We start from the raw sequence: 116963 nt of genomic DNA, 5'->3' as shown, positions 1-116963 counted from the left end.
ACTGGATTGTCGCGTTCAGACTTTATTATTTACAGACCGACGCAACATAGCTGGAATATTGCTGAGTGCGACGTAAAACAACATACAGACATTGAGTGGCATTTTAGAAGATGGAAGTCAGATAGAACAAGAATATATCCCAGCGGGCACACAACGTTGAATCAACGTTGAATCAACGTTGAATTTTGGTTGTTTGGTTGATCAACCTTTCATAAACGTTGATTCAACGTTTATCATGCGACCAAAGAAAGTTAGTCGAGATTCGTTTAGTTGTCAACGTTGTTTCAACGTAAGGAACCAACAAAATGTCAACTAATTGTTTCCTTGGCAAATTTGATACATAATTCATATTGGTAATAGGTATCCAACTTAGCAACTATCATTTCGGAACATTATTTTCATAAAAGATCAAGATCGAGCTAGTGACAGATATAATCTTATATATTATTTGATTGTGCATCGATCAACGGACGGAAATATTACGTAAATCGTAGTTTTAGGTATAAAGTCATCAGTTATCCAAATTGCATTACATTTGATATTTTCCCACAAAACTGTGAAAATTGTATAATTCCCGACAATTTGTTTTAAACACAAGTCAGATGTTGACCTTTCGATCGCCTCGTTTGGCCATATCCGGACATGCGCACAATTATCGCGCCTCCCTTTCTGGCTCCGCATTCTCACAGTAGCCAATCAGCTAAGCTTCACCGTTACAACCGAGCTTGCCAGTGTCAACACAGATAGCGGTCGCAGTCGCAAAGGTTTGATCGCAGTGCCACTCAGATTTTAGGGAAATATTAAAGACAAATTCACAGATCTGAAACTTTAAAGAAGAATATGGAAAGAACTTCTACTTTTCAGAGTACCTCTGCATCAATTGTGCTTTGCCAAGTTTAAAACGGTTAGATAATTTAAGACGCGAAAGTGAGTAGTGATTTGGTACGCTCAACTTCCAGCGTAGGCACCTGACTGGATAAAAAGCCAGCCAAGGGAGGTAATAAAATCATCGCCACAAGCCGTGGATGCATCCAGGGTATAGTGGCGAGTGATCGTAACGTATACCCTGGAGATTATCGAGGATTGGGTATCAATGCAGAGTGGTATCTTAGTGGGCTTGTCTAAAACCGGCATACTTTTTAGGGCGTGCGCAGCCACGCAAACGACAGCGAAATGAAATGGCGCTATGAAAACGAAAATACGTGTACTCGTAACATGGGATCTCCAAATAACGTCATCGTAATGTGCATTTTCTTGTTGCTCCATATACTGATGGTGATCTGTTTATTTTGGTGGGTTCTTTTTGACAATGTGAGCAGTTGGCGAAATGGAGAGCCTGTTTCAGCCTGCATCCAGAAATTTACGCTGTCTTGTAATCTCTTTAGTAATTTGCATCCCAATAGTATCAGTATGACATCATTCAGTAACGGGACAGTCCGGTCGTCCCATTGAGTTACGTCCCTTAGGCGTCCCAGAAGCCTTTGATCGACGGTTCGCTCTGTAAGTTATACATTACCCACGATGATAAAGGTTCAGTGTGGCGTCAAACTCAACTCACTAACTAGTCACTACAAAATAACAATATGCTTTATCATTTATGCCAAAAGATAAACCATGATAGGGGTTCATGTCGACACGAGTGAGAAGGCACACCGATACACGTGAACAGATACAGTGAGACGGAAGTGAAGTGCATATGACGTCCTCCTTGTTTAATAGCTGTACAAGACTCCGACAGTTCCTACTGAAACTCTGAAGACGCACCTACTAAGGTTCCAGCCGTCCAACTTCTCATCGTTCTGCAGACTTTGTCGGACGTCCAACCCTAAATACGTGTTCTGAAGATTTCTTCTGAAAAAATGTTCTGTCTCAAAACAAAACCTGTCTAATGTAATATATGTTGGTTCCATGTGATAAATGACCTTGATCGCTGCACTAGCCTCGCTTTCAACCCGATTCGATTGGTACTCTGATAGACTTTGAACCCGATTCGATTGCTAGTCTGATAAACTTTGAACCCGATTCGATTGGTAGTCTGATAAAAACTAATCTGGAGAACCCAAACAAAATCAGTCCTTGCCAGCGATAGAAACTATAGAGGATGTTACGTCACTTCCGAAACGAAGCTGAGGCTTAGAATGGGTTCAGGATATTTATCACAGTATAGTTATATATTGCACGTTATAATCGAGGATCCTTCACAGAATTCTCTGCTTATCTTAACCGGGTCTTCCGGTTACCCCGTACTTGTCGTCTGATGAGCAGCGGTCATGACCCTAGTAACCGGAAGAGTATCTTTTGTCATCGTCGCCTCTCGTCTTTCTCCGTGTATCCATGGTGTCCCGATAGCTTTGACTGATATCTCAGGGCATCGCTGCGATGTGTTAATGGCTGTGTTTGACGTTCATTCCTTACGGGTGCAATAAACTGAGATTTATTGTGCGTTGTGATTTGTGCATTTTAACTGCTTTGTATTGAATAAATAAAAAGCTGTATTTACAGTAGGAGTCTTTCTTTATATTTATACTAACCATAAACTGTTTCAAATTCTAATTCACAGGAACGGGGTTGTTTATTTCGGTCTTCTAAACATGAAGATCCGGGTTAGAACTGGTCCTACAGGCCATGCTTTGAATTACAGCCCATGCTTGTAAGAGGCGAACAAGAATATATGGATGGCAACTTCTTTTATTCTAGAGCACGACGTTTCGATACAGGTTCTTGTATTGTTTTCAAGTGAGAATGGTACAGGGAGAGAACAGGTGATATATATACAACAAGACTAACTTCAAGGCAAGGCGGAATAACAATGTGATGATAACAAATAATGGGATGACAGAGGATTACAGGGATAAACATAGAGGCCAGTGGAAGCCAATGATACACAGAGTATAGAATGTATACAAGATTAACAATGTGATGATAGTGAATAAAGGGTAGCAGAGGACAACGGGGATATACATAGAGGCCAGTAGAAGCCAGTAATGTACCCAACCCCAAAGGCGTAATCTACAAAATTGACTGCAATTGTGGACACTCATACATAGGAGAAACATCCAGGCCCGTCAACACCAGAATCAAGGAACATCAGACCTCAACCATCAAATCGGACCAGAAATCAGCCATATCAGACCACATAGCAACTCATCCAAATCACCAAATCAACTGGACTGACTTCACCATCCTCGCTACAAACCAATCAGACTTTACCAAACGCAAGATAACTGAAGGAATAAACATCAAACAATACCGACCACTGATTAATAGAGATCAAGGCTACTTTATCCCCACTGCATACGATGAGGTCATCAATCCACCATTTTCCAGCATGATAACGCCCGGTCCCAAACTGCCAGAGCTACACGGGATTTCCTACAGCAGAACGGTGTCAACATTATGCAGTGGCCAGCCCCTTGTCCTGATTTAAACCCAATTGAACATCTTTGGGATGAAATTCTGAGGAGACTGAATAATACCAAGGCCGAACACAGTCGATTTATTGCGCCAGGCCTTTCTCAGAGTGTGGTTCAAGGTGCCAATGGCCTTCATCAATCAATTGGTGCACTCCATGCATAGACGCTGTGCTGCAGTTATTGCCGCTCGTGGTGGTCACACTAAATACTGAAGTCAAAGGTCTGAATGGACTGCAAACGTTCACGTAATGTCTTGAAATTGTCCTGAGTTATTCATTGATGTGTCAAGATATTGTGCACAAAAATGGTTTTGATCCGCTTATTATGTCCATTTCTGTAATGATTTGATTACAGTGCCTATCTTATTTTGAAATCGTACTGACGGGTTTTTTTTGCTGCTGAGTATAGTATGACATGGGCACGAATATATCCTCTATATATTGCCATTTAGAAAGTGTTCCAATGTAACACATGTGATATATTGGATCACAATTTCTCAGTAAAGTACAGATTCTAGTCTGTCTCTGTCTGTGTGTGTGTGTGTGTGTGTGTGTGTGTGTGTGTGTGTGTGTGTGTGTGTGTGTGTGTGTGTGTGTGTGTGTGTGTGTGGTTGAGTTCCCATCCGGGATTCGAACCCACACTTTCAGAGTCAGGCACCTTATCGCCAGCACACAAGGTTAGCCACAGCTGCTTAGATTATCTCCCTTAGATCATCAGTTGATTGACTACATACTGTATAGAGCGTTTTCCATTTTATGACCCCATTCAGCGTATTCCACCTATAATATTATATTTAGACTGGAGTCAAGACGGATCTGAAAGGTTCTGGTGCTGCCAGCATGATCTTACCTAGCAGAATGCTACAGATCGTCCGGAGATTTATACTCTACCGACATTACTAGTACACACCTCATTCTTTGGGTTTATTTTCCAAAACATAACGTAAATATTTTCAAAAGTGTTTTGATGTCCCTTCCGCTGTAATCACATTGTATATAATATTGCCATTTGTGCTGCCTCTGATTTTGTACTGCTGATCTACTACAACTGTAATTCCCTTGTAGTGACTTGTATTGGTGTTAACGTCGTTAAGCTTTAAAACCCAATCGTTGGTTGTACAGTCTTTCTATGGTTGTTGGTTTCACACTGAATGCTATCAGGGACAGATTTCAGGTTAACTTATTGTTTCAACCTGGAAATCGAGACCTAACAGCAGTGTTTTATATCATATGTTAGGAGAGATCCTTTTAAGGATGTTTGAACTGCTCGTGAGTGGCAGCAAATGCTTGAAGTAAAGTGTACTGGTTCTAGCCCTAGTATCTTTCCATTTAAAGATATATTTCTGCTTGGAGCCAATATTGAAAATTATGTCAGTATTATGAATCCCTATTGGAAAGATGTATTGGCTACATGGGGAATATTCTATAAAACACATAAAACTGATTTTACAGATATTGATCAAATCTTATCCCAACCCCTTTGGTTCAATCACCAATTCCAAAATAGTAATTTCATTATAAGACATTGGCATCTCAAAGGTATTCACTCTATAAGAGACTTGTGTAATGATCAAGGTATTTTGCCATTTAGTGAACTTAAGAAAACTTACAAAATTAAAGGCACAATTCTTGACTATTATCAGGTTCTTTCAAATATACCCAAAAAATGGAAAGAAACTATAAGAAAGAATTTATTGATTGTTCATAATCATTTTCTTAACATATCACTGATAGATTTACTTTCAGCACCAAAGAGATCCAGATATTTCTATGATAAACTTATAACTACTGAAAACCTACCTTCAACATGTAAAAAATGGCAAAATATCTTTGATATTGCAATTCCATGGCAAGATATTTTTAGAAAATATAGATGTACAAAAGATACTAAATTGATTGACTTCCAGTTTAAATTTATCCACAATATTGTCTACACAAAGAAAGAATTATTTAGAATGAAATTAGTAGATGATGAACTTTGCTCATTTTGTAATTTAATGTCAGAAAATTTGATACATGTTTATTGGGAATGTGAGTGTGTGAAAACGTTCTGGCTGAAACTGAAATAATATATTGAAGATAAATCATCAGAAAATTTTACCCTGACAAAATATACAGTCTTAATTGGCGGATATAATAACGACCTTATGAATCACATACTTCTTGCCAGTAAAAAATATATCCATATATCAAGTATTAAAAAAATAAGTTATCACTGGATACATTTGTAAAAATATTGAGTGATATTTTCAAGCCAGAAAAGTTTATTGCCAGTAAGATTCAAAACATTTTAACAGAAAATGGTCATCTCTACTGCACACATTCCCAGCCTAATGAAGATCCCAATATGTGTAATGCCAACCCATATGAATTTCTGTTCTTCGGTGTACAAGTGTTGTTGCATCATGTACTTTGTATACATGTATCTACTGATTTTGAATGAATAAAAAAAATTTAAAAAAGCGTACTGGACATCGTGGAACGACTGACACTGAGTTTAGTTTTTCGCCGCACTCAATATTCCAGTTATATGGCGGCGGTCTGTAAATAATCGAGAGTCTGGACCAGACAATCCAGTGATCAACAGCATTAGCATCGATGTGCGCAATTGGGAACCGATGACATGTGTCAACCAAGTCGGCAAGCCTGACCACCCGATCCCGTTAGTCGCCTCTCACGACAAGCATGGGTTACTGAAGATCAATGCTAACCCGGATCTTCACGGGTATGATCGTTTGAGAAGTCTCGTCATGGGACAGTGCAACACCAAGGCGGCTCTGTGTGTGTTGTGTACGTGCGTGTGTGCGAGAGTGCGTGCGTGCGTGCGTGCGTGCGTGTGTGTCTGGACGATGAGTGTCATCTGATCCCGACTCGATCATTTCCAGAGCACCAAGTGCCATGGCTGCAAATATTGCTAACAGCATTATAAGGCAACCATTGGCTAACCCCAGCAGACAAGGTCACAGATCTTCACGAGATAAGGGAAGACAAACCTGGATTTTGCATAGTTCGGTGTAAAGTGAGTGAGTTAAAATTTAAAGTGACGTCGGCAATATTTCAGCCGTATTGTGACGTTTGCCGGATGATATTTGTGAGTCGAGAAGAAAGTTTTCAAGGGAGATAACCCTAATACTAACTTTACATTACACTGGACATACAAAAGTAATAAAATGCTCTCGTCGCCCTGTAAATATATATTATACACATACTACTCCTTTCCACATTTCCCGGGGCGTTGGGTAGCTTGGTGGTTAAAGCGTTCGCGCGTCACACCGAAGACCCGGGTTCGACTCGCCGCTTGGTTACAATCTGTGAAGCCCACTTCTGGTGTCCTTCATATTGCTGGAATATTGCTAAAGGCGGTGTAAAAATCAACTCACTCACTTGCACATTTTCTTTAGTGGCTCTCAGATAAAGGTTACTACTTATTAAAGTTATTAGGGTATTTTGTTTTCAAATAGATTGTCTTGGTCAAAGTGTGTAGATACGTTAGCTATCAAAGGTAATAAGGCTCTATTTTTCATCAAAAAGTTACTTTTTAAGTGTATACTCTGCAAAAAGAAACGCACAGGTGAAAACTCAGGAATGTAAACACTTTATTTTGTTTCCAAATAAAACTTTAACTAATGATCGCACGAACGTAAAATTTCACATGGATGTTGTCAAGAGTCAGCTTTACAACATGCAGCTATCATTTGTCTCTGAAACCATTGCACCGGGCGTACAGATGGCGTGGAGGTCAGTACCTGTTGTGACCACCTCGAGCTTGCAACACAGCTTGGCACCTCCTGTCCATGGACATGATCAGTCTTTGAATCCGTGCTTGGGGATCCTCCTCCATTCCTCCTGCAAGGCTTGAGACAGTTGTTGCAACGTTTGGGGTTGAGGCTGACGACGTCGAACGCGTTTCCCAAGCTGGTCCCACAAATGCTCTATTGGGTTCAAATCGGGGATTTTGAAGGCCAGGGAAGAACTGTGATGTTCTGATTCGTCAGGTAGTCCATCGTGATGCGAGCCACGTGCGGTCTGGCGTTGTCCTGTTGGAAAACGTGACGTTGAGGGTTGATGACAGGTAAAGATGACGTTGCAGAATTTCATCCCTGTAACGAATTGCAGTCAGGTTACCACGGACGTGCACCAAGTCACTTCTCCCGTTGTAAGAAATGGCCCCCCATACCATCACACTTCCCCCTCCAAATCTGTCCGCTTCAACTACACAATTACGGGCGTAACGTTCGTTTCTCCGTCTATAGACCCTCGTCCTACCATCGTGTCTTTGAAGTTGGAAACGAGATTCGTCGCTGAACCAAATTCGCTGCCAATGTCTCCAATTCCATCTCTGGACGTTCCTGCACCATCGAACACGTGCCAGGCGATGATGAGGTCGTAGTGTGCATCCTACGTGAGGTCGTCGAGGGCGTATCCCGTGCTGTCTGAGGCGATTTCTGATGGTCTGGGCGGAGACGCGGCGAAGACCTGGGACGTTCTCTGCTGTTTGTGTTGCTGGGACGGCCCGGTTACGTAAATGGAACACCCGGATGTAGCGGTCCTGTGCAGCATTGGTTACCCGTGGTCTACCACTCCGAGGTCGGTCGCGGGTCGAGCCCAGTTGATTGTAGCGCCTCCATAAACGGGAAATTGTTGTGTGATGCACGTTGAAGTGTCTTGCAACTGATGACTGAGATTCGCCAGCCTCAAGACGTCCGATGGCGATGTTCCGGTCAGCTTCGCTAAGTCGTGGCATGTTGAATTCGTCAGTAAACTGGCGTTGAAAGTGAATTGAACACGTTAAACTGCCTTCCTCATATACCCTACACACTGGTGCATAGGTGAAGCAACTTTCACGTGCATATCGTTCGAAGTGTCATTTACACGTGAAAATTTCATGATATTTTCAAAACCATCATCAAACAACAATATTTCATGAAATGGTGTGTTTGAGCGATACTTAATGGATATGAACAAGTATACATTATGTTTGGTTAAAGTAACCGGGTTTTGTTTGCATAGAAATAAAATAAAGTTAATTTTAAATTTCATTATCACCTGTGCGTTTCAGAGTATTTTGCAGAGTTATACTTTTTAATTCTTAGAAAACTCACTTCACTAACTGAACAATTATGACTAAATATTTCTTGAAGACTCCAGGAAGTTAATGTTCATGAAATATTAGTCATCACTTTAAAGTAGCAAGCTGCATCATGTTATACATATCTGCAATAACAACCTGGATGGGAAAATCTGAAAAATGACGCTATACAGTTTTTTTCGAGAATTGTTCGTTGGTAATGAAGCAATCATCAATTGTGATATTTCATCCACTTCCCAACACTAGTATGCAGTAAAGATCATGAAATTATTCGAAATGTAGCAAAATATGTTAAACATTGTGTGCCTCTCCGCAATGTATAATCATTGTCACTTTCACTATATCATCATATATTATTGTTGAACGATGTACATGGGCAGATGGCCTAAAAAACGAATAAACGATATATTTCACATTTTTCTGACCACATCACTTGAAGCGTCATAAAATCTCCTCCTTGCCTCGCAAGGTACGGGAGGTGAGGGTACAATGTTGGGTTCCACGAAGCGATCTTAGTTTACGACCACCATAATATTCATACCGTAACAAAGACAGTCGTATGGCTAAAGCCGATTTGTTGAACGTGGTCCAGCTCTACACGTGCGTCTATATTAAAAAAATAACGACTTTCATTATGTAGCCACTTGAAGTCAGCAAAGTTAGAATATAATGCTTGTCACAAATGTTTTCCCATTAACCAGTTACGTATCCCTAAGTGAGGTGTGGCGGGCAGTCTTTAGTTTTGTGCATTTGTGTTGTGCTGCTCTGCATGTGCATTCATAATCGAATATTTTGTTTTCAATACGTAGATGATATTTGACTTTACTTTTCAACAACTGTTTGCTTTTTTCTGATCGAATGAGCTGATTAAATTGATATTTTCATGCACATTCGCTTGGGCCTAGAATAAACATAATATATGACAAGAAAAGACAGATATTTTCTGATTACGTATTTTCAGACTGAACTTACTGATCTAGCGCTGATCTTAATGATCTTGTGAAATGGGCGGAAAGAAAAAAATCACTGATCTTCATTGAGTGGATGATTTGTCGGATACATTATATAAGGACGACTTCTGAGTTCAGTCCAGTCCGACGTCAGCTCATGACCAATCAACAAACTATATACATAAAAAATAAATGCAATTGCCCTCGGGAAACATAAAATGTCGCTTTCAGTTGTGGTATGCAACTTAGGCGATAGCTTTATTACGTCCCTTGATAGTTTCCATTTCCGTACCGTTTCGCCAATCTCCGTACGGTAGAAATGGCGTCGAACAAGAGAAAGCAAGATGAGAAACATCTCAAAATGTTACGGGAGATGGTGGCCCTACCCCACAATAAACAATGTTTTGACTGCCACCAGAGGGGCCCGACATATGTGGACATGACGATAGGATCGTTCGTCTGCACATCGTGCAGCGGAATCCTGTAAGTACCCCCAGGTGCCGGGAATGACACCGACTGTCTCCGGTAATCGATGGCTTGTGTGGCACGATTCCTGCCGAAATGTCGCATTATAATTTACGGTTTCAATGTTTAATTTGAAAGGAATAGTATATATATAGTTTTGTATCCGGCATACACTTTTATTATCAGCTAATTGTTTTACTTTACCTCTTTATGAGTAGAAACCGGCCTTTGAGTGTACACAGTTATAAGTGGTTTCTGCCCGCAGGCGTGTAACTGTCAAACGAGGAAACAGACATATCCCGTTGTTAGACACGCATAGACTGCGACAGAACGATATCTTCAAAATGCAGTAACATGAAGTAGATACAATTTGACTGCAATCTTAGTTACCAATCTGACGTTTGATTTATTCTAATATTACATGATGATTTCAATTCTTTTTAGAGGTCTGCCAACTTACAAAGTTCAGTCTTAGTCATGCATGCACAGTATATTGTGTTATACAACATGAGACTTCATCATGTTCACATGAAATGTTCAATATTTATGCCAATACACCAGACACTACAGTTTACCTGGTGCAGTTCGTAGTGGTAACTGCATGACTACTGTATCTCGCACTGCACACTGATCTTAGTGCCTTTTCCCTGCCTTTTTACCCACATTCAGCCCTCAGCCCATGGATCCCAGGTCCAACTGAATACTCCATTTTGATCAGTTGCCTTAACAAACTTGATTTGGGGTTTTCACACCTATTTGGATGAATTAATCCTGCCTATGAAGTACACAATGCCATTTTAGAAAGTGGTCAAATGTAACATATGTTATATTTGGGATTACACTTTCTTAGTAAAGTACAGATGCTAGTACTTTTTGGGTTGAGTCCCATCCGGGATTTGAACCCGCACCCTCAGAGTCAGGCACCTATTAAATCGTCAGCACACAAAGTCAGATGCCTAGACTATATGCTATATAATCCTGCCTAGTTTGAAGTAAATCCATAATTTTTTATCAAAAGTTGATTATGGTCCTCTTTTGACGATGATCAAGTAGAATTTTGCAGGTTTATTCTTCCTAGTAATGTGTGTGCTGTTCAGTTATAAATAGTGATGACATTAACATGATAAATAACGGTATACTGTAGATTGCTAACATTGCTAACATTGTTAATGAACCTGTACTTGAATATACCCACTGTGTCAGCCATGAACACATAGGTCTTTCTCGGTTGTTTATAAACTATTGCCTTTCATTGCATATTTGTCTTCCATCCCATGTTTGTCCCATTTTGTACTGAAGGTGGGATTGATTAGCGCATAAAAGTCCAAATAGTTTTGTTTAAAATGTCAATCAAGTAACAATAACTTATGAACTTATCATTGAGTCTGCTACTAGCCGGGTTTTGTTATCATTTGCAATTTAGTTGCTGTAACAAGTTGCTGTGATGATCATGGTGCACAATAAAATAACAGTAACTGAATTACAACAAAATTACAGCATAGTATTAATATTAATAATAATAATATTTAAGTGTCTGAGACCCCCATTTTGTTGTCCAGGACCCGTGAAAGTTAAGAGTATGAGTCCCAGGGACCCTCAAATACACGACTCAATGTAAATGCCTGATTCATTTTTGTCTCCTCTGCTAAAACGTTTCATGAAAGCATGTAAAAGATACACCTGCTATAAGATTACCGGTAAGTGAGTTAGAACATGAAATCACTGTCGACAGGACCTTCTGACAACACAAGGTTATGTACCATCTACTTTAGTTTGTGTTCCAAAAGCACCAGTCCTTGTCCCCATGAGATAAGTGGACAGCGAATAATGTATTCATAGAATGGATAGTGTTTGGGATACTAAGATATATCTATTCTTAGTTGTGATGCTAACTTAACCGACATGCTAAGCATAACATTCTGCAAGGTTTAGATTTGATTTCCTGATGTGTGAGTACTTATTGGAACCAGCATGTCTGAAGCTATATAATAAAATTGGGAGAGTTCACCGAGGCATTGTATTTCTACGTTTCTGTGTTTTTAAGGTTACTTCAGTGAATTAAAAAAATGTCTCAAATTTCAAATATTTCAAGGATGACATAATGCAGTAAAGAGATTGTTACACTTATGTGTTATGAAGAAGAAATATGTATTATGCCCACCATGGATTCGTTTTGTGCAGTTTCTTTCACAATTAGCTAGTAATTTCAGTTTTTCAGTTGTACAGTGAATCTAGACAACTTCTTTCAGGATATGTAATAACTTAATAAGAAGGATGATGATGATGATAATGATGATGCCATGTGTGGATGAGATATGTTCATGATGTTCACAGATGATTTTGATGGAATGAAATATTTAGAACCTGACATAGGCTGGAGTTTATCTTGTTGTAGACAAGAAGACATGCCCTATCGCCAAGGATAGAACTGTATTTCCTCACAAGTGTGCAGCAGGACATATATCTGCCATATATGACCGTAGATAAGCCGAATTTTGAGGACCAGTTAAGCAGTCTGTAGAAAGGGGTTAGCTTATCAGTGGGTCAAACTCATTTTCCTGGTGGTATTGGCTATGAAAATGTCATTGTATTCTCATTGTGTGAAAGAACAAGAGGAAATGACTTCTGTAGGTTAAGAGTATCAAGTCTAATTTGCAATTAAACACCACTAGGCAAGATCATTTATTATTTAGAACATTTTATTACTAGATAAAGTAATAACAGGATTTACTTCAATATGGATGTGTTGACACTCTATTTCCTTAAGACTGATCATGATGAGAAGATGAACGAAGGTTGGTGGTTTGGCGTATATTTGGAACATACTACAGTCATCCCTTGCAATAATGCTCTTCGCGATACCGCGGATTCGTCAAACCGCGGGGTAATTCATGGCTCCCATAAAAAAAGTTGCCCAGTGATCACACATATTCACATCATCGAAAATAGCACATCAACAAATCCGCTCTTGAGCTCTGGTTAATCACGTTGTAAACTAGTGAAATTCAGTGCGGAATGCAAATAACAGTGTTTATCGTACATATCCATGGTTTTTCAGATGCTTAAAACATGCAGGGTTCTTTTCAATTATAATAGATGAACAGCGAAACATCGTAATAACTTTATCATAAAGACATGCCAATCATCAGCCGAGTACTTACAACGTTTGCTATGATGCAAAACACCGCGTAATTGCGCGGGTAAACACTGCCATCCGAGAATGTATTATGTCAGAAAACACAATTTATTTGATTAAATTCAATCCCATTTTCATTCATTAAAACTGTTTACAATAACAACGGAGAAACCGTGAGTGAAATGGCATTACCTCATTCCATACAATGCCCGCTTACCACATTCGTGAGGGTCTGTTTTTCGTGCCTACCGCGATAGCACCAATTTCACATTTTTCTCAGCAATCACGAACAGATTACAGCCTTGTCATCCACTGACCCCAAGACCCGTGTTATTATTGACTCATTGAAGTCATATTTGACAATAAAATTGCCAACATTTTGTTTTTACAATCAAAGTGGCACGTACCGCGGGAAGTCAGCAGTGACTGGTCAAACTGTCTCCTACGTAAAATGTATCCAGCCAGGTAACCAAAAGTGCTTAGCAATGTTAATTATTATTTAAATATGTTTGTAAAAAAACATGCATTATACTTATACGATAGCAATATATAAGATCTCGGTTAGAATAACTGCTTGACATATAACTTATTCTGATACTAGTAATGGAATAGAAATTCTTTGATGTTATATTTTCGGATCGTTTTTAACTGAATCACCGGCTCATTGGACCAAAACATCGATCTGTGCCCAACTGATTGCTATTTCCGGCTTAGTTGAATAACAGGTAGCATTTTACTTGGCCTTTGTTCCGCGTTATGTAATCGTTACTATAACGCGGGTGTCTAATAACATGGGGGGTCATCCATGGACCCCAAGACCCGCGTTATGGCGAGGGATGCCTGTATTTTAATACTGATTTTAAGGGTCAAGTAAGGACCTCGGCTTATCTGTAAGATTGACTTATCTACGTCATATATGGTAGTCAGGGCTCCAGATAATTTTTCATGATCAGGAGTACGTACTCCTTATTTTTTCAATATAGGAGTACTGGAAAACAATAAGAGTACATTTAGAGTACTGAATGGAATTTAATGCCATATCAGTAGTCTTGTGTTTCGTTCCATATATGCACCACAACATTGCTACTCTTGTGTACACAGGTCAGTAGTAAATGATTCTGAAACCGTACACCATTGCTGTGGTCCGTATCTGCTACGTTTTTACAATTGTTTCCTACCGTATCGTGCTTATTTTATATCCCTACATACGCTGATACGGTCCTTATCTGGAGCCCTGGTAGTCAATGCTAGTCACACCGTTTGGGATCTATGTGTGCCAGCTATACAGAAGACTTTTCAGTAAAAAACATGGATATCTGTTTAAAATTCTGGTCATAAACATGATAGACCATGTTCCTATATTCAGCTTATTTTCCGTGTTCATTTCCATTTTTCAGGTGTAGAGGCCACCTGAGGCTATTGTGTTACTTTTAAGGTAGACCACTGTATTGATTCTTGGGACTATCATTTGCAGATGCTAATGGACTGTTGCTATGTAGCACGGTGTGCCATTAGCTGGTGCTAATGGACTGTTAGCTATTAGCTATGTACACGGTTATAGTCACGGTACAGTAGCTGGTGCTAATGGACAGTTAGCTATGTAGCATTGCGCGGTTATAGTGTACAGTAGCTGGTGCTAATGGACTGTTAGCTATGTATGCGGTTATAGTGTACAGTAGCTGGTGCTAAATGGTACTGCACGGTTATAGTGCTGGTGTGGACTGTTAGCTATGTATCCACGGTTATAGTGTACAGTAGCTGGTGCTAATGGACTGTTAGCTATGTATCACGGTTATAGTGTACAGTAGCTGGTGCTAATGGACTGTTAGCTAGTGTAGCTGGTGCTAATGGACTGTTAGCTACGGTTATAGTGTACAGTAGCTGGTGCTAATGGACTGTTAGCTATGTACTATGTACGGTTATAGTGTACAGTAGCTGGTGCTAATGGACTGTTAGCTATGTACGGTTACGGTTATAGTGTACAGTAGCTGGTGCTAATGGACTGTTAGCTGTAGCACTATATACAGTAGCTGGTGCTAATGGACTGTTAGCTATGTAGCACAGTTATAGTGTACAGTAGCTGGTGCTAATGGACTGTTAGCTATGTAGCACGGTTATAGTGTACAGTAGCTGGTGCTAATGGACTGTTAGCTATGTAGCACGGTTATAGTGTACAGTAGCTGGTGCTAATGGACTGTTAGCTATGTAGCACGGTTATAGTGTACAGTTATGGAGTGCTACAGTAGCACGGTTATAGTGCTAATGGACTGGTGCTATGGTAGCGGGTTATAGTACAGTACGGTTATAGTGTACAGTAGCTGGTGCTAATGGACTGTTAGCTATGTATCACGGTTATAGTGTACAGTAGCTGGTGCTAATGGACTGTTAGCTACAGTAGCTGGTGCTAATGGACTGTTAGCTACGGTTATAGTGTGTACAGTAGCTGGTGCTAATGACTACGGTGTTAGCTATGTATACGGTTATAGTGTACAGTAGCTGGTGCTAATGGACTGTTAGCTATGTAGCACGGTTATAGTGTACAGTAGCTGGTGCTAATGGACTGTTAGCTATGTAGCACGGTTATAGTGTACAGTAGCTGGTGCTAATGGACTGTTAGCTATGTAGCACGGTTATAGTGTACAGTAGCTGGTGCTAATGGACTGTTAGCTATGTAGCACGGTTATAGTGTACAGTAGCTGGTGCTAATGGACTGTTAGCTATGTAGCACGGTTATAGTGTACAGTAGCTGGTGCTAATGGACTGTTAGCTATGTAGCACGGTTATAGTGTACAGTAGCTGGTGCTAATGGACTGTTAGCTATGTATCACGGTTATAGTGTACAGTAGCTGGTGCTGCTAATGGACTGTTAGCTATGTAGCTGGTGCTAACGGTTGTTAGTGTACAGTAGCTGGTGCTAATGGACTGTTAGCTATGCTATGCACGGTTATAGTGTACAGTAGCTGGTGCTAATGGACTGTTAGCTGCATTATAGTGTACATCAGCTGGTGCTAATGGACTGTTAGCTATGTATCACGGTTATAGTGTACAGTAGCAGAGTAGCTGCATTAAAAACATCAACACAGGCCACTGATCTACAATCAGCAATGTCGCAGAACAGTATTGGATGACAGAACACACAAAAAACACAACACCCGTGACATGACATAGCAGTAGGATAGATGGCAGCTTGTCGTGGTAATATGGGCTGCAAATTATGAAATAACATGCAGGCATTTTTATGTTTATTCTAGCTATCAAATATAACAAGTTGTATTTGTGATATATATAGGACTGAATGGTATTACTGTTATGCAGCAATATGCTTTCCATGGATGATATATTTTCTGTGTATTGATATGTAAGATGGAAAAAAACTAAACATTAAAAACATGAAAGATAGATTATTTTCTCCTCAAACCTCACTCTGATATTCCTTTTATGGGACCCACAGCATTTGTTTTGGGCCTTAGTCTCTGGAAGAGAAGAGCTGCATGTACAATCAGTGTCTTCCAGTATCAAGCTCTTAATCTCACAATATATTGCTGTATTACCATAGTAATTTTGAAGGGTTTTTTATCCTGTGGATTACTGTTTTAGTTGCACACACAAAACATGAGTATCCATGATAACAGTTATATAGTTTAATTATGTAGAAATGCCAACTATAAATATTTTGAAAGATTCATGGCAATGTATTTCTCCAAATTCTGATGATACAGGTATTATTATTTTTCATTTTGAAATAAAGTTGCGTACCTAACTTTTTTTCAAAATAAAAAAGACCTTTCCCAATATTTTTTTTATGTCCTCTGGCATTAATTAAAGGAAGATAGCTTTGATAAACTGGTACAAGTTGACACGGTTTCTCCTGTCCATTATGTACCAGGTACTGTACAGAGTTATGTCCCTTGAAGTCAGTCATGCTTGTGGTGATTGCCAAATTCAATTGTTGCTGACACAAATACATATATCCTAGGTTTTGCAAAATCTCCATTCCATTGCCACAATCTATATTTAGCAACACTGAACTGTGAACGTACCTATATACATGTAACTCTAGGTAGTTTGTGATTGGTGTTGGAGGTGCAACTACCATTTGCTGCCCTGTCACCAAGATGCTCCGGCATCATGGGGCATTGGCCTTGGAATATCTGATATACCTAATTTATCATCTGTTTAATATCATGGGTTGAATACCAGATTTACCCAAATCATGATGTGTTTAATATTGTAGGTGTGATACACTTATAGCCCGATTTACCCGATTGATGATCTATTTAATACCACCAAATTTTGATCAACGATCTGACAGTGTTGTTAATATTACCCTGTGATCTGCCTGAAGGTACACAACTATGAAAGGTATTTGTCCTTCTCTCACACACACATGCACTCTCTCTCTCTCTCTCTCTCTCTCTCTCTCTCTCTCTCTCTCTCTCTCTCTCTCTCACACACACATATCAAAACCTTGCATCTTGAGTATGCTGCAAGTGTGGAAATGAGCGCATTATAAATGTGCACTTTTATCATTATTAAAGCCATGCGAAGATATGGGTTAGAACATTACAGTTGGTCTTCAGCAACCCATTAGAGATGACTAATGGGATCGGGTGGTCTGGCTTGTTGACGTGGTTGGTGCATATAATATATATCATCATATCCCTAGTACTTAAATCTATGCTCATGATGATCTAAGTCACTGGATTGTCTGGGAGTGCTGTTGTACAAGAGTATCTTAGTGTTAAGTTTATCGCAACTCCCATACCTTAACACAGCTTTACAACAATCTTAGCGATAAGGTCGGTTTGTACAAGTGCATCCTGGTCCACACTGAATTATTTACAGACCCAAAGTTATCAAAGTTATCACACAGCCATTTAGTGCAGTAATACAAACCTGATTCTCCCAGCTCTCTGTCCTCATTGTCTTGTTGATGTTCAAGGGTCATGTTGGTACCTGTGTTCAGGTTGATGCCTGTCGTGGGATGTTCTCTATCTCTGTGATAACCTACTTGCTTCTGTACCATGAACAGATAGTGGCCAGGGCCAAAGCTAGGACACAGCGACTGTACCCACACATTGGAGTCACGATTCCACGTGTGTCAGCAATGATTTCTCCTGAGATGCTGGAATAATAACAATATATGTGTCATGCTTGAGCAGCGTGTTCTTATATTGTTATTGCTGATATACTAATGTTGATGATCTGAGAATTGATTCTCAGCAACTCATGATTAAGTCGTAAGAGGCGTCTAACGGCTAGTCAGGCTCGCTGACTTGGTTGACACATGTCATTGTATCCCAGTTGTGTAGATCAATGCTCATGCTGTTGATCACTGGATTGTCTGGTCTAGACTGAATTATTTACAGACCGCTGTCATATAGCTGGAATATTTCTGAGAGGGGCATTTAACTACAGGCAAAACAAACACTTTTGTGAATGTAATGTTTAAAAGGTCCATTTTCAAGACTGTTTATGTTGAATACCCTTTGAGGATGTATTTTTTGCACATTTCATTTTGAAAATTTATGTTCCCACTCACAACATAAATCGTTATTTTCAATCTGTAGTACATGGTGTTATTCAAGTAGTTCATGTTGTTACTCAAGTAGTACATGGTGTTACTCAAGTAGTACATGGTGTTACTCAAGTAGTACATGGTGTTACTCAAGTAGTACATGGTGTTACTCAAGTAGTACATGGTGTTACTCAAGTAGTACATGGTGTTATTCAAGTAGTACATGGTGTTATTCAGGTGGTACATGGCTTTACTCAAGTGGTACATGGTGTTACTCAAGTAGTACATGGTGTTACTCAAGTAGTACATGGTGTTACTCAAAGTGTTATTCAAGTACATGGTGTTACTCAAGTAGTACATGGTGTTATTCAAGTAGTACATGGTGTTATTCAGGTGGTACATGGCTTTACTCAAGTGGTACATGGTGTTACTCAAGTAGTACATGGTGTTACTCAAGTAGTACATGGTGTTACTCAAGTAGTACATGGTGTTACTCAAGTAGTACATGGTGTTATTCAAGTAGTACATGGTGTTATGGTGTTACATGGTGTTACTCAAGTAGTACATGGTGTTACTCAAGTATGGTGTTTTACTCGTGGTACATGGTGTTATTCAAGTAGTACATGGTGTTATTCAGGTGGTACATGGCTTTACTCAAGTGTTACATGGTGTTACTCAAGTGGTACATGGTTGTTAGTGTTACATGGTGTTACATGAAGTAGTACATGTTGTTACCAAGTAGTACATGGTGTTATTCAAGTAGTACATGGTGTTATTCAGGTGGTACATGGCTTTACTCAAGTGTTACATGGTGTTACTCAAGTAGTACATGGCTTTACTCAAGTGGTACATGGTGTTACTTAAGTAGTACATGGTGTTACTCAAGTAGTACATGGCTTTACTCAAGTGTTACATGGTGTTACTCAAGTAGTACATGGTGTTACTCAAGTAGAACATGGTGTTACTCAAGTAGTACATGTTGTTATTCAAGTAGTACATGGTGTTACTCAGGTGGTACATGGCTTTACTCAAGTGTTACATGGTGTTACTCAGGTGGTACATGGTGTTACACAGGTAGTACATGGTGTTACTCAAGTGTTACATGGTGTTACTCAGGTGGTACATGGCATTACTCAAGTGGTACATGGCATTACTCAAGTGGTACATGGCATTACTCAAGTGTTACATGGTGTTACTCAAGTGGTACATGGTGTTACTCAAGTGGTACATGGTGTTACTCAAGTAGTACATGGTGTTACTCAAGTAGTACATGGTGTTACTCAAGTGTTACATGGTGTTACTCTCATGGTGTTACATGGTGTTAGGTAGTTACATGGTGTTATGGTGTTACATGGGTAGTACATGGTGTTACTCAAGTGTTACATGGTGTTACTCAGGTGGTACATGGTGTTACTCAAGTGGTACATGGCATTACTCAAGTGGTACATGGCATTACTCAAGTGTAACATGGTGTTACTCAAGTGGTACATGGCATTACTCAAGTTGTACATGGTGTTACTCAAGTAGTACATGGTGTTACTCAAGTGTTACATGGTGTTACTCAGGTGGTACATGGTGTTACTCAGGTAGTACATGGTGTTACTCAAGTGTTACATGGTGTTACTCAGGTGGTACATGGTACATGGTGTTACTCAGGTGGTACATGGTGTTACTCAAGTGTTACATGGTGTTACTCAGGTGGTACATGGTGTTACTCAAGTGTTACATGGTGTTACTCAAGTGGTACATGGTGTTACTCAAGTAGTACATGGTGTTATTCAAGTAGTACATGGTGTTACTCAGATGGTACATGGTGTTACTCAAGTGTTACATGGTGTTACTCAAGTGGTACATGGTGTTACTCAAGTGGTACATGGTGTTACTCAAGTGGTACATGGTGTTACTCAAGTGGTACATGGTGTTACTCAAGTGGTACATGGTGTTACTCAAGTGGTACATGGTGTTACTCAAGTGGTACATGGTGTTACTCAAGTGGTACATGGTGTTACTCAAGTAGTACATGGTGTTATTCAAGTAGTACATGGTGTTACTCAAGTGGTACATGGTGTTACTCAGGTGTTACATGGTGTTACTCAAGTGGTACATGGTGTTACTCAAGTGGTACATGGTGTTACTCAAGTGGTACATGGTGTTACTCAAGTGGTACATGGTGTTACTCAAGTGGTACATGGTGTTACTCAAGTGGTACATGGTGTTACTCAAGTGGTACATGTACATGGTGTTACTCAAGTAGTACATGGTGTACATGGTGTTACTCAAGTGTTACATGGTGTTACTCAAGTGGTACATGGTGTTACTCATGGTGTTACTCAAGTGGTACATGGTGTTACTCAAGTGGTACATGGTGTTACTCAAGTAGTACATGGTGTTACTCAAGTGGTACATGGTGTTACTCAAGTGGTACATAGGTGTTACTCAAGTTGTACATGGTGTTACTCAAGTAGTACATGGTGTTATTCAAGTGGTACATGGCATTACTCAAGTGGTACATGGTGTTACTCAAGTGGTACATGGCATTACTCAAGTGGTACATGGTGTTACTCAAGTGGTACATGGTGTTACTCAAGTGGTACATGGTGTTATTCAAGTGGTACATGGTGTTACTCAAGTGGTACATGGTGTTACTCAAGTAGTACATGGTGTTAGTCAAGTGGTAGTGGTAAAAGGTGTTACTCAAGTAGTACATGGTGTTACTCAAGTGGTACATGGTGTTACTCAAGTAGTACATGGTGTTATTCAAGTGGTACATGGCATTACTCAAGTGGTACATGGTGTTACTCAAGTGGTACATGGCATTACTCAAGTGGTACATGGTGTTACTCAAGTGGTAAAAGGTGTTACTCAAGTGGTAAAGGTGTTACTCAAGTGGTGGTTACTCAAGTGGTACATGGTGTTACTCAAGTGGTACATGGTGTTACTCAAGTGGTACATGGTGTTACCTCAAGGTGGTAATGGTGTTACTCAAGTGGTACATGGCATTACTCAAGTGGGTACATGGTGTTACTTCAAGTGGTACATGGTGTACTCAAGTTAGTGTTACATGGTGTTACTCAAGTGGTACATGGCATTACTCAAGTGGTACATGGCATTACTCAAGTGGTACATGGTGTTATTCAAGTGGTACATGGCATTACTCAAGTGGTACATGGCATTACTCAAGTGGTACATGGCATTACTCAAGTGGTACATGGCATTACTCAAGTGGTACATGGTGTTATTCAAGTGGTACATGGCATTACTCAAGTGGTACATGGCATTACTCAAGTGGTACATGGCATTACTCAAGTGGTACATGGTGTTATTCAAGTAGTACATGGTGTTATTGAGATCTTATCCAGAGCTCATACATGACTATGCATATGTAAATGTGACTGTCATCCAGATCAGGTTACTCTTTATTCAGTGTGTATGTTACTGTATAATTGATGAGGGATGGTATGGTGTGCATGAAATATGAATTCTGTAGAGGATGTTGGGATCAGCAGCGGCCCAGCTGTGGGATCTAGAAGTCAATACTGTTCAACAAATCTAACACCTAGCATGGTTAAATATTTCAGTGATACATTAGTAACTGGGATATTTCACAGATGCAGTTACTGTGGGCTTGTCATGGCTACTGTTGATGTTTTATATAATTTGATATAAATAATATTTTGTATATTTTCAACATATGTCAGAATTTGGGACGTTCTGTGGCCAGGGTTTGCCAAATTTAGATATCGAGGTTGTTTGACTCTTTGGCTTAAATGATGTACCAGTATGATTACCTTTAATGATGGGATGATCTTTGTGAAATGTTAGCAATTTTAGCGTAAAGGTGACTTGTACATTACTGTTAACAGGAGCTACAAGGATGGATATGCCTTATTTACATTACTGTACTCAGTGCAGTGTTACAATGCAATGTTAAAATTATAACAGGATAAGAACCTCGCTAAATCTCAATGGAAATATTTCCTCCTGCTTTACCTGCCATGGGCATTAGGTTTAGAATTGGAGATAAATCTCTTCAACGGATGTATGAAATAATCATGTGACCTTGTGTTTCTATTCAGTCATCAACAATGGGGACATTATCAGCTTGTGGTAACTCCATATAGTTCCTTGTAAGGTTCGCTAACCGTCAAGACAGTAATCTTTTGCCATCAGGATGAAATACGTCTCAGATCTAGTGAAACAGTAGCCTTGTTTACCAGGCTGAAGGTGCACGGAATTGAATAACTTTACTTCCTGGATGCAAGATAGAGATCACTGTTTTGTGGTTGTTACATGTGTTGTCCTTTCCTGACAAGGTCATAATCGAAGATCTCGTCCTAATTTATCAAAAAGGTGACATGGCAGGTGGACAGAAGAATTCAAACCACACCAAAATATTGAAAACATTCGTATCACTTGTTGCTGTATAATGCTTTAAGTCCTGGCCATGTGTAGCACAGGCCCTTGTGTCTTTGCGAGGATTAAAGATTTTTAAAAATATTGTTTTTGAGATGACCCCCCACTTGAAATGCTTCACAGTACAATACATCATGTCAAGACTGGTGCACCCCACCCGCCTGCTTTGCCGATCGCTACGCTACCATCGCATGCAATCGATTTAAAACTTAATGTAAACATAATCGTGGATGATTTGCCCATCAAACACTACTCATGACACCTACCGGGTACCAGTTCTTTATTGTTATTTCTGCAAGTCGATTGAAACCCGATTTTGACTCTCAACTAAATGATTTTGTCACAAATGGATGATGATATATCCTGTGATGTGTAGTGCATGTGCAGCATGCACAAAGGCAATGCCATAGTGAACTTGGGGCCCAAAGTTAGCCCCTATACTTATTGCTGTTTAGTCATGCTGTTGGTGGTTGCCTCTAACAGGGTCAAATCAGGGCACAATTGCTTCACATTTGTAAAATCAAGTAAGGACTTTGATAAAACCAAATACGGGTTTTGATAGTCAAATAAGGACTAAAACATTGCCAAATAAGGACTTATTGTTAAACAAAGTGATTTTAGGAAATGTTTCTGAAATCATGGATTAATGTAAATATGATGTAAATTTGAGTTTCAATCAGTAAAAAAGACATGAATTTTCGTTTTTGTTCAATTATTTTAAAACTTCTACTGCGGAACAACCAGGATTTTATTGTAGTGATGGTGGGGATGTAAATGTGTAAATTGCTTCATTATGGCCTGTGCTAGATAAGCATGGTGATCCTTCTGTCTTTGATGATATCAGTGCATGGTACGCATGGACTGCGAGGTATGCAGCCAGTGTAATGTGGCCACATACCATCCATTGCTTGTCAATACAGGCTATCGTGGCCCACAACAACCTGTGTCAGTAGCACTATTATCTATTGATCTTACACTAAGATAGCATACTAAACTAAATTGTAGAGATTTTTTGTCGTCAAGTAGGTGGTAATGTACGGACTTTAAAGTTTATTACACAACTGAGATTAGCTGCATGAAGGGAGGAAAACAATAATTTCAGGTCCTTCGAAATGACCTGGGGATGTAGACATGGCTAAGATTCCGAATTAGTGAACAAATAAGTGAGTGTGTAAATAAAGCTTTAACACATTCAACACAACAGGCTGAAAAACAGGCCAAGATGTCACGAGTCCACACTCCACTGGCATTTCCTGCTAAAAACCTTCTGAATAACAAGAATTAACCAAAAACTTTCATCTAAATCTGAAAGTTTACATACACAAGAATAGTATCAATCAGCCGTTTGTGGTTGGGGCCCAGTCAGTGAGGTATCTGTAATGAACTAAGAAACTAAGGTATTTTATTTCCAATGTTTTTCATTAGTTTGAGGCGTCCTCCCAGTCAGTGTGAACCAACAAAGTACAGGATACAAGATAAGTGGCTGAAGTTGCCCTCCTTGGCCATTTCAGGATGCAATTGGTTGAGTCCTGAATTCAGCTCACAGTGGTTGTTTGATTGAAACATCAAGTCAAACTGTCCTTGTTTTAAGTCTAATGTTAAACTATTTTTGTGTGTCCCTAGATTGCATCAAATCTCAACACTGAGGTCCCCTCTTCATTTGGTACACAATACGATCCTTGTGTGGAGTCACCATAGCCATATACTTAATTAATAATAATTGAAATACTCTTCTCACTCACTCACTCACTCACTCGCTCATCAAACCACCCTACTGTCTTCTGTTTAGTTCACTCACTCACTCATTCACTACCTCACTCAGTCCCTCACTTCATCCTTCTCTCCTTCATTGCTTTACTCTTTCACTCTTTCCCCCACCCAACCACTCACTACCTCACTATGTCTTTCCTTTATTCCTTCACTCTTTCACTCACTCTTTCACTCACTCACTTCTGGTTCACAAGTCAGTCACACATATTTCAGATTCATGCTTCTTGTGATTGACAGCAGTTTGGCCTAGATTCGTGAAACGTGTACATTGTCATTGAGATACAGTCTCACTATGTAACCTGATACACTTGATAAGAGCTCATCAGTAAACAAAGTCTATTGTGTTGGTTGTATACCGCCATTGTGTACATTCACTTCTTCATCATGATCATGCAGCATCTTTCATCTGAACCAGTACTGTCAAACAAATATTCACTCAGGGGTAGAAATAACTTTAAAATTGATAGTGTACTCCGGTACAGTGGCACATGTAAAGTCACTTGCCCTGATAATTTTCCCACTATACCGACCGTTTTCTTGCTCATTTTTTAAATATACAGTGTGATATACAAATTTGCTTGCCCGACAGAAAAAACACTGGACTCAGACGTCGGGCAATGGGTTATTTCCACCCCTGTCACTGCAGTCTAGCAAGAACATCTGTAGTTTGGGGGCACAAGTTGGCTGATGGCTTTAGCTGCCACAGATCGATGTGTAGAGAGTTGCCTCCCTTCAGTGTGCCAGATGTATATCATCCCATGCAGCTGGTTGACATTAACATATCCCTGCAGCTGGGTTGCACTAGCGTGGTTAACATCACCATACCCATTCAGCTGGGTTGCACTAAAGTTGTTGTCATTAACATACCCATTCAGCTGGGTTGCACTAAAGTGGTTGTCATTACCATACCCATTCAGCTGGGTTGCACTAAAGTTGTTGTCATTAACATACCCATTCAGCTGGGTTGCACTAAAGTTGTCATTAACATACCCATTCAGCTTGGTTGCACTAAAGTTGTTGTCATTAACATACCCATTCAGCTGGGTTGCACTAAAGTTGTTGTCATTAACATACCCATTCAGCTCTGGTTGCACTAAAGTTGTTGTCACCCATTCAGCTGGGTTGCACTAACATCATACCCATTCAGCTTGGTTGCACTAAAGTTGTTGTCATTAACATACCCATTCAGCTGGGTTGCACTAAAGTTGTTGTCATTAACATACCCATTCAGCTCGGTTGCACTAAAGTGGTTGTCATGATCAAACCTCTGCAGCTGCGTTGCACTAATGTGTTGTCATTACCACACTCATGCAGCTGGGATGCACTAATGTGGTTGTCATCACACCCATGCAGCTGGGTTGCATTAAAGTAGTTGCTAACCTCTGCAGTAGTTGTCAAGATATTTTGAAAAACCTCATGAGTGGCTGGGTTGCTTAAATATCCATTGTTATTTTGAAAAGGGTGGTCATGAAAGGCTCATTGCTTAAATATCCTATATGGCACGTGTGTTCTTTGTTACATAAGAGACAGGTACTTGACAGAATCTTGTTGCTTACATGTTACATAAGAGACAGGTACTTGACAGAATCTTGTTGCTTACATGTTACATAAGAGACAGGTACTTGACAGAATCTTGTTGCTTACATATTACATAAGAGACAGGTACTTGACAGAATCTTGTTGCTTACCTATTACATAAGAGACAGGTACTTGACAGAATCTTGTTGCTTACCTATTACATAAGAGACAGGTACTTGACAGAATCTTGTTGCTTACCTATTACATAAGAGACAGGTACTTGACAGAATCTTGTTGCTTACCTATTACATAAGAGACAGGTACTTGACAGAATCTTGTTGCTTACCTATTACATAAGAGACAGGTACTTGACAGAATCTTGTTGCTTACCTATTACATAAGAGACAGGTACTTGACAGAATCTTGTTGCTTACCTATTACATAAGAGACAGGTACTTGACAGAATCCTTACATATTACATAAGAGACAGGTACTTTACACTTGACAGAATCTTGTTGCTTACCTATTACATAAGAGAGACAGGTACAGGTACTTGACAGAATCTTGTTGCTTACCTATTACATAAGAGACAGGTACTTGACAGAATCTTGTTGCTTACCTATTACATAAGAGACACTTGACAGAATCTTGTTGCTTACTTGACAGAATCTTGTTATTACATAAGAGACAGGTACTTGACAGAATCTTGTTGCTTACCTATTACATAAGAGACAGGTGACAGAACTTGACAGAATCTTGTTGTTGCTTACCTATTACATAAGAGACAGGTACTTGACAGAAATCTTGTTGCTTACCTATTACATAAGAGACAGGTACTTGACAGAATCTTGTTGCTTACCTATTACATAAGAGACAGGTACTTGACAGAATCTTGTTGCTTACCTATTACATAAGAGACAGGTACTTGACAGAATCTTGTTGCTTACCCATTACTATTACATAAGAGACAGGTACTTGACAGAATCTTGTTGCTTACCTATTACATAAGAGACAGGTACTTGACAGAATCTTGTTGCTTACCTATTACATAAGAGACAGGCTTACTATTTGACACTTGACAGAATCTTGTTGCTTACCTATTACATAAGAGAGACTTGACAGAATCTTGTTGCTTACCTATTACATAAGAGACAGGTACTTGACAGAATCTTGTTGCTTACCTATTACATAAGAGACAGGAGACAGGTACTTGACAGAATCTTGTTGCTTACCTATTACATAAGAGACAGGTACTTGACAGAATCTTGTTGCTTACCTATTACATAAGAGACAGGTACTTGACAGAATCTTGTTGCTTACCTATTACATAAGAGACAGGTACTTGACAGAATCTTGTTGCTTACCTATTACATAAGAGAGAGGTACTTGACAGAATCTTGTTGCTTACCTATTACATAAGAGACAGGTACTTGACAGAATCTTGTTGCTTGTCATGATCATGATTTGTTTGTTTGTTTCTAGACGAGGCCTGAACCCACCTCACAGAGTCAAGTCCATCTCAATGGCAAGCTTCTCTGTAGATGAAATGGATTTCCTCAAGTGTCATGGGAATGAGGTAAGATGGTTGTCTTGTGTGTCAATGTATGGCGCCTCAACTATATGACATGTCTTGTGGCTTTGAACATACCTTGTCCATGGACATGGTGTGCAGTGCCACTGAGTTTGAAATAGTTGGGGGTAGTGGGTGTCCTTGGGGGCAGGGGATTTGAATCAAGGGTACATTTTCAGATTGACTCACTTTCTAGGGGGGGGGGGATTTGAATCAAGGGTACCAGATTTGGGGGCAGGGATTTGAATCAAGGGTACATTGTCAGATTGACTCACTTTCTAGGGGGCAGGGGATTTGAATCAAGGGTACATTGTCAGATTGACTCCCTTTCTAGGGGGCAGGGGATTTGAATCAAGGGTACATTGTCAGATTGACTCCCTTTCTAGGGGGCAGGGGATTTGAATCAAGGGTACATTGTCAGATTGACTCACTTTCTAGGGGGCAGGGGATTTTAATCAAGGGTACATTGTCAGATTGACTCATTTTCTAGGACTACGAACTGATTGTCATTCAACATGACCATTGTCCAATCGAACTTAAATAAATTCATGAAAATGTTAAAAATATTTCTATATTGTTTCCAGTAAAGCAGGGCCGAGGTGGCCCTGTTGTCTAAGGTGCAACAATTCACATCGTTGCCCCTAAGGCATTCCAGAATCCCGAGATTGGTGGTTTGAAGCCCAGTTTGCCTTGATTGTGTTGCTGGGCTTGTGGTGCCATTCCCTTGCAATGTTTTCAACTGGATGTAAGACCTGACTCAGGGGTGGAAATAACTTTAAAATTGCTAGCGTACTCCGGTACAGTGGCACATTTAAAATCACTTGCCCTGATAATTTTTTCACTATACTGGCCGATTTTCTTGTTCATTTTTTAAATAATCAACATAATTAACATTGGTAAATCAACTGGACACCGGTACAGCGTGATATGCAAATTTGCTTGCCCAACAGAAATAATCACTGGAATGGGACGTCGGGCAATGGGTTATTTCCACTCCTGTGACTCATCCTGATATGACTGGAATACAGTTAGAAGTGGCCCCACCACTCAGGCACTGGCTCAAGCATAGACGATGTAGGAACCAATTACCATTAATCATTTGGACGATGCCAAGGACTCCATGACCATAGTTTACTTATCACAAATACCATATCACAAACTGGCTGCTCATCGGGTTGTAATTCTGTATTAGATCTTTTGCAAACATGTATTTGAAAACTGTAGTTTCTTTCAAAATGGTGAAGCCCATTTCTGGTGTCCCCTGCCGTGATGTTGCTGGAATATTGCTAAAAGTGGCGTAAAACCAAACTCAGTCAGTCAGTCTTTCAAAATGTTCTCATGATATGATGGAAAACACATTCTTGTATGTTGTGACATGTGCTAGGGACTGTATCAACCATTTCCTAATGGTGAAAGTATGGTGATTCTGGGATAGAGCTGATCCTCAGCATCTTTGCCAGTAATAGGAAGTGACCCAGTGTGGATTCTGGGATAGATTTGGTTCTTAGCATCTTTGAGGGTCAAAAGAGATGACCCAGTGGGATTCTGGGATAGAGTTGGGGCTCTGCATCTTTGCGGGTCAAAAGAGGTAACCCAGTGTGGATTCTGGGATAGAGTTGGGGTCTGCATTTTTGCGGGCCAAAAGAGGTGACCCATTGGGATTCTGGGATAGAGTTGGTCCTTAGCATCTTTGTCGGTCATAAGAGATGTCCCACTGGAATTCTGGGATAGAGTTGGGGTTCTGCATTTTTGCGGGCCAAAAGAGGTGACCCATTGGGATTCTGGGATAGAGTTGGTCCTTAGCATCTTTGTCGGTCATAAGAGATGTCCCACTGGAATTCTGTGATAGAGTAGGGGTTCAGCATCTTTGCCAGTCATAAGCAGAGATGCCAACCCTCCGGACTTTATTGGAATAATCCTGAAAGGCGCATGTTGATTCCGCCATCCAAACAAAGCCAAATTCATCCGATTCTTTTTCAAAATATAACAAAGATACAGATAGTCTTACTAACTGGACCTCTAGATTCATCTTTGACTATAAATAATGATAATTAAATAAATACAACACTTTATTTACATAAGTTCTCAAATTGTTTACACATAGAAAGTAATTCAGAAGTTGAGTAGGTTGCCTGATAAATTCCATGCACTGTTTATTTTATTCACTTGACATTCACAAACACTGCTGTCGAGTACTGCAAACCGGTTTCAGTTATATAAAGATGTCTATGTGTAATGACAAGCTTTGTTCCTTGAGTGCAACAATGTATAGGAATCCCTAATTTGTTGGGAAAATTCCTAAAAAAAATTATCTTAGGGAACTCAGATTCCTCAGCATCTTTGCATGATAGGTGACCCATTCTGGGATATAGTTGGCACTCTGCGACATTGCCAGTCATAAGGGGCATCAACTAGGTGGTCAAGCTTGGTATGTTTGTTGGTTATGTCTGACAACATGTGTATTCCCTGGGTGTTTTTTTGTGTCTCTTCAAGAACTACTGTATTTTGGAAGCTGGGTACACATGTGTTCTAGAACTGTACAGATACACCAGCCACTGGTCTGGTATTGTCAACAAGGCTGCACGTGACCCAGTTGTTGGATCAACAAGGTTCCTCCACACGTGAGTTGGTGTTGTTTTCCAAACAAAGGTGCAGCTGATAACCCAGTTTACATCACTGCGCAGAAGATGGACAGAAACAATCTAGATGTTGTTTACTTGATTTTCTGATCTTACTTGACTGTTTTTTTGTTGTTGGTCAATTCATATTAAAATTGAAAATGTGAAAGTGTGGAAAGATTGTGATACAATCTTCTTAATGTATCAATACTGATTGTACCAATACGGTCTTCATGACACTATTTTCATGAAACCTTCAATTTCAACCTTCAGTATCAACATACTCAATCTAGTTTTTTACTCTTGTCATTGTTATTGAAACATTTTTTTTATAGAAATGGCCTCTGCAGCAGCTAATTTTTTCAGCATTCATTGTTGGTCTATCATTGATTAAGGGGAGTACAAAGTACAGGTCAACCATGTGCTTCCCATTCCATGAAACACCGTACAGGTCAACCTTGTGCTTCCCATTCCATGAAACACCGTACATCTCACCTTGTGCTTCCCATTCCATGAAACACCGTACAGGTACAGGTCAACCATGTGCTTCCCATTCCATGAAACACCGTACAGGTCAACCATGTGCTTCCCATTCCATGAAACACCGTACAGGTCAACCATGTGCTTCCCATTCCATGAAACACCGTACAGGTCAACCATGTGCTTCCCATTCCATGAAACACCGTACATCTCACCATGTGCTTCCCATTCCATGAAACACCGTACAGTTCAGGGGGTCGGTATATGCTCGCATATCATGAAAAATATGACGCGTTATTGTGCTTAAGAGAAACAAATATGTCTGCCTGTTGAAGCATAAGATTTAGGCTGGCCCCAAACTATACATACTGCAAGTTTATTTGGATGCAAAACTGTGCATGTCTAACATGCAGACATTACTGAAACTAACAGATTTGACAAGTCATTCTAATATTTCCCCCCTGATAAAAAATGCTGTCAGTGTTTGGAGTGTCTATTACAGATTTCCGTCAATCAAGCACCATATTTTGATACAAAAGTGGAAATCCTGTGTCTGAGCATTAGAATAAACATGATCTTGAGGCTTACCTCAGACCTCCAGCAGACATGACAAGATATGACTAGAATACAGGTAAAGTGCCATTAGAACAATCGCATTCTCACTCACCCACTCTGGCTCAATGATTATAGTATCAGTTGTGACATTTTCTGTGAGAATATGAAATCCATACTTGTGCTTATTTGTTAGTGACTAGTGTAAGTTACACAGATTTTTTTAGCAGCCTTTATGCATTTTTGCATATTCTCATAGCAAGGACTTTCATCCTCTAAACCTGCTAATTTGAAATGTTTATCACAAACATGTCTGTGCTCTTTTTTGACAGTGATTGTCTTTTTATATATATCTTTTATTAAATATGATTATTCTTTGGAAAAGTTATTTCTAATTTTGACCAAACTAAAGTAGTCTAGATATATGACAAAGTAGTCTGCCTGTTGTAAGATATCTTGAAGCTTTGCTTCATGTAAGCTAAGTCAGTCATTCTCAGATGAATTCCCAGAAATCTGTGCAATATATTTAGAAACATCCATCAGCACATAACAGGAATTAATGTCTTCCTGTTTGAAAATTAATGCATACTGACAGAATGTGAAAAGAGCAGCTATATATGGTCTTATTATGACTTTCATACTCATTTCCTCACTGGTTCAATAGAACATCAATGTCTGCCAACCACTCTGCTACCCCAACCTACTTTCACATTACAAAGTTTTGGCTGAAATATTCAAATCAGCAAGTGGAAATAAATAAAATAATTAAATTTCAGCTTCACATAGATCTTTTCATTTACTCATTTGACTTAACAGATGATAGATGTTTTGATTGTTATTGGTGTTCTACTGTACTTTAGATTTTAGGAAGAATGTGATTTGGGTTAATTAATGATTTAAAAAAAAATATGAGTTAAGGTCCCATGATAACGCAGTTGGGGGATATCTTATTGAAATATTTGTCAGTTTGCCGTTGCAAGTGCCGATAGTATCTTCTGAAATTAAGTATATTATTATGATAGATCTATTGTTTTCATTTATAGAAACTAGCAAGGTTGTAAGGACATATGATGACTGAACTGCAACTGAAGATGCCATGTGTGTTTACGTATTATAGTGTTCCCCTAGGATTCAGAAAGGGCAGGGTAAATTAAACAAAAAAGGGCACTTCATAATCTAAAAGGGCACTTTGGTGAGGATTATTGAAAAATAACAATAACAAAATGTATATGAAGTCAAATGCTCTTATAATTTTATTTCTAAAGTTCATTTATTACTCTTCTCATTTTGTATTTTAAGATCAAAATTTGAAAAAAAAAAGTATTTCAAGACATTAACCTGTTGTCACATTTGTTTACAATTTCACAAAACACGCTAAAACAACAATTTACAGTCTTCTTTTCTTTCTTGCCAAGCATCTGTTCACAACTTTTTTCAAGTCAATGTCTGAAACTGACGATGCATTCAGGCTAACCATGAGAAGTCCGTTGCAATTTTGAACACTGAGTCTGTTTCTATGATCTGTCACAATCAGTTTCACTTTTGAGAACACTCTCTCTCAACTTCAGAAGTGGACAATCACAGTTGCATGAATGGACAGTAATTGAACAATGTTTGGATTCAAGTTTCCAAGTTGAGGCTTGAGTCTTCAAAATGGTGGAGGGTGAACTGGTGTCAAGCTCCTTTACTTGACTCCACTCAATCTCTGTTTGGTCGACATTAAGTCCATTTCTGCCCTTGGTGTTCCACTTAGAACATAATGAACAAAACATCATTCCCTTCTTTTTGTCATCTTCTGAGTACCTCGACCAGGGACGGTTTTGTTGCCACTTTGTGTCAAATGCAGTCTTGTGACCACCATCTTTCTTCTGTGTTGGATTAACTGACTCTGTCTCGTGTGCCCTTGAATTTTCATAGGAAACTACCTCTGACTCGTCCGGTCTGAAAAAAAAAAAAATTACAAAGTTCATATACCATATTCAAAATATTCTTAGATATTAAATTTGCAACATAATTATTAAAACAAAAATATCACACAATAATACACCTGAGCGTAAGTATCTACTGTGGAGAGCCTCGACAAGGGTGTGGCTTCCCATTGTTTGAAATCGTAAAATAGTTTTCGCCTTCAAGACTTACATTTTATGAAATCGACAGTAAACACTATAAACAAGGCTACCAAGTGAAACTGTTATGCAAGCTGTATTAACTATTTCATTTCCCAGGACAAACAACAAAATAATTCAAGATCAATTTCAAATTGCCGATGGATTTAAAATGGCGGACATTTTCGAAGTTTCAGATTTTCACCTAAACAGCACAGTCACATTAATATCGGGTCCCCAAGCGTACCAAAATACATCCCATGTAGTTCACACATCGTTGTCTTTAATAAATGAAGGTCTTATTTGAAAGGCATGTGAAATTGAAAGGGAAATCAACGGCCTAAAAATCCACGAACTTAGAGGCACATACCTGTTAGGAGCCGAAGAAATCTATTAGTCGGTGACACTTCCTTGCTTCAACCTTCACCGCTTCTTCTGTTTTCCATTTGATTCTTTCCTTGGTAGGCATTGTGATTTGTAAAGTTTAATTAAACACATTTGACTTCGCCATGGTTTAAATGCCAATTTCCTAATCATTATCAAAACAATTTGGTGTCTCCCCTTGAAGGGAGAGAACTCCGATCCTTAATAAAATCCGGAAAATATACACGGGTTGTTGTAAAAGCAAGCACAGCTGGAAAAAAAAACTGGGATTGAGGCAAAAGGGCAGGGCGAAAAAATCAAAGGGCAGGGCAAAAATCAAAGGGGGCAGGGCGCCCTCCTAAATGTGCCTAGGGGAACACTACGTATTATCCGTGTGGATGTTATATATGATAGCAGTCCTCAAGATAAGCTGCTTATTTACATAAATACCATAACCCGATATATTTTGAATTGCTTGCATACAATCATGACTTTTCAAGAAGAACAACAAGAGTATAACAATAGTATACATACATACCCAGTGAAGCCTTGCCCTACCAACATCATCTGTACTTATCGGTATTATTGATGGAGTACAGGCGTCACCTATACTACAGAGAGTAATGCACAAATGGTGTATGTCTCACTGTAACTCACACTTGTATCAGTGTTGTGAGCTTGGACAGCACAGAAACGGGAGGGAATTTGAGGTTACGGACACAAAGGTTTATCTAGAACCTGTTTTCGCAATGTCTACTCATCGTTTAAACATAACCAGTAGACAGAACGGGGTGGGAGTAAAACTTGAATATCCAAAGAAAACCATCAAATACCTAAAGAGAATGGTGGCAGAAGAAGGAAATACCATCAAATACCATCAAACCATCAAATACCCAAAGCGATTAGTGACCTATGAGAAGATGTTTGTGGTGTGGTGGAAGAAGGACATGCCATCAAATACCATCAAACCATCAAATACCCAAAGCGATTAGTGACCTATGAGAAGATGTTTGTGGTGTGGTGGAAGAAGGACATACCATCAAATACCATCAAACCATCAAATACCCAAAGCGATTAGTGACCTATCAGAAGATGTTTGTGGTGTGGTGGAAGAAGGACATGCCATCAAATACCATCAAACCATCAAATACCCAAATCATTAGTGACCTATGAGAAGATGTTTGTGGTGTGGTGGAAGAAGGACATGCCATCAAATACCATCAAACCATCAAATACCCAAAGCCATTAGTGACCTATGAGAAGATGTTTGTGGTGTGGTGGAAGAAGGACATCAAACCATCAAATACCATCAAACCATCAAATACCCAAAGCGATTAGTGACCTGAGAGAAGATGTTTGTGGTGTGGTGGAAGAAGGGCATGCCATCAAATACCATCAAACCATCAAATACCCAAAGCGATTAGTGACCTATGAGAAGATGTTTGTGGTGTGGTGGAAGAAGGACATGCCATCAAATACCATCAAACCATCAAATACCCAAAGCGATTAGTGACCTATGAGAAGATGTTTGTGGTGTGGTGGAAGAAGGACATGCCATCAAATACCATCAAACCATCAAATACCCAAAGCGATTAGTGACCTATGAGAAGATGTTTGTGGTGTGGTGGAAGAAGGACATACCATCAAAAATACCAAAAGTAAATGGTGTCAGAAGATGCTGGTGGTGGTGTTGAAGAAGCAAATACCATCAAATACCATCAAACCATCAAATACCATCAAACCATCAAATACCATCAAACCATCAAATACCATCAAATACCATCAAATACCATCAAATAACATCAAATACCATCAAACCATCAAATACCAAAAGTACATGGTGTCAGAAGATGCTGGTTGTCACGTTGAAGAAAGAAATACCCTCAAATATCAAACCATCAAACCATCAGGTCCCCAAGCAAATGGTGCCAGAAGATGGTGGTGGTGGCGTTGAAGAAGGATGTCAACACAGTTATCAGTGGGTCCCTGACCCCAATACTGATGTGATACTGATCATTAGCTCAGCGTGTGAACGTAGGAAGTGGACTTCTCGGAACTCTGTCACTGGGTCAGTGGAGCTTGTTGTCCTGATGATGATTATCATGATGATAGAGTCTGTCGGACATATTGGCTACAGTACCTGAAAATGTTCACTTCTGTGTGAACACATAGCAAGTTGTAATCAGCTGATAATTCAAAGGCTGTTCGGAATGTTTGAATTCTTGTTGCCAAACCCTATCTCAGATAAAGTGGCTAGTGTGTCATCCAGACCCTGAAACAAATATATCCAATGCAGCCCATGTAATTCTAGAATGGGTGGCAAGTCTAGATTGCCACAGTTTCAGGTTTGAAGATGAAGAAAGTATCTGGGCTCCTTTTTATTGTATTTTAATTGAAAATAAAGATGTTAGTCTAATAAAGTGGCCTTTACCAAATACCAGTATATATTTGCGAACTACAATGAACAAAAGTTGTTTCCCTCAGGCTCCCTTCTAAACAAATTTATCCTCTTCTTCAAAGAGGCAGAGAAACCCCAAAACAATTTGAGAGTTGGGGACAGGGGTGGGCCACGGAGAATGATGCCACGTTTCTCTTTGCAGTGTCAGTCACAGCATCATCTACACCTGTACCATACAGTAGATGTTGATAACGCCTGAGTGTAGTTGTTGTTATTGCAGCCATGGCAAGTGTGACTAATATGTGTGTGTGTTTACAAGAACAGACTGGTAGCAAGAAAGTGGATTCCAGTCCTGAAGGTCTGCCAAGTGTGTTTTAGAAATTAGACTGTTTACTCACAATGCTGAGTGTTGGGTATTCATACCTGTCTTCCGGGATTCAGTGTATTCCAGCTCTCAAGTTAGTGTCTGGGGTATCCTACAATAGCGAGAAGACCCTGTGTGAAAATCAGGCGAATGAATTTTGGTTTGATTGTTACTGGTTACTGAACAGTACTAGGAAGCAAAGAGCATCAGTGGATGATGAAGTTTGGTTAATTATGACTGGTTACTGAACAGTACTAGGAAGCAAAGAGCATCAGTGGATGATGAAGTTTGGTTAATTATGACTGGTTACTGAACAGTACTAGGAAGCAAAGAGCATCAGTGGATGATGAAGTTTGGTTAATTATGACAGGTTACTGAACAGTACTAGGAAGCAAAGAGCATCAGTGGATGATGAAGTTTGGTTAATTATGACTGTTTACTGAACAGTACTAGGAAGCAAAAGAGCATCAGTGGATGATGAAGTTTGGTTAATTATGACTGTTTACTGAACAGTACTAGGAAGCAAAGAGCATCAGTGGATGATGAAGTTTGGTTAATTATGACTGTTTACTGATCAGTACTAGGAAGCAAAGAGGATCAGTGGATGATGAAGTTTGGTTTAATTATGACTGGTTACTGAACAGTACTAGGAAGCAAAGAGGATCAGTGGATGATGAAGTTTGGTTAATTATGACTGGTTACTGAACAGTACTAGGAAGCAAAGAGCATCAGTGGATGATGAAGTTTGGTTAATTATGACTGGTTACTGAACAGTACTAGGAAGCAAAGAGCATCAGTGGATGATGAAGTTTGGTTTAATTATGACAGGTTACTGAACAGTACTAGGAAGCAAAGAGCATCAGTGGATGATGAAGTTTGGTTAATTATGACTGGTTACTGAACAGTACTAGGAAGCAAAGAGCATCAGTGGATGATGAAGTTTGGTTAATTATGACTGGTTACTGAACAGTACTAGGAAGCAAAGAGCATCAGTGGATGATGAAGTTTGGTTAATTATGACTGGTTACTGAACAGTACTAGGAAGCAAAGAGCATCAGTGGATGATGAAGTTTGGTTAATTATGACTGGTTACTGAACAGTACTAGGAAGCAAAGAGCATCAGTGGATGATGAAGTTTGGTTTAATTATGACTGGTTACTGAACAGTACTAGGAAGCAAAGAGCATCAGTGGATGATGAAGTTTGGTTAATTATGACAGGTTACTGATCAGTACTAGGAAGCAAAGAGCATCAGTGGATGATGAAGTTTGGTTAATTATGACTGGTTACTGAACAGTACTAGGAAGCAAAGAGCATCAGTGGATGATGAAGTTTGGTTAATTATGACTGGTTACTGAACAGTACTAGGAAGCAAAGAGCATCAGTGGATGATGAAGTTTGGTTTAATTATGACTGGTTACTGAACAGTACTAGGAAGCAAAGAGCATCAGTGGATGATGAAGTTTGGTTAATTATGACTGGTTACTGAACAGTACTAGGAAGCAAAGAGCATCAGTGGATGATGAAGTTTGGTTAATTATGACTGGTTACTGAACAGTACTAGGAAGCAAAGAGCATCAGTGGATGATGAAGTTTGGTTAATTATGACTGGTTACTGAACAGTACTAGGAAGCAAAGAGCATCAGTGGATGATGAAGTTTGGTTAATTATGACTGGTTACTGAACAGTACTAGGAAGCAAAGAGCATCAGTGGATGATGAAGTTTGGTTTAATTATGACAGGTTACTGAACAGTACTAGGAAGCAAAGAGCATCAGTGGATGATGAAGTTTGGTAAATTATGACAGGTTACTGAACAGTACTAGGAAGCAAAAGAGTATCAGTGGATGATGAAGTTTGGTTAATTATGACTGGTTACTGAACAGTACTAGGAAGCTAAAAGAGCATCAGTGGATGATGAAGTTTGGTTAATTATGACTGGTTACTGAACAGTACTAGGAAGCAAAGAGCATCAGTGGATGATGAAGTTTGGTTTAATTATGACTGGTTACTGAACAGTACTAGGAAGCAAAGAGCATCAGTGGATGATGAAGTTTGCATCAGTGGATGTTAATTATGACTGGTTACTGAACAGTACTAGGAAGCAAAAGAGCATCAGTGGATGATGAAGTTTGGTTAATTATGACTGGTTACTGAACAGTACTAGGAAGCAAAGAGCATCAGTGGATGATGAAGTTTGGTTAATTATGACTGGTTACTGAACAGTACTAGGAAGCAAAGAGCATCAGTGGATGATGAAGTTTGGTTAATTATGACTGGTTACTGAACAGTACTAGGAAGCAAAGAGCATCAGTGGATGATGACATTTGGTTAATTATGACAGGTTACTGAACAGTACTAGGACTGAACAGTACTAGGCAAAAGAGCATGGAGTGGATGATGAAGTTTGGTTAATTATGACTGGTTACTCGACAGTACTAGGAAGCAAAGAGCATCAGTGGATGATGAAGTTTGGTTAATAATGACTGGGTACTGAACAGTACCAGGAAGCAAAGAGCATTAGTAATATTTTTTTCTTTAATTGTCTGGTCCAGATTGTTTTTGACCGCATCATACTGCTGTAGTACTGCTGAATGTGGCTTCAAACAAACACATACTCATGACAAAGTCAGAATTGTACAAACGACTAGGCTTTTAGCAGAGATTTCTTATAGATGTGAAAAGGGTTTTGCCTTTTCTATTTGATGATAAGGAATACATCTGTTTTCTACTGACGACTGATTTGTTTTGAGCCCTGCATCCTGGTGACAGTGGACAAAGGTGTGGATGGAAGTTAATGACGAGGAATTTATGCGGGTGAATTAAATTCATTTACCTAGATTTATCTAGACATGCACAGAGCAAAAGTACTGAGATAGTAAACATTCCAACTAGTAGTTTTAGAATTCCAAATTTCTCAGAATTTATCAAATTAACATTATAAAACATATAATTATAGAACGCATGTTATTGTTCCCCGTTTACCACCCAGAGGTTCATAGTTTCTAGTCTTTGTGAGATATATCCCTGGAATGTTCACTCTCCCAGCTTAGGTAACTATATTGATGAATGGCTTCAAGGGACAAGCCATGATGTTTCACAGTGAAGCTGATGTAAGGGAAGGCTCATGCTTCCTATTGTCTTGACTAATCCTCCGTCATAGTTAAACACAAATCAGCTGACATATTAGCTGGTCGGTTACCATGTTCAAGAGATTTGCTGTTTATTTTGGCAATCACACAGATGGCTCACCTGCCATGATATTACTGGAATACTGCGGTGTACTCACACATTCACAGATGGCTCTGACGAGCCTGTTTCATGTTCTCAACTGCATCCCTAAGGCACACAGGAAGATGTTATGAGGGGTTTTGATCCCAGCTAACACTTTGTTTCTAGGGTTTCAACACCATAACCATGACAATCATACCTGTTTACTTGTGGATTGGGAATAACAAATATGGTCTCTTTAAATCAAACTGAACAAAATATGGATTAAGAAAATAATATAAGTTAACTCTTATGTCATGAATTAAAATCACTTCCAATTAGAAGCCAAATTTAGTAGTTTATGTTGCTCCAGCACAGACAAGACTTGTATTGTCGAAGTGGTATAGATTGTCTTCTGTCATCCAAAACGTTGTGTTCTTCATAATAAAGAAGTTGACATCCATAAAACTCTCTTTGTATGCTTACTATAGGTTGCACCATCTTTGAAACGTCAAATGACAGAAATAGACCTGTTACATTTGGAGTAACACCTATCAAGCACATGTTCAGAATGGCCAAACGGAAGGCTGATGACTAGTTGATTGTTGCAACTGAGGCAACTGCAACTGCTTGTTAATTCAACACAACAGTGCAAGGAAATATTCTGAGATCTGTGCCTATTACTGCCTCAAAATGGGACAATCTTTGTTTCATTGTAACAAGTGTGTTCAACTTTACCTGCTTGCTTGCTGGTCAAAATGACTTGTGACTAATAGCTGAAACTACTGACAGACTCTTCACAAATGTCTGGTCTGGGAGTGGGAGTTTATGGAGGACAGGATTGTTTACCCATGCTGGTGGCTTTTGCTGATGTGGTGAATGTCACCTTGCTGACGTGGTGAATGTCACTTTGCTGATGTGGTGAATGTCACTTTGCTGACGTGGTGAATGTCACTTTGCTGACGTGGTGAATGTCACTTTGCTGACGTGGTGAATGTCACTTTGCTGACGTGGTGAATGTCACTTTGCTGATGTGGTGAATGTCACTTTGCTGACGTGGTGAATGTCATTTTGCTGACGTGGTGAATGTCACTTTGCTAATGTGGTGAATGTCACTTTGCTAATGTGTTGAATGTCACTTTGCTGATGTGGTGAATGTCACTTTGCTAATGTGGTGAATGTCACTTTGCTGATGTGGTGAATGTCACTTTGCTGATGTGGTGAATGTCATTTTGCTGATGTTGTGAATGTCACTTTGCTGATGTAGTGAATGTCACTTTGCTGATGTGGCGAATGTCATTTTGCTGATGTGGTGAATGTCACTTTGCTGACGTGGTGAATGTCACTTTGCTGATGTGGTGAATGTCACTTTGCCGATGTGGTGAATGTCACTTTGCTAATGTGGTGAATGTCATTTTGCTGATGTGGTGAATGTCACTTTGCTGACGTGGTGAATGTCACTTTGCTGATGTGGTGAATGTCACATTGCCGATGTGGTGAATGTCACTTTGCTAAATGTGGTGAATGTCATTTTGCTTATTTTGAGCAATTTCCCCTTACTAAGGGAGCTGAGGAAGTCAGAACGGGGCAAGGGTGGATCAGGGATCAAAGTCACCACAATTTGCTGCAAAGAGTTGCGTCTCTTAGTTGTGGTATGATCTACCATTTGCCAGACTACAATCCTTTCACAATCAGTATAATATTCATGCCTGAGGGTGTTGTTTTGAGTAATAAATATGATTAGTAAAACTTGGAACCTTTCATGTTATTCTGATATTTTGTGATGTAATGAAATCTAACTGGAGTTGAAACACTTCTAACATTCCTGAGTCAGGTTCTCATAGTGCAAGTAATGATTGTAGTCGGACTTGTAACTTCCATACATGGTGATAACTGACAGCTAAGTGTTTACCTGTCTGTACCATCTTGTTTCCATGCTGTCATGGAGGCTGTGCTGTCATTGGCTGCAGATATCACACGGCAGGAACTGTGATTGGGTGACACTGTGAGAAAAGGTCTCAGATAATGGTTCTGCTTCATAACCCTGGCTGTAGTGACTGGTACTTGCTGCAACTCACCAGTGATAAGTTGGCTGGACTTTGTACATATTATCCCAACAATCTGTAGGATTAGCCAATGTATACACTTACCGTACTGACCGATCATGAGGCCCATGTGTTTGTTGATTTGTAGAGGTAGAGTTAATCAGGTACTCAACCCAGAACTAGCTGGGCCACCATCCTCACCACAACTTCCTTTGAGTAGCATATTTCTACATATTCCAGAAGAAGGTGTATTGGATTTAGCTGACCAGAATCTGTTGTCTCTGTTGGTGGTGTTACAATTCCCTTGAATATTCTTTGAAGTGATCATTATTAGCGCCTGAATTGTGTTTGCTATTTGTGACATTTGAACCAAAGATTTTCCATTTTTTACCAAAACATGTAACAAAAATTCCTTGAATAAAAGCCCTCAAAGACAACAGTACAAGGGAAATATTTCATATAACACATGATCAGGATTTATTGATATTTTCTCTTTTGAAGAACTAGACATTCAGTTACATTACGCCTAAAATATAGACAGAAGAGGATATCAATTTAATGATCGGGAAAAAATCAGTGTCCTTGATGATATGGAACCCTTAAAATGTTGAACCTATGTAGATCTGTTTTAACTTCAGAACACTCACACAGGATAAACATTTCAGATAGATTTCAGGCTGTATGGCCAGTAAATGTTCATCAGCTTCATCCAGTCCATACTTTCATGTCCAGTAATGGAATAAAGATTGTGTGGAGATTGTACGGTAGATGACACAAGGTATTGGGAAAGCTGTGAATTATTATGATTAACAATGCAGTGTAATATCAACATGTGCATGAGCAAGCTCTCCGACCCAGTTGTAAGGTGATACGGGGACGTGATACGGTCTGATATCACATAGTTGTACCACTCCCCCCTCTCTCTCTCCAGTCAAAGGTTGATTACATGTCACGAGATAAAAACACAGACTGGTACTATCTTCCGTACCACTGTGATCCTGAACCAGCCAGGTTGCTCGTCTCCGCCGTCCCTCCGCTACCTCTACTGACACAAGGTATATAAGAAAGCCATGTTTCCCCATTCATCAGAACCAGTGTTGTCCTTGTCAGTGTACACAACTCACAACGTGGAATACTGTAACCAGCTTGTAGTGGTTGTTGTCGCAACATTGGTTTCACAGTTTCATTGTAGTTCATCTTTGTATATTTGTTTACATTTGGATCTGATTATTGTTATTTTGTTACAATATGGCTGCTGTTATTCCTGCGATCCCAGCACCACCAAAACAGGTAATGGCCGAATTTCAATGTTTCATATTCTGTACGTGACGCAGATGTTCCAGATTCAGATGTTCCAGATTCATCTCACGCTGTGTTGTCGTGGTGGCCAACCCATGTTATAGTAGTAGAATGACGAGCAATCACATAGTTTGGGTTTGAAACCAGTTTATGGTGTCACCCCACCATCATATGGCTGAAATATTGTTAAAACCTGCAAGGATTCTCATTTTGAATTTTAGCTGGAAAATTTGTAGGTTGTAAGGGGTGATATTGAACGGGTGGAAAATCTAGCTGATGACATATCAGTGCATCTTGACAACATGGATTGTTTCTGACATTATCAGTCACATGATTGTTTGGTTCATGCTTGATTATATTGATCTCGCCTTCTTATAGCAGGAGTGGGGCATTGAACAACAAACAGCCCAAGTTCAGTTGAGCCTGTTTTAATGACATTGCTTCTTTCCACAGAACACGAGTGACAGTTGTCACAACTCTGATCTTCTGAAACAGGTGTTTGTACTGTGTGTCCTAATGACTTTTCACCGCCTCCGTGGTGTAGTGGTTAGAGCATCCGCCTGGAGAGCAGAAGGTCGCGGGTTCGATCCCCGACCGCGTCATACCAAAAGACGTTAAAATATGGTACTTGTTTGGCCCCTGCCTGGTGCTTGGCATTAATAGGTACAACAAGGACTGGTTGGCTCGGAGTCAGTATAATGTGTCTGAGTGGGGTATTCATGCTTCACTGCGGCATGGTATCTCAGTGGGCTTGCACTATAAAACCAGCTTCAGTCTGGGCTAGTACAAGCAGGCGCACATACACATACACACGCATGCACGTCGTCATATGAGCGAAATATTCTCAAGCACGAAGTTTAACCCACTTTCACCTCACCTCACCTCACCTCACCTCACCTCACCTCACCTCACCTCACCTCACATGACTTTTCACAGGTCTTTGACTTTACGTTGTGTCAAGCCATTATGTTGCAACTAACTGACTTGATGTCATCTTCTAAAGGCCCTAGTGAATCTTGACATGACATGTTTATGTTTCTATTGGGTTTATAAGTGTGTCATGAAACATTTGCTAATAATTCACATGATGTTGACATTCTAGAAAACATTGTGACATTCAGTGCTGCTTTATCTGGGAACTGTTTACTGAGTATGTCATTCTTCTCCCAGATCCTGATTGAATCTTGGATGATGTTCTAGCTGATATGTTCATCTTTTCCAGCTTTGTCGGAAAGTATTTCTTGGTCTGTACGATAGCCGATCGTGGCCAGAGCCGGACTCCAGAGACGAACAAAGGGTACGAGATTTTATGGTTCAGAAGTACGAGAACAAACGTTGGTATGTAGCTCCTACAGAGTCCATGAAAGAGGAAGCCCGCCGCATGAACGAAGTGTCAGCCAGTAAACAACCAGCCCAGAAACCACTACGATCTTTACTTGGGGAGAACGCCACAAAACTTGTCGTCCAGAACAACCAGGTGAGCCTCTTCTGTATTTGGGTTTGTGTTGTCTGTTGCCATGGTTTCTGTTATGGTTGAATTGTTGCTGACAGTACCAATCACTAGATTGTCTAGTCCAAACTGGATTAATGTAAAGGTTGCCAGCAACATTGTTGAGTTTGGCAGTGAATGACAAACACCTGTCTCAAATATATGATACATCCCTGTGACTACCCTTAGAGAAGGTATGGAGGTTGTGCTTCTTTATGGATATTTGGACTGACATGATGTAAGGTGGGCTTTGGTAGTGAGGCAGGTTTTATTCGTCAGAATGTTTTAATTATGTCTGACTTGCTGTTATTCTCATGAGTGTGACATGTTAAGACAATGCTTGACATGCAAATGATGTCATTCTATCCTGGCACAATGTGTAAGTAATTTACATTTCAGCAGCGGTAGGAACGTAGCATGTGTAATATGATACTTGTCCGGAGTATCACATCCTATTAGGGTTGTCTCCCTTGAACCATTAGTTGGCAGTTTATGTTCATTATCTGAGGACTGCTGGTTGAGGTCACCTAGACAAAGACTGACACTTTGTATTAAGCAGGTTCAAAGTTAAAACGTGGACTACTCAGGCCTTAACCTGTTTGTGTTTGTTGTGACGCCTTTGTACAGTGCTCAATCAACTTAGGAATGAACTTGCTTGTACAGACAAATGTAGGTGTTTTTTGTGTGCAAACATATGATGTTTTGCCTTGAGTGGACAGTTTTAAAGTTTGGTTTAATACAAATTACAGAATTTTGAAAGATTTCATTGTCATTGTAATCATTAGGTGAAGAGTTTGTAGAGAGATCTCATTGTTGTATGTTGTTATTCTGTCGCGAAGATCACTCTAGTACATTGTAGAGTTGTATGTGTACAGGATGATGTTTGTGTTCAGCATAAGGAGAGTCAGTTGCATTAATCTGTACGTTGTCTTTTTCCAGTCTCCCCAGATGAATCGCACAGCACCCGCCAACCCTGGGCCTATTTCAGCGCCCCCTGGTGCACCACAGCCAGTCCAGGCTCCACAGCCTCCAACATCGGTGGCCCAGCCCAAGCCACAGCCACAACAAGGGTCAGGATTTGACCTGCTGGGGGACCTGGGAGGGGATCCATTTGCCAGCACCCCTCCAGCTTCTTCGGGAGGTGAGGGAGTCGGACATGGCCCAGTGAGGGAGCCAGACACAGCCCAGCTTTGTTGCAGGGTTCTTGTGTGTTTTTTTTCAATTTCCATCAAACACAACAAGGTTTAGTTTAGCAGAGGAATCTTAACTCTGACAGACACCTAGCACAACGACAATCATGACTCCATGCTTTAACATAGTACATACCGGTAGGTAACTTTCATGACTGGAACCAGGTCAAAATTTCTTGTCAGGTCGAAAGTTCTTCTGGTCTTTGCCAAGGGCAGGTAAGTGTAATTATTTCAGTCAGATACATTTACTTGATACTTGCACGGTTGTACCACAGACAGGACATGGTAGGAATGGCATGAGGTATGTACTGCCGCTGTATGGCATGGTATGATGTTGCTATATCAGGGAGACTGTAGGTGTCTCAGTGAAGTCTATAGGGACCTGTATATCTGTAAGATGATTAACTAGTGCCATCTGTGAACATATGGTTCAGTCCTCTGTTGTTGTTCCTATAAATGTCCAACAAAGTTGCATTCTTTACTTGATTGACTTTCAGGTGGCGGCTTTGCAGACTTTTCCAACTTTGGAAGTCAGCCGACTCCAGCAGCCCAGGCCCCTCCTCCCTCAGCATTTCCTATGTCTAGTGGTGAGCATAGTTAGTCAAATGTCTTTGAAATGGGTATTTGGCGTGATGAGCGACCGCTTTAAACCAAACACACACACACGCACGCACGCACGCACGCACGCACGCACACACACACACGACAGCTTTGAACACAGTCCTCAGTTCCTACACTGAATCATCTGGTTTGTTCAATCTCTTGGGCTGTAGGGATAGCCTAGTGATTATAATGTTCTCTTGGGCTGTAGGGATAGCCTAGTGATTATAATGTTCTCTTGACATGCAGTAGTCTCGGGTTTGATTCCCCACATGGGTACAGTGTGTGAAGCCCATTTCTGGCGTCCCTTTCTGGTTATCTTGCTGAAATATTAAACTAAACTAAACACACTCACTACCTTGTTCATTGTTTAACTTGCAACATTCCAGCTATATCACAGCTCCCAGAAGAGCCGAATATTTGTGGAAGGGGTTGAAATCGTTTTGCGTAATATTGAGAATAGCAGATATTCCAACTGTAAACAGAAGTGACAGAACTAAGATCTAGATGGAGCAAGATACTATAAAAGAAATGGGAGTGCCACGCCTACTTTTTCACATTGTTGTCTGAAATTTGTTTATTATTGTTCATCTGTATTACAGCTCCTCTTCAGCCATTGGGCAGTTCGCCAGCAACTGCAACAGCACCTACAGCACCATCAGCTCCACCCACACAAACACCCCCCAACACCGGCGGCGGTGGAGGTGGTGGTGACAAGTATGCAGCTCTTGCCGATCTAGACAGCGTGTTTGGTACAGCCACTACCACTGCAGCACCTGTGAACCCTCCTGCCGGGGGTAACGTGGAGTGGGGGGGCACTACGGTCGCAGGGTCAGGGTCAGCACTCAACTGGGGAGGTCAAGCAACCAGCGTAGGGGGTGGTAATATCAACTGGAATGGCACAACCAGCAGCAGTAGTGGGAGTGCACCTGCTGGGTGGAACAGCCAACCTCAGCCAACCGCTGCCAACAGCACAAGCGGTATCTTCAGCAATACAAGTTCCACAACAGGTGAGGCTCATCCTATCCTAACAGAACTCATCTCTCTCGTACTAGTCTCTTGTTCAATGACCAAACACTGCCACAGGTTATACATATAGATGCAGTATATCCTCCATGGTAGCAGGTTGCAATGAATTGGTCAAGACTGCTTCCCACAGTTCTATAAACTGCATTATTTGAACATCGTCTTATGAGTAACATTGCAGATTTTCCATAACTCTTTGAAAGAGCATCTCCTGAAACTATATCCTCTGTTTACTTCTCCTTTACTGCTGCTGAACAGGTAAAACTTGTGATGTTGTCACGTTACTATTCTCTATCAACTTTACAGTATTATTCTAGCTGTTGATTCTTTAAACTCTTCAATGAGACTCTTTGTAATCTAAGTCGAATTATTTAACAAGTTGTTAGAATGATTTTGTTTATAGTACTACTTTCCAGGCTTGTGTTTCTCTCATTGGTTTCCTTGTTTACTGTCAGATTGCCAGAAAAGCTTAAATCGATTAGGATTCCCAGGAAACCCCTTTGTCTCCCCTTCTGGTAACAGTGGTAACAATATAAGCACTGTGCATGCTAAGTTAGTTACCGTTTAACCCGTTTTAATCATTCTGTTGCTTGGCATTTGAATTGAGTTCTTGCGTCCATCTTCTTCTCGTGTTTTGTTTTGAATCTTGTTTCAAGTTGGGATGAATTATGTGATCCAGAGTTACCTCCCTTGTATTTGAAACCTGGCTTGTTTTGATTGGACAAAAGTGCAACATGACTTGGATGGTTTGTGAATTGCATCAATGTTTGTTTTTTTAATGTGAAATGCAGAATATGTAAAATTTTCTCTCACATTTGAATGGCAAAAAATTGTAATCTCTGATCTAATTACTAATAATAGCATATTTAGTTATATAATATGGTGTAAAGATGTAGAATAACATATATGTATCTATAAATAACATATCTTATATCTCAATGGCATACAAATAAAATAATGGCCTTGTAGAATATTAACCCAAAGTATGGAACATCAGCACCAGAGAATAATCATTTATTACGCCAAAACACATACCACAATTATAATTGTTTTTGCTAAGTGCACAAGAGTGGTTAATGCCTTTGTACAAGGGACCGATGGCACAGTAGTTAGAGTGCTCATCATGGGTTTGAATCCTTTGTACCTGGTTTGTCAGCGCCATACCTTGTGGTCACTTACTCAGTGTTCGGAGCCTGGATCTTCTCAGATGTTGCTAAATAATTTTGAAGTTGGTGACATTTTCCAACTCAGGATCAGTGTAGAGCATAAAAATAATAGTAGGGATGGCTCACTTGCTAAAGCTCATGCTAATTAAGGCATAAGGCATGGGTTTGTGTCCCAACATGAGTACAATGTATAAAATGCATTTCTGGTGTCTTGTTTGAATATTGCAAGGATCAGCCAAAATAACAGCAATACACACTGTCATGTATCTGAAGTGCATAGAGGCTGGAGCGCCCCATCTCTCCTCACATAGAGGCCTGCATGTTCTTCCCCTATAGCTCTGCAGCTTGAGGTTGATGCGGCCTGCAGGAGTGTAAACACATCTGCTTACCTCAGCCTTTCCACCTCTCTTCTCCAGGGGATAGCAATGCAACCTGTTTGTTGGGTTAACTTTGGTCTTGCGAAACCAAGTGGGATGTTCCAAATTTGCTTGTAGATGAAATTCTGCATGCATTTATGGTTTGGTTCTTATTGAATCCTGTCAGCCTCATGATATTCTCTAAGTTTAGATGTTTAACCCACACTGAAGAGTGTCAGTTGAAGCTTCAGGGCTCTTAGAGGTTTTAGTTGAGGATAATAGATTAATAGATATACATTCAAAGTTAGTATAAAATGTAAAGAATATCTTTCCTCTGTGATTACCTGAACAGTTCGGACAGGTCGACTGACAGGGAGGAGTATATACTTCATGACCCAGTTGTCCACGTCGGAGCAGGTCAGTGTGGAAGAGTGGCCTCCCTGGAGTGTGCCACAACTCCAATATCATGGGTTCAAGTTACAAATTAGCCCTGCTCTTGGATTTCACTAAAGTCATAAGTGTCTGAAATCTGCACCACTTTTCTTCTATGACAAGCTGATATTCTGTAAAAATACAAAAGTGGGCAAAATTGCTCATTTTTAAGAATAATGTATAAAAAATCTTTTTAAAGGGGGTTGTGTCTTTTACCAAATCTTGGTAACCTGTTTAACAATAATGATAATGAAAATAGCAACAACATGACAGCAATTAAACAAGTAATAATCGGAATAGAAAGCACTTGATGCCATACACAGTGTATAATGGAGGCACTTCTGTATTCTTACCCCAGCCGGTGGAGCAGTGTGAACTGGGTATTTCCTTCTCAGCTGAATGGCATATTCCTGATCCCCTAGTTAGATGTAGTACAGTTCCATGTCTAGTTTACACACTTAAACATTACCCTCCCTTGACTATACAAACCATTGTACCTCTAGTACAGACTTATATGCATCTTATCACTGACAATGCCATGGCTTCACTGACATGGTCCCTGGACGAAGGTTCATTTTAACATTTACAAAATTAAAGTATTTGCTGTATCAGTACTTTCTGGTGTGGTGATCATATTTAAATGAATGAATTATCTGCTCTCTGAATTCCACTAGTTTGTGTACATTGTTCGCTGGAAGGAGAAATACTTGGGTTATTGTAGCATTACATAGATTATCTCCCCTTGTGGCCATGAAGGTCAATGTTTGTGCATGGCTATGTATATAAACAGTATAACATGCATGATGAGTAACAGGTAGAATAAAGTATGGGAAAATACCAAACTGTGATGATGAATGGTGTTGACCTCAAATAGCTTGGGCTGGTCTATGCACAGTTGCTCGATCAGGTATATGGGAATCTGCTGACTTAGGTTTGGATAGCAGATCAACATTGACTGTATTGTTTGGTCCAGTACCACCTTCTGTGGTAAATGATCACAGACAGCTCCAGCCAAGCTTCCGTCACTCACTTTATGACTTCCATACATATATGTATAAACACTGTTCTCTGTCTTGTGACGAGAGGATTAGATGGTGGCTGACATGTTCCCAATCTGGCTAGGTCATCGTAACCTTACAAACTGGCTGGTATATTACACCTTGGCATGATATGTCCATGGTATCGCTTGCTAGTGTAAATACCCTCACTCACCCAGTGTAGTGCCTAACTTGATAATCATGATAGTGTTGCCATGAGACGTAACTTGATGCTAGTGTTGCCATGAGACGTAACTTGATGCTAGTGTTGCCATGAGACATAACTTGATGCTAGTGTTGCCATGAGACGTAACTTGATGCAAGATGACATAATGTGAGTTTTTGTGCTAGCTCATGTCTTCATGCTGAAGTGGTTTGTTATGTGCTTTTATTCATTGTTGAAGCTATATATGATTCTGTTGCGTATGAAAAACAATTAAGTGGACAGGTTGCTTTAAATATATATACACCAGCTGGTCATTATTAGTCATTTTTACACGTACATGTCTTCAAGTAATAATTCATCATAATGTAATATACTGAAACATGTTAATGCTGGTGTTTACGTAATAATATATATCATGAAATCATAAGGTCACTAATATTCAAGTGTAATAAAAAGTTAACAATCCTTCATAATATTCAATGAGGTAAACCACTGATTTGGATAAGACTTATATGACTGATTGGTGCCTTGTTTCCCCAGCTGCAAACCCATTCGGAGGAAGTACAGGTACGACACCAACAGCAGGTGCACCGGCCCCAGCGCAGCCCAACCCCTTTGGAGGAGCAGGACAGGGGTTCCAGCAGCAGCAGCCGGTCGGCTTCGGTCAGTTCGGTGGTCAGCCTACTGCACAGCCTGCTGGGGCAGGGTTTGGACAATTTGGTATGCAGAATGGAAGTGGTGCGTTTGGAACGACAACAGGAGGATTCCCCGGTTTTACACAGTCTGCTCCGGCTGGAGCCAACCCAGGCTTCGGGGCTCAACCTCAGACAGGATTTACAGCTGCACAGCAGGGATTCCCCACCCAGCCCCAGGGATTTACAGGAGGGTGGGGACAGCCCCCTCAACAACCAGCAGGAAACCCTTTCATGGTGAGCTCTTACCCCCCAATGCCATCTCCAGGACTCATGGCAACTCAAATGCAGAACCCCCATTCAACTCAAATGCCAACCCCCTATCAAGTTCAAATGCCAACCCCCCATTCAGGTCAAATGCTGGCCCCTGGGGGTCAGTTTCAGCCCCACTCTAACATGGGTTGAGAATCTTTTACTAACCGACTGATGTGTTCTGTCTGTATCCCACACCTGTGCAATATAGACGATGGTACTGACATTCTTCAGGGAAGATACGAGATGGTGGCTTTGAGTCAGCTGGGCTGAACTATGTGATACAACTTTCCTGTCCTATGTTGTACCATGTCTATGAGACTTTAGATGTTCAGTATTATCAGTCTGTGGCATTCGTGTTCATCTGAATCATTCATAATTAGGACTATTTTGAACTTAGTTTTAATTGAAAATATCAGTAGAGATGAAGAGTATATTTAGCTTTGTATAAGAATGGTAGGATCACTTCATTGAAATTGATACTGATCCAGAAGCTAGTCCCATGGCAAGTCTCCTCAAGTGATGGCATTATTGCCTGCTACGGCATAAAGTAGGACCATTAACCTTCTGATGTCAAAGTTAGACATCTGTTTTTTCTTATTCTGACTTTCTTCCTATCATCACTCCAACCTGATCTGCCGTCACTGAGGTCACTCTGTGCTACTGTTGTCTTCTTGCTCTCATGTAACCCATGGCCATGTACAGCTGTGCTGACACAGCTCGTGGGGCTCTGTATCTGTGTGTTGTGTATAATACTGTTTGTATCACTGGTGTATCGAGTGTATTGCTGAGTTTGTTGTGTGACAATGTGTGTAATACTGTTTGTATCACTGGTGTATCATGTGCTATGCTGTATATATCACGAGTGTGATACTGTGCGTATCCAATGTTTAAACGTGTGATACTGTGCGTTTCAAATGTATAAATGTGTGATACTGTGTGATTGTGTGGCAGTATTTAGTATTAATGTTGTTCAGCTGATCCATGACGTCGCTGCATGACGTCGCTCCATGACGTCACTCCCAGCATCATGTAGATGTTTCCTCAATCATGAGGGACTGTGGCGGTTATATATCTTCTATATCTACTATAAACAACCACATGGCCCTCGGCCACGTGATGATAATCCAGGCTACTGTGGACTCACATGGGACAGCTTCAAACATGGACAGGGGCGGTAGGGTAGCCGATTTGTTAAGTATTCGCTCGTTACGACGAAGACCTGCGTTCAATTCCCAACATGGGTACAATGTGTGAAGCCCATTTCTGGTGTCCCCCGCCATGATGTTGCTGGAATATTGCTAAAAGCGGCATAAAACCATACTCACTCACTCACTCACTCACTCAAACATGGACACTCTAGATCTCCTTCCGAGGCAAATCAGCTGGAACTATTACAACTAGAATTGGCAGAGAAAGTTTTAAAGCCCTGGGGTAGGGGTATTGAGACTTCTGGCATTAAGCCAACAATGCATGTGTTATGTGTTTTGTAAATAAATTATTGTCTTTTTGTTTTGGTTATTGTTCTTGAGTATGAGATTTCTGTGTTGGTCTTGTTTTTGTCATGTTGGTGATATTCACATTATGTTTAATTGCTATGTGATAGTGTCATGTTACACATTGGGACAGGGTTTTACATTTCAGTATCCAGTGTTCATTAAACACACTTAATCTGCTATAAAGCATAATTCTTCTGCACATCAATTTAATTTTCCAATATCACTTCTTCACTTCCTGCTTCTATCCTGTATTATGTTAGGATAAACAAAGGGGTAGGTTTAACATGCAGTTGAAATTATAATAAATAGGTCACAGAACTGTCAATTAAACAGCCCTCAACTCATAAGTCCATTTGAATCTAATAAAAGTGACCTTTTCTAAATTCCTTATTTCATAATAGTTTCTGGGACAGTTGGGTAGCCTTGTGGTTAAATCATTCACTCGTCACTCTGAAGACCTGGGTTCGATTGGGTACAATGTGTGAAGCCCATTTCTGGTGTCCCCCACCTTGATATTGCTGGAATACTGCTAAACGCGGTGTAAAATTCACTCACTCACTTATAATAGGTTCTAAAAATGTATTGTAAAACATGACAAAGACATCTTCTCCTATACAATGCAGATACTCTGTGCAAACTAATTGAATAGGAAAGATATTTCTCTCAGGTATTTCAACTTCAAAGTCATCAAGGTAAATTTGTTCTTGTCACTACAGTGGTATTATGACCATCATTTTCCTGCAGTGTTTTCACTTATTATTGGATTATATAGACATAGATGTTCAACTGGATTAAACAATACATATGTCTATCCAGTTTGTTTTTACATATATTTTACAGCTGTTACACACTGTGCAAAACATAAGCATAACAAACACATATCCCATATCTGAATACACATACAGGTCATATTATACTATCTGATGAATAACAGCTCATGTGTGCCCCATCCCTGATAATATAGCAGTGGTATCACCTGCAGTGTATCCGATAAGGCCACAAGAAACAAACTGTTAGATTTTCCACTTGCTTTAAGAATGTGAGGCTTTATATTTTTCCATCTCAGAGCCTGTATGTGTATTAACTATCAGCCAGTGTCTGCTACACCAAGTGTGACTGGTAGGCTTGTGTATGCAACCAGTACATTTGGCAACCGTGAGTGTGTTACTGCATCTGGGGTTACTTAGGGACAGTCAGATGGTTTGAGGTTTGATACTGAGGCCAGTAGGGAAACAAATCTCATCATATTGGCTTAGAACTAACACTTTAATGTAAATTTGATTGTTTAGAAAATTGTGACTATGCTAGAACAAAACTTCATCTTGAGAATCACCCAATAAATAAATATGGGTAAGTTTAAGATGATGATGTGTAGATTACTAATGTTACCTTAAGTCTGGATATGCGTGATGGGGTAGCCTAGTGGTTAAAGTGGTCGCTCGTCACGACGATGACCTGGGTTTGATTCCCCACATGAGTACAATGTGTGAAGCCCATTTCTGGTGTCCCCCGCCGTGATTTTACCGGAATAACGCTACAAGCTGCGCAAAACACTACACACTCACACAAGTCTGGATATAGATTTGAGGATTATGTGCCCAGTGTCAGAAAGTGATTCCTGCAGAATACCCCTGTATGGTTGCCATGATCCACATCAGGAAATAACTATAGTCATATTGCCACACTGCTAGGTGGCTCAGTCTCGCCAGCAATCATCTTTGGGTCATTGAGACACTAACCTATCACCAGGTCTCACACTGGGGTACCGATAGCCCCGTCAAAAGTTGAGCCCCGTCAAAAGTTTAAGCAGACTGTTACTGCCCAGTCGCATTTGAGTTAATAATGCATTGTACCACTTGTCCCAATCTGACACAGATTCAGTTTGTGATGTTTGTTTTTGTCATAAACATCATTATCATGCCCGGTGTTAATAATGCATAAACATCATTATCATGCCCAGTGTTAATAATGCATTAAACAGAAAGATGTAAAGAATGCATTCCCATATTCCATATATTTTTATGTTTTGATATACTGTGATTATGGAAAAATATGTGATCACATTGCTGCTGAACATATAGAGCAAGTATACTTGTTTCTTTGGTTGAAGTGAACTTGGTGACATACAGCACCTTTACTTCAAATAGCCCATTTCTGGTGTCCCCCGCCGTGATATTGCTGGAATATTGCTAAAAATGGCATAAAACCATACTTTAGTTAAACTGGTAGGTATTTTAGTTCAAACAACAAACACCCCCAATACTGAAAGTGGGACCGACCCACTCAGCTTACACCCCCTATTTTTGCAATAAACGTGGCCCTAATTTTCACCCTTCTTGCTCTAAATGAGAGTGGTCCAACTTCTCCCTCCTCTACAAATATGTATGTCAATGTAAACATGGGAGAGTTCACTCTTGGGGACATTTAGGCCAAGACATGATGTCAGTGGAACAGTCCATTTTGTGAATCGTAGCATATATTAATCGATAATCACTCAAAAACATACATTTCCCATAATCAGTGAATTTCTTTCTAACTCAATGCATTTATCATTCTGATTGATGAATATATTTTTATAATTTATACAATAACAAAATGTTTGCACATGTATAGTTGATATCTTCATGCCCCCGATATCTGGACATACCCTAGTGAGATAACACTATAGGCTGTGATCTATTGTCTGTTGTATACCGGTTGATAACAAGCTTAATCACACTTCATGTTTTGACAGTTTCATTTCGGTAGATATGTCTTAAAGACATTCATTGTATGATCCATTACATCAACTGATCTGGCAATATTGATTAATAATAGTAACTGTGCAGCCCTATCGTAATCTGCCCATGCTTTAGGTGCTTGTGTCGTTCCTATCCTGGTGTAAACCTGAAGTAGGTATTACTGTAATTGCCCTGTTGACTCAGGTCTATATGCTGTTTACTCAGCCAAGCCGTCCTTATATATTGAGCACTAGAAAGGAAGTGAAGATGGTTTTGTATCTTTATACAAAATAGGATATGTATTTTTTACAACTTTTATATAAAAATATTGTTTTTGATTTGTAATATGAAAATATTCTCTTTACAAAAGACTTCTTGCAAATTTACCTAAATTCTGAATTCTATATGTTACTAAGAAGGTGTAATCACAAATCTAACATATGTAACCTAGATTCATCCCTGACAATTCGATGATAATGTTTCACATAGTGCTAGAAGTCCTGTGTGGGTGAGGGTCAGTAAAATTTGTGAAACAGGGGAAAATTATGGCCTCATTCTATCAAACATTTTATGCACTGGGACTATCATAAGTCTTATGTCATTTGGGGGCGGTTGGATAGCCTAGTGGTTAAAGCATTCGCTCGTCATGCCGAAGATCAGGGTTAGATTCCCCACATGGGCACAAAGTGTGAAGCCCATTTCTGGTGTCCCCCTCTGTGATATTGCTGGAATATTGCTAAAAGTGGCGTAAAACCCAATTCACACACTCACTCACTCACTCACTTATGCCATTTCATCATGTTAGTGCTGTGGTGGGGTAGCCTAATGGTTAAAGTGTTGGCTCGTCACGCCGAAGGCCCTGATTCGATTCCCCTATGGTACAATGTGTGAAGCCCATTTCTGGTGTCCCCCTCTGTGATATTGTTGGAATATTGCTGAAAGTGGCGTAAAACCCAATTCACTCACTCACTCACTCACTCACTCACTCACTCACTCACTCAGTCAGTCAGTTAGTGCTAAGCTCACTCACTCACTCACTCACTCATAAATCTATGCCTCAGTCATTATGAGTCATTGGAGTAAGTAGAATGGGGTAGGAATGAGCAATCGGATGCACGGATCTCAAGACAGAACGTATGGAAGACGTGTGTGTGAAGGTTGCGTCCTTCTGTAAGTTTGTCTTGAATGTGTCTTCTATGTATCAGTATTTATTTCATGCACATGTTTATCAGACTTTAATGATATGTACTAACAATTATCCTTCTTCTTTCAGAATGCGTTATCCCAACAGCAAGTTCCGCCAAGGGGAAGCTCAACCAATCCTTTCTTGTGATGTGACACGGGACAGCTTCTCTGTCGCCACGTTAACCAGAAGCTCCTGTATTCTTACATGCAACACAGATACAGCATGTGCTGTTTCCATAGGGATGGTTGCCTTGGATGACGGTCATGTTACCAGTTCTGATAGTTACCATGGCAACAGCAAACTGACAGCTGTAGATCCAGCACTTGGTTGTAACAATTTTGTTGTGTGTTACCATGGTAGTGGTTCCATTCCAAGGGGATATATTCAAGTATGATCTGTGACAGTATGATTCTTGTGATATTGTCACCATGTTGTCATGGCGACAGTAGCAGATGACTTTGGTATCGGCCAATAGATGTGTGATCTCTTTATGGTGCGATTTTACCAAGTGACGATATTTTAGTTTCATTGTGTATCAGTCATCCTAGATCACATGACTGGAATACAGAGGTCATGTGACTTTCTCTACTGCACTTGCTTTAGCTTCCTAGCACAGTGAGATGTGTAACGTCATCGGGCAGTGCGTTGAGTAGACAGTGTGTCAAGATGGCCTGTCAGGTCATCACCATCGAACTCAATTATCGCTGTGGATATTCCATTTCAGCATATTACTGTTTTTCACTATGTTGCTTATTCTCAAAGCTAGTTGCTGCCAACGTTGTCATTCTTGGCTACACCAGCAACTCAACCCATAATGCACCATGTATGCACAGACTCAGTATTCCAAGGCAATGGGTCGCCCACATCGTATATTTATCACACAGATATATTGTGATACATTTGTTTATGTTATCAACTAGGAGATGAATATTTAGAGGTTTAACTATGTCAAGGTCGGTGCAAGGTCATGGTTGACCCCATGGTGACCTTGTATAGTTAAAGGAATCTCCATTACATGTATATCAGTTTCTCTATACAGGAAGGTGTCATGGTAACAGGGAGAGGAACATATGGTCATATATTGTTGATCCTCGTTACAGCCAATAGGACAATATATAGCCTTATTTTCCAGCCAATATTTGTAACACTGTGGCCATGACACCCTGATACCATTCAGCAAGGCAAGTTAGAGCTGTTGTCTTATGGTGTTATAATCTTAGCGTTATAGCTCATGTGTTGGCCATAGGACACAGACTTCTACTGAGTTTGTCAAAAACCATCTCTGACATGCCAAAGAATGCATATTCAAACTGAACTGAAGGGCCTTCACTCCCTTTGCATGTAGTTTTGGAAGAGAATGTGTCCTGATTTGATAAGTAGTCAAAACATTTGAAAGAAGTTGGTAAGCAACACAATGTTCAATCTAGAGAAGCAAATTGACTTATTGAAAATTTAGCTCAGTTGAATCAGCTATCTCATGAATGTTCTTGAGTAGAGGATACGGCAATTAAATAGATGGCTCGTCAAGTTTCCTTCATAAAGGAGGGCTGCTCTTTTATGACATGTCAGCCCATGTCCAATGAGAATTGGAGACAAAAGGATAAACATTGTGTATCAAACAGCAGATGATTTACTTCCATTTGTGCAGTAAATGGCTGTAGTACAGCAACGGCCTTCAAACATCCCTTGCATTGTAACCTCCATGTGACCTGAGAGTGTAGGAAGTCATCTGTGGGATAGCGCTTGTTTGAAATTAAGGGAAATATTTCATCAGTAAATAAATGTTGCCAGTTTTGAGGGAAACATTTTATCCATTTTATGATAATTTATGTGGTGAAATACAATTAATTATTTTTTATGTCAAACTGTTTGCTTGATGAAAAATTTCCCAGAATATCTCTCTAGTAACATGTGAACATAAGCAATAACATGCATACTAGCCCCTTTTTTTCATTTGGACGAATTAGGTTTAGGTGATAAGGATGTTGGAGATATCCTAGAAATGGTTGAGTGCTGTCAACACAAACCACCTGCTGGTGGCAGGCAAGAGACAGCAGCATGAGAAGCAGTTGTATGACCAGTGTTATCCCTGTGTTTACTGTCTTCACACAGACAGGTGTTATTGATATTATACCCTGTTATACATGTTTTTGTACAGCCAATCTGGGCGATATTATTGCCATCAGCAGCTATACAGATATAGCCTCATTTATGACAGGAGAGCACATGCAGGCATGCTTATATTCCAGTATATCAGTGAGACTGGGTAACTTGTTCTGGCAAACTGGGGGAGTTGTTGCACAGAGTTGTATACCTTTGTCATTCCAGGATCCGATAATCATGGGTTTGAATTTAAGCTTAGTCCTGATTATGAGCCTTGGTTTGTCATCACCATTAGCAAAAAATTAAACAGCCTTCATATTTAGACAACAATAATGTGCTGTTTTTACTTAGTTCACTTTCACAAGACTAAAATGATGGCCAAAATATTGGTGAGAATAAAGACTGATTCTATTTCTGTCTAACAGTTGTTAAACCTTCTCGTGTATCACCAGCTATAGTGAAAGCATGACAAAGTGGGTGAGACCTTGTGTGTTGGCTGATTGCGTGACATCCCTGTCCGGGAGAGTATTGATTGGTCACAACTATCACTGACTCACTCAGTAAAATCAGTTATGAGATTGACGTCCAGCCACCATCTCCTGACTTGCTGTGCAACATGGCATGTCATTTCATATTACCGAAAAGATGTGCAGCAAAGCATGTCATGCTGCATGTGACTGAAATACTGTGCAACATGGCCTGTCATGCTGCATGTGACTGAAATACTGTGCAACATGGCATGTCATGCTGCATGTGATTCAAATACTGTGTAACATGGCATGTCATGGTGCATGAAATACTGTGATGCTGCATTTGACTGAAATACTGTGCAACATGGCATGTCATGCTGCATGTGATTCAAATACTGTGTAACATGGCATGTCATGCTGCTGCATAACATGGATGTCATGCTGCATATGACTCAAATACTGTGTAACATGGCATGTCATGCTGCATTTGATTCAAATACTGTGCAACATGGCATGTCATGCTGCATTTGATTGAAATACTGTGCAACATGGCATGTCATGCTGCATGTGACTGAAATACTGTGCAACATGGCATGTCATGCTGCATGTGATTGAAATACTGTGTAACATGGCATGTCATGCTGCATTTGATTGAAATACTGTGCAACATGGCATGTCATGCTGCATGTGATTCAAATACTGTGTAACATGGCATGTCATGCTGCATGTGACTGAAATACTGTGCAACATGGCATGTCATGCTGCATTTGGCTGAAATACTGTGCAACATGGCATGTCATGCTGCATGTGACTGAAATACTGTGCAGCAAAGCATGTCATGCTGCATGTGACTGAAATACTGTGCAACATGGCCTGTCATGCTGCATGTGACTGAAATACTGTGCAACATGGCATGTCATGCTGCATGTGATTCAAATACTGTGTAACATGGCATGTCATGCTGCATGTGACTGAAATACTGTGTAACATGGCATGTCATGGTGCATGTGACTGAAATACTGTGTAACATGGTGTGTCATGCTGCATGTGACTGAAATACTGTGCAACCACGTGTCATGGCATTCAACTCAAGCCTATTCAAGCATTCCAATGTCCCAGGATAAGCATGGCTTCCACCTCCATCTCCCCAACATTACCCTAGTGTAGAGGTTGAACGAATATATTACCCCACACCCTTGCATGATCCCATTATTATCTGTTTTATGTTATCACTTTCAGTATTTTGTAGTACAAGAGCAAGTTATGTGTGCAAATTATTCTCTGTGACAAGTCCCAGACAGAAAACATACTGTTCCACTGTTGATAGGGATGTTGAATATTTCCATGCTACACAAACATGATTCTCACAGTATGGCTTATCTCATAATCTCTTCAAAAGTTGAATTGTATATTTATAAAAATGGAAATGTGATTTGAGCCAGTGTGGTGTAGTCTACTAACTTCCTCCATCATCACCAAGTCCTGTTGTAAGATAATATACCGACTGCAGCTACAGGCAACACTGCTTGTGATGATATAATATATATACCCCAGCTGGGATATACCTGGGCCAGCTCAGAGGCTCATACCTGGGCCAGCTCAGAGGCTCATCACAGGTGCAGTAACCTAGGCCTATAACAAACAAGGTTATTACGAACCGGTGGCTATAACTAAGTATTCTTTTTTGTCCTGGTCACTTGTATGTTTTAGTTTGCAACGAAGTATTGCCAAATCAGGCAAAAATTAGTGGGCCCGTTGATTTTGGCATAACTGTTGTATACCGTATGCATCAAATTTCAATACAAATTCCTGAATTGGAAATGTAAATTGGCCACTTTGTGTTATCTTGTCATAAAATAATACATTGATGGCTCTTGCTGACTTGTATTGCATTGATAGCAGAGAGTCAACAGGATGAGGACACCTTCACTCACTCACTCACTCACTCTTGTGGAAGAGTATGGATGGTCTTATACTTCTAGCAATATTCCAGCCATATCCCAACAGCTGACACATCGTGCCTATGTGGGGAACAAACCCTTCAGTGCAGGAAATGAGTGCATTACCCACTGGCTCCACCCACCTCCCTGTCCTGGTAAAGACTTGTCAGGGAAGAGTTTCTGTAACTTGTTATTGGGTACACATTTTATTACAGCTTACCAAGGTTTTCTGTGTTGTCATTGTCAGTACTTCCCAGGCTTGTACACACTAGGCTCCTCCGTCACTGGGAATACATGTAGCGAGTATTCCATAGTGACAAGTCCAGACTCAAGACATGACATGTGCAATAACATTGTGTCTACCTTAGACTGAAGCAGTAGGTGGAGCTGATGGCCCCAAGGTCACAGAGCATGAGAAATATTGACGTGTGTGATGTATCTGATCAGCCATTGTCAGAGCGCCACTGGTTGCCCTCTTGCTGGCATCGGGACGCTGATTGGCTGACTGGTTAAATAAGTGTCCTACACTGCAATCTGGCCATATGTTTGTACAGAGGATTAAGGAACCTAGTGCGTGCATACTGATGAAGTTCTGCCGATGCAGTGTTTTGTGAAGGAAGTCATTGTGAGCATTATACTGCCCCCTTGTTTCTTGGGCTTTGTTACTCTGTACCTCATATGTTTATAGTTTGATGGCAACTGCATGTGCATGATATTTAAGTTGACATGGTAACCATATTTGCTGTATTCTGTGCAAGGTATTCCAAAGAAGTGGCAAGGATGGTCACTTATTGAACACTTCGTCAAGCTGGGATAAGCATCAACATGATGCCAAATGGCTATCCAGATAATCTGTTTGATGCTACTAATATGACACAAGCCACGTGGTACACGACTTATTCTTAGGGTATAAATCTCAATATTCTCATGGAAACAAATAAGGGAACACATTAAAGTACAAGTGTTCCTTTATACTTTTCCAGGTTTCTTCACACGGTATGCATTGCATTGTGGGTATAATTCAGAGAATAAATAAAGGAACACTTGTACCTTAATGTGTTCCCTTATTTGTTTCTATGAGTATACAAATAGAAAGAAAGAAGTAAAAATAATTCAGCTGGCATATTATGGATAAATGATTATTTGCACCAATCATAATATCACACTAAAACAATTACTAGAACTTTAAAAGATTGTATTATTATTTTATGGTGTCTGACAACCCTTTCAGTGATATCCATGGGGACTTGCATTGCCACAACTAGAATTTTTACTTTTTTAAAACATTTTTTCTGTCTCTTCTCTCCCGCCTCCTCCTCTCCCTCTTGCGAGTCTCTTTATCAAAGTGTGTATTGAACATGTATATAAGCAGACAACAAGTGACTGCCACATATACTACGAAATAATAGTTGAAGACACCCATGTGACTATAGTTACTCTGCCATGCTATGACCAATCAGCTGTAGTATTACAGAACATCCGGGTGGATCGTTTCCCCTCTTTGAATGGTATTCATGGAAACCTTTCCAGAGAGATGATGTTTACTTGTTACTCTTTTTAAGGCTTTCATAAATGACATTTCCAACCAAATTTTAAAAAACTTTAAGGCATGTATGTGTAACTGGTATAACTATTACACTATAAACATTACAGTGTGGATTAACATACTTGTATCTGTGAGAATGTTTCTCATCAAATGTACCTTATCATCAACTTACTCATGTTGGGCATGTTTTGGTCGATTCATTGGAGTGACTGGACTTGTGAACACAATGTTTGATATGAAGGTGTGATCTGCCAAATTAGGACATGGGTATGTCATGAATTTGGCAATGAGGTATCTTGCATTTGGTTGGGTGACGTAATCATGTCTCTAGTGACCAATGATTTCCCTACCTTGTTTTGTATCCCAGTAGCTGTATCACAGTAGCTGTATCCCAGTAGCTGTATCCCAGGTTGACAGTTCTGGAGCAGGCTGTCACTTATATATGGTACATGACACTAAATGTAGCACTGAGTATACCGCTGTAGGGACGGAACACCGACTCTCTGGCTCTGATTGATCTTTCATCAAGGATTAGCTATGGTCCGTGTTCTTCAATTACTTTGACTATTTTATGATTACTGAAAACTTACGGGGCATGGAAATTTGATGCTTTATAACTATACCAGCAGAAACGAGTACGTGTCCTGAATTCACCACGCAGCCTCTTACTGTTGAAATGAAACGTAATAAAACCCAAAATGTTTCACCCAGAGAGTACACTTCCATTCATGAATGGATGGGAAGAATCAAAGTATACACAAAGTACTTAATGAAGCACCCCTGTATTTTTGCAATGATAGCTTTTCAACACGCACATAAAACTTCTCGTGACCACGATGGAAAAACAAGTTTTTCTGACCTGAATGATCCTTTCACTCATACAGAACGACAAAATGATTGGAATCCATGTTGATGTTATGATCAGGATTACTCATTTTAAAAATCACTGATTTTCATACAAAACCATGTCTGTACAAGTATGTACCTGGAATGCTTAATGTTGAATTTATTGGTGAATGTGAACGTTCAAAATGTCATTTTGCCTGTTTTGCAATACCGAGTGTAACCTCCATGTGACTGTATGACAGCCCCTGTCAGTCTCCTGATACTCTGAAGCAGCAGTGTGCGTTACACATTGGGCCAGGTTCTGTACAGGAGGATCCCTTTGTTGCACAGACCGACCAATCATGTCCTAGATATGCCCGAAAGGTTTATGATCCGGGCTGATTCAATCGTGAGATATATCAGGGGGTGCTTAACTAAGTTCTTTGTGTATATTTACGGTGTTGTCATGTGAGGGGTTCAGTGTCACATGCTTTCAACGTCAAGGATATATGGCAAGTGGTATTGAAAAAAATCTTTAGTTTTAATTTCCTTTGATTTTTCATGTTTGACAATATTTAAGGAACTGCATTAAGTGCAGTTATTTATTGGCTGATGAATATTGTGGATTTGGCTTGAAGTGTAAGAACATTTGATGAATGAGATCTGCAGGTTTTACTATACCACTCAAAACTGGTTGAGGATCTCCATTTCTTTCACATAACCCAAGTTAATCAGTTGTTGCATGACAGATTAGATATAACACTAAGTATGAGAGAATCAGGTGGACCTGAATTGTGTTGAGTCTTCTTTAATAAGGCCAGATCTATGTGTTTGTTTAACAGATAAGTCTGTTTCGCTAAGGTGATTCTTCAAAGAATGCTTTGTGATTGAAATATTTTTTAGATGTTTTGTCCAGGCTCATTAAAATCGGATCTTAGTTCTCACTAGTGGACATGTTGGAGCAAACTTTCCTCTGACGAGTCAGACTTTTAGGGAAGTGACCCGTGGAATGTTTAATACATGTGACTCTGAATGGCAGCCAGTCCCCTAACGTCAGTGATTATCTGTTCCTTCAGGCCTAGAAAAAATGTTGTGGTTACCATTACTTGACTGACCTGTGACTTCTGGTGCTGACCCCTTTTTTTTAAATCGGTATGGATAAAATAAGCTTTCCGATACCATTGTTTTTCCCCAGGCACCAACGGACATTGGTCATTTTGATAGAGAAAGTCGACATGATGACCGCAATTAATTGAATAAATCATTTATTCATTGATATATGTGTTATTAGTATGTACTTTACATCTAAAAACAAATGTTAAAAAAAATGTCCTACCTACCTACCCTTAATTTTATAGAGGTGTAATCGGAACATTGTTATTATTTGGCCGCAATAGGATTATAATTTGAGCAGGACAGACTTTGCAACCCATGGTGCAGTGATGTACAATATAGGTCAACCAATAAATAATCCAAAATGCTCTAGAGTAAAGCTTTCACATTTCAATTCAAACCTCAGTCAAAATATTTTTCACAGGGTAGTCACCAGTTTGAAACTAGTACTGTATGGCACAGGTTAGCTGCTTTCGGAATGGTCTATGTCAGTGTTTCTAGCTAAGGGTGGAGCGGTGGAGTACCCTAGTGGACAAAGTGTTTGCGTGAAGACCTGGGTTCGATTCCCCACATTCATACAATGTGTGAAGCCCATTTCTGGTGTCCCCCCACCTTTGTGATATTGCTGAAAGATTGCTAAAGGCAGTGTACAACCATACCAACTCGTCACTAGCCTAGGGCCATCGAGTCATTTCATTTATTCTTCAAAGATTGCAGAACGGGTTCTGATGAAACATCTAATAGAATGTCCTCGGTTCTGTATTATTATTTTCTCCGTAGTGAGAACTAAGATCTGATTTTAATTAGTTTGTGATAATGGGAAAATAGGGTTCCATGGCAATACCTCGTGCCTGTTGGCATACTGACCAAAACAGTTTGTAAAACAAACATTAAATTGTCCTTGCCTTACAGGAACTTTATTTGAAATATCTGTATTATTTGGGAGGAAGACAGGCAGATTGGACTGGGCATGTTGCTTTAAACTGGACTAGACTCCGAGAGTACTCCAGCCACGACAGAGGCAGGGTGCTGCTGTTATATTGATGCTATTCAGTATGAACAGAAATGTGAGTTCTGCATTTGGCTTAGAAACAATGTGCCGTTGCTTGTCTTCTGTTTTGTATGATTCCGTTCTGCTGTACAGTACATAAATATGACTAATATGTATGTCACGTGTTTGTTGTTTGTTATGGACATGGATATTGGACACAATAGGTTTGTTCAACACCAACTATACACATGGTCAAAAAATATCACAAGTTAATATTTTTCACAGTATCAATATGGGGAACACCAGCTACATCAGTCCGTCAGTATTTGGACCGTTCACTGACATCTCCACAATCCAACTGCCTCCATCGATGCAGCTTCTGCCCATGGAGTTAATGTTGGAGTCGCCGTCCCTGGCCGCATCGTAACAAGACAAAGTTATGAATACACTGTGCCATTAAGTGGCTTCCACAAGTACATAGTATCACATCTGTGCTGGCTGAGGGGGTTAGACGGCTGACTTTATGTGTTGGCGATTAGGTGCCTGACTCTGACGGTGTGGGTTCGAATCCTGGATGGGACTCGAACCAACAAAAGTACAAGAATTGGTACTTTACTGAGGAAGTGTATTCCCAAATATGACGCGTTACAAAAGACTAAGTGGTGCTTATTGTTATCCTCAAGGAGAAAGGACTGGACTGCTTGGAGTCCGTATACTATGTCCAAGTGGGATGTCCATGTTAAACAGTGGCTTGGTATCTCAATGGGCCAGCACTTTAAACCAGCATTAATCGGTTATCTAAAGCAATGGAAACAATGTTCCCACCAATAATGACACCTAACTGTGATTGTCATCTGATTGGTTGCTGCAGTTTTAGGAAACGTAGGTACGCTAGAGTGAAAACATTTTGTGAATGGGTAGAACAGAAAGGTGAAGGTCTCGAGGTAGAGATGCTCACACAAGTGTTATTCAATGTCTTTAAAATGGTACTAGTGGTTAAAGCATTCACTCATCAAGCTGAAGACCTGGGTTCGATTCCCCACATGAGTACGTGTGAAGCCCATTTCTGGTGTCCCCTACCATGATATTGCTGGAATTTTGCAAAGAGCAGCGTAAAACTGAACTCACTCACTTAACCAGCCTGGTATATATGTTTTTGTACACACCTTGCCATATTTTCAAACCTAAACCATATTGTGAGTGGAAACTGCACGGAAGTTTGTATGTTAAAGTTAAAGCCATCCCCCATGTTGTAGTCAAGTGGTTGATGTCCGTCCTTGTCATATCAAAGACCAGGTTTTGTACATGGATAGAATATGGGAAGCAAAAACATAACTCTGATGTGACCATGCTATTACATTGCTAATTAATATTGCGTTCATTAGTTTGATCATATCAGTAGTTCCAGCCTCACACCCTCCACATTTTGAAGGAACATCATTCCAGCTACCACTGCTCAAAAGCACATTTGTTTATTCATCATAAAAAAGACAAAAATTACTGTCACCAAGACCTCATGAGTGTCCCAAGTGGGAGATGCTTGTAAGAAGTGTCTGAGACTGCCATGTATCACACAGTGAAGACAATCTGGCGAGTACAGTAGTAAATGCAACTTGCTGAGATCCAATGTGAAGAAGATGGTTCCATTGAAGTGTATTGCTCTTTCAAGGGATATCGCTATATGTTTCTTATGTGTCAACAAGTGCGTACAAGTGAACACAACAAGTGGATATGAAATCAGCTACTATCTCTGTATCCCTGTTCCGCCATGTGTTGACGGAAAGCGTACAAGGGACCTCAACAAGCGGATATGAAATCAGCTACTATATCTGTATCCCTGTTCCGCCATGTGAAGACGGAAAGCGTACAAGGGACCTCAACAAGCGGATATGAAATCAGCTACTATATCTGTATCCCTGTTCCGCCATGTGTTGACAGAGTGCGTACAAGGGACCTCAACAAGTGGATATGAAATCAGCTACTATCTCTGTATCCCAGTTCCCCATGTGTTGCCATGTGTTGAGTGAAAGCGCATAAGGGACCTCAACAAGTGGATATAAAATCAGCTACTATCTCTGTATCCCAGTTCCGCCATGTGAAGACGGAAAGCGTACAAGGGACCTCAACAAGTGGATATGAAATCAGCTACAATCTCTGTATCCCTGTTCCGCCATGTGTTGACGGAAAGCGTACAAGGGACCTCAACAAGTGGATATGAAATCAGCTACTATCTCTGTATCCCTGTTCCGCCATGTGAAGACGGAAAGCGTACAAGGGACCTCAACAAGTGGATATGAAATCAGCTACTATCTCTGTATCCCTGTTCTGCCATGTGAAGACGGAAAGCGTACAAGGGACCTCAACAAGTGGATATGAAATCAGCTACAATCTCTGTATCCCTGTTCCGCCATGTGTTGACAGCTACTATCTCTGTATCCCTGTTCTGCCATGTGTGTGACGGAAAGCGTACAAGGGACCTCAACAAGTGGATATGAAATCAGCTACTATCTCTGTATCCCTGTTCCGCCATGTGTTGACGGAGAGCGTACAAGGGACCTCAACAAGTGGATATGAAATCAGCTACTATCTCTGTATCCCAGTTCCGCCATGTGTTGACGGAGTGTGTACAAGGGACCTCAACAAGTGGATATAAAATCAGCTACTATCTCTCTATCCCTGTTCCGCCATGTGTTTGACAGGAGGCGCATAAGGGACCTCAACAAGTGGATATGAAATCAGCTACTATCTCTGTATCCCAGTTCCGCCATGTGTTGACGGTGTGTACAAGGGACCTCAACAAGTGGATATAAAATCAGCTACTATCTCTGTATCCCAGTTCCGCCATGTGTTGACGGAGGCGTTCTGCCATAAGGGACCTCAACAAGTGGATATGAAATCAGCTACTATCTCTGTATCCCAGTTCCGCCATGTGTTGACGGAGTGCGTACAAGGGACCTCAACAAGTGGATATAAAATCAGCTACTATCTCTGTATCCCTGTTCCGCCATGTGTTGACGGAGTGCGTACAAGGGACCTCAACAAGTGGATATGAAATCAGCTACTATCTCTGTATCCCTGTTCCGCCATGTGTTGACGGAAAGCGTACAAGGGACCTCAACAAGTGGATATGAAATCAGCTACTATCTCTGTATCCCAGTTCCGCCATGTGTTGACGGAGTGCGTACAAGGGACCTCAACAAGTGGATATGAAATCAGCTACTATCTCTGTATCCCAGTTCCGCCATGTGTTGACGGAGTGCGTACAAGGGACCTCAACAAGTGGATATAAAATCAGCTACTATCTCTGTATCCCAGTTCCGCCATGTGTTGACGGGGTGCGTACAAGGGACCTCAACAAGTGGATATGAAATCAGCTACTATCTCTGTACTCCACCCTTGTCACATGGCGGAACTGGGATACAAAGGTCAGAGAACAAAAAATAAAGTAACAACACAAGTGGTATTTTAACATTTGTATTTTAAGATAAAATATTAATTTGATATATGTGTATAGATATAGATATATTTACATCATATTTCAAGTATCAAAAATTATTTCTACTTGCTTACCCCCCGTGCTCAGTTTAACAGCCATGTATTCACCATGAGGCAAAAGCTGCTAGCTCACAACCAGTGACATGGAAAACAGCAATTCTCTCCCTTTGATACAAATCCGAAAAACACTGATGTTTTTGGCCAGCCAAAACATATGCACAGGCGGATCCAGAAAGGGGTGGGGGTGATGTGTGTGTGTGTGTGCACCCTCTTTTTGTCCGGAAAGTTTAGTTATTTACCATTCAAAGTATCGTGAAAACGGATGAACTGTGCACCCCCCTTTCTCAAAAAGCTGTATCTGCCCTGATATGTTGCAATGAACTATAACCTTATAGGTTTATGGTCTATTCAATGACACTGCATTACAAGCCACTTTCAAACTCTGATGTATGTATGATAAAGATTACTTCAATTGATATATGACCAAGGGAGAGAACACTATGCAACAATGAACATGAACATATTACATACAATACACTGCAATATCATTCAAAGCCAGTTTCTCCTAAACAATTCATGATTTCAATGTGTCGTATAGAAAACACAATGTGTCGTATAGAAAACACAATGCAATGTTACAAATGAAAAGAACAACTTATTATTTGAAAAATGTAAGTTAATCTTGGGTACAGTTATTTCACACAAGTCCTTTTGATATACCACTCAAGAGGAGTTAGGAACAGGCAATTGTTTCATGAAACCAAAGTTTCCTAGTGGCTGCAAGAGTTGTATGCCCCTGGGAGTTGAGATTGACATCCAATGATCGAGGGAAAAATACCAGCGCCTTGAGCATGTACTAGTTGCGTGGATATGTGCACTATATAAATATCCAATATTAAAAAACTAAAAAAAAATTAAATTGTTTCATGAAATTTTAAGTTAATCTGTGACGGCTGGTGGATACTACAGCAGCCTAACAATTGGGGGTGTTCCTCAACTTGTATTGAATAGTATACACAGGGGGGAGTGAACTGTTGTGGAATAACTCCTGAACAAAACGAGAAATGTCCAGTTCTTCTTGTATGATTACTTACATCAGTACAAAGGACTACAAGCTCTCTCACTTAAACAACTAATTACTCTTTATTTGAGTAGCCTGTGCCCATGCCCTTCAGATCTGTGTGCAGTGTGCTAAATGGGAGATACCATTGTGTAGAGCTAGCTCCCATTGTATATGAAGTTCTAGCTGGGATTAATCAAGCCATTGAATGACCCCAGCAACACCAATACTGTTAATCCCTACAGTCAATATATACTAGCTGGTGATTATAGGGCATGGAGGATGGAGCTTAACGCCCCTTTAAACTGCATTTCAGTTTTCTCACATGAGATACTACAAGGAAAGATGCTGCCATATCTTTTGGAAGAAGCTTTAAAGTGATGTTTGGATTGGTACAACTTTGTTAAATCCAATCACCATGGACATGGTGCTGAGACAATTAACTTGAATATAGTACTCTTTACTTCTAATGAAAAAATAACCTGACATCCTAGTGTCAAAACACTTTCTTCTGAGTTTTAATTTTTAGATGTCATATTATAATGACATGGCCAGTTGAAACTTGGTGTACTCCTCAGGGAGTTGATAGTTTACATTCATCAGTTTAATGTGATGCACAATGTAGTAATGATTCATCTGTACCAGGCCAATTACCACAGAAATATATTTGAACTTTTCATCAAATCAAAATTCAAGTTCTTTCAGTATATGTCAATTGGATTTCTGGGGTGTTTTTTCAAATGTATTTTGTTAAAAGAATGGCAATACAGAACGAAATATACCACTTGAACTAAGACATAATCCTTATGACAATATCTCAAAATACAAAACAGCTCGCTTGGTACAAAATGAAGTGTTGTAAGTTCAGAAAAGAGTAAATTATTTCCTTCCATATTAATTACATACATGCACACACACAAACTAACCTGACAGCCATACATGATGACCGGACAGAGACTACAATCTACGTCCCGCGTTAGTGCATCAATGAAAGGAAACATTCAGTGCTGTAATCGGAATGTCCGACCATACGACTAACACAATACTGGCAACAACAAAACATGACTTGCAGTCTAATACACAAAATGTAGTTCCAACATTTCGAGAAGAGACTCTAAAATTATCACATGAAAACACTTGCAAAGAACCCAGGAGTGAGACAAAACTACCGACTAATACACTGATAACATCCCCTTGAATAACAATAAATTCCCAACATTGTAGGTGCAGGCTCTAGGTTGTAGGTTCTATAACAGTAATATTCCCACACTGAAAGTGCAGTAATCCACAGTAGTATATGCTGATTATCTCCCCTTCTATAATAGTAATGAGCCCAGATTGCAAGTGCAGTAATCAACTGCATGGTTTAAGTTGATTACCTCCCCTTCAATAACAACCAACAAGATGAAACGTTAATTACCTACCCTTCTAAAGCGATACATTCATTACATCGTAGGTGCAGTAATAAAAATAATGCATAACATGTTTAGTACCTCTCCTTCTATAACAGCAAATTCCCAACATTGCAGGTGCAATGATCAACTAGCCAGAGACTCCTCCGTGTGTAGAAATTCTACAAGATATTATACTGGATGTGAATTACCGAGTGTGCATTCACTGGTACATAGAAAAATTCAAATGTTTAGAAATAAATGCAGCTATTTAAAAATTTGGTGTCACTTTTTTCCACATATAATTTGAAACTTTCAAATCGATGACTAATACTTGTAGATTCTTTTCAGTGGTGGTTCTCAATGTCCAACAACCAATGGCCCCTGATCATCCCCAAACTTACATCACTTGTGGTAGAGTTCTGTGTTAAAGTTTTGACATTTCTCTGGGGCTCAAAATTAGGCCCCCATTTGTTTTCCTGGAACCCTGCAATGAGAGTATCCTTGATCCTCAAAACAAACACTTGTAAATCACTTGTTTGAGTGGCATTTTAGAAATACAATATATAACAAGTTTTATGGCCCCCGTTTTTGATTTTCCGTTGTCAAGCAAGAGCTTGTTTGACAACGGTACAAGAATCTGTATCCTTGATCCTCAAAACTTGTAATATACTTGTAAATCACTGGACTAACATTGCCGTACTCTGGTGGTATTCTAACAAAAGACCACTATGTGACCAATGGCATTATTTAATCAGTCTGAACCCCCACAAGAAGTGCTTCTCAAACTATATAAAGAGAACTATCCCTATCACCCACTGTTCCAAGGAATTATAGCATCATAGAAATATTTCATACACCTTCATTTTACCTGATTTTTCCAAAATGCCAGTTGCCATGGAAAGAGTTTATAGATCTACATCTGGAGTCCAAGTTTACATAAATACAGTAAAACTGGAAAAGAGCATAGCTTTTCACAAGAAGACTACCACAGAAACAGTCAGATGAATCATAACATGTTACCTGAATCTCACAATTGTTCTTAAACCACCATAAACTCATAATTTCAAGATCAAGCCAACTTCAATATTGCCCACATTGGAGAAACATTCATCAGATCTAACACGCATGATCCTCTGTATCTTTAAATTCAGAAGCGGATCCACATCAATGAAAATTCCCCAGCATCTACACCAAATCATTGCATGGAGGGTCAGAATGCCCCATAGAGCAATCCAATACTTGTTCACATAATCAGTATATTTTAATATAAGTGAATAAAAGGTCCTTGGATCTTTGTTACAGATGACTGGCTGTAATTGGAGATCCTCGATCAGGGAAAGAGAGTGTTGAGGCTGGGCCAGGAATGAGGATGATGAATCTAGGTTCTAGTAGCACTCCTGCCGTAGCGTCTTCATGATCACATTGGTTTGGTAAATCAGGTAGTTAGCACTGATAAACACATTTTGATTCCTGAAAAGAAAATTTCAATGAATTTTGAACATGAAAGTGGAGGTGAGAACATTTGAGAAGGTGAACTGTTCTACACAGGAGCTATAAAATGGAAAAGTGAGTGAGAAACTTGGGGGTTAACGTCATTCTGAACAGCATTTCCAACATATCATGACAGCTTGAGGAGGAAAGTGAAGTGATCTGGGGTGAAATTGGGTTTAACGTCGTGCTTGAGAATATTTCACTCATATGACGACGTGCATGCGTGTGTATATGCGGCTGCTTGTACTAGCCCAGACTTAAGCTCACTGAGATACCATGCCACAGTGAAGCATAAATACCCCACTCAGACACATTATACTGACTCCGAGCCGACCAGTCCTTGTTGTACCCACCCATTAATGCTGAGTGCTGGACAGGGACCAACAAGTACCATATTTTTACGTCTTTTGGTATGACGCGGTTGGGGATTGAACCTGCGACCTTCCGCTCTCTGGGCGGACGCTCTAACCACTACACAATGGAGGCGGTCTGAGGAGGAAAGTCCCAAAATGATACAATTCCGAGACTTTCACCACACTGACAAAGACTGTCAAGCATTGGTATGGTGCTGAGAAACTCTAAAATATAATTGGGTGACCCATCATCATACGATGCTGGCATCAACTACAAAGCTTACACAACTTGACCACAGGTGCATCTTAGCATCAGCGTAAGAGCTAACTTTCCCTCAAACACTGTACTGGTTGTGTTCAACTTGACCACAGGAGCATCTTAGCATCAGTGCAAGAGCCAACTTTCCATCAAACACTGTATTGGTTGTGTTCAAAGTAGACTGTGTAAGAAAATGAAAGGGTCTGAAAATTTCATACTACATCACTGTTGCCATCATGTCTGACCATCAGCAGTTTGACAATCACGAGATGTTCCCATAGGATTTAGTATGATGTCATTAAGTCAGCTGATCTGATCTCCCAATGCTCATCAGTAGAGCGATGTAGAGGGATGGGGATCTATCTAACCATGGCACCTGCATCAGAAATTAACATGTATGGAATCAGATATGATTGCTGTGATCATGGCAACACATACTGGTTGGTATCTCTGAAATAGTCCTTCAGTGTGTTGCTGAACTTCTTGGAATATCGAACAAAGTCCTTCTTTCTGTCTTCAAGAATCTGAAACAGGCAATACAATATCTCAGGTCATCCAACTGTTAGGGAACAGATATCATCATGCTAATTCTCGTGGGAGAAATCTTCATTTAATAATTCCACATTGAACTTTATCTGAAATACGTTTACTCCCAAGAAGATGTTGGGCAGGCTGGATTAGATTTCCTCATTATTGACACAATAGTTATAAGTTGTGTGTGAGCAAAGTCAAAGTCTGACGGAAAGTCACTTAGTCAGGGTAAAACAAGTCTTACATGTCAGATTACCATTGTGAGAGAAAGAAATGGTCATTCACGGCTGACACAGAATTGATGAGTTTAAAACTGTATTTCACAGTGTGGCAGCCTTATTAAGAGGGAAGATAAAGAGATCGAATGATTGATTTGATTTAAACATATTTTAATCACAAATGTGAAAGGGATTGGGGACAAGATATCCAACCTTAAATACCCGCTCCCGAAATGATTACCCCTTTGTGTTGAAGTCAAAGACTGAGGACTAGTGTTGGGAATTGTTTAAAATCTCATAATTGATTATTGGTTCATTACCACCACTCAATCATCGAAAATAATTGTTAGTGTCATTTATGAAAATTGTTAATGAAGAAAAAAACAATAATGAAAAAAGCGTAGTTCTTTGGGATATTTGGCAAAATTTCACATCTTTAAAAGATGACTAATATGTTAGGAACATAAATTTCTTGGAGTCTTTGAGATAAATTCAATCATGACTTGGAACGAGCTTGTAGTGCTTATGAAATGTAACAGACAAAACCAACCTTGTGAAAAATATTGTTAATGAAAACAACTGTTCCAGAATTGTTTGTGTTCGATTATGAGAAAACATGATCGATTAATTGGTCGTTTAGTCAATCTTTGATCATTTCAATTAATCGGACCACCACTACTGAGGACAGGTGATACCAAATGACAGTCAACTTGAAACTGTCCCCACCACATACTATATACAGGAACAAAGATGAAGGAGACAGTTGAATCAATGTTGACAGCCAAGGGACACAACTCTACATACACTGTTCTCTCACTCAGACTCCTGGGACCACTCTAATTCAGGGACCAGTGTGATATTACTGGAATATTGCTAAAAGTGGAGTAAAACTAAACTCACTCACTCACCCTTGTTCAGGGTAGGATGGGGCATTGTGCTTTAGTTGACGTCTGCTCCTATATACATTGTTGTATTGTTCCACGCACCTTACAAAGCTGGCTCAACATCTACTGTGGAGAACCAGTTATACCTGGCTGATTACCATTTCAGTACCACACAATCTATGAGTACTAGCAAGTGACCACCCACCTGTTTGCTGCCATTCTCAGATGGTGCCATCTCCCCTATCACCCTGTTCACAGCATCCAGGAGAGTCTTGATGGAATTGGCAATCTCCCTGAAACAGGCAAAAAGTTCAGATATCAAGTCACTTATGTTTAATGTGCCACAAACAGTATGTATCCCTGAAAATGCTGAAAAAACGCCACTCACAAAACTATCTTGAGTAAAGTTCACAAACAGATTAACAAATATTGTGAAACTTGGATATGAACCTCTTGAACTAAACATAAACGTCAGTATTCTGGGGAGAAGCATGACAACACGGTCAACGAATGTGCAATGCATTTGAACTGAGATAGTATAATCCCAAATATAACATGTTGCAACATGGTGAAGTTTCAACTTCACTGGTCTTGTCGTTTCTGAAGATGTGCACATGATGCATGAAGAACAAACAGACTCCCGCATGATCGATTAATTCCCTTGACTGAAGAGGCAGCTCACGATATCGCTGACAAAGACTACTAGAACTGCCTGCTCTGTTAGAATCTAAAGCTGCTACATGTGTTTACTTGATTGTCTCCAAGAATTGTTTTCTGTAAATCTGTTCTGGAATGCGACTGAGTATCCTCTTCAGATCCCCGGCACAGAGGTTCAGCTCCTGGTAGATGGGCTCTGACCGTGGAATCCGCAGCTCTGGAACAAATGGTAACATTACTGTCATCGTCTTCAAATTTGCCTTACAGCAGCAGTGGACTTGGTAAACATATGTTCATGTAACCACTGTTCACATCTCAACAAGGGATAGCACTAGAAACGTGGTAGCACTGAACTATTTACGTACAAAAACGAAACAGTCTCGGACATTATTCTTCCCTGAAAACCTGCTGACTGACCCAAATCATTTCCATCAGTACATATATCATGAAGCAGTTTCACAGTGACATCACATATGAGTGCATGCACACACACAAAACATACGTAATTTCTGTCCACAGTCTTATAAGTTCTCTAGCCTCATATTCCCAACGAGGCAACGCCTTTATGAACAGATTATTCACAAAATATACATGCAAATGTGAATATATCGCTTTTACAGTGTAAAGGACTGGGTCAGCTTTAAGAATTAAACTCTAACTCAGAGTGAAAAGATATGATATATACCTATATCTATACCTATATACATATACTGACCTACATAGTGACTACTCATTGAATGAGTACATTCACCTGTGCTGTAGATACATGACAGACCTACCCTCGGTTTCTGTGGCTCCCCCTAGTCTGAGGAGCGTCTCACATAGATCAACCTTCTCACTGATCTCAGCCTTCCGCAACAACAAGCGCAGGAAGTCGAAGGCGAGCCCAGGCAGCGACGTGTCGGCCTGTCAACACCAGAGGAACATACATCATTACTTTAATCATGTACATTTCAAGATAACTATACGTTGGTGAAAGTGGTATTTTATTGACTAACCAGGCAATTCTTTTTGTGCTTGTTTCCACACAGCCCCTAAAAGTCACGTCCACTAGCAGACTTTCATTTCCTAATTTGCTCAAATGGAAAAAAAAGACTTCTGTTATATTATTGTGCTCAACGATGTTGATATAAGGCGATGTTGTCAGTCATTTTGTGTCAATGATGTTGTGTAAGGCGATGTTGTTGTCAGTCGTTTTGTGTCCACGACGTTGATGTAAGGCGATGTTATTGTCAGTTGTTTTGTGTCAAAGATGTTGATGAAAGGCAATGTTGTTGTTGGTCGTTTTGTGACAACGATGTTGATGTAAGGCCATGTTATTGTCAGTCGTTTTGTGTCCACGACGTTGATGTAAGGCGATGTTATTGTCAGTTGTTTTGTGTCAAAGATGTTGATGAAAGGCAATGTTGTTGTTGGTCGTTTTGTGTCAACGATGTTGATATAAGGCGATGTTGTTGTCAGTAGTTTTGTGTCCACGATGTTGATGTAATGCGATGTTGTTGTCAGTAGTTTTGTGTCCACGATGTTGATATAAGGCGATGTTGTTGTCAGTTGTTTTGTGTCAAAGATGTTGATGTAAGGCGATGTTATTGTCAGTTGTTTTGTGTCAATGATTTAATCTGCAGCCAGTGAAGTTATTATTTCTTTGCAAATATTTACCTCACTATGTTTTGGTCAACGATGTTGTGTAAGGCGATGTTGTTGTCAGTCGTTTTGTGTCCACGACGTTGATGTAAGGCGATGTTATTGTCAGTTGTTTTGTGTCAAAGATGTTGATGAAAGGCAATGTTGTTGTTGGTCGTTTTGTGTCAACGATGTTGATGTAATGCGATGTTGTTGTCAGTAGTTTTGTGTCCACGATGTTGATATAAGGCGATGTTGTTGTCAGTTGTTTTGTGTCCACAATGTTGTGTAAGGTGATATTGTTGTTGGTCGTTTTGTGTTAACGATGTTGATGTAATGCGATGTTGTTGTCAGTAGTTTTGTGTCCACGATGTTGATATAAGGCGATGTTGTTGTCAGTTGTTTTGTGTCCACAATGTTGTGTAAGGTGATATTGTTGTTGGTCGTTTTGTGTCCACGATGTTGATGTAAGGCGATGTTGTTGTCAGTTGTTTTGTGTCAAAGATGTTGATGAAAGGCAATGTTGTTGTTGGTCGTTTTGTGTCAACGATGTTGATATAAGGCGATGTTGTTGTCAGTAGTTTTGTGTCCACAATGTTGTGTAAGGTGATATTGTTGTTGGTCGTTTTGTGTCCACGATGTTGATGTAAGGCGATGTTATTGTCAGTTGTTTTGTGTCAAAGATGTTGATGAAAGGCAATGTTGTTGTTGGTCGTTTTTGTGTCAACGATGTTGATATAAGGCGATGTTGTTGTCAGTAGTTTTGTGTCCACGATGTTGATGTAATGCGATGTTGTTGTCAGTAGTTTTGTGTCCACGATGTTGATATAAGGCGATGTTGTTGTCAGTTGTTTTGTGTCAAAGATGTTGATGTAAGGCGATGTTATTGTCAGTTGTTTTGTGTCAATGATTTAATCTGCAGCCAGTGAAGTTATTATTTCTTTGCAAATATTTACCTCACTATGTTTTGGTCAACGATGTTGTGTAAGGCGATGTTGTTGTCAGTCGTTTTGTGTCCACGACGTTGATGTAAGGCGATGTTATTGTCAGTTGTTTTGTGTCAAAGATGTTGATGAAAGGCAATGTTGTTGTTGGTCGTTTTGTGTCAACGATGTTGATGTAATGCGATGTTGTTGTCAGTAGTTTTGTGTCCACGATGTTGATATAAGGCGATGTTGTTGTCAGTTGTTTTGTGTCCACAATGTTGTGTAAGGTGATATTGTTGTTGGTCGTTTTGTGTTAACGATGTTGATGTAATGCGATGTTGTTGTCAGTAGTTTTGTGTCCACGATGTTGATATAAGGCGATGTTGTTGTCAGTTGTTTTGTGTCCACAATGTTGTGTAAGGTGATATTGTTGTTGGTCGTTTTGTGTCCACGATGTTGATGTAAGGCGATGTTGTTGTCAGTTGTTTTGTGTCCACGACGTTGTGTAAGGCGTTGTTGTCAGTTGTTTTGTGTCCATGATGTTGATGTAAAGCGTTGTTGTCAGTTGTTTTGTGTCCATGATGTTGATGTAAAGCGATGTTATCAGTCGTTTTGGGTCAACGATGTTGATGTATGGCAATGTTGATGTTAAAGTACTGTCGGAAATGCTAGAAAAATGCTTTTTTGCCCATATATCTTTATAAAGGTGATAAATGTACTATGTTGTCAATATATCAACTCGCCTATAGTGTACCTAATTTTTATTTCAATCGATTTAACATTCCCATGCATTTAAAGGACAGTTTACAGGAGAGAATTTGGTACCAAAACAACAACTTAAGATTTTTTCAGAGTTCAACAATAGAAATCTGAAATAGTCTTTAAATTTATGCTAATAATACAGGTGGTGTAAAAATATGAATTTACGTTTTTCTTAAACAAATATATGTTGAATGTTTGTGTTACTTTACTTAATTATCGTTTCTTTATTGGAGAAAAATTAATATAAATATTAAGTCTTGATAAATAAATTTCCCGTCATGCATGCACATCTTTATCACAGCGTCCACTATGGCCAACTATTTGTAGTCGATTGTTGCAAAGGTTTATAAGTTTTACTGTGCTTGAAAAAGACAGAGGTAAACCTTTCATTAGTTTAGAAAGGGTTTATTACAGAACTTGTAGAGCTAGTTTGTCTTACCAACAAGTTTACAATATTGTAAACAAATCAGACAAGACAGGGACCATCTCAAAAGCAAAACCGGGACGTACAACCATCCTTGACAACTTTGACAAGGGAGGACTTAGACGGGCAGTCTACAAACTTTAGAAGAAGAATATATACTGTATATGACCGTCTATAAGCCGACCCCTATTACACAATGCTAGGATATATTTCTTTTGGTGCCCCTTTTTGTTAAATAATAGTATTCAATCAATAGAATTCGTCCGTTATATTATTGTGCATGTTTGAACTTATTCGCCGGGAAACGTGTGCACAGCTGATTGCTATTTCCGGCTTTGTGTATGAGACAAATACGCACGGTAATCTTAATCCCTGCAAATAAAACAATGTCCAGCAAAACCAACTTATAACTTAAATGGTAAATAATCTTGTCTAGTGATGTTTAATTGCAAATTTGACGTCTCTACTGACAAAGTCGTCTTCTGTTGTTTGTTCACGCGAAGTGATACGATGTTGTTTTCTTACCCCTGGAAAAAAGTTTGACGAAAGTGTAACTCATGGATAAGACGACCCCCTTCTACAGACTGCTTTTTTTGGTCCTCAAAATTCGGCTTATAGACGGTCATATACGGTATATTCGAAAGAAGCTACACCAGTGACTTCGTTAAATCTTTGGCCAATGTTCACAACTAGATTAAACTGACCGAAATACATCCATATTTTTGCAATGAAATATACTGTTGACATGCAAAACATTTATTAAAACGTTGCACATTTCTACAATCAATCGATAAGATAACACAAGTGATAGGATTCTTTCCAATGTACAGTAATTCGTAAGTTTATTTCAAAACAAACACACATACACAAATGATCCCTTACATAACCAATACATATACTATACATAGACATATTCAACATTTTGAAGAAAACATCTATTGAGATGACCCCTTGCCCGAGCGTGTGCTCAGGTGTCAATTTCACCTGTCGATACCGTGCATGCTGATGACGTAACACAGGCAGTTAATGTTTGTATCAAATAACGTCCCACTACACCTTATTTTTCTAAGTTTTTGGTATTTTCATAAGTAAAAACACATTTTAGGGCACGTCTCAAAATTTATTCCCTCAGTCTACCTTAGGTAGATGTTTCTTAAAGTGATATTTGTTATTTAAGTAACTGTAATACCTCTGAATTTTAAATATAAGTCAAAAAGCATTTTTCTAGCATTTCCGACAGTACTTTAGTTGTTTTGTGTCCATGAAGTTGATATAAAGCGATGTTGTTTTGTGTCAATGATGGTATAAGGCAATGTTGTTGTCAGTCGTTTTGTGTCCACGATATTGATGTAAGGCGATGATGTTGTCAGTTGTTTTGTGTCCACAATGTTGACGTAAGACACAAGATTGGTGCACAAAATGGAACGCCCATGTTGACAGTTTTGATTTGTCACAGCAATAACCAGTGATCTCATGACACTCAAATGTGGTATGTAATAGTTATAGTAGACAGTACCATGTGCAGTCTTGGCAAACTGACATGACTTGCACTACTGCAATGCTAGTACATGTTCCATTCTTCATATCTCACTTTGGAAAGGACATAAGGGTTCAAGTAAAACATGCTCCCTTAAAAAAATCGTAAATATTCATTAATATTTGATTCTGGTGACCACGAATAACGAACTGAATTCATGAAGGGCTACGGTTTGATTCACTGAATATGCAAGTGAATCGTTACAGCCTTAGTAATGATAAAATAACGATGGGAGGAAGCCAATGTTGAGGAGGCAGGACAAAGTATACATAGCAGATGGGGTAATGATGCCTCCTCAATATTGGCCTCCTCCCATTGTTATTGTATTATTACCTATCCCATTGTTGTTGTTGTTAATCCCTTTGATGCACTCTCACGTTGTCTTACTTAATCCCTGTTACAAGTCGGTTCTGTACTGTATTACTTTACTCTTGCTTGACAACAGTATAAGAATCTATACCGAAACGTCGCATCATAAGAAATGTAGAAGTTTTTATCCATAAAGTGTTATACTTTCGTATTATCCATCAACTTCTGAAATGCCAATCAACCAGATCATCTTTTCACTTTTGAAGTTTTCACTTGGACACCTACCTAGCTCTCACCTGATGAAGGAGTAAGGATATAGTCCTCATTTTACAGAAGCTAACATCCTTTAAATTTCCCCCAACCTCTTGATCTCCATCAAAACACAAAACCCACTGAAGTTAATTGTTAAACATGAGCATGGAGTTAGGTGGCCTGCCGTAATGTTCCTGACACAGTGGTTGCAATAAACCATGCAGGTAGGTGGCCTGCCGTAATGTTCCTGACACAGTGGTTGCAATAAACCATGCAGTTAGGTGGCCTGCCGTAATGTTCCTGACACAGTGGTTGCAATAAACCATGCGGACATGGTCAACGTGGAGAAACCGTAAAGCTGTACTTTCACAGTACGCAATAACAGCACAATTAGCACAGACATGTAACTTTCTGTGAACGTTGTAATGCAACCACGATTAACACATGATAATTACATCACTTCAACTGGGTGAGTTGTCATTGTAGCGACCATCAGACAACAGCTTCACACACTGTATCCACGAGGAATCAAACCAAGGACACTGCTGTACCAGGCAAACACTCCTCCCACCAGGCCACACTACTAAACATGCCCTACTGAACCATGATGGACAGATAATCATTGATAATCAAACCAAGGACACTGCTGTACCAGGCAAACACTCCACCCACCAGGCCACACTACTAAACATGCCCTACTGATAATCAAACCAAGGACACTGCTGTACCAGGCAAACACTCCACCCACCTGGCCACACTACTAAACATGCCCCACTGAACCATGATGGACAGATAATCATTGATAATCAAACCAAGGACACTGCTGTACCAGGCAAACACTCCACCCAGCAGGCCACACTACTAAACATGCCCTACTGAACCATGATGGACAGATAATCATTGATAATCAAACCAAGGACACTGCTGTACCAGGCAAACACTCCACCCACCAGGCCATACTACTAAACATGCCCTACTGAACCATGATGGACAGATAATCATTGATAATCAAACCAAGGACACTGCTGTACCAGGCAAACACTCCACCCACCTGGCCACACTACTAAACATGCCCCACTGAACCATGATGGACAGATAATCATTGATAATCAAACCAAGGACACTGCTGTACCAGGCAAACACTCCACCCACCAGGCCACACTACTAAACATGCCCTACTGAACCATGATGGACAGATAATCATTGATAATCAAACCAAGGACACTGCTGTACCAGGCAAACACTCCACCCACCAGGCCACACTACTAAACATGCCCCACTGAACCATGATGGACACATAATCATTGATAATCAAACCAAGGACACTGCTGTACCAGGCAAACACTCCACCCACCAGGCCACACTACTAAACATGCCCTACTGAACCATGATGGACAGATAATCATTGATAATCAAACCAAGGACACTGCTGTACCAGGCAAACACTCCACCCACCTGGCCACACTACTAAACATGCCCCACTGAACCATGATGGACAGATAATCATTGATAATCAAACCAAGGACACTGCTGTACCAGGCAAACACTCCACCCACCAGGCCACACTACTAAACATGCCCCACTGAACCATGATGGACAGATAATCATTGATAATCAAACCAAGGACACTGCTGTACCAGGCAAACACTCCACCCACCAGGCCACACTACTAAACTTGCCCCACTGAACCATGATGGACAGATAATCATTGATAATCAAACCAAGGACATTGCTGTACCAGGCAAACACTCCACCCACCTGGCCACACTACTAAACATGCCCCACTGAACCATGATGGACAGATAATCATTGATAATCAAACCAAGGACACTGATGTACGAGGCAAACACTCCACCCACCCGGCCACACTACTAAACATGCCCCACTGAACCATGATGGACAGATAATCATTGATAATCAAACCAAGTACACTGCTGTACCAGGCAAACACTCCACCCACCAGGCCACACTACTAAACATGCCCCACTGAACCATGATGGACAGATAATCATTGATAATCAAACCAAGGACACTGCTGTACCAGGCAAACACTCCACCCACCTGGCCACACTACTAAACATGCCCTACTGAACCATGATGGACAGATAATCATTGATAATCAAACCAAGGACACTGCTGTACCAGGCAAACACTCCACCCACCAGGGCACACTACTAAACATGCCCTACTGAACCATGATGGACAGATAATCATTGATAATCAAACCAAGGACACTGCTGTACCAGGCAAACACTCCACCCACCTGGCCACACTACTAAACATGCCCTACTGAACCATGATGGACAGATAATCATTGATAATCAAACCAAGGACACTGCTGTACCAGGCAAACACTCCACCCACCTGGCCACACTACTAAACATGCCCCACTGAACCATGATGGACAGATAATCATTGATAATCAAACCAAGGACACTGCTGTACAAGGCAAACACTCCACCCACCAGGCCACACTACTAAACATGCCCCACTGAACCATGATGGACAGATAATCATTGATAATCAAACCAAGGACACTGCTGTACCAGGCAAACACTCCACCCACCTGGCCACACTACTAAACATGCCCTACTGAACCATGATGGACAGATAATCATTGATAATCAAACCAAGGACACTGCTGTACCAGGCAAACACTCCACCCACCAGGCCACACTATTAAACATGTCCCACTGAACCATGATGGACAGATAATCATTGATAATCAAACCAAGGACACTGCTGTACCAGGCAAACACTCCACCCACCAGGCCACACTACTAAACATGCCCTACTGAACCATGATGGACAGATAATCATTGATAATCAAACCAAGGACACTGCTGTACCAGGCAAACACTCCACCCACCAGGCCACACTACTAAACATACCCTACTGAACCATGATGGACAGATAATCATTGATAATCAAACCAAGGACACTGCTGTACCAGGCAAACACTCCACCCACCAGGCCACACTACTAAACATGCCCCACTGAACCATGATGGACAGATAATCATTGATAATCAAACCAAGGACACTGCTGTACCAGGCAAACACTCCACCCACCAGGCCACACTACTAAACATGCCCCACTGAACCATGATGGACAGATAATCATTGATAATCAAACCAAGGACACTGCTGTACCAGGCAAACACTCCACCCACCAGGCCACACTACTAAACATGCCCTACTGAACCATGATGGACAGATAATCATTGATAATCAAACCAAGGACACTGCTGTACCAGGCAAACACTCCACCCACCTGGCCACACTACTAAACATACCCTACTGAACCATGATGGACAGATAATCATTGATAATCAAACCAAGGACACTGCTGTACCAGGCAAACACTCCACCCACCAGGCCACACTACTAAACATGCCCCACTGAACCATGATGGACAGATAATCATTGATAATCAAACCAAGGACACTGCTGTACCAGGCAAACACTCCACCCACCTGGCCACACTACTAAACATGCCCCACTGAACCATGATGGACAGATAATCATTGATAATCAAACCAAGGACACTGCTGTACCAGGCAAACACTCCACCCACCAGGCCATACTACTAAACATGGCCACTGAACCATGATGGACAGATAATCATTGATAATTAGGAGGTAAAACAGAAACCAATCAATGTGTATCATGTTACTCGGAGACTGAAGTTCAAAACAGCATGAGCATTGTTCGTCACGTACCTTTCCTATAGCAGCCCTGAGAGTTTGTAAAGGCTGATATATCCTTTCCTTCCAGCTGCAGGAGAGATACAAACAATGAAAGCATGGACGTCAAGGTCAACCTCATCCTAGACATTAAATTGATTAAGCAACTCACATAAACATAGCTAAATTGTCATAAACAAGGTGCATTGATCTGTACATTATTCACTGCCCTAAAGTTACTGTTTGCAGTTAACTTGGCTTAGTTAGCATTTCTACTCCTTATAATACCACTTATGTGTAATCACTTGTGTAATCACTTATAATACCACTCAAATCTGTGGAAAATTTGCAAGGATCTTGGGCTATTGACTGGACTGGACTGGAGTTTGGTTTTTCTGCCGCTTTTAGCAATATTCCAGCAACATCACGGCAGGGGACACCAGAAATGGGCATCACACATTGTACTCATGTGGGGATTCGAACCCGGGTCTTCGGCGTCTCGAGCCAACGCTTTAACCACTAGGCTACCCAACTGTCCCGCTATTGACTGGAAGTGTACGAGTGGTGCATGCATTCAAAAAAAAAAAGATACAACACCAAAACATATTCATAAACACAAACAACCTGATAAGCAACATTTGCTAATCATATACACATACATATATAACTGTAATCATGCTATCACAATTTTATCCTAACTATTTGTCTATTATTTTCAGCATATGGTTGAAAATAAAATCGAAAATATATTCATATTTATTATGCATTATGCATCTGAAACTCTACTTCTACCACTCTTAACATTAGTAACAATGTAGACACATAAACATGATGAACAGGAAGCAATACGGAGAAACTGTACCCTTTCTAGAACAGGTCCAATGACAACGTCAACTGTGAGTTTGGCATAGAGAGACAATATAGACACATAAACATGATAGACAGGAAGCAATACGGAGAAACTGTACCCTTTCTAGAACAGGTCCAATGACAACATCAACTGTGAGTTTGGCATAGAGAGGCAATATAGACACATAAACATGATGAACAGGAAGCAGATAATCATGATAACGGAGAAACTGTACCCTTTCTAGAACAGGTCCAATGACAACGTCAACTGTGAGTTTGGCATAGAGAGGCAATATAGACACATAAACATAAACAATCCCCCCACTGAACCATGATGGACAGATAATCAGTGATAATCAAACCAAGGACACTGCTGTACCAGGCAAACACTCCACCCACCTGGCCACACTACTAAACATGCCCCACTGAACCATGATGGACAGATAATCATTGATAATTAAACCAAGGACACTGCTGTACCAGGCAAACACTCCACCCACCTGGCCACACTACTAAACATGCCCCACTGAACCATGATGGACAGATAATCATTGATAATCAAACCAAGGACACTGTTGTACCAGGCAAACACTCCACCCATCTGGCCACACTACTAAACATGCCCTACTGAACCATGATGGACAGATAATCATTGATAATTAAACTAAGGACACTGCTGTACAGAGGCAAACACTCCACCCACCTGGCCACACTACTAAACATGCCCCACTGAACCATGATGGACAGATAATCATTGATAATTAAACCAAGGACACTGCTGTTACCAGGCAAACACTCCACCCACCTGGCCACACTACTAAACATGCCCTGCCCACTGAACCATGATGGACAGATAATCATTGATAATCAAACCAAGGACACTGCTGCTGTACCAGGCAAACACTCCACCCACCTGGCCACACTACTAAACATGCCCCACTGAACCATGATGGACAGATAATCATTGATAATCAAACCAAGGACACTGCTGTACCAGGCAAACACTCCACCCACCTGGCCACACTACTAAACATGCCCCACTGAACCATGATGGACAGATAATCATTGATAATCAAACCAAGGACACTGCTGTACCAGGCAAAACCTCCACCCACCTGGCCACACTACTAAACATGCCCCACTGAACCATGATGGACAGATAATCATTGATAATCAAACCAAGGACACTGTTGTACCAGGCAAACACTCCACCCACCTGGCAACACTACTAAACATGCCCTACTGAACCATGATGGACAGATAATCATTGATAATTAAACCAAGGACACTGCTGTACCAGGCAAACACTCCACCCACCTGGCCACACTACTAAACATGCCCCACTGAACCATGATGGACAGATAATCATTGATAATTAAACCAAGGACACTGCTGTACCAGGCAAACACTCCACCCACCTGGCCACACTACTAAACATGCCCCACTGAACCATGATGGACAGATAATCATTGATAATCAAACCAAGGACACTGCTGTACCAGGCAAACACTCCACCCACCTGGCCACACTACTAAACATGCCCCACTGAACCATGATGGACAGATAATCATTGATAATCAAACCAAGGACACTGCTGTACCAGGCAAACACTCCACCCACCTGGCCACACTACTAAACATGCCCCACTGAACCATGATGGACAGATAATCATTGATAATCAAACCAAGGACACTGCTGTACCAGGCAAACACTCCACCCACCAGGCCACACTACCTAAACATGCCCTACTGGACCACGATGGACAGATAATCATTGATAATCAAACCAAGGACACTGCTGTACCAGGCAAACACTCCACCCACCTGGCCATACTACTAAACATGCCCTACTGAACCATGATGGACAGATAATCATTGATAATCAAACCAAGGACACTGCTGTACCAGACAAACACTCCACCCACCTGGCCACACTACTAAACATGCCCTACTGAACCATGATGGACAGATAATCATTGATAATCAAACCTAAGGACACTGCTGTACCAGGCAAACACTCCACCCACCAGGCCACACTACTAAACATGCCCCACTGAACCATGATGGACAGATAATCATTGATAATTAAACCAAGGACACTGCTGTACCAGGCAAACACTCCACCCACCTGGCCATACTACTAAACATGCCCTACTGAACCATGATGGACAGATAATCATTGATAATCAAACCAAGGACACTGCTGTACCAGGCAAACACTCCACCCACCTGGCCACACTACTAAACATGCCCTACTGAACCATGATGGACAGATAATCATTGATAATCAAACCAAGGACACTGCTGTACCAGGCAAACACTCCACCCACCTGGCCACACTACTAAACATGCCATACTGAACCATGATGGACAGATAATCATTGATAATCAAACCAAGGACACTGCTGTACCAGGCAAACACTCCACCCACCTGGCCACACTACTAAACATGCCCTACTGAACCATGATGGACAGATAATCATTGATAATCAAACTAAGGACACTGCTGTACCAGGCAAACACTCCACCCACCTGGCCACACTACTAAACATGCCCCACTGAACCATGATGGACAGATAATCATTGATAATCAAACCAAGGACACTGCTGTACCAGGCAAACACTCCACCCACCTGGCCACACTACTAAACATGCCCCACTGAACCATGATGGACAGATAATCATTGATAATCAAACCAAGGACACTGCTGTACCAGGCAAACACTCCACCCACCTGGCCACACTACTAAACATGCCCCACTGAACCATGATGGACAGATAATCATTGATAATCAAACCAAGGACACTGCTGTACCAGGCAAACACTCCACCCACCTGGCCACACTACTAAACATGCCCCACTGAACCATGATGGACAGATAATCATTGATAATCAAACCAAAGGACACTGCTGTACCAGGCAAACACTCCACCCACCAGGCCACACTACTAAACATGCCCCACTGAACCATGATGGACAGATAATCATTGATAATCAAACCAAGGACACTGCTGTACCAGGCAAACACTCCACCCACCTGGCCACACTACTAAACATGCCCGACTGAACCATGATGGACAGATAATCATTGATAATCAAACCAAGGACACTGCTGTACCAGGCAAACACTCCACCCACCTGGCCACACTACTAAACATGCCCCACTGAACCATGATGGACAGATAATCATTGATAATCAAACCAAGGACACTGCTGTACCAGGCAAACACTCCACCCACCTGACCACACTACTAAACATGCCCCACTGAACCATGATGGACAGATAATCATTGATAATCAAACCAAGGACACTGCTGTACCAGGCAAACACTCCACCCACCTGGCCACACTACTAAACATGCCCCACTGAACCATGATGGACAGATAATCATTGATAATCAAACCAAGGACACTGCTGTACCAGGCAAACACTCCACCCACCAGGCCACACTACTAAACATGCCCCACTGAACCATGATGGAAAGATAATCATTGATAATCAGGAGGTAAAACAGAAACCAATCAATGTGTATCATGTTACTCGGAGACTGAAGTTCAAAACAGCATGAGCATTGTTCGTCACGTACCTTTCCTATAGCAGCCCTGAGAGTTTGTGCGGCTGATATATCCTTTCCTTCCAGCTGCAGGGAGAGATACAAACAATGAAAGCATGGACGTCAAGGTCAACCTCATCCTAGACATTAAATTGATTAAGCAACTCACATAAACATAGCTAAATTGTCATAAACAAGGTGCATTGATCTGTACATTATTCACTGCCCTAAAGTTACTGTTTGCAGTTAACTTGGCTTAGTTAGCATTTCTACTCCTTATAATACCACTTATGTGTAATCACTTGTGTAATCACTTATAATACCACTCAAATCTGTGGAAAATTTGCAAGGATCTTGGGCTATTGACTGGACTGGACTGGAGTTTGGTTTTTCTGCCGCTTTTAGCAATATTCCAGCAACATCACGGCAGGGGACACCAGAAATGTGCTTCACACATTGTACTCATGTGGGGATTCGAACCCGGTCTTCGGCGTGACGAGCCAACGCTTTAACCACTAGGCTACCCAACTGTCCCGCTATTGACTGGAAGTGTAATGAAAGTGCATGCATTCAAAAAAAAAGATACAACACCAAAACATATTCATAAACATAAACAACCTGATAAGCAACATTTGCTAATCATATACACATACATATATAACTGTAATCATGCTATCACAATTTTATCCTAACTATTCTGTCTATTATTTTCAGCATGTGGTTGAAAATAGGATAAAATTGAAAATATATTCATATATCATGCATTATGCATCTGAAACTCCACTTCTACCACTCTTAACATGTGTAACACTATAGACACATAAACATGATAGACAGGAAGCACATGATAGGAGAAACTATACCCTTTCTAGAACAGGTCCAATGACAACGTCAACTGTGAGTTTGGCATAGAGAGACAATATAGACACATAAACATGATAGACAAGAAGCAATACGGAGAAACTGTACCCTTTCTAGAACAGGTCCAATGACAACGTCAACTGTGAGTTTGGCATAGAGACTTGTGGTTGTCTCCCATGATGGATTGTGATTGCATGATAGACACATAAACCGGATCTGTCACTGAAACAACACAGAAAATAGGTGAGCATGGCAAGAAGGTATTGGTTGTTTGTTGCAACCGTGAGTTTTGTTCACAAAATGTGTTTCCACACATTACTGTCTTTGGCTACTTCAACAGGGATGCAGAATTAGATGCAATTCCATTTATTGAGGTGATTCCTTGCAAACTTTGAGCAGGGAATAATTTTTATGTTGCTCAAATTGACGAGTCATATATTGAATGCCATGTTCAAGGCAAGGTTTTCATACCTGAAATGAAGGGTCTGAGAAAAGGGGTCACCTTATATGCAGGGTGGAAGATCTCATATTTTCATAACTTGAGATGTCCCAAATCAGTTGCCCCTGTGACCTAACATGTGATATCTAAGCGTGTTAGCACACACAAAAAGTTGCCACGCATCGAATAATTTTAACAAAATATTGTGATATAAACATAATTTTATAACAAATTTTAGGGTCATGTATGCTCTGATGATATGTTTCATTCCGGGTTGGGTTACAGACAGGGTTGGGTTACAGACAGGGTTGGGGCCACAGACAGGGTTGGGTTACAGACAGTTACGGACAGGGTTGGGTTACAGACAGGGTTGGGTTACAGACAGGGTTGGGTTACAGGGTTACAGACAGGGTTGGGTTAAGGACAGGGTTGGGTTACAGACAGGGTTGTGTTAAGGACAGGGTTGGGTTACAGGGGGTTGGGTTAAGGACAGGGTTGGGTTACAGACAGGGTTGGGTTGGGCTACAGACAGGGTTGGGTTACAGACAGGGTTGGGTTACAAACAGGGTTAGGTTACAGATGGGGTTGGGTTATGGACAGGGCTGGGTTAAGGACAGGGTTGGGTTACAGACAGGGTTTGGAGTTAAGGACAGGGTTGGGTTAAGGACAGGGTTGGGTTACAGACAGGGTTGGGTTACGGACAGGGTTGGGTTACAGACAGGGTTGGGTTAAAGACAGGGTATGTAAATTAGATTTGGTGGGTTGGAGGGGGTGGGTTGTTAGTCTTACACATGGGGTTACACTATACCTGGCAAAATATGGTACCTGCATAAATCCATAAGCTCACTTCCTACTGTACTTGTGAATAACACTAACATTTAATGTTGACTTCAAGGAGAATTTAACCCCCTGAGCTGGCCTGGTTTAATCCCTAAGCATATTTTATTGCTATCAATAAATGGAAACGGTACAGATTCAGAAGCTGCTTGACTTTCACCATGAATGAATATCACTTGCCCAAGAACTGAACAGCATTACCAGTATACTGTTATACGATTTTCAAACATTATATACTACAATATTCTTTCTGAGAACCAGTATATTGGGTAAAAATAACTTCGAAGTTTTGTGAATATCCCTTTAGTTTAAGTTAAAATCTACACAGAATTTCATTCACTAGGGTGGTTCCATTCTTGACTGAAAATAGGTCATACTTTAATGCTCTAAATTGTATAAAAAGAATCTTTATAGCCAACCTAATTTTGTTGAAACACAACATTTATCTTTTTGGGCCTTAAAGTGTAAAAAGGATAGACCTGCATGTACAATCAGTCACGATTCAGTGTCACTCCCTGTCAAACATGTTAGCTCCCAATCTACAGCAGTACCCTGTACATATCAGAACAGGGGCACCTGAATTGCAATGTACTGAAATGCAATTTATTTGCCAATACACAGCCCTGTCTTTACCTGTATGATGATCATGTGTTACCTTGGTTGTGTATCAACATGATGATGAATATTGTCTCCTGCAGTGGACACATGCATATGTCACACCACAGCATGTCATCAACATATTCAAACCACAGCATGTCATCAACATATTCACACCACAGCATGTCACCAATACAATGCAGGAAGATTCTGACACATCACCTACACCTAACAGCGTAGTGAAACTTGGAATGGTAGTCAGTGCTGACAGATTAAAAACAAAGAATCATCATGATTATAAACAGATTAAAACCTGTAACTAATGCATCATGTTGAAAGCGGGAGTTACATTGTCATTATCAGCACCTGTATTAAATAATCCATGTCACAGTACGTCACAGTATGTGTAGTATTGGTTTTACCTGATGCAACCTATTGAACATGGAGAATGGACCCACATAACAGTCACCAGTCATGCACAGTTGGATTATCTGACCTCGGCAACTTAATACACATATAACGAGGTGAATAATCACAGTCTAAGTAAACTTAGAATTGTAACGAATATTGCTGAGCCTAAGTGTATTCTGACTGCAGGTACATCATGCACAGTTCATACAAAACTGGAGCCACCAACTTAATGCACAAATAATGAGGTGAATAATCAGCACCTACATCCTACACACAAGCAATCCCTAGGGACCAGTATAATTTGGCTCCAAGTAATGCTCTGTTGTCAACAGAATGGCGACTGTGTCTGTCTTGCTGCAAGCAACATTTTAAGGATCCAAGACTGCTTGTTCTCCAGCTTCCTTATCACTCTCTATGGTATTAGAAATAGCTTACAATTATACTACATTTGGAAATAACATCCAAGGTCCTGCTTAATTGCTGCTTAATTGTCTTTTACCAGATGTACTGATGAAAGTGATATAGCCAGCATATTAATGGATGAAGGTGGAGATAAAAAGAATAATTAAACAATATAATAAAATCATACTTTTCAACATCGTTAAGACTATATTTCCAAATTGCCTGTCAATAAACATAGTCTATGTTTATGCAATGTATCAGAGACCACTACATGTCCATGGGTGGATCCAGGAATTTTGAAAGGAGGTTCGAACCCCCTGGCTTCGCAACGCAAAAAAAGATCTTCAATGTGCCTTAAGTCATTTTCAAAAAGGGGGGTTCAAACCCCCTGAAACCCCCTCTGGAACCGCCAATAATGATGTCTCATACTTCCATTGTGTAATGGGTTTTCGGACACTACGAACATCTGAAAGTCTTGATTATGACAATAAGCTATTGTAAACAATTGTAAAACATTTCATAACTTATTAAAGACAACTTTATCTTAAACACAAGCCATCACCCGAGTATGTCAGTGTGATGGAACCTGCTTTGTTATGGTGTGATATATTGCTCTCCGAAAACATGTGACCTCCGAAACCTTACGATTTGACAATAAAAGCAAAATAGGATTTTGCTGCTACAATAGATAGACAAAAGTACACCAAAAGTGACTGAAAACAAGTCACACATACGAACATTAATAACTGATTCTGAGTACCGTTTTAATCGGTCGTTTTCTATATTTTTGTCAAAGTTGAAGAAACATTATCAACGGCCTAAAATTTCAACTAATCTGTGATCAGAAAGTATGAAAATCCCCTTGATAGTGGCATGCAATCAGTGTTAATTATGTTTCCAGCAAAACGGATATTTCTAAACACAAGGTGGCAGCATTATACACTACAACAGAACGGCCTGTCACTGAATTGGCTAACACTAGGCTTAACTAACATGAATAAAATCAGGATCCAAAGAAGACACTCCTGGTAAAAATTCTTAGAGAACTGAGAAGTCACTTGGCAAGTAGCTGTGCGAATCATAATAATCCGAATTATCCAAATACGTTCGTTAATATCGACCTAAACCTACTCATACAGGTAAAAGCGTTTATATATACGGATAGAAAACACACAAATACCTGTAAATCACAATTAATTGTCAATTATACTCGTCAGGTTTATCTTGACAAGTGTATTTTTAGGCGTCGTCCATTTACAAACCACAGAGACCCCTGGTGATGAGAAGACGATATTTAGAGTTACCTCCCCTCTAGTCATACATTGCCGTCACTGTCAGTGGGACCAGAAACCATGCAATAAATTATTATATGGTGTCTGGTGGGACCGTAATCAGTATGTTTGGCAACAGGATAGCCACCAATATGTTCGATTTTAATTTGTGATTTAGTTTTGTCGATTAAAGTGTCATATCATTATGATTCATATATATTCTCACTTGAGTGTCTCAGTATAAAACATGTATCTCCAGTGAATGATCGTTTTCAGTATCAGAGAGTGAGTGAGTGAGGTTTTACGCCGCGTTGTGCATTACTCCAGCAATATCATGGCGGGGGGACACGCATTGTACCAATTTAAGAAATGGAACTCGGGTTTTCGGCGGGACGTTCAATAACCACTAGGCTTCCCCGCTGCATCTCAGTTGCCAAGAAATGATGTCATTTGCCAATTGATTGTGATGTCATGGTAACCGATGTCATTGTTATAGTCATAAAAGCAATCTGACAGTTCACTGTGCCAATACATGTATATCCTAGAAGCGGATGCATGATCTAACCCATTCGATGTCTCTGGTTGAATTAAATACAATACCCAAATACCCGTAATAGTCAAATACATTTAGCTCAGTTAAATCTCCAGTTGGCAGTTACCCCAACTCGGCGCATCTTCAATCTACTTTGACCAGATGAAACAAAAACTCTTTGATGTTGGCACATATATTGAGTGAAGGTGGTTTGAGTAGAAAGTTTTGAGTAGGTTGACAGTTTGAATTACAGAATCACCGACAGCAGCCATTGAATAAAATATGGCGCTCTCGATGCTCAAGCAGCCTGTTTACATCGTACTATTTCACTCAACCTTGGAAACATCGCAATCGTGTAGCATATGAACTTGGTAAGCTAACACGGAGAGGCCCCAACTAAAAAGAAAACTATGCAAGCCCTGCTTGGTTTTGTTCTGATCAGCGTGTCTCTATGGTGACCAAAACCGATTCACCACCTGTATATTACAAAGATAGGAGGTATGCTAATTTACAAGAAATAAAAGACATGTTAACTGATTATTTGACTGAAGAGGTTGTTGGTATTGATCTTGAAAAAAGTCCACCCAAAATTATTATGGATACTAAAAGTACCTTGAGTGAAACAGACTTAGCCCTGAGGACATTGAAGATGATATTTTATCTGTAGATAACAAAACAGCTGGGCCGGCTATGTTTTGTAATACGTTATTAAAAGCTACTGAAAAAATGTGATCGTCATTCTTGTCCTCGTCAGTTTAAAATTTCCTCTTTTTCCTTCTATTTTGAAAACTTGCTCCGTACTATCTATTCAAATTAATTATAATTAATTATCAAATTATAGACGTGTGTCTTTTCTGGCTGTTAGGCTAAAGTCCATGAAAATTGCATTTTTAATATCTATTGAATTTACAAACAGTCTGGGTTTATACTTCACAATCACAATTAATCATTTTCCGTGCCCATTTGATCCTATTGCATGTACAGTGAAAAATAAGAATCCCATTAAAACAAACCCCAGATGTTAAAATGTTCAATTAAAGTTGCCCAGTCTCACCAAACATATTTGCCCCGTACTCCACGCTGACAGTTCGTTGAGTGAGTAGGTTAAGGGAATAGTCAATAAAGTAAGTTCGATGACAGGTTCCCTCAGAAGTCTTAAGGTGGGGTGAGGTGAAATATGGTTTTACGTCCTGCTTGAGAATATTTCGCTCAGATGACGACGTGCATGTGTGTGTTTGTGTATGTGCGGCTGCTTGTACTAGCCCAGACTTAAGCTGGCTTTATAGTGCTAGCCCACTGAGATACCACGACGCCATTAATGTCAATTAATGCCGAGCGCCAGGCAGGGACCAACAAGTACCATATTCTAACGTCTTTTGGGATCGAACCCGCGACCTTCCGCTCTCCGGGTGGACGCTCTAACTACTACACCACGGAGGTGGTCAGAAGTCTTAAGAAGCGACTCAGTACGAATACACTAGAGACTATCATAAATCTGTTATCTTGCCGATATTTGATTACTGTTGACATATTTGGGGCAACTGGTCAAAGGAACAAATACAAATACAAGACTGTGGAAATGTCTTGGCCTGTTCTGGAATATTTTAGTGCATTCCGACCTAAAGAGTTAGCAGGGGCGTAGTTACCATTATGAAAAAAGCCCGGTATTACACATGATTGTTGCTGAAAAGGTTGGGCAAGCCCTCAATACAATCTAGATATATAGCTTTGCAACCTATCGGGCTTACACGAAAAAAATGGCTTGCTACGCGCCTGGTTAGAGAAATTTCTGAAAGCTTTTTAAGAATATAACGAGGGATAGAATCTTATATTGTAGTAGTAAATTCTTTGTAGTGATTTCTATTGATGTGAACTTGTAGAACAAAACTGCTAATTTACTCACATTTCTGTTTTTATGTTGGGTTCATACCCAGTTATTTAGGGATAGATCCCTCAGCAAAATCCATATTTATGGATAGACAACTTCTTTATTACAATGCATGCGACGTTTCGAAGTAGATTTTAACATCTGTTATCAACTGTGGCCAAGGAGAATATGTACACAAGTTAATACAATCAACGAGGTTATGTACAGTATGATGTCAATATTGATGGTTGTGTTAACAGATAATGATTATGAAGCCACATGGACATAGGTCAGGAAAGGGTCAATGTTGATTGGCCTTGATTAGGTGATGGTAAGCAGTATGGATGTAATAACCTTGACCTCCCCACAAGCTCCACACCAGCGTCTACAGAAAACCAACCCGCACGGACCAATATCATTCGTAACTACTCGCCCCTTCCAGTAACCTGATTACGGAAAAGAACGAGTAGTTACGAAGGGGACCAATATCTTCGTAATGATAGAAAAGTGCCAAGTGTCATGATCTGTTGTCCCCGATACACTCGTTGTAGATTTCTTTATGTTTTCCACTCATGATTTTGCCACGCATCCTTTGAATATGTAATAATGTCGTAACGTTAATTTCATAACTAATTATTGTATATACAGTTATTTCAAAATGCCTAGGGCCCGAAACCTAACAGGAAGCATTCTTGGATTCATTCCTCGGTGATGCTGCCGTCAAATAGTATGTTTTACCAAAGAGGAATTATTGTGATTTGATAACCACTGACTGACCAATCAGAATCGAGCAATGTTTAAATCTTAGTTATGCAAAAGGCGAATGAGATCCAGGTTGATTGATCTTTTAACGTCATTATCGTTTCAGACTAATGTACTTGTGCATTCTTCGATTCGGCAATTCGTGTTCACGCAACTTCAGGAAATCGGAAGTTGTCATGCATAACACTGTATTCTTTCTTACCGATTAATTCGTTCCTTCCTAGCGGTATCTTGAATAATATTGTGGCATATAACCCCCCCCCCCCCAAAAAAAACCAAAAAAACCCAAACAAACAACAACAACAAAACATCAAAAACCTTCAACCACTAGCTCATCGAGGGTGGATTCCGGGTAGTGAGTGGTACTTGGCCAGCACCAGACCATTTCTCGGTGTTGGGACCGAGGTGGAAACAATGCTGGTGTCACTCACGATTAGATACCTATTCACTCACTCACTCACTCACTCACTAAACCATTATCATTCACTCGCTCACTCACTCAGCAACCTATTCACTCTCTAACTCACTCACTCACTCTATCAACCACTCACTCACTCACTTATGCTGCTCCTACCACCTCTGTTGTCTAGTGGACAGCGCGTCTGCACAGGAAACGGGTGGTCAGGGTTTCTGACCTGCTGCGTCCGACCAAAATGTTGGCAGATCCAAGGAGGGGATGGGGTGGGCGTGTTCAGGGGGTTGGAACCCAAAGACAGTCATGTTTTTGTCCTTGATCTCATCTGATACAACCATGACATTTTCTGCCTGACACTACGCCAGCAGCTGGGACAGGAACCACTGTTCGTGGAGTTTTTCTGAGTCGAGTTTCATTACTCAGCATTTCCGAGTACCGCTGACTCATGTGAAATCTCGGCCACCTCCGAGATCTCCCGTTGTTTCGTCGCTGGGCTCACGGTCATCCTGGTGATAATCTCACAACATCCCCGGTAGCCACTGCTTTTGTCAGTAAATTTGGACACTGTCATCAATACTATCTCTCTACATACATAGTTATGTCGTAATCAGGTACCGTATATAGTCTAAATGATGGTAAACCTTTTGACACCCCTTTTATTCGCATTTTAAGGTAAAGTACTGGGGTATCTTTGTGGTTAAAGCCGCTGAGTATCAACTCACTCACTCACTCCTAACACTTCATGGCGCAATCGCTAACTCACTCACTCACTCTTCACATAAACCTCCACACAGCTCCTGTGCTGTAGTCAGGGGGCCAAAGGTGCTCCATGTACCTAAACGTGCCTTATGCGTCTCAGAAACGCATGGTCTTGGCTTTGAGTCCGTAAATGGACCCGATAATATATTTAAAGTTTTTTGCACCAGTTAAATGTTCGGGCGTTTTACACGCGTTATTTGCAAGTGTCTAAGACCTGGGCCAATCTGACACGCCGTGAAACTGTTGTGTGTGTGGCAGTAAACCTCACTCACTCACTCACTCACCATCCTTTTCCCTCTCAAGCACTTATCCACCTTCAATCACTCACACAATGTCTCAAGGTGAAGTAATCTTGACGTCAAACATCTTGTCATACTGTATAGTGACGTATCCTTTGTCAATCTGCGTAGATGGTATGGGTATGAAACACAGAAGGGGATTTAAATGGCCTCTAGTGGTTAAGTATAACGTAATAGAAGATATGGCAGTTAGGGAAGTAATTCAAATCATGGATGTACATGTAAATAAAATAAAATAGTTTGAATGTGTGAAGCTAGTTCAGGGCATCTTCCGCAGAGAAATTTCCGGTATATTGCTAACTCTGCCCAGTTTCACAACCTATCACTGGCCGATGACTCTATGTTACAACATGGCGGTTATGACTTTAAGCTTGAGAAAACAATCATCGTGTAATTTGGTGACTTGATTCAGGCGAGATGTGGCTTAGATATGGTCTTCAGCAACCCATGTGTATCTAGACATGTTTGTCTGTCTTCAGCAGTTGGTGGTCTTAAATGAATAATACCCCCAAGGCTCTTTATTATAAGATTAGAAAAGACTCTATAACATTTGAAGGTTACTTTTTTCTTCCAGCCAGTGTTTATATCCCAATTCTGAAATTCAGAACAACTAACCACTTTTTTCCCATTGAGACCGGCCGCTGGGAGGCCATAGTTACTTTAATGATAGTAGACTAAAGTATATTCCTTCGCAATATCTTAATTGGAAAAAAATCTGGTTACCTTCAAGCAACTAATGTCTACAATGAAAAAAGCAGAATTGAAATAGCTATCGGTGTTTATTAATATTATACTAACACATTGTAAACGTTAACTGAGCCCCACCTTGTCTTTGTCTATGTGACCAGATGCGCTTGTACTCTCGTACCACCGCTGGGAGGTTGGAGGAGAATAGAGAAGTTGAAGGTGATGTTACCCAATGTTTTTTGTAATCTCGTACCACCGCTGGGAGGTTGGAGGAGAATAGAGAAGTTGAAGGTGATGTAACCCGATGTTTTTGTAATCTCGTACCACCGCTGGGAGGTTGGAGGAGAATAGAGAAGTTGAAGGTGAAGCAAACCGTGTTTGTCTCGGCAGTGAAGATCCGGCTTAGAATTGGTCTTCAGCATCTAATGTTTGTCTCGACACTGAAGATCCGGCTTAGAATTGGTCTTCAGTATCTAATGTTTGTCTCGACAGTGAAGATCCGGCTTAGAATTGGTCTTCAGCATCTAATGTTTGTCTCGACAGTGAAGATCCGGCTTAGAATTGGTCTTCAGTATCTAATGTTTGTCTAGACAGTGAAGATCCGGCTTAGAATTGGTCTTCAGCATCTAATGTTTGTCTCGACAGTGAAGATCCGGCTTAGAATTGGTCTTCAGTATCTAATGTTTGTCTCGACAGTGAAGATCCGGCTTAGAATTGGTCTTCAGCATCTAATGTTTGTCTAGACAGTGAAGATCCGGCTTAGAATTGGTCTTCAGCATCTAATGTTTGTCTCGACAGTGAAGATCCGGCTTAGAATTGGTCTTCAGTATCTAATGTTTGTCTAGACAGTGAAGATCCGGCTTAGAATTGGTCTTCAGCATCTAATGTTTGTCTAGACAGTGAAGATCCGGCTTAGAATTGGTCTTCAGCATCTAATGTTTGTCTCGACAGTGAAGACCTGTCTTAGTATTGGTCTTCTGGAACGCATGCTTGTCTCCCCTTTCAAGAACTGGTTTTGAATTGTGGTAGTCTCGAGCGGTTACTAACATGCATGTGGTATCCCTATAACACATGGATTAATGCTCATCATTGGATTGTCTGTTCCGGACTTGATTCTCTAGAGACGCAGAATACATGCTGATTCCCATGTTAGAGTGTTCCTGCTGAATATCGCAAGCTGAGATCACACAATGCCATTTAGAAAGCGGTCAAATGTAACACATGTTATATTTGGAATTACACTTTCTAAGTAAAGTACAGATTGTAGTACGTTTGTTTGATTAGGTGCCTGGCTCTGAGGGTGTAGCTTCGAACCCCGGATGGGACTCAACCCAACAAAAGCATCTGTACTTTATTAAGAAAGTGTAATCCCAAATATAACATATGTTACAGCGAAAGCTGTGTTTAATGTACATGAGTCGGGCAACAACGATGAAATAACACAGAGCATTGGTGGACACAACTTATATATGTCTTGTGTGTTACTTGTTTGTAAGAAACGACTAAAATGGATCTGCTGATGTAGACTTCTTTGCTAGGAAGTGACTTGATGGAAATTCTAACGGATTAGAAACTTAAAGTGGCTTAAAGGTCACATGCAACCAAAAAATCAAACATAATTAAAACACAATTATTACTTATTCATGACATATAATATACATTGCTGGTTATGAAAAAACATATAAACAAAATTATAAGCGTACAATCGCAAATCAAAAGTGCAATATTGTGTACTTCGGTTTACTTCCCAAGAAACGAAGCAGCCGGGATACCGAACCCAGTCAGAGCGGGTGGGTGTGCACTCAAGTGTAACGGCTGGTTCATTTGCAGATGCCTTCACGGCTAATTGTGTGTATATATAGAGAGAGATATGTTGGGTTTTGTAAATACATGCTCATTTTTGTGTATAACATTTTTCAATCAACAGACATCATAACATGTCATGTGTTCAAGTATCACACCTGCCTGTCTGTGTAATTACATAATGTGACAGACACCGAACTCGGGCCATAAATCAATGCATTTTGTTTATTGTGTATAGCCTGATTGGTGTTAAGTTCAAATCGCTTGTGGTCAGTGATAGCAGCTGTGTATTGAATATTGTCATTAGCAGACAGGCAGGCAGACACACAGGTGTCAATAAAACAAGACATTGAGTTTTGTCTGTGACAACGACATATCTATATCACAGTTAGAAATTCTGTCAACGCTAAATAGTGACATTGCTTTTAAGTATCGAACTGAGAAAGTTTCTCGGTAAGAAGAACGTGTGGTGAAAAAGACAAATGAAATTATATAAACAGTTAATTTACTGTCATCACATATAAAAAGCTCGCGCCTGTGAGATATCAACAAAACATTAGAAAAATAGCTCACACCATAGCCTTCACCAAATATTCACCCGACAACCGCTTCCAAGCTGCGCGAACCTATTTACTGGCGCACGTGCTATGAGCGCAGCCCAGCTGTTGAAACCCGTTTTCCCCAGAAAAGTCTGGGGAAATTTAGTGAAACGTTTGAACTCCGATTTCGCGCGGGTTTTTTTCATCGCGTTATTTTTCAACTTTATAAGTTGAATTTGCATTTTTGACGATTTGTTTCGGTATGTCCATACCGAAAGGTATCAGAATCTGCAAAGTTGTGTTTTACGTTGCATGTGACCTTTAAGCCTAATTCACATGCACAAAATGTACTCATGTGTAAATATACATGCATATGTAATAGTAAATTTACTTTGCGTTCACATTGAATTTATGTAGTGTGAGTAAACTTGAAAGTGTAAATAATAAATGTATTAGATTGTCTCATTTTTTCTCTGAACTTCAACAGAGAAAGATGTTCTCTTATCACTGGCACTTAGAAGACAAACACAATATCAGATATGTACTGCTTTCGCAGTAGGTCTGTCACAAGAAAGACCTCTCTGGAAGAAAGAAAGACAGTCTGTTTGGTGGAACGACATGAATAAATCTAATGATGACAAAGACTGGTACGTAAATTTTCGAAGGAACAAAGGGGTTTTCGATCTTTTTTGCACACAAGTGCAGGGTTACTTAAAAGCTAGTGACCAAGCTGTTCGCCAACCTTTGGATGTACGAATGATAGTTGAAGCCATACTTTATGGCTTCAACTTCAGAATATAGAACTATGGGAAATGTTTTTGGCGTTGGGAAGTCCACCTTTTGTAAATGATTTCATGAAGTTTGTCAGACCATATGTGATGTTTTGCTTCCAGAATAATAACCTTTCTTGTAAATGACGATGACATGACACAAGTTACTCACAGTGCATTTTTGCACATGTGGAAATATACATTTGCACCTGGTCCTGACCACATGTAAATTTGCTCCCAGTGTATATTTACATATGTGTGTAAATGTGTTCACATGACACATTCACATGTATTTAAAGTTTGCTCATGTGTGTATTTATACATAAGTGTGCAAACGGGTGCATGTGAACGGGGCTTTAGAAGCTACACTTGGGGTTAAGGGAATCGATAAACGATAACTGTCCGGTAAGTGTTTTTCAGCAATTATCCGATCGTGACACAAACATGTCCTCATGGTCTGATGCTGGTTTCAGCGAATCTCATGTCCTCATGGTCTGATGCTGGTTTCAGCGAATCTCATGTCCTCATGGTCTGATGCTGGTTTCAGCGAATCTCATGTCCTCATGGTCTGATGCTGGTTTCAGCGAATCTCATGTCCTCATGGTCTGATGCTGGTTTCAGCGAATCTCATGTCCTCATGGTCTGATGCTGGTTTCAGCGAATCTCATGCCCTAATGGTCTGATGCTGGTTTCAGCGAATCTCATGTCCTCATGGTCTGATGCTGGTTTCAGCGAATCTCATGTCCTCATGGTCTGATGCTGGTTTCAGCGAATCTCATGTCCTCATGGTCTGATGCTGGTTTCAGCGAATCTCATGTCCTCATGGTCTGATGCTGGTTTCAGCGAATCTCATGCCCTCATGGTCTGATGCTGGTTTCAGCGAATCTCATGTCCTCATGGTCTGATGCTGGTTTCAGCGAATCTCATGTCCTCATGGTCTGATGCTGGTTTCAGCGAATCTCATGTCCTCATGGTCTGATGCTGGTTTCAGCGAATCTCATGCCCTCATGGTCTGATGCTGGTTTCAGCGAATCTCATGTCCTCATGGTCTGATGCTGGTTTCAGCGAATCTCATGTCCTCATGGTCTGATGCTGGTTTCAGCGAATCTCATGTCCTCATGGTCTGATGCTGGTTTCAGCGAATCTCATGTCCTCATGGTCTGATGCTGGTTTCAGCGAATCTCATGTCCTCATGGTCTGATACTGGTTTCAGCGAATCTCATGTCCTCATGGTCTGATGCTGGTTCCAGCGAATCTTACCGGTGTCTCAGAGCATATGAACAACAGGTCTGACTGAAACACCGCCAAATCAGTTACCATGGTGAAGAGAGTTATCACCCCAGAGACAGGGTGGAACATCATCTCTCAGGTTGCCCTTACTATGACGTTCTGCTCAATTGGGCGTTTATTGGGGTTTTACATTTAGTTTATATGTGTATCAAAGCGTGTGTTATGTTAACTCGTGTTCGACAGGGGATGCGCAGTGGGAACTCAGGTCTGGTCTCAGAAGCGACCAAAGAACCTGATATGGTTAATGGGTTGCCATCGCACCCTGACACGGTTAATGGTATGTCATCGCACCCTGACATGGTTAATGGGTTGTCATCGTCACCCTGACACGGTTAATGGGTTGTCATCGTCACCCTGACATGGTTAATGGGTTGTCATCGCACCCTGACATGGTTAATGGGTTGTCATCGTCACCCTGACATGGTTAATGGGTTGTCATCGCACCCTGACATGGTTAATGGGTTGTCATCGTCACCCTGACATGGTTAATGGGTTGCCATCGCACCCTGACATGGTTAATGGGTTGTCATCGCACCCTGACATGGTTAATGGGTTGTCATCGCACCCTGACATGGTTAATGGGTTGTCATCGTCACCCTGACATGGTTAATGGGTTGCCATCGCACCCTGACATGGTTAATGGGTTGCCATCGCACCCTGACATGGTTAATGGGTTGCCATCGCACCCTGACATGGTTAATGGGTTGCCATCGCACCCTGACATGGTTAATGGGTTGCCATCGCACCCTGACATGGTAAATGGGTTGCCATTGCACCCTGACATGGTTAATGGGTTGCCATTGCACCCTGACATGGTTAATGGGTTGCCATTGCACCCTGACATGGTTAATGGTTTGCCATCGCACCCTGACAAAGGTGCTCACGATATCAATCACTGCATTGTCGGGTCCACGCTCCAATATTTACTGATTGGCGTCATTAGCTTGAGGATTGCTGCCCTTATACAACGTTTTTCCACCCAGAAGTATCTATGTGTACATTATGTACATATACAGCATATGATTTGAGGGGCGGTGGGGTAGCCAAGTGGTTAAAGTGTTCGCTCGTCACTATCCACATTCGAGGCCGCGAATCGACCGATTATCCAGGGGGTCCGGGGACATGCTCTGCTGGAATCTTCTAAAATAAAATCCTCTCAGGTGCAATTTCCTGCTTTCTGAAGGTAAAATGACTCCATGTCTGTAATCTCCAATTTTGTATAAATTATCCTTTTTTCCTGCTGCGTTTGACCAATTCTTTTCATGGTTTTCAAATAATTTTTTTTTGTTCAATATTGTTGCATCTGTACATAATGTTCTGTACTAAACTTTATAAATATGTTTAGACATATTTGTATATATGCAAACCAACTGTTTTGTTTTGTTTAAGTATTGATATACAATAGTTGTATTATTAAATTCAGTTGACAGTCCAGAAACTGCACTTGTAATTTACACCATATACATGATATCTTCAGGTTTGTTCAATATTTTGGAGGCATGCGGATTGAAGGCAACCCTTGTTCTAATTAAGTCCTTTGTTCGTTAATTATCATTGGGTATTGCACAATATGCCTTCAGTTTATAGGGTTCCGGATAGTCTATGTCACTGCCATGGATTCCTCAGTTTATTTATTAATGGTTGGTGTAATCATATGTAATTAGGTGTATGATTCTGGTACCGATCATCTGTCAGATCTTTGCGTCATTAATTGAGGTGTGGATTTCAGGGCTGCGGAGGTTGATCAGCCACCAAAGTTACCATCAGAGACAACAATGGCAAATGTGCTGTGTCACTTTCTAACAACGCCAAGGTAGTATGTTTCACGTCATGCACGGAGATCATTCAAATGCACATTTTTTTAGTTCATTACGGTTTTCAACACATCTATCACAACAAACTTTTCCCACCGCTGGGGAAGTTGAACAACCACAGGCCCGGAGCGCTGGCACAGTGCCACGGGGGACCCCTGCCGAGTCACGTGACACATTTGCTTATACTTTATACTGAACATGTCAGGTATTGTTTTGAAACGAGTCTGTGTTAGCGTGAGTGCACACGGTCAAAGTTTACCTGAATTCCGTCACGCATGTTTTGTCAGAGCCAATGACGACTCGGGTAGATCTGGCCTAGTTGTTGGTATTTATAGACACAGACAGACGACAACGCAAGCATTCCGAGGGAGCCTGACGATCGAGTGACAACTGCTATCAACAGTTTCTGGCCTATGCTGAATGATAAGGATTTTTCTTGAAAGAAAAGTTTGCTGTGGTGAATTCTTATTGAATTTTTAATAACTTGGTGTTTGATTCCGAGCCTGTTTAAGCAAGATCTGACTTTAAAAGTCGACTGCTGGTAGACTACAACGAAGCACTTCATCGTCAACAGATTTAAGAAACAACTTTCCAGAAGATTCATTTATTGACCAGAAGTGAAGATCATTTTGAAGAGGGTAAAACGCAGACGAGCAGAGGTGCCAAGAACAATGGCGAAAATGTCTGTGATCATCATCTCGAGTTCGCTGTTGTTCGCTTGTGTTCACACAGAGTCAGTGAACACCACAGACGCGGCAGACAGCTCAACATGTGAGTATTTCCAGTGATCTTGTTGTCAGTGGGTACCCGTTATTGTCAGACTATCAGAATCTAAGAGTACTGTGTGACAAAAATGTCTGGATTTACGAAGATTGTTTACGTAACTATTAGGCTTACCTGGGTAAGACTGCACAGGGAAACATAGCGGCACAGGCACTCACACACGCATGCGCGGTGATAACTGTCCAGGGTTTAAAATCGGACGCCAGGTCTTTCTCAGGGCAGCATTATGCCACTGTTTCCTTCCGTCATGGTCCCCCAGGTCACTGTGAAATGTTAAGATTCAAATACTGAATACCATGCAATGTCAAACAGAATGAGAATACCTAGACACCCCAGTTTATTGTTATCACAAACAGCATGTTTCAGGTGATAGTCTCAGATATTTTGGTATTTTCGTCATAATTCTGAAGATGGCACCAACTGGACAGACCAAATTCCAGATTTGTGAACTGTTTAGTATTTGCATACCGTATATATGCCAAATATGTTACTTAATTTTCCAAGCACCTATAATTTATCCTTGATTGCAGGTACTGAAATCCCCAAAATTGTTATTTTCCCGTGCATGTTTCAGTAAATGTGTTGTACTCACCGTGTGGCAGACAAGTGTGACTGGAAAGTGTGACAAACTTGTTTTCGTAAACTAAACAATCATAGGTAATCCCTGTCGATTTGGAACTACGTCGAATTCGAATCAATTTATATACATTTATGTTAGTGAGATTTCCCTGATGATCGTTGTTGCAAACATTAATTGGTAGAACATGCTTTAGGTAACTGTAATTCTCGGGACCTGTGGCAGTACCCCCGTGGTAACGTCGTTGCTGTCTTAACAGACGTAACATGTACCGAAGGATGTTTACAACACTTGTATGTAAACACATCCCATCCACCCCGTCCGTATTTCATGTCACTCTAATATATTTAACTATTTCTGTACCGATCTCCTCTTCGTATTCCAGATCTGTTTCTTATTTGTATTTTTGAAGTCATTAGTTTTATGGAAATGTTTGAAAAAATGATATTTTGATATGATGAAACACGTTTAATATTTGCGTATAAACAATGCTACGATTTTGTTTCATTCCGAAATGAATGGTGTCCATATTTAAAATACCCCAATAAAGGTACCCGGCCTACCTTGCCGGACCTACCCGCTTATCAGTGTGTTCTAGTTGCTGAGAACAAAGAACAAAGTAGTGGCAGGTAGGTAAAGTAAGTCATGCGTATAGTCAGGATACCTCACATGACTGTGACCTTGCCATGACCTCTAAGTGACTAAGGAGACGAGTGGCACGCAAACAAACACGAAACTGGAAAACAAGAAACTATGTTCCTCTTTCATGATTGGCTAAATGTATATGTATAAATTTTGAAAAATAGATGATGTATCTGAAATTATTTGTCCATATCTTACCGTCCTACTTAAAGTAACGACTGTTTTGCAGAAGCCAAAGAAACAAACAATAAAGGTTAACATAAACTGCCGTATCTCCACATAAAGTAGATACACTTCCCGGTTGTTTCTCTGCCGTATCTCCACATAAAGTAGATACACTTCCCGGTTGTTTCTCTGCCGTATCTCCACATAAAGTAGATACACTTCCCGGTTGTTTCTCTGCCGTATCTCCACATAAAGTAGATACACTTCCCGGTTGTTTCTCTGCCGTATCTCCACATAAAGTAGATACACTTCCCCGTTGTTTCTCTGCCGTATCTCCACATAAAGTAGATACACTTCCCCGTTGTTTCTCTGCCGTATCTCCACATAAAGTAGATACACTTCCCCGTTGTTTCTCTGCCGTATCTCCACATAATGTAGATACACTTCCCCGTTGTTTCTCTGCCGTATCTCCACATAAAGTAGATACACTTCCCCGTTGTTTCTCTGCCGTATCTCCACATAAAGTAGATACACTTCCCCGTTGTTTCTCTGCCGTATCTCCACATAAAGTAGATACACTTCCCCGTTGTTTCTCTGCCGTATCTCCACATAAAGTAAATACACTTCCCCGTTGTTCTGGGGCCAGTTTTTCCTGTTGCGCGTAGAACGGATTGAAATAGATGATTTCAGTAGAGCAAAGATCTATATAACGTTTGTCCTTTCTCATTGTGTATAAAGATTTATCCCTTGGTAAATAATGTCGTGATACACCACATGGCTGTGTTATAAATTCCAGCTGTCTTGACAGGAGGCCCTGCTACATAACGGGGGAACTCAGAACGGCCCCTTATTGAAGTACATGTATACCGATTACAGGGCTAACCACAATTCCTGTGTCTGAGTTGAAGTACATGTATAGGAGAATCATTATTCATGTTTTGTTGAAAGATGTTTTCTTGAGAAGTAGTGTATGCTTTCAGCTGTGTACCTGTCATCAACAGGTAGGGATGTGTTGTGATCATGTATACAGCGGCAGGCAGCGTCAGAGGTGGGGTTAAGTAGGCTGTGTCAAGTAGCACTGTTCTTTGTAAACAACCGACTGTGTATGAAGTGTTTTTGACACATTGTCAACAGGTTGCAGTCCTGTCAATAGGCTCGTCCCGTTAGTCATCTTGGTCCTCACATACTGATACTGATAGATTACTCACATGAGCATCTATTGGGTCTAATCACTCACTCACTCGGGTTGTCAGATATATCGCATGTTATCTCCAACTGAAGGCATTGTATATTTTCAAAACTATTTTAGATTTTATGTGTCATGGAAACGCAGAATTTCCGTATTGTCGAGAAGGACTTAATTGCCTCGTAAAGGATTTTATTAGGGTAATTCCAGTGATAAAGCTTAAAACAGCAGTATATGGGTACCAGGTAGGATGAAACGAAAACACGCCCAATAAGCAGCAAGCAGTACTCTGTGGTGTAATGTAGCCTAGTGGAATGATTGTGTTTTGCTGAGTCAGCAACTGTTCAGCTGTATAACGGCAACCTCTAATTAATGGAGTCTGGGACAGGTAGGCTGGGTGTGGTCACAATGACCACGGCCTCCAAGGTATGGTGACAAACAGTCAGCCGCGTCATGTCATTTTTTATCTGCTCTGGATTTCACTACTGAGAAATGGAATGCTATCGGCGTAAATATATTGTTTTTGTGACCTGCGACTAAGTATACGTTAGCACCCTCCTCAAGGGTGATATGGATTTAAACGCTCGAGCCGTCAGGCGAGAGCGTTGAATCCATATCACCCGCAGAGGGGGGGGTGCTAACCTACTTATACCACGTGGGCGCCGCATGGACTCGTACATTGCTTGTTGCTCGTGCGTTTCCTGCACCGCCCAGGTCGTTATCCACATATCAACCTCTGCACGTGCAGACCGAAGGTTGATACACAGAAAATCAATCTGCCGGAACAATGGACATAACACACCCTAGGGTAACCACCCATTACCCCTACATGCCACTACCCCTACAGCTTATAACAACATAGTTCATGGTCTGTTGCATAACTAATCTCCTGCCTGTTACCTATTCCATACAGTGGACTGGTCCACTTAAGATGCACAACATGACACAAGACTGATTTTAAAAGTGACTTTAATACATGTGTTATCACAAAGTACCACATCATTGAGATCAATTGTCAAGTTTTTCAGTCTATTTACATTCAGTGTTTTAATCATCTCATCTCATATCACATCAGGATAAGAGAAAAACCAAATTATTACATTATCAAAAGTGTGACCTTAATACATCACACATTGAGATCAATAATTGTCAAGTTTTTCAGTCTATTTACATTCAGTGTTTTCATATCATCATATAAGGATGAACAAAAGATCACATTATCACAAGTGTTTCATATCAACATATCAGGATGAGAGAAAGACCACATTATTACATTATCACAAGTGTTCAAGTGTCAGTGTTACAGTCTATCCAAGCTTGAGCAGGTAGCCGACGGCGTCAAGAAACTGAAGAGGGGATTTCTGTCCACGCTGAAGCTGTTCCTTGAGTCTGCACAGACGGTTGTCGATCACTAATTTCCTTGCCACAAAAGACTAATCACATTTATGCATCCCTTGATCTCATCTATGCTCCATGCACTAATCCCTCTTTAGGATTAGTCTATTATATCAGACAGGTAAATGCTAGGTGTTGTTTTAACTAGCTGTAGGGGTACTGGAGTGTAGGGGTAGTGGCATGTAGGGGTTATGGGTGTGAACCCACCCTAGTGATATAACGCAGACTAGGTAACCCTGATATGAGTATGAAGGCCGCGACGGAGGTGTTTACTGATTCGGCGGCCTTGATCCTGTAACAACAGAGTTATGTAACGTTCAGATGTTTTGGGAGTTGGGCTGTGGGTTAGTGAGTGACTTGGGTTGTAGCAATATTTCGCGATGGGACACAGGAAATGGGCTCTACGAACGTAAACCCTGTGGAGTTCGAATCCGAACTTTTGCCTGGACGATCCGACACTTTATCCACTATTCTATCCAAATATATATATTTGTCAACATTGTATATTGACTCACACACAATGAAATATATCGGGTCCATAAAAACAGGTATCTATCTGGAAAACACTCGATCTATATTTGTTTCGTTAACAAAGAATTCACACATATTAGCATATCTCTGAAACATCAACAGTGTAGTAAACAAGCTGATTGTGAGGGCGGCACCTGTTTAAACATGACAGGCCATCCACTGATGTTTGTTGTCATGCATATAGTGTGTACAAAACACACATCTCTATTGAGTTAACTATGTATTGACAGTTTGTATTTTGATATACGTCAGGAAGATATAACATTAGATAATATCATTATATTAGATTATTAGTTGATGTACGTTAGGACCAGGAATGCAACTGTGATGATGAATATGGATCTGTTTGATGTTCTAAGTGTTATTTTGAACTTTCTTGTTTTAAATGCATTAAATAGAATAGGTACAAGGACAGTCTTGTAAAGCCCTGAAACACGTGTAAACCTTTCGTTGTGGCTGTAGCACGTGGTTGTTGTGTCGTTCCTTCACCTGGTGGCCGGTATTTTATCGGGGGTTACTTCGTTGTATTTCGGGTGCTCTGCGAATCTTTTCTTTTGTTTAACTCGGGTTCAATCTAGTCAAATCTTCACTACTGCCAACTTAGGTTAAATAAATCCTTTCAAATTTTAATCACAGGAATGCGCGTACGTAAGTCATGACGTAATTGAGTGATTCCATTTCAGAAGCGCAGATCGGGTGTTGTTTGTGCTCAAGTAATTGTTGTTTTTTAGTGGATGTTTAAACCGTGATTGTATTCACCATACAGGTAGCTGTAATATGAACGTACAGCCATGCATTCGGTGATAAGCGCCAGTGATCACCAGGCCACGGATCAGGAGATATCCACAACCGGTGTTTGTCCTCATGGATTTGTTTGTGTCTCTTCAAATAAGAGGCCCAGGTTACACTTCGCTCCAAAGATGCCTTCCTTTAGACGTGTCAGAACCCTGGTATCGTGGGTTCGAATCCCAAGTGCAGGCCTTGTCAGCTCCAGTTCTGATATCGGGGGTCGTTTTGATCTGTAAATGGGTAAACCGGCGTACAATGGTTATATCTATTCATTACGTAACATAATATGACAGTACACACTTTTAAGGGTCAGTGTGCGTTACGCGAATAAAAACTATTACGTATATGCACTTCTGATGTTTGAGGGGTGTATGCAGGGGTGCGCATCCCCCCTTTTTGCCTGAAAGTTTATAAATGACCATCGAAACTAAACGGGTAAAAATGAACAGTACATAATACAACAAGACACTCATTACCCGAGGCCTCGAGAACGTGTAACCGTGCACGTGTTCGACCCCCACTGATGACGATGTTGATTAATTTGAAGAGTGCACAGATACAGCTATGTCATCCCGAAGCCGGTACAGGAAGAAGGACACAAGTGACCGTTATGTGGCCTTGCACCAGAATTACTTTTACACTGGAAGTGGCAAGTCATGGACTTCATGTTGAGATGACCACTGACGTGTTACACAACTCCATCACATCCTCGTCAGCAGTCACAGGTGGTCAGCTCACCTGCCGGGGACCATCTCAAAACTCAGTTACACAATACAATGACGGAACTCAGACCTGTAGCATTAGAAACTGGCTTCGCGTCGCGGAAATGATGCAGTGTTTGATGGTGTTTGATAATGATAGTAATAGCCAATTTGTATTACGCTTTTCCCAGCACAATTTGATGTTCAAATCGTGGTGATGGGAGACGTTAATGCTGTTTAACGCCACAGTCCGCATCATTCCAGCTCTCAGTTGATCATCGAGTTTGGACTTGCCAAGCCTGTGACTGAAAGCATGAACATCGGTATCTGATGACGCGCAACCACGCAACGTATAAGCCCTTACGACATACATGTGAAACTTGCAACCGCCTCCATCCCAGAATCCCCGGCATAACATGTTTGGTACTGATGACGTATGTTGTCTACTTCCGCTTCCGTCTGGGGGGATCCAGGTCGATATAGACAGGTTGTCTGCAATATCATAAAACCAGCCACGGGAGGTAACTCTAATTCGTGAAGTCATGAACAGGGTATGTCTGGACTGCAGGTTCTCGTTAGTGTAGCGTGGTATCGGTGTGGATGTCACCACCTCCCTTCAGCCGTATGGGACATTAATGCTTGAGAAAGGTGTTACATATGAACCATATTTGCTTGAAAATGATGCTGACATCAAATCGAAATGGCGCTTCAATAAATGTAGAAGCTGAAGTCTTGGTATATCGTGTTCATAATCAGCAATCCAGCACGTGTAATCTTTAAACGTATATATTACAAAATGTCATAAACCAATAAGTCAGTTACATATTTTTTCTGATGTTCTCGCCAGAAGGGATACCGGGGCTGAATTGGTCCGATATACCGTGCTTTTCCTAAAAACTGACCTAAGTGAGAGTCGGGTTGTCAAAATGTGTTCTCTGTCGAATGGGCCTCACTGTGTACTGATTTGGCAATAATTCACAGTCCCCGTGAAACAGTTGTAAAACTCATTCACCCAAGCACCCAGTTCGGTATTAATGGTATATCATTTTAAGGTAAGAACGTTTGATATGGTCCCTGTTAGTTGTTCCTCTGACAATCCGTCCTGATAATGAGGATGTAATATTATGTTGTAGGCAGGTGGGAGATACAGTGGTTGGCCCCTCCACACTGTGTGTTACATAATCTGACAATTACCAGCTAATGTTGTGTGATGGTGTGAGGCGAGCACCCCTGTTGCTTACATTGAAACAGGAAAATATTTTGTAACAATTATCTGTCGGTGTATAATTACTGGTCTGTGTGTGATTACTGTGTATGATTACTCTATATGCCGCGGTCAGCTGTGGACATTAGTAGACAGCGACGGGCTGGTGCGCTGGTGTCGCAAGTGGCAATGTATAAATAGATGGCTAGCGTTGCGGAAGCGTACCCTTCTTTGTGTTTAGCCTTGGTGTTTGCTGGTTAGGAAGTAATTTGATAGGTTTGCTTTTAAGACACAAAAAGATATACTTGAAAATTTGATACTTTTGGTTCTGAATTATTTGTTTGTGCTAACATCCTATTCTCAGTGAAATATGAGAATATGTTTCAAATTATTCATATGTATTCCTTCACTTAAGGTATATAACCCGTTCAGCGGTATATAGAGTATAGTAACTGTATTCTGGTCATGTGGCTGACGTATGCGATAACCGAGTTATGACATATGTTGGTTGGGACGGTCTCAAGCCCAGTGAGCGATAACTGACTCAGTGGAGCATCTTGTTCAGGATACAGCGGCTGCTGGCCAAACACTGGTTACAGGAACATGCAGGTGAGACAAGGGCACTCATTAACCTATTTGTTGCAGGAAATGTATATTCATTTGAAATATCTATAAAACTAGTGGTTTTACTCTGACTTTAGTGGTTGATATATTTGTGTTGATATACCGTGGCTCTTGTATGTAATCAGGGATAAAGAGTTCAATGGAATTCAAAGACTTGAAATTCGGATCAACAGACTCAAGGTTAACGTTTCACGTGCTACACAAAAGAAGACTCTATTTTATTTGTTGGAATGAAAATTGGGTGTGTGTGATTATATTTAGAACAATCGTTTTTCCCAAGTCATAGTCGACAAACATGTTTTATGAGCACCACAAAGCTATTCATTTTCGCTAATAACACGAATTTTTGAAGTTTAGGTGTTTATAAACAGAGCTTTCAGTTTTATCACCAATGCCAACACATTATACCTACCGGGTCATAGTTGTGAACAAACAATTCATTTAATACTCAACCCCAGTATCCAGGGGAAATAGTATGAATTGAAACTCTTGTCAAATGAGAGACAATACGATTCAACAAGAGCCTTGTATAGTCAACACGAATAAGGCAGCACAAACTTTTGTCAAATGAGAGACAATACGATTCATCAAGAGCCTTGTGTAGTCTACACGGATAAGGTAACACACACACAGAGACACGCGCAACAGCGTCACTCGCGTGCATAGGGCGGCGTCATTCCCAATTGTGACACCTCTCATGAGGAAGTTCGATTATCTCTGATAGTAATCATTTATTGATTCTATTTATCATAAAATTGTGGTTTACCAGATTTCCTTAATTGTTTGTGTATGAACTAGCGATTCAAAGCGCGGAACATCTACGGTAAGCAACATGCTGAAGTCATTGTGCTATAGCCAAAACATGTAATGTTTCACAGTTTGAATACATGATTGAATGGTCCAAAATCAGGTTGTGCGAATTCGAGCTCAGAAATCGTCTACATGCCCTCGTGTTGGGGAGCCCCTAACAACTCTTCATACTGCCAACGGACGCCAATGTGTACCTTGGGGTTTCATATGAACCCCGAATCAGTTTTCACTTCTTGATAGGCGTGGTCGCGTTCAGCGACGTCGATGTGAACGTCAAACAAACCTGAGACCGATTACATATATTTAGGCAGGTGTTGCTTGACATGTAAACCAGCATCTATCGCTTATCGTGGCCAATGAAAATGACGTCGCTCAGTGAACGGCGTCCTCACACATCCGGGTCACACAGGATGGTTGTAGGCTGTTTAGCTAAGCACTCAAAATACCCATGCTATATGGATCATGCCTGGACCAGACAACCCTGTGGTGTTGTATGAAGGGGATCCACACCGTGATGGATCCATCACGCCATCAACCACCCACCGAGTCTAACCATGATCCATTAAGTCGCCCCATACTAACAGCATAGTTTGGTGGGGCAGATTCCAACCGGAAATCATCACAGTACAATCAATCAACCAATCAAAAGGATGATATTGCAGGTATCGCTAGTTACCTTCCATGACTTCTTTGATTGACATTATAGAAGTCACGGGACGAACAATATTGAAAAAACTTTCGTCAGTGCGACGTTTCGATACAGAGTCTTGTCCCGTTGCCTGTATCGAAACGTCGCACTTACGTTGTTACCCAGAAAGGGTTTATTCAATATTACTGTCCTTGGGTGGTTAGTTTGAATAATGGCG

The 116963-nt window shown here is 40.5% G+C and overlaps 2 protein-coding genes across 5 annotated transcripts; one reads left to right on the top strand and one right to left on the bottom strand.

Annotated features, from left to right (window-relative positions):
* The first annotated feature begins 9748 nt into the window (after positions 1-9748).
* LOC124253461 (arf-GAP domain and FG repeat-containing protein 1-like) lies at positions 9749-59609 on the top strand. Of its 4 annotated transcripts, XM_046687240.1 has the most exons (8): positions 9749-9934; positions 27754-27847; positions 44496-44750; positions 45702-45903; positions 46450-46539; positions 47155-47562; positions 51276-51664; positions 57172-59609. In XM_046687240.1, the coding sequence occupies exons 1-8, from the start codon at positions 9771-9773 to the stop codon at positions 57229-57231; spliced, it is 1662 nt and encodes a 553-aa protein (XP_046543196.1). In that variant the 5' UTR covers positions 9749-9770; the 3' UTR covers positions 57232-59609. The 4 variants fall into 4 exon arrangements, with proteins under 4 accessions (XP_046543196.1, XP_046543194.1, XP_046543198.1 ...); XM_046687238.1 differs by lacking the exon at positions 57172-59609 and having other exon boundaries at positions 51276-53189; XM_046687242.1 differs by lacking the exons at positions 9749-9934; positions 27754-27847; positions 57172-59609 and adding an exon at positions 42930-43029 and having other exon boundaries at positions 51276-53189.
* A 13065-nt stretch (positions 59610-72674) lies between these two features.
* Positions 72675-95149, bottom strand: LOC124253435 (programmed cell death protein 10-like). The gene is made up of 8 exons (XM_046687200.1): positions 95063-95149; positions 91305-91418; positions 90369-90422; positions 77194-77320; positions 76508-76631; positions 75963-76050; positions 74563-74648; positions 72675-73491 (listed from the first exon to the last, which is right to left on the bottom strand). Exons 2-8 carry the CDS (start codon positions 91401-91403, stop codon positions 73407-73409), a joined length of 663 nt encoding a protein of 220 aa, XP_046543156.1. The 5' UTR covers positions 91404-91418; positions 95063-95149; the 3' UTR covers positions 72675-73406.
* Between the last annotated feature and the right edge of the window lie 21814 nt (positions 95150-116963).

This window comes from Haliotis rubra, unplaced genomic scaffold (genome assembly GCF_003918875.1).
Source record: "Haliotis rubra isolate DU_JTF1 unplaced genomic scaffold, ASM391887v1 Scf540, whole genome shotgun sequence".
In the NCBI taxonomy this organism is placed as follows: domain Eukaryota; kingdom Metazoa; phylum Mollusca; class Gastropoda; order Lepetellida; family Haliotidae; genus Haliotis; species Haliotis rubra.
The sequence above is the reverse complement of the archived record's forward strand: the minus strand, read 5'-3'. Positions and strand labels throughout refer to the sequence as shown.

Coding starts and splice junctions, on each gene's coding strand:
- LOC124253461 (XM_046687238.1), top strand. CDS start 9,771: ATGGCGTCGAACAAGAGAAAGCAAGATGAGAAACATCTCAAAATGTTA. Junction 27,848..44,495: donor TCAAGTGTCATGGGAATGAG/GTAAGATGGTTG, acceptor CATCTTTTCCAG/CTTTGTCGGAAAGTATTTCT. Junction 45,904..46,449: donor CCCTCCAGCTTCTTCGGGAG/GTGAGGGAGTCG, acceptor ATTGACTTTCAG/GTGGCGGCTTTGCAGACTTT.
- LOC124253435 (XM_046687200.1), bottom strand. CDS start 91,403: ATGTGTCTATCATGCAATCACAATCCATCATGGGAGACAACCACAAGT. Junction 77,321..90,368: donor TCAGGGCTGCTATAGGAAAG/GTACGTGACGAA, acceptor TGGTGTTGACAG/GCCGACACGTCGCTGCCTGG. Junction 73,492..74,562: donor TATTTCAGAGATACCAACCA/GTATGTGTTGCC, acceptor TTTTCTTTTCAG/GAATCAAAATGTGTTTATCA.